This window comes from Coptis chinensis, chromosome 4 (genome assembly GCF_015680905.1).
Source record: "Coptis chinensis isolate HL-2020 chromosome 4, ASM1568090v1, whole genome shotgun sequence".
Taxonomy (NCBI): domain Eukaryota; kingdom Viridiplantae; phylum Streptophyta; class Magnoliopsida; order Ranunculales; family Ranunculaceae; genus Coptis; species Coptis chinensis.
In genome coordinates, this window is record NC_141459.1 from 85,361,511 (window position 1) to 85,502,711 (window position 141,201).

Here is a 141,201-nt window from a genome sequence, read left to right on the forward strand (position 1 = left end):
ATCACAATCCCTCAAAAATCGGTTTTGATCGATATCCACTTTGTTGATCACAATCCCTCAAACATCGGTTTTGATCGACATCCACTTTGTTGATCACAATCCCTCAAACATCGGTTTTGATCGACATCCAATTTGTTGTTGTCTATCTCTCTTTCTCGCAAAGTTACATAGAACTGCTATCTAAGTAATGGACCCAAAACCTTGGTTAGTCACGAAATGGGCCAAACATTATATGTGGGCTTTTCACTAAGGTAGTTCTCAATCTTTTTTGTTGAAATAAAGAGGCGATTTTCGTTGAGATTTCGGAGAGCGTAGTTGCAAAAATTGAGAGCGCGGTTGCAAAAATCTCAGAGCACGGTTTTATGGAGGATTGGCACTTAAACCGCGAGAGCGAGGTTTTAGAGTGGGAGCGATAGGCACTTCACACGGTTTGTGTGACTAAGGTGTAGAGCCTACGCCATTCTATTATAACTTGACCTATATATAGGTAATTTTTTCATGATTGCGTTGACTTGTTGATGTTTTGGCGTACCATTGATTCATAATTTTCGTCATATTTAGTGTTTTGTCGCACCATAGCCTCAGTGGCAGAGCTAGGGGGCCCAAGGTACACCTGACTTACCCTCAACTCAACAAAAAAGAAAAGAAAAGTAGTTATCAGTTAATTTGAAAAGGGCGCTAGTGAAGAAGAAAAAAAAATGGTGGCATGTGCTACTAATGTACTTGACATAGAAAGGAAACAAACTAGTAGAAACGAAACAAAAGGGTCATGTGATGTGATGACGTGTGATGTACTTGAATACTTGATGTAGTGAACAATACCAAAAAGGCAAAAACAATAAAATAGAAACCCAACAATCACTCCACCGAAAAAACCCAACCCATATATAAACCCAAACAAAAAAACCCTATCGTATTCAAAAAAAAAAAAACTCTCACATACTTTACTTCTCCTCTCCTCCATTCTCTATTACTCTATATTAAAATTTAAGTCTTCTATTCTTCTACCCAAACAAGCACATTTACATCTACCGGTTTTGTGGAGGTAACTAGGTAACCCTTATATTATTTAATTTTTTGTCGTCTTTTTGTACTAATTCCTAAACCATATTATTTATATTTTTATATGTTTATAATTATTATTTTATTTTGTGCACATCATTGGTGGGTTATTTTAATTCGTGCAATTTCAATTAAATTGATTGGTGGTTTATTTTAATTGTTTAAATAGCTATGCTAAAGTATTTTATCAAAGAAAAGTCGTTGCCTGCTCAACCAACTAGTAACACAGATTATATTGTTAGTGTTAAAGTAGGATCCTCTTCAAAATGAAGTCACCAAGAAATTGAGGATGGTGGTGTTGAACAACATACGTCAAAACGAGTTCAACATGAAAATCGTGAAGAACTTGACTTTATCTCGATGATTTTTCAGAGATAGATCAGATGGAATTAGCGGATCAGCTTGAGAATTATATCATTGATGTTCGTTCCAATACTAAGTTTGGTAAAGTAAATAGAATTAACAGCCTAGGCAAAAAAATGGTTGAGACAAAGAAAGACATTGTGTACCCACTTGTATATTTGTTGATTAAGTTAGCACTAATTTTACTTGTTGCTATTGCTATCGTGGAGAGGGCATTTTCTGCTATGAATATCCTAAATAATCGTCTATGCAATCAGATGGCGGATAAATGGTTGAATAATTGTTTAATAACATACATTGAAAAAAAAAGTTTTTGATAACATTGATACCGAGTTGATCTTGTAACACTTTCAAAAGATAAAGAAGGATGACAAAAAAGAAGGGCGCCGATGACAACTATGAAGAAGTACTTGTTTAGATTGAATTATTGTTTCTTTTCTTATTTTTTTATAATACATTTATTGCAATCATTTTATATGATTTTTTTATGTTCAAAATATATTTGTTTTGTGATCCGGTTTGAATTTTTAGTTAAAAAAAATTAGTATATTTTTATTTTATTTTTTTTATGCTTGGTTTATGGGTGGCTCACCCTCACTTATATTCGCTCCATAGCCTTATAGATAGATGAGTAAATAGAAAGATCTCCAACGTGTGAGGGTTTTCATGGCATCGAGATCATCCTTGCCAAAAATTAAAACCTAAGTTTTCGTACAAAAGGCATTTTTTTTAAGCAATACTAATGCGCTGATAAAATATAAACATAAAAGTATTCAATCACAATCAAATGTGGCGTCCCTTTAAAAATCAACAGTTATTATGAAATATCAACAAAATCGATCACTAGGACACGTGGTGAAGATAGAGCAATATGTTGCGGGGTTTTTTTTTTTTTTTCTTCGTGTCATAACTTTTGATCACATTTCTTAATCCTTACAACTTAACAGAAGCTTATAGAAATCAAAGCTTACTCTCTTATACCATATAACTTTCGGATATGCATTACATTCAACAATAGGAAAAAGAAGAAAAAATGTAAATGTTCACAAGGATGCCTCCTTGACTACACTGGATCTTTTTACCCAAAAGCTAGCTCCTTTCAAAATTTCTAACACGGCCAAAATATTTTAGAGGGTTTCAAGGAAAATTGATGGGCGAAAAAATGATAAACTGATTGGAAATTTCTAGTTATTTTGGCTAAGGTTAAAATTTTCTAAACAAGTTGATGCTTTGAAACGATGATCTCAGGACTTCGTAAATCCCATTTGTGTGTTTGTAAGTGTTCAACAAAGGCTCATGTGAAACAAACTACACAGGCAACACATCATTTGATCGTGATTTCTGGTGTAGCTGGATAATCTTGGAATATTTTGAAATATCTACCTTGCAATTAATAACTTATTTTCTTACAAAATCTTTAGCTTCTTTTGACAATTAGAACTTTATAAACACATTTGATATGGTGAACTCCAAATCGTGGAGATCATTCTCTCTTAAAAATCACAATAGAAAGTCTATGATTTGCTTGATATTGGCCTTTGTTGGATGCTTTGGTGTCCAACTTCATGAGTACAATATAATTCTCATTTGCTTAATTCACTTGAATACGTTACCCGCGAAGTCACACTATACCGTGTTGCGTTTTTGGAGGCGGATGTTTAACCAAAAGTTTAAGACGGCTGCGTCCTTAGTGTGCGAAAAATCTGATAGTGACGTACTGCGGTCCATTCCACGTTTGTTGCATATTTCGACAAATGTGACCACAAGTTCTTACTAAGTCAATTAATGTCTGCTATGCAAAGACTTTTCGTTCGTTTGGTTACGCGGAATGCGCCTGCATCATCAAATCACTGGTGGTGGCTTAGTTTGGTTTGGTCGTCATTAGTGGCTTAATTGGCACCAAAGTTATAGGATTATCACGAGAGACTACATTTTCTGCTGATAAACATTAAACAGCAAGAAGTAATTAAAGAGTTTGGCACTGCTGGAGCGTGTCTTAATCAATAGGCATGGTACAAAATGTTGGAGTTATTCCTCACCTGAGGAAGAAGGATAAAAGAAGTACTGCTCGTGTAAAGAAGTCTGAGCACGCATGCATTCAGATTGGTCGTGACCAAAGCGCGCCCGCGTCCTTGCCGTAAAAAAAAAGATAGTTTTTTTAGCCTCTCATGAAATAAAGTTACTGGACATTTGGTTTTGAGGAAAAATAAAAGAGCGCGTACGCGCTCGATTTTGCCTTGCCGAGAGTGCACCCACGCTCATGTCTAAACTCATCAGTTTCTATTTTCTATAGTAACCACGAGGTTGCAGTTTACTATAAAAACAGAAACAAGATTTTGGAAAACCTAAGTCTTGAATAGAAACCCAATTTTAAGAGCAATCAAAATTGAGAGAAAATCATTACAAAGAAAAAAGCTTGTAAGGATAGACGAGTGATCTAATAAGGTGGATAGACTAGAGAGGAGTGATTGTAATCTTTATTCCCACACTTATAAAAGGATTAGCTCTTGTGGAAGTAAACATTGATAAGCACCCAAAACTGTAATATTAAACCCCGAGAGACATAGCATTTTGGTCGATTATGTGTTTAATAATCATGTAATAATTATATTTTCGTACTTTTGCAGGTTTCCACAATTAAAATGAATATAATGATAAAACATGCATCAAAGTACGGGAATACTGGAATATTTGAAGTTTCCCACTCAACCCCCGTGAAGCCCAACAAAGCGACTAGAGTGAAGTTTCCAAAAGAACAAAACGGTCTTGAGAGCGGGTCCATATATAAAGAAACAAACTTTCAAAGCTCAAATGGATAAATCTAGATGCCGGCGTTGGCTAGTGAAGAGGCGCCATAGCGACGGCTTAATTTAACTCGCAAGGACAGAAAGTCGTAAAAATGCCAAAATCGGCGCCGCCATTGGACACACTAAGTGAACCCACTCTATGGGCCCAAAGGCATGAAGAGTCAGCATAGGCAGGTGGCAAGTGATGGGTTCAATTTGGTGCCACCTTGCAAAAGGAAAGACACGTACCAATTCAATGTTTGAATTGAATTGGACTAAAAGACGAAAACAAAACCATAAAAGGACGAAAACTTAATAAGTAAAAGACAAGAGTTATAACAGATGAAAACAAAACTTTGATTCTCAAAGTTTTGAACAATTCAATTAGCTAACGAACAAAACTCAATTAAGGCTTCACAAGACATCCGCCTATATATATGAGGGGGTCGCCTTCATTATTCCCCCCGGCAAAGATTTTCATGCTTTAGCATCCGCTTAGCTTTAGTTCGTTTTCTTTCAAGATTTGCATTACGCCATTTTCATTCCAAAGAAGCTTAAATCTGTAAGTTATTTTACCCCTTAATAATTAATTTCTTTTCTAGTTTAATTCATATCCCGCATTTATTTACTTAATGTATATAGCAAGTTTTATTATTCCTTCTATGACTATGAGCTAATCCCCGTGGGGAGGGTTATCTTTTTCGTGTGAAAATCCGGATTGACTCTTTAATATTCTAGAATCACTACTTAGGATTTAGGCATAGATTAGACATCCGGTCCCAAAATGACCGAGGCCGTACCAATTTGAGTGTCGATGCTCGGAAACGGTCTCGTCTTGGCGATCTAAAATGTCTAGCGACTCTCAGTGTCGAACTGACTCTCCAATTTGTCCGGTGATGTGAAATTGAGCGAGCTGAAATAATATACCGAGATGAGATATTAGTTAAACTCCTTATGCTAGTGCAATGCGGCCTAGAGATGTGGGCATGCGCTAGGGATCAATACTCGACGTCGTCTCCGAACATGAGACGAATTAGAGATGTAGTGATGTGGTAGTAAACTGTTGAAAAACGATTCTTGCATGAGCATGATTAACTCTCTCCCTGTTTCTCCATCTTTGTTTACCTACATCAAAATCACCGTAGTAATTTACATTAATTGCATTACCGTAAAATTAATTAAACCAACTAAAAAAACCTAAAAATCCTACTCACCAAAAGTTGTAATTCCAGTTGTGAACCTTTTCCGAGCCCTAAGGTTTGGACGATCTCTTACTCGACCTATCCTACCAAACCCACGTGAGTAAGGTAACTTGACAAAAACGTACGACTATACGAACTTTGGACTTGGAACTTTGGTCTTTGGACTTCGGACTTCAGACTGTGGACCTCGGACTTAATTAATCAAGAAAACCAATAAACGTGAAATAAAATGCGTGTTAATCAAACATCATTAGCCGAACTACGTTACATCTTGTGTTATGGTATATTTTACTTGCTTTATATTTCTATTGCATGTTGGTGACAGTTATATCCATAGTTCAGGTTGTGGTTGTTGGTTGTAGTTAAAGATTAGATTTTTTGTGTAGAGTAGTAGTTTGTCCAAGTGCAAGTTATTTTAGTGGGGATCAATTGGTATCGTTGTCCCAAACAAGTGGTATTAGAGCTAGGTTAAATTAATCTAGGTTGTTATCAAAATCTTGCCCATAAAGTGTTTGATAAAATTCATGAGAGGAGGTTTGAGTTGAAATAATTTGTAGAGATGGACCATTCTATAAACACTCGCATGACTAGTCTGAATAGAGCTAACTACACTATTTGGAAAGCCAAAATGGAAAACTTGCTCTATTGCAAGGACTTGACACAACCTATTGAGAATGAATGAGTAAAACCAGACGCAATAGTGGCAACTGAGTAGACCAAGCTTGATAGAAAAGCAATTGAGTACATTTGACAGTGGATTAATGATAGTGTCTTCCACAATGTATCCCAAGAGACTACCGTTTTTGGCTTGTGGAAAAAACTCGAAGACCTCTATGAGAGGAAGTCGGCCGGAAATAAGGTACTACTCATTAAGAAGTTTGCTAACACGAAGTACAAATAATGTTCTTCAATGTCTGAGTATCTTAATGAAATATAAAATATCATCAATCAACTGCACTTGATGAATATTAATATGGGTGATGAAGTTGAGACTTTGTTCCTATTAAACTCTCTACCCGACAATTGGGAGACGTTAGCAGTTTCTCTTAACGGAGCCGCTAAAGATGGAGTCATTTCCATGGAGATGGCACCAGGGCATTGTTGAATGAGGAGACAAGAAGGGGTTCACGAAGCAGCTCCTCTTACTCAGAAATCCTTGTCATAGAGAAATAGGAGAGAGGTAAGAGCAGAAAACCATCTCATTCTAAAGGTGATGACATAAACAAATCTAGGGGTGAAGCTATAACTCCTAAAGCAGAGAGACAATGTTACTATTGTGTCACCAAGGGTCACTTTAGGTATGAGTACAGAACACTGAAGAAGGATGAGAAGAATAATTATGTACATGAAGACATGGCAAAGAGGAACGGAAATACATGCCGAGATACTACCGTACTAGTAGTTGATAATCTAGTGGGAATTGTGTCAAATTATGGTGAGTACGTGCTATGTTAGTACCTCATGCTAGGATACAGAGTGGGTGATAGATATATGAGCATCATATCACGTCATACCGCACAAGAGATTCTTCACTACCTACAGCTGTGGTAAATTTGGTGAGGTAATAAAGACGGGTAACAGTGGCGTCTTGAAGATTGTAGGCATTGGTGATGTTCATGTAGAAATCAATGTCGGCTACACCTTGACACTCAAGGATGTAAGACATGACCCTGACATTCGGCTAAGCCTAATTTCAGTTGGGAAGTTAGATGAGGATAGCTTTCTAAACTCGTTTGGTAATGGGGTATGGAAACAGAGCAGAGGTTCTATTATAGTAGCCAAAAGGAAGAAAAATTGCTCGCTTTACAAGACACAGACTAGTTTGTGTAAAACAGAGTTAAATGAGGCACAAGAAGAAGCTTATTCCGAACTATGGCATAAGAGACTGTGTCATATGGGAGAAAAATGTATGGAAGTTCTTGCCAAGCAAAAGGCCTTGCCAAACATCAAAGGTATGCATTTAAATAGATGTACTCATTGTTTGGTAGGAAAGCAACACAGGGTGTCTTTCCAAAGATTCTCCTCTCACAGAAAGGACAATGTCCTTGAGCTTGTACACACAGATTTATGTGGTCCTATGAAAGTGAAGTCCCATAGGGGAGCTTTATACTTCTTGACTTTCATTGATGATACGTCAAGAAAGATATGGGCATATATTCTGAAGACTAAGGATGGTGGCTTAGTTTGGTTTGGTCGTCATTAGTGGCTTAATTGGCACCAAAGTTATAGGATTATCACGAGAGACCACATTTTCTGCTGATAAACATTAAACAACAAGAAGTAATTAAAGAGTTTGGCACTGCTGGAGCGTGTCTTATTGTGTCTTTATCAATAGGCATGGTACAAAATATTGGAGTTATCCCTCACATGAGGAAGAAGGAGAAAAGAAGTATTGTTTGTGTGAAGAAGTTTAAGCACGCATGCGTTCAAATTGGGCTTGACCAAGGCGCGCCCGCGTCCTTGCCGTAAAAAAGAAAATAGTTTTTTTTAGCCTCTCATAAAACAAAGTTACTGGACATTTGGTTTTGAGGAAAAATAAAAGAGCGCGCACGCGCTTGATTTTGCCTTGCCGAGAGCGCGCCCACGCTCATGTCTAAACTCGTCAGTTTCTATTTTCTATAGTAACCACGAGATTGTAGTTTACTATAAAAACAGAAACAAGATTTTAAAAAACCTAAGTCTTGAATAGAAACCTAATTTTGAGAGCAATCAAAATTGAGAGAAAACTCTTACAAAGGAAAAAGCTTGTAAGGAGATAGGAGTGATCTAGTAAGGTAGAGAGACTAGAGAGGAGTGATTGTAATCTTCCTTCCCACACTTATAAAATGATTAGCTCTTATAGAAGTAGGCATCATTGGTCGAACCACGTTACATATTATGTTATGGTATATTTTACTTGCTTTATACTTCTATTGCTTGTTGGTGATAGTTATATCCATAGTTTAGGTTGTGGTTGTTGGTTGTAGTTAAAGATTATATTTTTTGTCTGGAGTAGCAATTTGTCCAAGTGCAAGTTATTTTAGTGGGGATCGATTGGTATCTTTGTCCCAAACAAGTGGTATCAGAGCCAAGTTAAATTAATCTAAGTTGTTATCCAAATCTTGCCCAGAAGATGTTTGATAAAATTCATGAGAGGAGGTTTGAATTGAAATAGCTTGTAGAGATGGACCATTCTGTAAATACTCGCATGACTAGTCTGAATAGAGCTAACTACACTATTTGGAAAGCTAAGATGGAATACTTGCTCTATTGCAAGGACGCACAACCCATTGAGAATGGAGGAGTAAAACCAAACGCAATAATGGCGACTGAGTGGACCAAGTTTGACAGAAAAGCAATTGGGTACATTTGACAGTAGATTGATGACAGTGTCTTCCACCATGTATCCCAATAGACTACTGTTTTTGGCTTGTGGAAGAAACTCGAAGACCTCTATGAGAGGAAGTCGGTCTGAAACAAGGTACTGCTCATTAAGAAGTTTGCTAACACGAAGTACAAATAATATTCTTCAATGTCTAAGCATCTTAATGAAGTACATAATACCATCAATCAATTGCACTTGATGAAGATTAATATGGGTGACGAAGTTGAGACTTTGTTCCTATTAAACTCTCTACCCGACAATTGGGAGACGTTAGCAGTTTCTCTTAACAGAGCCGTTAAAGATGGAGTCATTTTTATGGAAATGGCTACTGGGGCATTGTTGAATGAGGAGACAAGAAGAGGTTCATGGAGAAGCTCCTCTTACTCAGAGATCCTTGTCACAGAGAAGTAGGGGAGAGGTAAGAGCATAAAACAATCTCATTCTAAAGGTGATGATAGAAACAAATCTAGGGGTGAAGCTAGAACTCCTAAGGCAGAGAGACAATGTTACTATTGTGCCACCAAGGGTCACTTTAGGTATGAGTGCAGAACACTGAAGAGAGATGGGAAGAATAACTGTGTACATGAAGTCATGGCGAAGAGGAACATAAATATAGGCCGAGATACTACCACACTAGTAGACGATGATCTAGTGGGAATTGTGTCAAATTATGGTGAGTGCTATGTTAGTACCTTATGCTAGAATACAGAGTGGGTGATAGATACAGGAACATCCTATCACGTCACACTGCACAAAGGATTCTTCACTACCTACAGTTATGGTGAATTTGGTGAGATAAAGATGGGTAACAGTGGCATCTTGAAGATTGTAGGCATTGGTGATGTTCATGTAGAAACCAATGTCGACTACACTTTGACACTCAAGGATGTAAGACATGTCCCTAACATTCGGCTAAACCTAATTTCGATTGGGAAGTTAGATGATGATGACTTTCTAAACTCATTTGGTAATGGAGTATGGAAACTGAGCAGAGGTTCTATTGCAGTAGCCAAAGGGAAGAAAACTTGCTTGCTTTACAAGACACATGCTAGTTTGTGTAAAGCAGAGTTGAATGCGGTATAAAAAGAAGCTTCCTTCGAACTATGGCATAAGAGACTGTGTCATATGGGAGAAAAAGGCATTGAAGTTCTTGCCAAGCAAAAAGCCTTGCCAAACATCAAAGGTACGCATTTAAATAGATATACTCATTGTTTGGTAGGAAAGCAACACAGGGCGTCTTTCCAAAGATTCCCCTCTCACAGAAAGGATAATGTCTTTGGGTTTGTACACACAGATTTATGTGGTCCTATAAAAGTGAAGTCCCATGGGGGAGCTTTGTACTTCTTGACTTTCATTGATGATACATAAAGAAATATATGGGCATATAGTCTGAAGATTAAGGATGAAGAACTTGGCGTGTTCAAGACTTTCCATAGACCATAGCATAGTGGAAAGAGAGACAGGGAAGCCTTTGAAGTGTATTCGCTCAGATAATGGTGGTGAATACATTGGGTCATTTGAAGAATATTGCAAGAGTCATGGGATTCGTCATGAGCAGACCGTTCCTAAGACTCCACAACACAATGGTATAGCCGAGAGGATGAACCAGACCATTGTAGAGAGGATGAGATGCATGTTGTCTCACTCTAAGTCACCGAGAAGTTACTGGGTAGAAGCAATGTGCACAGTCGTGCATGTGATCAACCTATCGCTTTCGAAGCCTTTGAATATTGATTATCCAGAGAGAGTATGGTCAGGTAGAGATGTTAGGTGCAGGGCATTTGTCCATATTCCCAAGGACGAGAGATCCAAGCTTGATGACAAAGCCAAACAATGCATTTTTTCTGGGGTATGGGGATGAGAAGTTTGGCTACAAACTTTATGATCCGATTAACAAGAAGGTAATCCGAAGTCGAGATGTTGTGTTCTTAGAAGACCAAACCATAGCAGATTTTGAGGATGGTGAGAAGCTAGAAGCTTTCCCTAATGATCTTGTTGATTCAGAACTAGAAGTTCCTACTGTGGAACGTGTAGAAGGCATTGAGAATGCAGAGAACCATGGGTTTGAAGCTCATGATGATGATCTTATTGCTCATGATGGGATAGAACCTATTGATAAAGAAAATGCAGATGAAGTGCATGAACCACCACCTGAGTAAGCAAAAGTGTATCCTCCTGAGCCACAAGAAGATGGGGTAAGGAGGTCTGACAGAGAGAGACAAACTTCAACCAGGTATCCACCACATACGTATATTTTACTATTTGATGGTGGAGAACTTATGTACTATCAAGAGGCTCTTGAAGGTACAGACAAAAAGAAGTGGTTGAAGGCCATACATAATGAGATTGATTTTTTACATAAAAATCACACTTATGACTTAGTTGAGAAATCGAAAGGAAGAAAAGTTCTCAAGAATAAGTGGATCTACAAAGTCAAGTATGAGGAGAATAATCCACAACCAAGGCACAAAACTCGCCTTGTTGTAAAGGGATTCGGTCAAAGGAAAGATATTAACTTTGATGAAATTTTCTCTCCTGTAGTTAAGATGACTTCTATCAGGGTTGTATTGGGTCTGACCGCAAATATGAACCTAGAGGTTGAGCAACTAGATGTCAAGACAGTTTTTCTTCATGGAGACCTTAAAAAAGATGTCTACATGGACCAACCAGAGGGGTTTGAGGTCAAAAACAAGGAACACCTAGTATACAAGTTGATAAAGAGTTTGTATGGGTTGAAGCAGGCACCGAGACAGTGGTACATAAAGTTTGATTATTTTATGGTGAAGCATGGCTAGATGAAGTCCGCTTCCAATCATTGTGTGTTTGTTCAAAAATTTCGAGATGGGGATTTCATAGTACTCTTGTTGTATGTGGATGGTAAGTTGATAGTTGGTCAGAACATCAACAAGATATCCAAGCTGAAAAAAGACTTGAGTAAGTCCTTTGAGATGAAAGATTTGGGTCAAGCAAAGTAGATACTTGGTATGTGGATCACTCGTGACAGAAAGAGTGGGAAGTTGTGACTTTCTCAAGAAAGCTACATTGAGAAGGTGTTGAAAAGATTCAACATGGATAAAAAAAAACCAGTCAGTTATCCGCTTGGTGGTCAGTTCTACATGACCAAAGATATGTGTCCAAAGGGTGAGCATGAGCAGAGTCAAATGAAAAAGATTCCTTATGCATCCATAGTGGGCAACTTGATGTATGCAATGATGTGTACAAGAGCGGATATTGCTTTTGTCATTGGTGTTGTAAGCCATTTTCTGTCAAATCCGGGTAAAGAGCATTGGGAAGGTGTTAAGTGGATATTGAGATATCTCAAGGACACTTCCAAAGTGTGTTTGTGTTTTGGTGGGATTAATACCTTGCTTGAAGGCTACACTGATGCAAACATGGCAAGTGATGTTGACTCTATGAAGTCCACCTCCGATTATCTGTTTACTTATGCAGAAGGAGCAGTTTTTTGGCAATCTAAGTTGCAAAAGTGTGTTGCCCTCTTCACTATAGAAGCCGAGTATATTGCAGCCACTGAATGTTGCAAAGAGATGCTATGGATGAAGAGGTTCTTTGATGAACTAGGGCTAAAGCAGATTCAGTTTATAGTTTTATGTGATAGTCAGAGTGCCATTCATTTGAGCAAAAATCTGAGTTTTCATTCTAGAACCAAGCACATACATGTGCGTTATCATTGGATTAGAGAAGTTCTCGTAAACAAGTATTTGTGCATTAAGAAGATTCATACTGATAAGAACGGGTCGGATATGATGACCAAAATCTTACCAAAAGGTAAGTTTGATATTTGTTGTGCTACTGCCGGAATGGTATCACATTCCTCCTATTGATTTGTGAATGTATGGAGATATCCCCCCTCACTGTTTGAGAGAGGGAGATTGTTGAAGTTATCCCTCACATGAGGAAGAAGGAGAAAAGAAGTACTGCTCATGTGAAGAAGTCTGAGCGCGCACACGCTCAGATTGGTCGTGACCAAGGCGCGCCCACGCCTTTGCCGTGAAAAAGAAGATAGTTTTTTTTAGCCTCTCACAAAACAAAGTTACTAGACATTTGGTTTTGAGAAAAAATAAGAGAGCGCACACGCGCTCGATTTTGCCTTGCTGAGAGCGCGTCCGCGCTCATGTCTAAACTTGTCAGTTTCTATTTTTTATAGTAACCGCGAGATTGCAGTTTACTATAAAAACAGAAACAAGGTTTTGAGAAACCTAAGTTTTGAATAGAAATTCAATTTTGAGAGCAATCAAAATTGAGAGAAAACCCTTATAAATAAAAAAGTTTGTAAGGAAAGAGGAGTGATCTAGTAAGGTGGAGAGACTTGAGAAGAGTGATTGTAATATTTCTTCCCACACTTATAAAAGGATTAGCTCTTGTGGAAGTAGACGTCATTGGCCGAACCACGTTACATCTTGTGTTGTGGTATGTTTTACTTGCTTTATATTTCTATTGCTTGTTGGTGATAGTTATATCCATAGTTCAGATTGTGGTTGTTAGTTGTAGTTAAATATTAGATTTTTTGTGTGGAGTAGTAGTTTGTCCAAATACAAGTTATCTTAGTGGTGATCGATTGGTATCGTTGTCCCCAACACAAAATGCCGCCATATATTGTGACATCCGAAGAAGTGGGCTGGTTTACATGGTCGGAATAAATGGTGTGTTGCGCTAGCATATTGATTGATGTAATGTTGAAGTTTCAAGGATACATGGAGATTTTGAACTATATCAACTCAAAGATTTCCGACCAGGGTGGCACAACATTAATTTTGCTGGTTATCTCATTAAGACTAAAATGGTGAGTTTGTCTGTTGTGATAATCAGGTGTACGTTGGTTAGGAATTTGTGTGGCTACAACATTACTAATGAACAAAGCGTACTCCAAGGCAGAGTGCAGTGGGTGTGAATGTGAGTGTGTGACAAAGCTGTATCAGTTCCATAGTGCTATTTCGGAGGAAGTGAGGAGAGTGCTAGTGAGGAGTTGCCAGTGTGATCCATAGCCCAGAAGCCACCTATATCTGCGATTCTGGAGTTGAAGGCCTGTTTTAGATAGTCTAAACGGTGAATTTAAGTACTTTTGTTATCAGAACTACTAACACAGATGTACAGCAGGTGGGAATCAAGGGCCATCAGCCTTAGCTAAATGGGCAGCAGCACAACTGTACAAGGGAAAAGTTTTGAAATTTTATATGTATCCACTCGAATCTGTTCCGCATAATATAATGTAGTGAACATTCTACTAAAAAAAAAAAAAAAAATCATATTCAATTATGTTTATTTTCCAGACATCAAACCAAATTTTACAGGTTAGGGGTTTCATATTAGAATATTAGATTCATATATTATGATATATATTCCACAAATACAATTGTTTAAATATGAACAACAGTTTCTCCCAATAGATTCTTCAACGTGATTTTTAAGTAAGTTCACAACTTGAACCACAAGACTAATGCAAAATTGTCCGTGTAATTGGACTAAAACCTCCATGTATAAGACAAAGACTATTCGTCTATTGACTCTATTCCACAGGAAGAAAAAAAAAAACAATCTATAGATTGCAGTACAATAAAAACACCTAATTCATTATTCATTAACTAAATCAATTTATAAATCTCCCTCGTCCTTTGTAAACACCTTTTTGCCACATGGCAAACTACTAAACTCCAAAAGTATCTAATATTCACTGTCGTATTATTCACACAAAAACAAAGTGACAAAACCCGCTTTCATACATTCAAACCTCTTGACTTGATCACAAGTTGCTTTCACTTGAAAAAAAAAAATTCAACTCCTCTGTTTCTGACCTTAAAAAAAACCAGACCCTTCCTCATTACTCCCATGGACTTTTTCTTCTTCTTCCTCATCTCTTTTTCATTTCAAACCAAATTCCCACACACACAACAAGTCTTCAAAAACTTTCTAAAACTTGGAAATGAATTCATACATACTTGATGCCCAAGCTGCAGCTGAAAAGGCTGTATCAGTTATTGGATATGGATATGATTTGTCGAGCGATGTTCGGCTTCTTTATTGTAAACCTGGGCCAGATGGTTCACCTTTAATTGAACTTGATCACTCTTTTACTACTGACTTGGTTTTGCCAGGTGGTATTGTTGTTCCTAATGTTTCGAAATCGATTACTTGTGATAAAGGAGAGAGGACAAGGTTTGGGTCTGATGTCGTTTCGTTTCATCAGGTGATTCTTTATTTTTTAATTTGTGGAAACATAAATATTAGATTGTTCCTTTTTTTTTGGTCTATTGGTTATTTAACTGTTTGATTAGTTAATCAATTGTTTGTTATTGTATAGTCTTTTTATTCATATTGGGGAAATGCACTTTTTGGGGGCATGTTGAATAGACTTTTTACTAATTAGTTTTTTTCGGGTTATATATACTCAATGGGTGTCACTTAGAAGCGTTTAAGTAAGAGGAATACGCAGACAATAACAGACAAAGACAAAATTAAGGAACACCAAAATTTAGATCGAAACATTGTAACATTTGCGCAAACCACAATGTTGCTCTAAGGTAATAGAAAGGATATAAGTTACATCAACCGGTTTTGCATCTTATATGCTTGGGATTCAATAGTGGCACTGCGAATGTTACTCTAATTTGCACCATAGGGAAAACAAATGTAGTTTATCTTGGGCCAATATTACTAGTGTTACAACCATTACCATTAGACTCCACTCTGAGCAGTGTCAACCACTTCAAGTTTCCCAGTTGAGCTGTTCTCTGTATGTACCTAACTCTTGAATATTAAGTAATGGTCACAAAGAAACGAGAAAGAAACTGGGGGAAAAAAAAAAGGAAAACAAAAATTGGTTATACAATATTATTGTTAAGGTAGAGCCAAATATCAAGATGAACATTGTTCGGGGTGGGTTTCAAGAATTCTATCCTCTTCTTGTGCATATTAAACATATATGATACATGAGGTACCCACTACCCACTTGCATCATTATGGTATTTTGCCTTAATTCACACATTGATTGCCACTTGTTTGGCTACTGAGTTTGTGTTCTTAATTTCCTGATGCGCCTTCAAAATAATTCCGTTCTTTAATGTACACTGTAAAATATTAAGAAAATATTGGTTCTTAGGTGTTTTCTTATGCATTGTAGATGTCGGAACTGTTCAATCAATATCTCTCTTTGTCTGGCAAGATCCCTTGTGGCCTATTTAACTCCATGTTTAATTTCCAAGGCTGTTGGCAAAAAGATGCAACCTCCACAAAAAGTCTTGCTGTTGATGGCTGGTTTATAACTTTGTACAATATTGCATTGACAAGATCCCAGATAGTACTGTGTGAGCATGTTAAGCAAGAAGTTCCGTCTTCATGGGACCCTGCTTCCCTTGCTCGGTAAGATACATAAATCAAAGCGTTTATTAGCTATAATTATTTTAGTACTAAGTACTGTTTGTTAGTATAGTACACCGCACAAATACAACTTCCTATTCTTATGTTGTTAGACACAGTACCAAAAGAATATTAATGACGGAAGTGAGACCTTATGTGTGAAAAATAGAGGGCATAACCTGTTTTTAAGTATCCTTATTTGGAATGCCATTGTACTTTTTGAGGTGGAATGCCTGAGCTTCGTGACTACAATTTCTTGAGTGTTGTTAGTTGTTGTCCACTTTCAAAGTTCACCAAGTTTGGGATCGGCGACCATATTCTTTTGGACATATGTGCCCTATGAGGTTCGGCTTTGTAATAATATTTTGAGCTAAGGAATGCCCCTGCACACGGACCTAATCTTTTTTGTTATGCAATAACAAATTTTAAGTGCTGTGCAACAGCTGCACCCTTAATGAATGGCAATTTTTAAGGTTAGGGTGATGGAAGTTGGACGTGTAAATGAAAGACAGAGGATTCATATATTTGTGTGCTTTAGGCCTTTAGCCAAAAGAAGTTTGTCAGATAGTGTCTGCATATGTGGAACCATGTACAGATTTTTCAGATGATTCACTGATACTATTATCGAAGGTGTTCTCAGACATCTTGATATATGAGAGGTGATTGTGGTCTTGATTTGCAATCCGCCTCAGCTTTGATAGATGTGTTTCAATACTTTTTTAGGTTTTGATTTCCTTGGTATGTAATTTTCCAGGTTTATCGAAAAATATGGTACCCATATTATTGTTGGTGTAAAGATGGGAGGAAAGGATGCAATTACTATTAAACAGCTACAAAACTCAAGTCTTCAGTCGTCCGAAGTGCAGAAACTGTTAAAAAATTTAGCGGATGAGATATTTGCAGAAGATGTCAATGGAAGCATGAGTCTAAATGCTAGTGAATTCTCAAGAAAAGTGAAGGTATGCTACATTTTCATGCTGAGTATTTAATGTATATTTATTTGAAACTTCCAGTTGATCTGTTAATAGTATAATTAATTTACTATAGAGCAACCCAAAGACCATATCGGTAATTTAAAGCACAGATTTAACTAAGTTACCAGCATGGGTACAGCCTTATGTTTATTTCTCAAGTGGAGGAACTCAAAGCACACTAAGTTCTGTATTTGAATGTTTGAAGCGTGATTATACTCACTGTTTCAAAGCATTGAATAGAGCTCAACCTTCAGTCACTTGTTTCACTGTTTACTAGTGTATATTTTCTTGATATGTTTAAGTTTTCAGCTTACAAAATATGATGAACTATGCTAAGACTGAAGTTAGTGTGATATCTCTCCTTTCTAATGTTATAAAATGTGTGATATCCATCATGTCTATCAATGGCCTTTTATCTTTTGGTTCGAGGTGCATGACGAGATGATCAGGGATACACCTTTCAGCCATTTTATGTTTAGATGGGGTTCCTTGATGTGTTGATCAGGGACCTTTGCTTAGTAATTTCTTGTTTTTATCTTTCTTTGTTTTCTTTGTCGTTGTACTAGTAGGACATCTCATCCTACTTTCTTTTGATTGGGATCATATTAATAAATAAATTATATTTACCGATCGAAAAGAAAAAATGTGTTTGAAGTATGCAGGAAGTGAGGAGCTAGGGATATAAAGTGTGATGTCTGACTAAATGATGTTTCTGCTTAGTTATTAAGACAAAATTTGATGCATGTAAGGGCAAGAAATAGGGGAGGGAACTCTTATAAATATCTTTTCATTTAGAATTAGATAAATGAAATTCATGGTGGTAGAATATTAAGAAACTATTACAGAACATAGACAGACGATTTACAAGACTGTTTGTAGTACATGTTTCCACCACCTTGATTCATATGGGGATTTGCTCAGAGGCTGCTTCAAATTTAAACTTGTCAGTCTAGTTCCTTACAATATTGAGGTGCAGACTGTGAATGTTTAGCTTCATAGAGCACCCCTTCATGTCCACACAGACATGTATCTGAAAAAAGAAATGCTAAAAGCAACAAAATGGTCTAATTCATTCTGTCATCTCAGGAACAGAAGGTCATGGCCTTGGAGGACCGTAATGCACAATTTGCAAACTCGATAAGGCCCATTGTGTTCCACTCAAAGAAAGAGGTAAGCCATCAGAACTTGGACCAAGTAGGGGCAGGCAACTTGAACTTATTCTGACATTGGATCTCCTTTCATGCAGGATATAGTTAGCATCCATGTTCGAAGGGGTGGCATCGATTTTGGTCAAAGTCATAACCGGTGGCTTTCAACAATCTCACAGTTCCCTGATGTGATAGCTATGTCCTTTGTACCAATAACATCATTGCTAAGTGGTGTTCGTGGTTGTGGTTTCTTAACCCATGCAGTAAATCATTATCTCCGCTGTAAGTAGGACCATCTTAGTTGATTGGATTGATTCCTGTAATTTCTTTTGTGCAGAATGCGGGAAAACTGAATATCTTTAGCCTGCAACTTCCATTCTTTAATATATTTCTGTTTTTAATTAAGAAGATGCTGGCTTTAAAAAACGGTAAGACTTGCAAAGTGAAAAAAATTATAAAGGAATTACCACGTATTCACTTGGACGTGTCATAAGTGTTATGCCAGTATAGAAAGTCAAATGGGAATTTCTAATAGTTTATGTTTAAACTATTGGTTCATAGGTTTCTAGAAATCAAAGAGATACAATTGCCTGGATTTACACCTAATTATTATATGAAACAGTCTGTCCAACTTAAGCTGAAACTTGCATGACAATATTCTGTCGAGAGAAAAAGTAACAAAACTCTTGTTTTACTTTCATATTACAGAGACTTTTTGCAACATACAGATGTCAATCCCTATCATTACTAATTTACTATTGATGCAGTCAACAACCAAGATTTCTAAAGTAGTATGCCCAGACGCTCTCTTTGCCCTTGCATTTGGTCTCTATGATTCGTAAATAGGGATATAGCTTCTCATAACTGACAGCCTTATGTTACATTTTCATCTAACAAACACCCAAGTTGTTTCTTCTCCATCTCAAGCTACATAAGCGGATTTGGATTGGCAAAGATACTCAATATTTCTAGCTTGGTGGTTTATGTATAGCATTAGCAATCAGTTATAGATCTGCTTACAGTCAACAAGTTGGTTGATCTTGAACATGAAAGAGGACGCATTTATAGAAAATCACCAACTGATTATGGGTCGGGAAACAAAAGTAACAAATGATCTTTTTAGCTTATATATTTTCCCCTTATTGCTGATAGTAAGAATTTTGGACACCCAAGAATCTGCTACTGATTGTGCTTTTTTATTGGGAGACCACATTTCCATTTGTGTGTACGTGTGCTTCTTTTTCGTTGTTTCCATGCTGAGTTGCATTTTAATTACTTTGAATCAGATAGACCACCTATAGAGGAGCTTCATCAATTTTTGGAGTTTCAGTTACCGAGGCAATGGGCTCCAATGTATGGCGATTTTCCGCTTGGTCCTCAGTCGAAGAAGAATAGTTCTCCATCCCTCCAGTTCACCTTTATTGGTCCCAAGCTTTATGTTAAGACGATTCAGGTGAGTGTTAACATTTTCTCCACCGTACACAACAGTTCATACCTATTGTTTGTGTGTTATCCAAGTATTAATAATTTGATATGCGTAGGGATGAACTTACGACTAGTCTAGAAAGACAAGACAACATCTATCATTCCATTGAGCATTATTGTGCCAAATACTTTGTATTTGACATTATCACTATAAGTACTATACAGTCTGCATGGGTTGTTGGAATTATGTATACAGACATCTGTGCATATATTTGGGCATTCAACAAATTATAGTAATTTATTCTCTTAAGCAATAGATATATCCGTCATTATTACGTTTTAGTTTGATAGAGTCTTACGCTGTTCATAACTGCAAATCGTACCAGTTACGTTAAGGACTTCCTTTATCTATCTTTCCTCTCAAATTTCACATTATGCTACTTTCTCTAGCACTATATTTTTTACTTCATGCAGAAGCGAGTGTTTATTCTTTCTTACATTCATTATATCAAACATGATAATTTTGGGGGGTGTATGTTTACTTTGACACAACTATGCACAAGAGGACTCCAAGCAAGCTAAATCTCAATAATGGTAGCAGTAGAAGTTTAATTTGATTCCTCCTTAATCTTGAAATGTTGTGATGCATCCTAGCCTTAATCATCTCCAAATTAGTTACCACTTACCATTCATATTAGTATTTTTGGAATTTTTTAGGAATTGAGTCTAATTAGTGTTTTAGGCTATTTTTATTTTTGGGGTTATATTAATTACGAATTTGATGTTTCTATTTTGATTTGAATTGTTTTTAGAATAGGTTTCTATTATCAAAGTTGTAGAAAGTTACAAATTGAGTTGTAGGTCTTTGGCCATAGTTAGAATTAAAGAATAATAAAGTTTGAGTGTTAGAGAAAGGTTTTCTCAGTTGAATTCTTGTGTGAGAGTTCGTGTTCTTTGCGAGGAACAAGTTTGTCAAACCCTAAAATCGACATAGATTTTGGAATTAGGTTCCAAAATCATACTTTGGTCATATGTGACCATCATGCTGTCAGTCGCGTTGAAAGCTGTAAACATAATTTTGGACGGATCTGAACTCAACACATTTAATCTTGTTATATTCTGGCTAATTAAATGTGCCACATGATTTCTCCCAAATTTGGGCAGTAAGTCTTCTTTGTCAAGTTGTCTCCAACTTATCCTGACTACATCCACTATCCAATCCCGAAATGAACTGGTACTTGCTGAATATACGGCTGGATGTAAGTCAAAGTCAATCATAGAGCACGAGCCTTTCATTGTAGGAACAAATGTATCTGAAATTCCATCACATGACACAGTTTGCGTCCGCATAGAAATGTTGGTGAAGAACGTCTGCAGTGAGGATAACTTGCTGTATGTGAACCTTGCCATTGAAAAAACCTTACCTTGAAAGGCAAATTGATGCTCCACACCCTTTGAAATTCCCACCTGGCTGTAAGGAGATCCCCATCCACCCATTATTGTATGCCGATTGAACTGTGTAGTTCCAATAATCTTGTGGTGCCCAAAGTCTAGAATCTTCTTGCTGATTCATGGATAAATGGTAGAAATAATATCACGCTGATTTTGATCCCTAATTGCTCCATGTACTAATATAAATAATCACGTATCCACCGGTGCAGGTTGATTCAGTAAACCGCCCAGTGACTGGAATGCGTCTATATCTGGAAGGCAAGAAGAGTGACCATTTAGCTATCCATCTCCAACACCTTACTACACTCCCAAAGGTTTTCCAACTCTCAGATTACTGCAGCTACGAGGTCAATGAGGATATCCCATCTCAGCGAGGCTACTATGAGCCTGTTAAGTGGAGCTTACTTTCTCATGTATGCACTGCCCCGGTGCAGTATAATGGTTCCCGCATTGATGACTTTGCCTCCATAGTTACAAAGGCTTGGTTTGAGGTGAGGGACGTTGGTATTAGGAAGGTCTTGTTCCTGAGGATTGGCTTCTCTACATTATCATCTGCAAAGATCCGAAGGTCAGAGTGGGATGGGCCTGCTATTCAATCTCGAAAATCAGGCTCCATCTCAATGTTGTTCAGCACAAGATTCAGCAGCGGACAGACTCCAGCAGAGAAGCCCAGTAAAGTGGAGGTAAACTCTGCTGTATATCCAGGCGGGCTGCCAGTCCCTATGAAGATGCCAACAATGACGAGATTTGTTGAGACGAAGGAAATGGTTAGAGGTCCAGATGATCAACCAGGGTACTGGGTGGTAACTGGAGGGAAATTGTGTATTGAGGACAACAAGATTGCATTGAAAGTGAAATACTCATTGTTATTATTAAACTCTGAGGAAGAACCTTACTGATGTCGAAAAGAGCAAGTAAATACTTTACCTAAAAGTTTTGTTGTAAATATTGCTATGTGCATTGCAATTCATTTGGTTTCGGGGCCTTTCTACATCTGCTTTTGCAATTTGTTGTTACTCATAATTACTGTTGAGTGACTAATAAAGATTGTTACTTCATTCCAATTTCCCTTGAAGAGAATCTCCTTCCCAATGCTGTATGAACCTAAAACCTCTTAATAAGAAAACAATAAGAACCGAAGAACTACAACCCCCAAGCTAGACCTAGTCCTCTTCTTTTTCTCACTGTGCGGCCCTCCTTTTTCTTCTCCCCATCTTCTTTTTATATCTCTTCTCCACTTCATCTGGTTCACCTACCTGTCTTTTCATCCCTCGGTCCCTCTTGCTGCCGTACCTATGCCACGTCTGCAGTTTAGGGTTCTGCGGTCACGATCCCATACTCCTCGTCTTCCCCTATCAGGTTACATCCTCCTCCTCCTATTGGCCCAATCCCCCTCTCTTTATTGGGCCACTATAGTACCCCTTCTCCACTTCATCTGGCTCGTCTACCTGTCCTTCCATCCTATGGTCCCTCTTGCTGCCGTACCTATGCCACGTCCGCGGTTTAGGGTTCTGCGGTCACAATCCCATACTCCTCGACTTCCCCTATTATGTTACCTCCCATTCCTTCTCTTGTTGACCTAGTCCACCTCTCTTCATTGGGTCACTACAAATGCCCCTTCTCGACTCCGGGTCCATACCTCCTCCAAGGCATAGGCCTCGCCCCCATACCTCACGCCACCAGCATCTCCGAACTTCCTCACATTCCCCCGCCTCCCTTGAATCTCCCGATCCTCCTCACTCCTCTGCTCCGGAACACGTCCCATCATACCGCTCTATCTCCACCTGGGATGATTAATACACTTCTCCCCACTCCCCTTCCGCCGATATGGATGTCTACAAACAAAAATTGTTTGATAGTGATTCCGATGAGGATGAGGTGAGGGAGGTTCCTTCCGCAGAGGTGCGGGCTCCTGATGTCAAGCCTCCATCCAAGAGACAGAGGACCTCCACATCTAAAGAACTTGCCCCTACACTCAGCGGTCCTCCCCATCCGAAGAACTTGCCTATGTCACTTCATCCCTTCGTCCTGATGTTTCTTCCCCCCACACACGCCGGCATGGCAAATTAAAGAAACAGCTCCACCTACTGCCTCGACATCTGAGCTTGCACCTATAGAGGACTTCTGTCCTATTTTCAAGATGCGCAATCGTAGGGTGAACATTGCGGACTCCGCCTTGGACAACACGGTCATAGCCTCCTCTTTATTTTACAATGCTCACTTGCCCAAAGACATAGCATACGAGGATGGCAGTTCGTTTGACCAACACCGCACTTCCTTGTATACCAACTGGGAGAAGGTAATGCTCATTTTTTTATTTTTTATTTTTTTATCCACCTTCCTCTTTGATCCTAGGTGAGCCTGGATGTCTCCTTCATGATCCGCAGCCTTTTCAGTGCCAAGACCAAGGTGGCCGCCCTGGAGAACGAACTTAACGGCCCTGTCAGGATAAAAGCTGCCTATGCCGACCTCCAAGCGGATCTTGAAGCTGCAAATTTGGCAAAACTCAAGGCTCAGGACGAGCTTAGGTCCGTGGAGTCATCTCACGAACAATACATGGACAACGAGCGGCTCAGTCATCAAAGGGAAGTGCTCCTCCAACAACACCAACTCAATCTGGGTGAACTCACTCAACAACACCAGGCCGCGATGGACGCCCTAAACCAGAAACATTAGGAAGCTACCGTCGAACTGCTGCAGCAACACCAAACCGACATGACTATACTTCGTGACCGCTTCAAGCTCCTGGCCGACAAGAGGGTGGCCAAGAAAATTCAGGAGGAGCATGCACGCCTCACTTAAAGAAGGTCACCTTCTTCTAGAAAGGCCTGCCGTTCCGGTGACTGAAGCCCCTGAGGACACAAGTGAAGAGATGCCGGTCAACGAGGTAATTCTTGATCACCCCGTGATAGAGGAACCCGTCAACCAGGTGGCAGCCGCTAATGAGACCACTGGTGAAGCCACTGATGATGCTGCTGCTGGAATCACCGCGGCACTAGATGCAGCCACAGATGCGATGACCAGCACCTAACATGTTCTAGCACTCTTCTTTTTTTGTACCAAGATACTCTTAAAAACTCATGATCTATTATTTGTTTCACTCCTGGATTTGTGAATGTGTTGTTTAATATGATGCTTGATTTTGATCAATATGCTTGTTACCTCTTTACTCGTTGGTTTTGGTTATTTGTTTAAATTGCAACGTGCCTCCACTTATAGATTTTCATGACTCTATCCCTCCTCTAAGGTTCCTTCCTTAGCGCACTTTATACATCTTCCCACCCCCTTGGAACTTGTCACTTCCCATTAGTATACTTTATCCTGGGCAGTCCTCTTCGCCCTGCGAACGACTCCTCCCCAGCGCTGTCTTTCTCTCTAAGAGGTTGTGCAGCCTGGTGAAGGCAAATTTCTCTGTCCCCTGTGTCTCTTGCATCCCTCATCCGGGGAGGGCTCACTCCACTCCGTAGGCTCGCCTGGATCCCGAAGCCAACTTGAACAACTCATCTTGCTCTAGTCTCTGTCCTGTACTGGTGTCAGGGAATTGAAGGGCTCATTCCCTCCGCTGCCTCTCCCTCCGACGACGTAGAAGCCTGATGGAGCACTCTCCTTGCTCCATGTGTCTCTTGTTTCTCTTATCCGCGGAGGGCTCATCCCTCTCCGCGGGCTCAGTTAGGCCATGAAGCCTGCTGGAACAACTCATCTTGTTCAAGACTCACTCCAGCTCTAGCGTCAGCGAAGGGCTCATCCCCTCCGCTGCCTCTCCCTCTTATGGGCGTAGAAGCCTGATGGGGTCACTCTCCTTGCCTCATGTGTCTCTTGCTTTTCTGATCCGGGGAGGGCTCATCCCTATCCGCGAGCTCAATCGGCCATAAAGCCTGCTGGAACAACTCATCTTATTCCAAACTCACTCCCACTCTAGCGTCAGTGAAGGACTCATCCCCTCTGTTGCATTTCCCTCTGACGGGCGCTGAAGCCTGATGGAGCACTCTCCTTGCCCCATGTGTCTCTTGCTTCTCTGATCCGCAAAGGGCTCATCCCTCTCCGCGGGCTCAATCAGGCCATGAAGCATGCTGGCACAACTCATCTTGTTCCAGACTTACTCCAGCTTTAGCGTCAGCGAATGACTCATCCCCTCCGTTGCCTCTCCCTCTGATGGGCATAGAAGCCTGATGGATCACTCTCCTTGCCCCATGTGTCTCATGTGTCTCTTGCTTCTCTGATCCACAGAGGGCTCATCCCTCTCCGCGGGCTCAGTCAGGCCCTGAAGCCTGCTGGCACAACTCATCTTGTTCCAGACTCACCATAACTCTAGCGTCAGTAAAAGGCTCATCCCCTCTGCTGCCTCTCCCTTTGACGGGCGTAGAAGCCTGATGGAGCACTCTCCTTGCCCCATGTGTCTCTTGTTTCTCTGATCCGCGGAGGGCCCATCCCTCCCCACGGGCTCAACCAGGCCATGAAGCCTGCTAGAACAACTCCTCTTGTTCCAAACTCACTCCAGCTCTAACATCAATGAAGGGCTCATCCCCTCCGCTGCCTTTCCCTCTAATGGGCGTAGAAGCCTGATGGAGCATTCTCCTTGCCCCATGTGGTTCTCTTATCCCTGGTCCGCTATTCATATTCTTATTTATGCGTCATACATAGCAAACAAATTTCTTTTCACAAAAGTGTTGTAGCCTTATATATTTACAAACGACTCTAGTCCTCTGCTGTGAACTTTCCTTACATTGCTTTATAACTTCCTTACATTCAATTGTAAATTTTTTTCAATATTCTTACTTTCTAAGGTTTTTCTATCAGTTTGTCCTTCATAGTTCGTAGCTTATAAGTACCAGACCCTCCTATTTCCACCACGGTGTACGACCCTTCCCAATTTGGACCCAACTTCCCATCCTTTTCTCTCTTTGTGCTTGGGGTCACTCGGCAGAGCACCACCTCTCCTACCTTGAATTTCCGTGGCTTGACCTGCTTGTTGTATTACCTCTGTAATCGCCTGTGGTACTCTTCTAATCGAATGCGAGCTGAGTCTCTTTTCTTTTCTGCCAAATTCAAATCCCCTGCCAGGATGCACCAATTCGATCCCTCCTCCACGGCCTTGGTTCTCATAGTAGCTGCCACCATCTCTGAAGGAATCACTATCTCGACGCCGTATGCTAAGGCAAATGGGGTCTCCTTGGTGGTTGTTCAAGGTGTGGTTTGATAAGCCCAAAGAACATGATTCAACTCGTCTGCCCACGCGCCCTTCTTGTCTTCCAACTTCCTTTTCAGGTTGTTCATTATCGTTTTGTTGGAAGATTTCACTTGTCCGTTGCCCTCGGGGTTGTAGGGGGCAGATAACCCTTGTTTCACCTTGTATGCCTGCAGAAATTCAGTCATCTTTGCTCCCGTGAACTGTGTCCCATTGTCCACAATGATGGCATATGGCAGCCCAAATCAGCATATGATGTTCTCCCATAGAAATTTAACCACCTGCGTCCCCTTCACCTGTTGCAAAGGTACAGCTTCTATCCATTTGGTGAAGTAGTCCGTGGCTGCCAACATATATCTCCTTTTACCGCTAGCCATGGGTAGTGGTCCTACGATATCCATCGCCCATATGGCGAAAGGCCACGGACTTGAGACATTATGCAGAGGTTCTGCGGGAGCGAATATCAGCTGTGAAAATCTCTAGCACTTGTCACACTTTTTAGCGAAGTCCACTGCATTCATTTTCATGTGGGGCCAGAAATAGCCTTGTGTCAATAATCGGTGTGTCGTAGTTCTCCCAACGGAATGACTCCCATAGTCCCCTTCGTGCAATTCTACAAGCACCTCTAAGGCTAACCGCGGCCCTAGACATTTCAACAACAGCCCATTGAAGTTCTTTCGATACAGTTCATCTTCCAATAAAGCATATCTCTGAGAAGCCTGTTCCAACCTTCTTCTTTCTTTCTTATCGGCCACCTCCTTTCCCTCTAAGAAATGCTTAATGGGATCCATCCATCCCCCTTCTTCTTCTACAATCTGACACACCTATATCACCTCCTCTGTGTTTGGCTTCTCCAGTCTTCCTACCCGTATCGTTCTTTCCTCAGACCCAAGTATGGCTGCAGCCATGTATGCCAGGGCATCCGCATGCCTATTCTCACCACAACCCAAGTGTACGAATCTGAGCTTCACAAACTTGCTGGACCTTTCGTGCACCACCTTCAAATACTTAGCCATTCACGGACATCGAGCAGCGAACCCTCCATTAGCCTGACACACCACTAGATTTGAGTCGGAATACACGGTCAGTTCCTTTACTCCCAAATCCTCATCCATTCTCAATCCTGTTATCACTGCTTCATACTCAGCTTCGTTACTCGATGCCGCGAACCCTAGTTTCATAGTTTGTTCTATCCTATTATTATCAGGCGTGACCAACACAACACCTATGCCACTGCATGCTTCAGTGGCAGATCCATCTGCAAATACTCTCCACCCATTCCTCTTATCCCAAGGGTCTAGTAGGTCGGGCTCCCCCTCCCTCTCCGGTTCCATGACCATCTCTTCTCCCCAAGTGGGATCTTATGCGGGAAACTTAGCCAGAAACTCAGCTACTGCATGCGCCTTCTCCTCAGTTCTTATCTGATATTGTATCTCGTACGAACTAAGCATCACTACCCATTTCAACATTCTACCTGACTTCTCTATCCTTAATGCTTGCTTGAGAGGCAGGTTAGTCACCACCACCACCGAGTGTGACTCGAAGTAGGGTTTCAGCTTTAGAGCCGAGAAGATTAACGCAAGGGCATACCTCTAAATTCTACTATACCGCGTATCTGCATCCAACAATATTTTGCTTTGAAAATACACCGGCTTCTTCATTTTGTCGACTAGACAGATAAGAACGAAACTAATTGCATACTCGGTAGCCCCCAAATACAAATACAACTTCTCCCCCTGCTCTGGCCGAGATAACAAGGGAGCATTACCCAAATACCTCTTCAACTCTTGAACCACCTCCTCGCATTCTGATGTCCACAAGAAATCTGAGGTGCTTCTCAATAGCCGATATAGCAGTCTACATTTATCGAATGATTTGGAAATGAACCTATTCAAAGCCACAACCCTACCCGCCAACCGCTGCACTTTCTTGACATTCTGCGGTGACGACATCTCCACCAAAGCTCTTATCTGTTCCGGATTAGCCTCTATTCCCCGCTGAATAACAATGTAGCCCAAGAACTTTCCCGTGGTCACTCCGAATGTGCATTTCTCCGGGTTCAGCTTCAAATTGTACTTTCGCAGTATCCCGAATGTCTCTCTTAATCCTTCTAAATGCTCCTCCTCCGACATGATTTTCTCCACCATGTCATCTATGTAAATTTCAATCCCCTTCCGAATCTTACTTTCGAACATTTTCTCACCCAGCCGCTGGAAAGTAGCTCCAGCATTCTTCAATCCAAATGGCATCCGGGTATAGCAATATGTGCCGCCTTCTACAACAAATGTTGTCTTCTCCTGATCCGGTCCGTACATCGCGACCTGGTTATACCCCATAGATGCATCCATGAACGAAAATATTTTGAATCCTGCTGTCCTATCCACCAATTCATCCACCCGCGGCATGGGATAGCTATCTTTCGGGCATTCTACATTCACATCTGTAAAATCGATGCACATACGAACCTTGTCATTCTTTTTTGGTACCACAACCACATTTGACAACCAATCTGTGAATCCCACTTCTCGTATTATTCCAGCTCCTTTTAACCGCGCAACCTCTTTGTGAATGCCCTCCGCATACTTTGGTCTAATGCTCCGCATCCTTTGCCTCACTGGCTTGGCATCCTCTTTCATGTGTAGCCGATGACACGCGAACTCCGGGTCGATCTAACCCCGTAACATCCTTAATTACCCATTCAAACACGACTTTGTTTTCTGACAAGAATTGTATTAACTTACTTTTCCACTCCTCCGGCAAACTAGACCCTACCGCGGTGAACCTCTCTTCCTCCCCTTCTCCAATATTCACTACTTCAATCTCGTCGAGTGTCTTCGGACCCACCGTTGACTCCTCCTCCCCCTCCACAGAGGTGCACTATAATTGCTATCACTACACCATAACAGCTTATTTGCAACGGATATGCATCCGTTACAAAAAATATTAGTAACGGTTATCTTGCGTCGACACAAAAGCGTGACAAATATTAGTAACAAATATTTGCAACGTTTATTATCCGTTACAAAATTTACTAACGGTTATAAAATGTCACTAAAATTAATTTCAGCAACAGATACATAACCGTTAGAATTTATTAGTAACGGTTTCCAAATTTATTAAGCATCACTTTGATTTTCTAATGCTAACAGTTCGTATCCGTTACTAATGAACTTTTTTTGTATAAAAAAAATTCGGTTGCTAACGGTTGGTTATCCGTTACTAATGAATTTTCATTGTATAAAAAAAATCAGTTGCTAACGGTTGTGTATCCGTTACTAATAAATTTTCATTGTATAAAAAAACATGGGCCACCTGTACTAGTGCACGTACCTGTACCTGCACCTTTTTTTACTCCACAGTGTAATTGATACTCTTAGAGAAATGAGAGAAGAAAGTTACATAAAATGTAATTGATACTTCCAGTGGTTATATATAAATGTAAATGCAATGAAAACATCAACACAGAAAATAATGCAGAAGCATAGCAAAAATATTAACTGCTCCTGCATCAGAAAAACCAAAACAACAATACGCACTTTGTTGAAACCATGTCGCTCCTCAATTACAAATGTTGAGTATAGGGAAAATGGCAAGTCAGTGATCTGCCAAGTAGATAAAAACAACATTAACATCAGCGGATTGAAATGCATTGTCTATGAAGGGATGGAAGTGAAGGTATTTAACTACTTTTCAATCAAAGTATATCTCAAAACTCATAAAACATCAGTGCTATTTGAAAGCTACACTACTTAAGTGACAAGAAAACCAAAACAAATGAAGTCACTTGTATCACACCTTTGAACAGTTCACCTACTTACATTTTTTCCCATTCTTCCCAAACTTCTTGCCCTTTCCAGGTTTGCTATTCATGTATGAGATTTTACTGGTTTGTTGTGTCTTCTCTTGCGAACTTGATCAGGATTTCTAATTTCCGAAGGCACATGCGCATTGGGAATACCGTGCTTCTTGCCCCCTTTGTAATTTTTGTTATCTCCTCGCATTTGACAGTCTCCTATAAAATAGAAGAATGGTCACAACGCAATCTTTTGATTGTGCATCACAACGATATGTTGTCATTATACACTTGAAAAAGTCATTACAGAGTTTTCTCAATTAAATATGACCAGAAGGGTACAATTTGTTTCCAAAAAACTACTGGCAATTATTGACGCCAAACCTTACATTACTGAAAAGTTGCTATTGATTTCAGCACGCTAATGGACACCATAAAATAAAGAGCTTGATATAAGAGATTACGTGAGATAAGATAGTTACACGCAAGAAAGATTATTCATACAAATTTCAAGCAGAAAGTAAACAAGTTTACATGAAATGAACACGGTTTCTAATTCATAACCAATACCTGAAAAGCCTCTGTCCCCTTCTGAACGCGCCCCCCCTCTATAGTTTCTATTATCACCTCAAGATTTGACGGTTTCCTATAAAACGTAAGAATGTCACAAGAAATTAAATGAATGTCACAAGGCAATCTTCTGACTTGCATGACACCCGTATGTGATCAATGTAGAAAGTAATCAAGTTTACATGAATGAAGATTGTTTCTAATTCATAAACAATACCTGAAAAGCCTCTGTCCCCTTCTGAACGGCCCCTTCTATAGTTTCTATTATCACCTCGCATTTGACGGTCTCCTATGAAATAGAAGAATCACTGTAAATTAAATGAATGTCATAAGGCAATCTTTTGATTTGCATGACACCCCTATGTGGTCAATGTAGACGCCCAAAATTGTCATTACAGAGTTTTCTCAATTAATTAAGTATGACCAAATGGGCCTATGCTTTGCAACAAACCATTGGCAAGCATTGGCACCAAACCGAGCATTATTGAAAAGTTTCTATTGATTTTAGCATGCTATAAGAGAGTCTTTAAGAAAAGATGATATGTGAATTAACAGACATGATATAAACAAGGAAAGCAAGAAAGAAGTCAAGCTTACATGATTGAAGATTGTTTCTAAATCACAAAGAATACCTGAGAAGCCTCTATCAACTTCCAAATGGCCACCATCAGAATTTGTTCCCCTAAAAGATACCTTATGGTGTGAACGTTCTTTCCACCACTTATATATTCCAGTCTTGGTAGATTTAATTTTCGAGCCACTCTGTCTTGACCTGCACAAAATGTAAAACATCTTTTCAACAAACATGTAGGGCCACACAGTGAAACTTTGGAATCTTTTATAGTCTTATTTTTCTAATGCAAGCTCACTTGAAGTTTGTGTTCATATAAAGTAATTGAAAACCAAAAGCAGACCCGCAGAAGAGAGACTTTAACCCCAAAGTCCCAGGTATAACCTAAATACCTTCATTTTCCACTGTACATCACAACCAAACAGATACTCAACGCACACAATAGGCCTTCAGAGATACTAATTCAGTCAAAAACATTGCTACCCTTGACACCTGGATACTCATATTTACTTAAATTTCATATCCGAACATAAGAACAAAGCATGTTTAAGACTAAGATCAGGATATAAAACCATACCTTTCCACTGGCAGTCACACGGTCATTGTCGTTTAATTTAATGTACCTCTTACGTTTATGTTGACAAAATAATAATTCAAGTTATGTTACGGAATCCCTGAGGAAAAATAATCAGTAAAAATAGCGTTGCTGGGAATAGGGAGTACCTTATCCCAATGATAGTCGATTTCGCTTTTGCAAAACCGGTGCTATCATCATCGCAACTATATCAAGAACGGCGAAAGCATCCAACCTATAACAATCAATTAGATGTTTACACAAGATCAAAAGAAGTTATATTTTCCCATTTTAAGCACAAAAGTGAACTTTCCACTCAAGTTTTAAGACTATGAATTACTATGGTGATAGTGGGTTTGAACCTAAAGGAAGTTGCATTAAATGTTTTACCTGCTTGATCCAAATCCTTCATTACCTCTTACTGAGAGTCCTACCTCAAGATGCTGAAAACAATATCAAAATGCAATTAAGCTAATATCTCACCATTAAGCAAAAAAGAGAAACTAAGGTGGTGTGTGTGTGTGGGAGGTGTCGGGGTACTACTACCTAGATATTTGCTCATTTATTTACACAGGCCCAATTCTTATGTACTCACACTTTTTCTAGTTCACAGGATAAGAACACATTCTCTTGTTAAGTCTTGCACATTTTTCTTTATAGACTTGAGAACAAAGAATACCAACCCATAGTGGGATTTACTACTAGATATTTTCTCATTTAATTACACAGGAAAAATTATCCTGTACTCACGCTTTTTCTAGTTCACAAAGGATAAGAACACATTCTCCTTTAAAGTCTCGCACATTTTTCTTTACATACTTAAAAACAAAGAATACCAAACCCAGAGTGGGTTTAACTACCCAAGGTCTGAGCCACTGGACACCCTGATTCACTTTGTAGCAGATACCGGCAGATAGTTAAACCTAGTTAGTAGAGAGGTTTTTGTGAGTACATGATATTACAAACTCTCTGGTTGTGGGTTGTGGCAAAGCTCAGAAGCTCCTGCCTTTAAAAAAAGGAAATTCCGTCCTTTTTTCTTTTTGAAAAGAACATTTAAAAAAAATATAGCGAAACAAGTAGGAATATAAGAAGGCCACTCCCTTCTGGTAATGCTGGACAAGTCATATTCATTGTGAGACTGAGTGATTATGTAAATATTTCATTCATAAAAGCTCTGCAGCTAAAGTGTCCCTAAAAAGGCAGATCTAAAGAAAATGCAACCTCTATTATTTTGATTAATTTCCGTCTAAACCTATGAAATTTTCTTCTTCAACTTTGGTTGTTTTAAGTATTTAGAAGATATTCATTGCCAAATTCTACACTCTACACGACTACACCTGCAAAAGTTCTAACCAGAGAATAAAAGGATTGGAACCTACTTGATTTGTTGGGACCGAGCTTATGTAGAATTCCTCGATCCTTGAAGCTTTTCGCCTTTCTTTTGTATCCCGACCTTCCAAAGATTGAAGTAAAAAACAACAATAATAGTGAATCGAACCCAAGTATGTTACATTCACTTCAACATCATTAGCCTCAACATTCAAACAGAAATAATTCAATAACTGGCAACAGAAATATGAGAAGGGAATGGAGAGAATATTGAGAAAAGAATTTAAAACCAGTTGGACTTAAACAAAAGATAGGATGATGTAAAAGACCTTTTTTCCTTTTCTCCTCGAACCGTGTTTACTTTTTTTCATCCTCTTCCCTGGCATCCTAAAGAAAAATAGTAACGAGATCAGCATGTTAATCTTCTAAATGAAAAACTAGAAAATTATAACTTGCATGCAAATAACATGCTAATGTCCGAGTCAATATTTTTTCTGCAGTTTAGACAACTTCTAGGTAAACTGACAACATTAGATAATGATAAAGCAATTAATAATGAAAAATAAATAAATAATTAGCATGATTTGGATATAAACATATATTTACCTTATCTGCTTGTTCACTAGATCGTTTCGGATGCACCAGATTCATTATTTCTTCATGAACAGCTCTTTTCCTCTTCATGACGTCAAACCATTGACTAGATGAACCTCGTGAATAATCTAATGGCTCGATGCACTTATCTAAGTTCCTTTGACGGTTTGACACCATAAAATAAAAAAGCGCACGGAAATAGTAGCTAAAAGGAAGCAAGAATTCGGAAGAGGAATGAAACTCAGAATCCATCAAACACTTTTCATGATAAAGAGTATGAAACAGTTGAGAAGATTACTTGAAAATGTTTTCACCTAGCAGCTTCACCTTCCGCTTCCAAAATTGTCTGCTTTGGCCTAGTGCACATCATTCATAAGATCAATAGGAATATCAAAACTGGATAACGTGAACAAAGCTTACTGACAATTACCCTGACTATTCGAAAAATACAACAATACATATCTGTCAACTCGCTACCTTCTAGTAGGTTCTTAAAAAGTGGATGTAATCCTTCACAAGGCAGCGCTTTTGCTCTTCTTGCAGACTCCTTTGAAGGTAAAGGTTTTGTCTTTGAATACAAGTGAAATGAAGTCACTTGTATCACACCTGTGACCAGATCATAAGAACTCCTAAGAATGCAAGTGTATGAATTATCTCATTTTCCGCATTGAGGCCAACGTACACGAGAAAATCTCCTGCTTTCTGCAAACAAAAGTAGAAGCTAAAAGACATAATAACACACCTGAGAATGGAACGACAAGAGGTTGATTTAGAGTGAACGCTGCAATTTTACTTACTTTCCAAAACAAAGGCAAGTATTTCTAAAGTAGCCAGATCAACACCTTCAGTTTTATAGAGCAATCATATACATCTAGCAAAGTGCTTCTAAAGGTATGAGTTATAGTGTCATAAATAGTAAAGAATAAACAAACTACACCTTTCGGATCAAGATTCACGCAACTTCTTTTTTTCTCTAAAACTCCTTTATCCTCCTCAATGTGTTCGGGGACCAAGAGATAAGATGCAATGAGGGAACTCAACAAAGTTCTAGTCCATCCAAAACACGTACACTTAACAACAATCACAACTAGCTATATGAGAAACTTGTGTACAATCACAAGGTGATGTACATGAGAAAATTAGAGCAAGGAAATATTAAAGTAGCTGGAATTATATCATCCTATATATACACATGTAAGTACCATGTCGATCATGTGTATGATACTAATAGTGGATATCCTTGCTCATGCTATAAAGACACTTATCTCTTCACAAGTAACATGGGTACAACCTTGAAATTAGTTTTGGAAATGCTTACCTGAAATCTTTATGTTAACTTTGCATAAAGGAAATGGGTGTTGTCCTTTCCTCTAGCCAAGCTGCTCCTCTCCATTTCCCTTTATTACTCGCTATTCTAGAGCCTCCTTTCCTTACCAAAAAGGTAAGTATTAAAGCACCCACCTGATCTACCTTTTTCTTAAAGAAAGAATTCCCCCTTTATCCAACCATACTAGCTGAATCCAAGTCCTTGGGAATTGGCTGTATGGATTCAGTGAGTTCATTGGCTCTTCTCAAAATTTCATGAATTGATAAAAGCTTAGTATGTCGAAAAAAATAAAACTAAAGTGAACCTAAGAAGCCAAACCAAATCTTAAACACATCCACTTATAAAAACTAAAACAAATAACTGAAGTAAAAAAAAAAAAAAGATAGGGAATGCCACCTGCTAGCTTGAGTGGCTTTCTTATTAGACTATAGTTTTTGCATCTCATTCCCATTTTGAAACAAAAAGACAATAACACGGCCACAGCCCTTCGATGCCTACACTTAAGTTCATCAAATACATCTCAGATATAGCAATTAAAAGCTTATATACTTAACAAATACTAATAAAATTGGACGAGCCATGTTTACCTTTGAAAAGTCACCACCACCAAAAGCTTTCTTGAAATGGATCACTAGCCCATCATGTCTACCTTTATACAGAAATAAACTTCCAAGAGACCCCCTTCTTCCTCCTTTATTCGGGCTGAGAACCGGCAATGCAAAGACTTTCATAAGTTTGCATTGGTGGAGTATCACCGACTAACATCACTATTAAAAACAGATATCAGTATTAACAAACATCACCGACTAATATCACTATTAAATACAGAGATCGGACAGTCAATGAAATCACTTTATGAATCTAAATGCTTACTATAACAGATTTTGACTTTGAATCAATCAAATCAAAAAAGAAAACACAAACAGATCTAATTTTCATCTTCATCATCAAGTTTATTACTAATAATCAAATCAAACAACTAATACATCCATAAAGAATGCATCTTTGACCCAATAATTCAAAGTGTAACCAAACCCACGACCTAAAAGCCAAACTTGCAATAAATCAGTACATAAATTTGTTACCTTGAGCAAATTGAACCCTCAGTCCGCAAAGCTTGTTTGATATTTGAGGCAAATTTATACCAAATTGCATCTTAAAAATCAAAAACCAAATAACTAATAGTTAAAATCACAACCAAAGACAGATTGTTGAAGATGAGAGAAGAGAAGGCGGAGAACAAATTAGTGAGAGAGGACGACTTACCAAGAGTAATCAAAACCCTAGCTACAGCAGCGAAACACCACTCTTTTTCTCTCTTCACTCATTTCTTTTTTCTTTTTCTTTTTTCCTTTTAGGGATTAAGGCATGTGCTATGTTTTGGAACGCTGGGCGCGAGAACAAAAAAAAATCCCGCTTAAGTTTTGGTGTGATTATTTTCTTTTTCTACCGATTTAGTTTGATATGTTAGTTTGTAACACATTCCAAAGCGTTAAAAAATATCCAATAACCGTTACATAATAATTCCAGTATTTGCATAGATGAGTACTAACGGTTATAAACATTTCTAACGGATAATATATGTGAGTAATTAACTAACGGATGAGTATCTGTTACTAATAAGAAATCTCAAATGTTGCAAAATCACCCAAATGGTGTAGTGTATGCCTGCCTCTTCCTAGGGTTTGAGTTCTCTTCTTCCGATCCGCTGATCAATCGTTTCACTCCTCTGTGACTGTTCTTGGCCGTCACCTGATCTCCACGAACTTCATACATACCCGTTGGGGTAGAAAACCGTATCACTTGATAGTATGTTGACGGGACAGCCTTCATCTCGTGAATCCACAGCCTCCCTAAAATTGCGTTGTACTGAGAAGCAGAGTCTACCACCATAAACCGTGCAAAGACCGTCACTGGACCCGTGGTTACAGGCAATAAGAGTTCTACCATAGGCTCCATTATACTCCCATTGAACCCGTATAAATTAGTCCGCGAAGGCCTCAATTGCCTAGGATCAATCCCCATTTCTTCTAAAGCTCCTTTAAACAACAAGTCCACTACACTACCACAATCGATCAACACCCTCTTCACCATGTAATTGTCTATTGCTACTGTGATGACCAACGCGTCTTCATGGGGAGAATCCACTGCCCGTAGGTCCGCACTGCTAAAGACGATCATGTCTCTGTCCTTCGATGTCCCTACTCTTGGTCGCGGTCTGTTTGTCCCGTCATTGATCTGCTGGATACTCGCGGTTCTCCTCACCCTATCTTTATGAGCATTATGACTTAGTACAATAGTACCTCTCCACTGAAAATTACATTAATAGTTCCTAGTATCCGGTCCTGGCGCAGCATACACTCCTCATTCTGTGCTCCCCTTATAAACTCCCTCATCCTCCCTTTTTCCACCAATCATTGAACCAACCACTTTAGTGCATAACAGTCGTCGGTCTCATGATTGCGTATCTTGTGATAGGCGCAGAAAGGTTTATAAGGTAGTTCTACTGGTGTTTCGCGTCCCTTCATATCCCTGCAGGTTCTTAATCAATGATAATATTTCGCTCAGTGGTCTATTTAGCGGCGTCACTTCTATCTCACGGTATGGCTTTCTTTCTCTGTTTTCCCTTCGAATCCCCTCCTGGCTTCTTTCTGCCCTTGGTGAGCATCTGCAGTACCCACCGCTTTCCTTTTCGGACGCCCCTACTCTTTGGTGTTCCCTGTCTTTCTCCAATGATAGCACTGCTTTCCCTGACCTCTTAGACTCCTTTTGTATAGTGTCCTCATACTTAATATATTTTTCCACTCGTGGATATAGCTTATGCAAGGTTGCAATCTCGTTCTTCGCCACAGACTGGTGTACTCCTATTCCTGGCCGCAATAACCCTCTTTCAAATGCGATCACTGCGGTTCTCTCATCCAGATTTTCGACCTTCAATGTCTCGACCTTGAACCGACACAGATACTCCCTCACTGACTCCGCGGATCTTTGTCGAACATTGAATAATGCCGCGATATCCACCACTCATTTTTTATGGTGTATGAAGTGATCTATAAACGCCTGTTCCAACTCTTGAAAGTTTCTTATGCTTTCCGTTGGCAACCGGTAATACCAGTCTGACGCCCCTCTTTTCAGACTAGACGAGAACACCATACACCGTAATCCATCATACCAAGCCTCTTGCCAGAGAAGCATCTGTTGTCGAAAATGATGGATGTGGTCAACCGGGTCTCCTTTGTCGTCGTACCTTCGAAACCTAGGTTGGTTGAATCGTTTCGGCACCTCTGACGTCCAGAAGTCATCCGCTAATGGGTTGCGATTTAGTCCGGCTACCACTTAGCTAGCCGCTCCCCCACGTCCCTTTGTCTGCTGCTGATTCGCCTCTCTGTCGTTGTCTATCATCTCATGAACTTGTTCCATGGTCAAGCCAGCCACTAGATTTTCGACAAGGTTTAGCCCGCCCTCCTCATCGTCAGATTCCTCACCTGCTTCTTCCCCTTCTTGCTCCTCCGCTCTTTCTTTTTCTCTCCTCAGTTCGTCGTTCTCCTCTCGCATAAGCCGGGTCTCTTCTGTTTCATGCTCCACTTCTTGATCTCCCTCCTCATCAATCACCGCCTCCGGTGTTGGATCTTGCACCACTGCCCTCTTCAGTCTGCCTACCCCTTTCTTCATTGTCGATGTCAAATCTGCCTTCTACAATCTCTTCGCTCCCCACAGACAGCGCCAAGTGTATGAACCTAAAACTTCTTAATAAGAAAACAATAAGAACCAAAGAACTACAACCCCCAAACTAGACCTAGTCCTCTTCTTTTTTTCACTTTCTTTCTCCTTCTTTTTCTCACTGTGCGGCCCTCCTTTTTCTTCTCCTCATCTTCTTCTTTTTATATCTCTTCTCCACTTCATCTGGTTCACCCACCTGTCTTTTCATCCCTCGGTCCTTCTTGCTGCCGTACCTATGTCACGTCCGCGGTTTAGAGTTCCGCAGTCACGATCCCATACTCGTCTTCCCCTATCAGGTTACATCCTCCTCCTTCTCCTGTTGACCCAGTCCCCCTCTCTTTATTAGGCCACTACAATACCCGTTCTCCACTTCATCTAGCTCATCCACCTGTCCTTCCATCCCATGGTCCCTCTTGCTGTCGTATCTATGCCATGTCCGCGGTTTAGGGTTCCGCAGTCACGATCCCATACTCCTCGACTTCCCCTATTATGTTACCTCCCATTCCTTCTCCTGTTGACCTAGTCCATCTCTCTCCACCTCTTTTCATTGGCCACTACAAATGACATTTTATGTTTCTTAGTTTTAGTTTGAAATCTCAACTTTTCAATGAGCTAATACTCATTCATAGCTAAATGCCTAGCTCTTGTACTAGCGGCAACATTTAGAAATGGTGACAGTACAAGAGCAATATAGGGACCACTCCTACATGCCGATGCTCACAATTTCCGTACTCCATTATATTTCTTTGCGTGTACGTTGTACTTACACCAGGCACTGATGACCGTTTTTGCAAAGCATGGTTAAGCCATTGTGCACAGCAATACTCTAATTCGGTTATCCTTCTGAGTCAGATTGAGTATGTTGCCAAATCCTCTCTTCAAAAGCGCTATGGACATTTTACCTCGAATGTCAAATTGTCAATAATCACTTTTTCTGATTCTCCATAATGTATTGTTATTCGTCAGCCTAATTATTATCTTAACTTGCATGTGTTATAGTCTAGTCAGTGTGTATCCCTTATCTACAACCTATATAACTAGTTTTAGCTTTGCTCAGGGCATGAGTAGACTACAGTTGTGTTTTTTAAGGATGGTTTGACGTGAGGTAGTGGTAAAGGTGCTTAGTTACTGAGTATAAGAATGTAATATGTTTTTCTTTTTTCTTTTTTCTCCAAAGATTCTTCACGAAGTGAGAAGTGTGAAATTTGATTAGTATTTATTTTGTTAGAGCAAGCAGTTTGGTTTATGCGAACCCTATCATTTACTTATTGCAAGCAAAGTTACACTTTAGTATACGAGAAAGCTGGAGCATCTCTGGTTTTAGTACTGGTCTGTTGCTCGGAGAGAGGTAAAGCAAGCACACTCATACAGTCATCTGCATTACATAGTCTTGCTAAGTAATTTGCCGCTTGATTGGTTTCCCAGTAGCCCTGTAGGTCTTTTTTTTAAAATGACTGCCGAAATAAGTGGTTAGCTAAAGCGCTTGAATCTCGATGCATGGTCCTGGTTTTTCCTTTCTAAGTGGTCTACAACTATCTTACAATCTGTTAGTATAATTAATAGCCTAGTTATATACATTGTCACCAAATACAACGTTTTTTTGAAAAAAACGCGTTTAAAACCCGAGATATTGGCAAGGCGTCTGTTCCAGTTTAAAACCCGGGTTTTTAAAAAAAACGTGTTTTAAACGTTTTAAAGCCGTTTTAAACTTAAAAAACGTTTAAAACCCGAGATTTTGAAAATCTCCCGTTTAAAACTTTTTTTTTTTTTTTCCTAAAAGAAAACGCTAGAAAAGAAAAGGATTTTGGAGTTTACCTTTTTGAAAAGTAGGCGTTATATTGACTTATTGAGACCGTTCTATTTTGTTTTGGACTATTAATAATTAATTGAAAATTTTAAAGTTATTAACTTATTTGTAGTACTTAATTATGCCATTATAGTTGGTAATTAGTAGTATCTTATTTTGAGTAGTGTTTTGGCACTGAATCTAAAACTTCTAGTATTTGGATGAGTAATGATAATTTGATACTTTCATGTATTTGAATTTTCTTTCATTTGTATTATTATTATTTTTATTTTATGTGTCTATTTTTTTTTCCACTTTCATAGAAAATCAAACTCCTTATCTATTATATTATTTATCATCGGTTTTTACGGTTTCTTTTACGTATTATACGTTTTAAACCCGTTTTACCGTTTTAAACCCATTTTTTATGCCCCACGTTTTTTTACGCTTTTTTTTCCGTTTTTTTTCCGAGACGTTTGGTTTAAAACACGAACTAAGTTTTTTTCAAGTACACCGTTTTAAACCCGTACCATACTTGGTGACAATGATACTTATATATCCATTCCTCTGCGCAGTTTTCAGACTTTAACAATAGCTTGTAGCTCTAGGACTGTTATAGATAGGATCTTGGAGCCACCACGGAAAGAAAACAGAAGGCATCCCCTATGATCTCTACCGATTCCACCATAACCTCAATGAAATCTGAATTTCACTATGTAATGGATTTCCCCCTCTTTTCTTCTTAATACAAAAGTCAGTTCACTTAAAAAAAAAAACGGAGGTTTCTGGAGACTATGGATTTGACAGGATGTTGTACAAATGTAGTTAATTACGTAGATAAGTGTATGGGCATGCTTTTGTTAGTTGGTCGGAAGCGATCCAGATTAACCCCAAAGCAGGGCCTCCACGAATGCCTTTGTGTTCGTACTCTTTTTCTTATGCATTTTGAGGTCATCAGATTTATGACAGGATTCAAGTGTCAAGACAAACGGCTATATATGTAGCCCAAAGTTTCAGAATGGTACCACCTGCCACACATGTTCCTGTGGGTGGAAAACATGACCGTGTCCGATGAGATCACAAGGTCATCCTAATTGTGCTGAATGCGTGGCAGCTGAAGAGTTGAAGGTACACTAAGGTAGTGCAGGACGGTGAGCTGATTTGTGCAGAGAACATAACGTATAGGCACGCACTAGTGTATGATACACATTAAGCCAAAAAGAAAAGCAAACTAAAAAATAAGGCCATCGAATATGCATCCACGTAAAGTCAGAGCAACCCAAGACAATCACGATATAAGAATCCCAGTCCATACAACGATAAGGATTCAGTAAAATCTGACCAATTACGTTATTCGTCAAGAATCTTCTATGACGGGTTATTGAATCACGAAAGGTGGTACATTGGGAGGAACTTCCACATTTCTTGCCTTATTAGCAGAAGGTGATGATGTTGGAGTTATCCCTCACATGAGGAGAGAAGAAAAACGGAGTGATTACGATAAATATGTCGAGGCTTGCCGATCTTTCGAGTAGTAGCGCACCGCGCCCATGCCGTAGAAGCCTCCAGTAGAGTTAGCACGACTGCTTTCAGGCGGCGCGCACTGCGCCTTCGTGACTCCGGTGTTTGGCGCGACCAGCTCAAATGGAAGCACTCGCGCCCAGTCTAATTTTCGTGGGCTTCGCTACAGTAACCGCGAAATTTGTTTTTTAGTATAAAAACAAAATCAAGGTTTTGGAAAACCTAACCAAGTCAGAAGGATTGGAATCCAGACTAAAACAAAGAGAGAGAAACCCAATCTTGAAAACTATCAAGATTGAGAGATAACATTTATAGATATACAACCCTGTAAAGAGATAAGAGTAATCTAGTAAGGTGAGAGACTGAAAGGAGAGATTGTAATCTTCATTCCCACTTTATAAAGAACTAGCTCTTGTGGAAGTAGGCACCATTGACCGAACCACGATAAATCTTTGTTTTGTGGTTTGCCTTTACTGCTTTACATTATTATTTGTTGTTGATAGTTGTTTACCGAGTTGGGCATGTTAGTATAGGTAGTTTGTGATATTTAGAATTTGTCTGGAGTTGAAGTGTGTTCATACAAATTATCTGTGTAGTGGGGGAATCGATTGGTATTGGTATAATCCCCAACAAGTGGTATCAGAGCCTTGGTTGGAATAGCCTAGGGTGTTATCCGAATCTTGGTCAGAAGGTGTTTGACGAAATTCCTGAGAGAAGATTTGAGGTTAAATAGCTTGTAGAGATGGACCATTCCGTGAACACTCGCATGATGAGTCTGAATAGGAAGAACTACACCATCTAGAAAGCCAAGATGGAAGACTTGCTATACTGCAAGGACTTGGCACTTCCCATTAAGAATGAGGGAGTAAAACCGAAAAAAAGGCCGTGAAAGTGGAAAAAGCTTGACGTAAAAGCGATTGGATACATTCGACGGTGGATTGACGGCGTGTCTTTCACCATGTGTCTCAAGAGACTACAGCCTTCAGTCTATGGAAGAAACTCGAAGACCTTTATGAGAGAAAGTCGGGTGGAAACAAAGTGTTAGTCGTTAAGAAGTTTGGAATTAACGGTACCAAGAAGGTTCTTCAATGTCTAAGCATCTTAATGAAGTCTGAGAATATCATCAATCGGATGCATTTGATGAAGATCAATTTGGGAGGCGAAGTTGAGGCTTTGTTTCCCTCTACCGAAAGTTGGGAGACATTAGCGGTTTCTCACACCCGGGCGACCAAGGATGGAATTGTTACCATGGAGATGGCTACCACGTCCTTGTTGAATGAGGAGACTAGAAGGAGTGCAAGAAGCAACTCCTCTCACTCAGAGATCCTTTTCACAGAGAAATGGGGGAGAGGTCAAAACAGAAAACCATCTCGTTCTAGAGGTGATGACAGAAGTAAATCTAGGGGTGAAGCTAGAACTCCTAAGACAGAGAGGCAATGTTACTATTGTGCCACCAAAGGCCACTTCAGATATGAGTGTAGGACACTGAAGAGGGATAAGAAGAATAACTATGTACATGAAGACATGGTGCAGAGGAACGGAAACACAGGTAGAGATACTACCGCACTAGTCGACGACCTAATGGAAATTGTGTCAGATTGTGGTGTGTGCTGTCTTAGTACCTCATGTCAGGATACAGAGTGGGTGATAGATACAGGAGCATCCTATCACGTCACACCGCACAGGGGATTCTTCACTACCTACAGCTGTGGTGAATATGGTGAAGTAAGGATGGGTAACAGTGGCGTCTCAAATATTATAGGCATTGGAGATGTTTATATAGAAACCAATGTCGGCTACACCTTGACACTCAAGGATGTAAGACATGTCCTTGACATACAGTTAAGCCTAATTTCGGCTGGGAAATTAGATGACGATGGCTTTGTAAACTCGTTTGGTAACGGGGTATGGAAACTGAGTAGAGATTCCATTGTAGCAGCCAGAGGAAAGAAAACTTGCTCTCTTTACAAAACACAGGCTAGTTTGTGTAAAAGCGAAGCGAATCGCGCGAGTAAGAAAAAGCTTCATCCGAACCGAGGCACAAGAGATCGCGGTCACATGGGCATAAAAGGGATGGAAGTTCTTGCTAAGTCAAAGGTCGTGCCAGACATTAAAGGTACATATTTAAATACATGTACTCACTGTTTGGTAGGAAAGCAACACAGGGTGTCTTTCCAAAGATTCCCGTCTCACAGAAAGGACATTGTCCTTGAACTAGTGCACACAGACTTATGTGGTCCTATGAGAGTAAAGTCCCACTAGGGAGCTTCGTACTTCTTGACATTCATTGATGATGCGTCAAGAAAGATATGGGCCTATAGTCTGAAGACCAAGGATGAAGCACTTGGCGTGTTTGAGAAATTCCACAGCATGGTGGAAAAAGAGGCTGGGAAGTTGTTGAAGTGTATTATTTCGGATAATGGGGGTGAGTACATTGGGCCATTTAAAGAGTATTGCCAGAGTCATGGGATTCGTCATGAGCAAACCGCTCCCAAGACACCGCAACAGAATGGAATAGCAGAGAGAATGAACCGTACCATTGTAGAGAGGATGAGATGCATGATATCTCACTCTAAGCTACCTAGAAGCTACTGGGTAGAAGCAATGCGTACAGTCGTGCATGTGATCAACCTGTCGCCGGCAAAGCCTCTGAATAGTGATTATCCAGAGAAAGTATGGTCAGGCAGAGATGTTGATTATGGATACTTGAGAGTATTTGGGTGCAGGGCATTTGTGCATATTCCGAAGGATGAGAGATCCAAGCTTGATGACAAAGCCAAGCAGTGCATTTTTCTGGGTTATGGAGATGAAAAGTTTGGTTACAAACTCTATGATCCGATTAACAAGAAGGTAATCCGAAGTTGAGATGTTGTGTTCTTAGAAGACCAAACCATAGCAGACTTTGAGGAGGGTGATAAGCTACAGGCTTTTACCAATGATCTTGTTGATTCAGAACCAGAAGTTCCTACTGTGGAACGTGCAGAAGGCATTGAGAATGCAGAGAACCATGAGTTTGAAGCTCATGATGAGAATCTTATTGCTCATGATGGGATAGAACCTATTGGTATAGAAGATGCAGATGAGATGCATGAACCACCACCGTGAGTAAGCGAAGTGCATCCTCCGAGGCACCGGCCCAGTCAAGCAAGGAGGTCCGACAGAGGAGACTAGCTTCAACGGTATCCACCACATACGTACGTGCTACTATCGGATGGTGGAGAACCTATGTACTATCAAGAGGCACTTGAAGGTACAGACAAAGAAAAGTGGTTGAAGGCCATGCATGACGAGATAGATTCTTTGCATAAGAATCACACTTATGAGTTAGTTGAGAAACCCACAGGGAGAAAAGTTCTCAAGAATAAGTGGATATACAAAGTCAAGCATGAGGAGAACAATCCTCACCCAAGGCAAAAAGCTCGCCTTGTTGTGAAGGGATTTGGTCAAAGGAAAGGGATTGACTTTGATGAGATTTTCTCTCTGTAGTGAAGATGACTTCTATCCCAGGGTGGTATTGGGTATGGCCGCAAGTATGAACCTAGAGGTTGAGCGACTAGATGTTAAGACGGCTTTTCTTCATGGAGACCTTGAAGAAGATGTCTACATGGACCCGCCCGCAGAGGGTTTGAGGTCAAAGGCAAGGAGCACCTAGTATGCAAGCCGATAAAAAGCTTGTATGGGTTGAAGCAAACACCGAGACGTGGTACATAAAGTTTGACTCCTTTATGGCGAAGCAAGGATACAAGAAGTCCGCTTCGAGATCATTGTCGCGTTTGTTCGAGATTTCGGATATGGGGATTTCATAGTGCTATTCTTTGTATGTGGATGATATGTTGATAGTTGGCCCAAACATCAACAAGATATCAAGTTGAAGAAATACTTGAGTAAGTCCTTTGAGATGAAGGATTTGGGTCAAGCAAAGCAGATACTTGGGATGCGGATCACCGTGATGAGAAAAGAGTGGGAAGTTGTGGCTTTCTCAAGAAAGCTACATTGAGAAGGTGTTGAAGAGATTCAACATGGATCAAGCGAAAGCCGGTCGGTTGTCCGCTTGGTGGCAGTTCGCATGACCAAAGAGATGTGTCCTAAGGGTGAGCATGAGCGAGTCGGATGGAAAAGATTCCTTATGCATCCGCGATGGGCAATTTGATGTATGCCATGGTGTGTACTAGACCGGATATTGCTTTTCGCCGTTGGGGTTGTAAGCGATTTACATCAAATCCGGTCGGGGAGCATTGGGAAGGTGTTAAGTGGATATTGAGATATCTCAAAGGCACTTCCAAATCTTGTTTGTGCTTTGGTGGAAGTAAGCTGTAACGCCCATATTTAAAATACGTATTTATCTATTTATTAATTAATTAATTTAATTATTATTTAAAAATCGGCTGGATTGGATTTGGGATACGCGGGCCTGATTTCTGGGCCCGAGTCTGTGTTGGGCTTGGGTTTCAGACCCAAGTATATAAACACATTGTTCTAGAAAATAAGGTTCATAGAGAATAAAATATATTAAAATGGAGGAAATTTCGTTGGGCTAAGCGTTGGGGCCTTGACGATTCGGATTAGGAAGGATTCGGCCATTATCTAATGAGTAGTAGTTTAGCTTTTCTTTTTCCTTTTTCTCGTCTATCGCCTATACAGTTTATACGGAGATGTTTTACGGGAGTATAACAGTTTTACGAGAGTGCATTGTTTCCTGTTATTTTTCTTGCTCTTCCTCGTCCGTGATTGTTCTGTTTTTATTAGTAAAGTCGGTTATATTTTTTTGGACTGTTGAAGCTCGACAGAGCGACAACAACAATGGCGCCTTGAGCCAAGAATAAATCAGTATACTATCTTTTTTTTATCTGAACCTTTACAATGTTTAATACGGTGGTTGGGATACGAATTGAGATTGTTGGTTTACTGGGGAGTGTGGTGGAAGCTTGAACAACTGTGATAATGGCTACCAGAAATCGCCCAGTTTAGATTAAACTTTGTTGTTTGGGTTTTTTTGTTTGGGTATTTGGATGGGTGAAGTGTATGGGTGGTTGAACTGTCGGTGGTAGTGGGGAGTCTGGGCGTTGATTGAAACTTCCAGGACGCGAGAATGGCGGTGGCCAAACCGGTGGTTGGGCTGTTTTTTTTGTTTAATTGGTTGTTGTGTTTTGTGGTGATGTGTTGTGATGTTGGTTAGTGGTGTTTGAGTGGGTGAGGGCGGTAGATGGGAGCTGTCGAAGCTCCATTAATGGCGGCGGGAAGTATTTCAGATCTGGATTTAGGAAGAGTTTTGATGTTATGATTTTCGGTTTTTGCTTTAATTAAAGGTGTTTGGTTTTTGATAAGGAGTAAAATCGGTTTGATGAAGTGAGGAGTGGGTGGCCGGCGCGATTTGGTGGCTGGTGGTGGAGGAAGAGAAGCCTGGAGAAGATGAACAGTAGCCGATTTGGGCTTGGGCCTTGGGTGATTGTTGGGCCATATTAATTTCTATTTTCTGTTTTGGGCCGATTTTAAATCTTTTAAGTTGGGCCAGTTCTATTTTTGGATTGTTTTGTTTGGGCCAGTTCTAATTATAGATACATGGGCCGGTTTGGTCTGTTTTGTTTTAAGTTGTGGACCAGTTTAATTTAAAGTTTTTGGGCCGAGTTCAGTTCAATTTTTGGGCCGAACCACTTAACTGTTTTGGGGCCAGTTTCTAATATTGTTTGGGGCCAGTCCATAGGACTTAATAAAGATCTAAATGGGTCTTTCAACATTTAGACTTTCGGGTTCTAAGGTTTGGGCTCGGCTAGTTGGGTCCGAACCGTTTCCTTAGTCATGAGCCCATGAGCCATGCACCTTTGACCTTAGCCATGAACTATGGTTATGACCATGAACCTGTCGAACATGGAAACGACAATTTGACTTTGACAATGACAATTTGACTTCGACCAGGATGTGTTGACTTCGACCATGACGTGTTGACTTTGACTTTGACCGTTGACCGTGGAATGTTGACTTTTTCGAATTTTTTATATATTTAAGAATATGGACAAATATAATAATAAAATATTGTCGAAGATTATATAACGTTGTTTGTCATTATCTAATTAAGATTTGACGTGAGTAGTGTGTAAAGCATATATATATTGGGCTTTGATTGTGGACTGTGGACTGTTTAATTGTGCTACATTTACGTAATATATTGGCACGTGAAAGAATGAAAATGGTTATGAGATATATTGAGGTATTTCTAAATATTGTGGTTTAGTGCAATAAGGTATTTGACCTGCACGTGACATAGTGGAATTATTATGAGTCATAAATGTATGACACCTGAATAAATTACGTAATGAAAATCCTAGAACCTAGCTACCACAACTCATGTGATTTGCCCTGTGTGGGCGTATGTGATATGATTGGCCCTTTCCGGGTTTCGATTGAATCGAATGGTCTTGGTAAGTAATATGATTGGCCCTTTCGGCGTTCGATTGAATCTGAATGGCCTTCGGTAAGTAATATGATGATGGCCCTTCCGGCGTTTCAAGAATCTGAATGGCCTTCGGGCGTAAGTAATATGATTGGCCCTTCTGGCATTTCAGTGAATCTGAATGGCCCTTCTGGCGTAGCCGAATGGTGGCTTGATTATTCCGTTCGTAAAATAGAACGAGACACGCGATATTTTATGCCGAATAGTGGCGATACTTGCATAATGGCTTCCGTGTGAGGGTTACGGTGGTGCGGCATCCAATTTCGGGGTAGTTACACGCGAGTGGTTCACTATGTAAGGGGAGGCATGTGGATGTACATGTTCGGCGTTGGAAAGCGATTGTGGTAGCCAGGGAAACTAGGTAAGACATAGATACGACGTGAATTTTAGGGACACACAAAGAAAGCTTTAATTAATATAATTATGGTCATATGTTGGTAAATGATATATCTTTAGATAGATGATTGTATATGTTTTGGCTGGTTAGTAGTTTAGTTAGAACCTAAGGCGCCTCGTGGAGGAACTAAATGTCTTTTTATTATGCGTATGGTATGTTGTATTAGTTGTTGGAAGTTAAGGCGCCTCAGTGGAGGAACTACTTGCCTTACCTATTGTAGTTAAGAATGTCGTATTAGTTGTTGGGAGTTAAGGCGCCTCGGTGGAGGAACTAACTGCCTTATAGATTGTGTAAATATATGTTTAAGTATATATTGTATTTTATAGCTACTCACACCAGCATTTTTATAATGCTGACCCGATTTGCATGTTTGCTTATCGGGTGTGTTCATTAAATGAACATAGCTGATAAGTCTTGACAGGTTTAGTATTGAAGAAGGTTGGTTGCTGCTTATGGTTGGCGTTAGCGTCACTTTTCAAGATAGGCTTTGTTTTCTTTTGAGGTGATATAGATTTTCAGTTGAGATAAGATTATTTGCATTTTCATTTGTTAATTTTTGTAATGAAGAGGACTTTTGTTAATTTGAAATTTTTATTGGTTTTTAAATTATCCGCCATATTTAAACTGTTTTTATGGGTTTTGGAGTTGAGAGTGCGTCACACCTCGGAGATCGAAGAGTCGGGAACAAATAATGTTTTTCCGAATTCTGTCGAAATTCGGGGTGTGACATAAGCCCTTACTTGAAGGCTACACTGATGCAGACATGGCAGGTGATGTTGACTCGATGAAGTCCACCTCCGGTTATCTGGTTATTTTTGCAGGGGGAGCAGTTTCTTGGCAATCTAAGTTGCAAAAGTGTGTTGTCCTCTCCACTATATAAGCCGAGTATATTGCAGCTACTGAGTGTTGCAAAGAGATGTTATGGATGAAGAGGTTCTTCGACGAACTAGGGCTAAAGCAGAAACAGTTTGTAGTTCTATGTGACAGTCAGAGCGCCATCCACTTAAGCAAGAATCCGAGTTTTCATTCTAGATCCAAGCACATACACGTGCGTTATCATTGGATTAGAGAAGTACTCGAAGACAAGCATTTGTGTATCGAGAAGATCCATACCGACAAGAACGGGTCGGATATGATGACTAAAGTCTTACCGAAAGGTAAGTTTGATATTTGTTGTGCTACCGCCGAATAGTAGCAGACTCCTCCTGTTGATTTGGAAATTGCATGGAGGTATCCCCCCTCACTGTTCGGGAGGGGGAGATTGTTGGAGTTATCCCTCACATGAGGAGAGAAGAAAAACGGAGCTGATTCTACGTGAATATGTCAGAGCGGGACTGCGCTCAGAGTATGCGCCCATGCCGTAGAAGCCTCCAGTAGAGTGAGCACGACCTGCGCTCAGAGAGAGCGCACCTGTGCTCGTGACTCTAGTGTTTGGGCGCGACCCGCGCTCAAATGGAAGCACTGACTAGCCCAGTCTAATTTTTCGTGGGCTTTGCTTACAAGAAACGCTTGAAATTTGTTTTTTGGTATAAAAACAAAATCAAGGTTTTGGAAAACCTAACCAAGTCAGAAGGATTGGAATCCATACTAAAACAAAGAGAGAGAAACCCAATCTTGAAAGCTATCAAGATTGAGAGATAACATTTACAGAGATACAACCCTGTAAAGATATAAGAGTGATCTAATAAGGTGAGAGACTGAAAGGAGAGATTGTAATCTTTCTTCCCACTTTATAAAGAACTAGCTCTTGTGGAAGTAGGCATCATTGGCCGAACCACGGTAAATCTTTGTTTTGTGGTTTGCCTTTACTGCTTTACATTATTATTTGTTGTTGATAGTTGTTTAGCGAGTTGGGCATGCTAGTATAGATAGTTTGTGATATTTAGAATTTGTCTGGAGTTGAAGTGTATTCATACAAGTTATCTGTATAGTGGGAGAATCGATTGGTATTGGTATAATCCCCAACAGATAGAGGTTGAAATCGGCTGCTCCTAAGTGGATGGTGTCGGTCTTGATGAGCAAGGACTGCATAAACGAATTCGAACGAACATTAAAGAAAGTTACTTCAAGGTACAAACAAAACATATGCTTACAAGCTAGGTTGAGTTGAAATTAAGGACCTGATTTGGCGGTTTCTTGGTTGAAAACAGTGAGGAGAAGATAGGTGATGAGCATTGTTAGTAGTGGCCTTGAAAAGGTTCCCATTGTTTTGGAATTGGAGATGAAGTTTGGGAAGGTCTCGGATTGACTTATATAGGAAAATGATCTGAAGATAAAATATAAGAGAAGCATATAATAGTGCATTATTAGTTGTATTAGCATAGGTAGTTTCCTGCACCAATGAAGTCAACTACCATATGTTAGCTACAAACAACTCTGCTTAGACTTGAGTCTGAAGCATCAAATCTTTTGACTTTGCAATAGTTGCCCTGTTTTTTCTGACTTTTGAAAGTACAAAGAGTCAAAATTAAGGTTTTACTTGGGAGTCAAGTAAAAGCTTTCAGGTTGAATCGGAGTCAAACTACTAAGATGTTCGCAGTTTTGTTGCCGTTTTAGGTGGTATAACTATCAAAAACGATCTAAAGTGATTAAAAATGCTGCTACTTCGAATTCTTAAAAAAAATTAGTTAGATTTGCCGATTTGGCAGCCAAGGAATGATTATAAAAATTAGTCTGAAGTTCAGCTATGTATGTACGACGTGAGAATTTCAGTTTTCTGGAAGCGTTGAAGTGGACATTAGCTCAAGTTCCGTTCCCAGGAGGCGTAGGGGTTATTAGGCGTTTTGTGTAGGAAGGGAGCAAGTTCAAAACGAGCCAACAACTAGCATCCTCATCTATAAAGTCAAAAGAATTGAACGCTTGTGGGTGTTTGGATCTCATTTTTTGAAAAAAAATCAGTTTTTCTTAAAAAGTATTTTTCTGAAAAAATATCTATTCTAAATACAATTTTTAAATAAACATGTTTGGTTGAGATTTTTTCTTAAAAGTTATTTTATCAAACTAGTAAAGTTTGGCATTTTTCACTAATGGGCAATCCATATTTGGAGCTGGATGAAAAAGTGAGAAGAAAAAACTGTTTTTTAACTTGAAAAACAAGTTTTTGCTATTTATCATAAAACATGTATTTTTTTACCAATAAATATTTTTTCTAGCAGTTCTGGAGTGCGCCTGCTATATGGCTGCGTTGGCATTTAGAGCCTTGAATAAAGATTCTGCCATGCAATACACACGAATCCCCTGCCTGATGGAGGGCCAGATGAGAGAGTACCAGTACAGCATGGTGGACCTTAGATTTTGTCTATTTTTTGGGTGAAAAACTATTTTTTACAAAAATAGAGACTAAAAATTTTTATTTTTTCAAAAAATGCTTTTTCATTAATAAATTTTTACTGACAATAAATAAATAGCCCCTAACTGTATATTAATTTATGAACAAGTTGCTTAGTCACCGACCGCAATACAATAATGCAATGGTTGACTTCCTAAAGTTTCCTTGAAGAAAGATGATTGTCAAAGGACACTGGATTCCATGCAAAGCTAGCTTCATCTCTTGACTAGACTGATCGACCGATACACACCAAAGTCACGAATTGAATTGCATGTTTGGATCGGATTATTTGGGTACAATCCATCCATATCAATTGTTTGTTCCTCTGTGGTGGAAGGAATCCAAAAGTGGATTGGCTGTTCTGTTCTTATTTAAGCGCGCACTGACCGGTTTTGCTGTCCTTATTAGTGTGTATGTCTGCAAACCATATACCAACCGCCGCTTTGAATTGATATACACGTCGTTGTGTGTGTACAATCCCGAATTACAGTATCAGCGGTTGTCATTTGTTTGGGAGAGCTGAATATTTTGGGAAAACAAACCCTTTCTGTTTGTATTTGTTTTTTGCTTTCGTGTAGGTTTTGAGTTTATCATCGACTGGAGACAGGATTCAAAAAACAGGTCTTAAGAAAACGATTCAATGTCTCATAATCTGTACCCCTACAACGAACAAGCACATCGAACCATCTCCCAGTTACATGTTCATGCGTCTGCAACTTTGGATGACATAACGTTAGCAATTAACATTGTCAGATCAATGGAACTGTGCGGTATGCATGGTTTTTGTATAGGAGCACCAAGTTAGCGTTGGAGGCAGGAGTAGATTTCTGCCAGAAGGGCAACAGGCACACCGCCCACGTACTAGTTTGATATATATAAAAAGAAACGCAAATTAAATAATATTGCCACATCAAAATGAGCATCACAGGATTTTGACATAAAGAAAGAGCAATACAGCACCATGGATATATGAACCTCTACCATATAACAAGGGCACAATAAAAAGGTAAAACTAATTACGTTTATTTGTCGTCAAAAATCCTCGATGGCTTAATAAATTACTGATGGTGGCACATTGGGAGGAACTTCCATGCCTTTGGCCTTATTTGCAGAAGGTGATGGAGGTTTGAACCCTCTCCTAAGTGGATATGGATGGTGTCGGTCTTGATCGGCAAGGACTGCGTACACAAATTCAAATAAAACATAAAATAAGTTACTAAAGGATCGTATTAATTAATTATATGCTTGGTAGTTTGAGATGAAATTAACGAAGTTTGAGATGAAATTAAGGACCTGTCTTGGTAGTTTCTTGGCTGAAATAACCATTGAGGAGAAGAATGGTGATGAACATTACTACTACTGACCTTGAAGAGGATCCCATTGTTTTGGAACTAGAGATGAAGTTTCGGAGGGTCCTGGAGTGACTTATAAAGAAAAAGAGGGACATAAGAGAAGCAAATATTAATGCACAAGTAGTTCTGAATTGTGATAGGTAGTTTCCAGCCCCAACGAAGTCAGCTATGATATGTACAGGAAGTACAGAAAACTATGCTCAGACTTGAAGCATCAAATATTTTGACTTTGCATACGATAGTTCTGAGTTTTAGAAGTACAAAAGTACTGAGGCCTTTTTTTTTTGGTAACTCAAAAAGAGAGGATATTCAGACTCAAAATTAGTGTTTTAAGTAAAATTTAGCAAAAGCATTCTGCTTAAATAGGAGTGGAATCGAACTATGGTGTTTGCGGTTTTGTTTTCGTTGTAGGTGGTCTGAATACCAAATTATCTGTTAAAAATTATCTTAGGTGATTGAATCGTTGCTACTTGGAATGCTTGAGATTGAACCTGTAGTTAACTTCGGAACCCAACGCATGACTATAGGAATTAGATTTAAAATTTTAAAATTTCAATACTCAAAATCAAGCAAGATGTGCTCTAAAATTCAGCTATGTACCAAATGTCCAAATGATACTTTCATTTTTCTGGAATTGTTGTTGTGGACATTAGATCACTTGTTAGGCTGTGGTTTCGTCTTCTGCATTGTAGGCATAGTTCCGGATTTCAGAATTTTTGGAATTCCGATAAATCCAAAAACCGAAATCCATTAAATTTCAACCCTATTACATTTGAAATTTCAAATTCTTTTAGAATTTTGGATATTTCGACTCTATATTTGGAATTCTTGTTTTTTGGAAAATCGAAATTCCGAGCAGAATTCCAGAGTTTAGTTCGGAATCACGAACTATGATTGTAGAAAGAGAGTAAGTTCACGAGGAGTCAACAGGAGAAGCATTCTCATCTATTTTTAGAATGTGCATTATGTGCACTAGCCTCTTTGTACGTGTCTCTGCCACGTTAATAATTTCTGATTTTATTTTATTTTTCATTAATTTCTAGACATGAAACTACCATTTTACTCCTGCAAAAGACAAAATAAAAAAATAAAACAAAAAATAACATGAGCTATAATATTTGTGTTTGGAAAAGAGTAAAATTGGAAAAAAAAAAAATGGCGCGATAAATTTAGTGTTGAAGCCCCGTTTTCTTTAAAGAAGTTAGATATGAAGTTATGATGAACAAATTATTTAATCACGGACTGCAGACTGCAGTACAAATGTACAATGGTTGACTTCCTTAAGTTTCCTTGAAAAATATATAGTCAAAGGACTCTGGATTCCATCTAAAGTTCCATCTCTTGACTAGATCGATACACACCAAAGTCACGAATTGAATTGCATATGTATTTGGAATTTTGGATGATTTTGGGTCTGCTTATAGCAACACAATTTTGGATGATTTTGGGTCTGCTTATAGCAACACATCCATGTCCCTGTTTGTTCCTCTGTGGTAGAAGATTTGGCTAATAAACCGGTTTTGCTGTCAGCACCCTCAGCGGGCAACTCGCGGTCACCTAACTGATAATCTAGGATATGAGTCGACTCCTCCTCTATATATTTCTATATATTTGTAACGGCATCTCTAATGAGGGTGTAAACAGTATAAAGTGTAAAGTTTACAACTCCAATGACAAAAAACTCTTTCCAATGGGGTGTAGATAGTAGGTAATAGACTATTAGTTGATAGAGAGAGTGGGAAATTCTCTATCCGGCTATTAGTGGCTAAAACACTCGGGCGACACTCAAATAAACGTCCGAATAAAAAAAAACGGAACGACACTTTAAGTGACGTTTGACCCATTTTCTCAGTTTGAAACTTTCTCAATTTTTTTGTTTAATATTTTTCATTCGTAGACTCAACTATCTGCTTTTTCCCCCCTTTTTTTTTTCTTGAAACCAAATAATTTGTTTGGTTCGATTCTCCCTTTTTATATCTACGCGTTTTCGACAATTAAATTTTAGTTCATCAATTGACAACACAACTTCGCTATACTCATCCTTAGAGCATCTCTAGGTGGTGGTAGCATACTCTTCATATTTGAAGAAAAACTTTGAAGAAATTGGTCACAAATTTCGGCCAACTCTAGGTGGTCACAAATTTCACCCGCAAAATCACCTATAGAGCCCACCCTGCGCGATATTAGTACTGACGCGCGATAGTATCGCGCGCCAGTACTAATGTCGCGTGCTATGCTTAATATAATGTCACGCGACAATCGAACTTTTGTCATTTCACAACTTTTTTTTCAACTTAGTCACTCTAGTTTTAGAAAAAAAATGAATTCCGACGACGAATATGTCTATAATAACCAAACACGATGGAGTGGTGACGGTGAGAAAGAAGAAAATAGTGGTAATAGTGCATATGTTTGGAACAATTCCATTGGTGATCTAGATGATGAACCAACCACTTCTGGAGCTAGAAATCAGGGAGCTGGGGTTGAAGATCCATTGCTGCTTCAGTATCAGCAAGTTGATTTTGAATTTCCTGCGGAGGCTATTGATTTCAGTCATCTTAGGTCGGTGTCTATGAGGTTTCATGATAGGCATGTCTCAAGAGTTGTTCTTGAACAACAGGTATGTATTTTAATTTCATATAGTAGTAGTAGTAGTAGTAGTTAATTTTAGTAGTTCAATACATACATTTTTATTTTTATTTTTTTAATTTTAGTTTCATTTTGCGTACATCAGATATGTGTTATGTATCGGGTTCGGTACACTCCATGTGCACTTAAGACGTGGTGGGATGATATTAAAAAGTCGGTGCACTTGACCATGTTAGAGATGCAATTTTAGCGACTCCCTTTGCTCATCTAGTTGACATCCCTTACAATAAGACTGACATTCAAGGAGTTATTAATGGTTTAGTTAAGAGATAGTGGGATAGTACATATACTTTTCACTTCCCTCAGGGAGAGTTGGGCTTCACTCCACTAGATTTTTGCATGATATCTGGTTTGAGTATAAGATTAGGTAATCTGTTGAGATGTAGCACTGAATTCCAGAGTTGTGCCCAAATGATGACTTTCTTCCCTTGTCTGACCGAGGAGTCATATGACAGTGCTGGTGTTAGGATTTCTGGTATCAAGGTTGCATACATTACACCGTTGACTACTGATTCAGGGTTGCAGTTTTTGATAAATTATTTGTCACTTGATCCTAATGATTGTCAAGCACATGTTGATGAGTATGTAAGAGTTTTCTGTATGTATTTGATGGGTGTCTTCTTTTTTCCTTCTGGACATTCCACGATTAACTTGGGGTATCTAGCCAACTTTGAGCACTTGCATGAGTTGGGCGGTATTGATTTTGGTGGAGCCATATACTGTTATTTGTTGCGTTGTTTAGATAGGGCTTCTCGGCAGACTGGTGTTGTCAGTAGTCCCTAGATGGGAGGGTTTGTCATTCTCTTAGAGGTATGGTTTTATGAGTATTTTCGTGCTGCAAATCCTATCCTCACAGAGTATACCGATGAGAGGCCTAGGCTCAAGGCTTGGCACGAACCTCATCGAGCTCGTCTGACTAATGAGATCAGTCATAACATAACTTATGTCCGAACCCAGATCGAGCTTAGCACACAGGCTTCTATTGTTTGGAGGCCTTGGAGGACATCTGTGCACATCGGCGCGAATGACTGTAGATATGCATTATTGTTCATTTCTCATAGGAGGATGATATTCACTTGTGGGAGTGATATGAAGTGGTATTTAGGAGATAGATGTTACAGACAACTCACACCATACTTTGGTATCCCCCCTGATCCGCCTACCCATGTATCAGAGGCTAAGGACATGACCTTAGAGCAAGTCATCGAGACTAACGTGCATTGGACTTGGCTACAGGTTTCTGACCTAGTTACATTGCAGACTTATGAGAAGTACTACCGTTACTGGTTTAGGATATCTATTGGTCATTTGCTCCCAGCTGTGGGTCGTACAGGCAACATTCATACGGTTAGCAATTTGGGTGTCAGACGTTAATTCCAGATTGGCCAGCCGTCACAGCCGACGTTTCAACATAGACCTGTACACACATTTGTTCCAGCGCCAAATCCCCCTCAGTCAGAGTGGCCTTGGGTTTTCAGTTTGAGTGATCCGAGTGGCCAGACGATTAACCAGCCCATTTCTTCTATTGATGACACTCGCATCGTACAGTTAGAGCCTGACCTTGGACATCTATCTCTGGTAATTATTTTATTGGTTTTGGTTTATTATTTTTGTTTATTATAAAAATGTCATAAATTATTAATGAATAATTATTTCAAGATGACCTACGCATGAGATATGAGACAAGCATTCGTGTAAATGATGGCTTGCGCTCCTCGGTATTCGCCTACAGTGTGAGAGAGAGAGAGACTTCTTTCCCAGGCTCATGTGGATTATGGCGATTTGCAACGCCAGGTTGATGAGTTACAGGCTCAGATTGATCGCACAAGGGTGAGTTCATCACAACATGAACAGACGGAGAGTTCAACACAATAACAGTCGAGGAGGAGTTCACGGCAGAGGAGGTGTATGTAGGAAGTGAGGACTTGATGATTTATAATATTAAGATTGTTGTATGACGATTATTATTATGTTGTGTGATTTGGAATTGCTCATTTGATCATTTTGATAAGTTCTAATTTACTTCCTTTGATTTAGCAAATGAATTTCAATTTTTATTAATAGAACGACAACTAATACATGATTACAAATACATAAAATAAAAATAAATAAATAAAAGACAACTATTACATATCACCCTTATTACATACTACTAGAGTTACTCTAGTTATCAAGTCAGTCATCATTTTCTTCATCATTGGCTTCTTCGTCGTTGGAAGCTTCATTTGTATTACTTGCTCCAGCCTTTTTTTTTTTTTCATATTTAGCTACAATTGCATCTTGTTTTAGTTCTAAAACCCTTCGCAAATGAGGATTGACTTTGTCGAGTGACATTGATAACAACCTAGTCTCATTTTCCTCCTCTCTAACGCGGAGTTTTTTTTGCTTCAAAAATAACTTTTTTTGTGTCTTCTCTTGCTTCAATTTCATCATACTTTGAAATTCCCCATTTAGAATCTCTTCTTTATTTCTTCGACTTTCTTTAAAAGCTTCAAGAAATTCATCCATATTTTTAGCAGTGGATGCAACATTACCCTTGACAGTAGAAACAACTTTCTTGTTCTTCTCAATTTCTTTACTCTGCTTCCTACTAACCGACCTCTCCAAAACCTTCTGATGCTTTGGGATCGTATTCGAAAGTACGATTGAAAGTGAAGGGCAGAGTAAAGCGCGTTGAAGGGGTTGGGGTTGAGGGTGAAGAATCGAAACCTTCAACATCTCCGGATCTTGCTTTCTTCTTTGGTCTTGGAGCAAGTGTTTCATTGTGTAACTGAGTTCTTTGCCACTTTGGCGTATTTTTTACTAGATTATAACAATCTTGCCATATCCATGGTTTCCCAATAGTAGCCGCATAAGTTGTTGCCGCGTCTGAAAGCTACGTTTATTAAAAAAAAAAATCAATATCAAGTAGTATATAAAACGAAGTATAAACGAATCTTACAATGTCTTCACGTCCCCACCCGCTTGGAGGTTGTTCTTCAAGCTTTCTTAGTATAGCATGATATTTGTTGAAGAACGGTAAAATAATCGACCAACGTTGTGAGACTCCATTCTACTTACGGTTGCGGTCAAAACCTTGAATTTGATTCATCTTAGCCATAATTCGTTCCCAATAAACTTGTCCCGATTGATCATTCCCTACTATAAGATCTTCTCCAATCTCAATCCACGCTTTAGTAAGAGCAATATTTTCGTCATTTGTCCAACTTGGACCCCTTTCTTGTTTTGGTTGTGACATTGAGAGTGTTGTGTGTGAAATGGTTGAGAGTGTTATGTGTGAAAATGAAGAAGGAGATGAGTGTAGATATATGGATATAGAAATCCGGCCGTTTTTTGCCAGTTTTTTTTCCGTGGGAGCACGCGACATTATGAGTGGCGCGCGCCAGTAGTAGTGGCACGCGACAGTGGTAGTGGCGCTTAGTAGTAGTGGTCAAAGTCAAACAAAAGTGGGGCGACATTTGTACTGGCGCGCGATATTACTATTGTTGCTCCGCATCCGCATCCAAATTGCCAAATTTGCGAACAAGTAGGTGATACAACCATGAATGAGGCCACCTAGAGATGGAATTCCGAGATATTCCAAACTTTTTCTTCAAATATGAAGAAAAATACAGGTTATACTACCACCTAGAGATGCTCTTATTCTTATGAATTAAAGGGGCATATTTAACTTTAGTAGAGACTTGGTTCGGTATCTTTAATGGAATTGACTTCAAGGGAGAGTTGGACTCCGTTTCAAAAGAAAGGGGATTCTCACATAATGACAATCAAGTACCTATTGAGGAATATAGATAAGAGTAAATTGGGCCAACCTGCGAGCAAGTTGGAGAAAGCGCTTGATGAGCCCATCCAAAAATTAAAGTAGTTGGTGTGGTTAATTTGATTTATGAATTCTTTAATTAAGGTATATATTTGAAAGTTGTAGGAAGATATGAGGGTTTTTTTAAGAAGATAGATGGTTTATGTGTGGATAAAAAAAATTGAGAGAAAGCTCCATGAAAGCTATTGCATTTTGCTTTTGGATCATTGGTTGTTGTATTGAAATTTTGGTCGGTTTCGACGATGATCAATTATTATCGTGATTCAAGAATCACGAGTCTTGGACCAACTTCAAGCTTGATCATCCTCCCTCTTTCTCAGTTTTCAGCAACATATAGTTGTTTTATATGTGGATATGATGTAAATCAACCATATATAGCTTTAATTTTGGAAGAGATAAAAGTGACGTAGCTTGTAGATATCTCAGGGCGGCTCAATGGGTGGGGGGTGGGGGGCGGTGGAATGGGTGTTGAAATGTCCAAGAACTAAACCAAATATTAAAGGGTGGGTTGGATGTTAGAACTTGGGTAGGGTTAACTTTCAAACCAATCCTACTGTTTCCAAATTCCAAGACTCAAATAAATAATTTTATAATAGTTTATAGTTAATGAGCCCAAAGGCCGTAGGCTACTAAAAAAAAACTACCCAAATTGGCAACAGAGTACAAAAGGTAATCAAAGCATAAAGGGTGTTTTTTTTTCCTAAATACTAAAGCAACATGGGTGTTTTCCTATGAGAATTACCGAATTTTTGAACGAAAACGTTTAATACATGCATTATAACGAATTCCGAATATTTGACCGTACCGATTTTTTGGGTTACTGAATAATTCTTAAATTATTCGCGATGACGTATTTTTTCCGTATCCTGAATTGCTAACAAGGAATAACGCCCACGATCAAGTTTTACAAATTCTTAAGATTTCTCTATTGGAGAAGCCTTAGTGAGTAAATTAACATACCATATAATAAAGTTAATTGAGATGTGTAAACTCCTAATGGCACCTATGTGGAAGTGTAAAAATACACACCCCATTTGAAATGTCCTAAGTGTCGAATTTCTACTATCAATATAAGTAGTTCATCCAGTCTTTATATTAATAAATGAAGCAATGGAATTGATTCTCATTTATTTGGTTGACTCAATAGTCTACTTAATTTGGAACATTGGATAAACTAGTTAAGAATCACTTCAAAACATCACTGTTTGAAGAGAATGACTATCCCTCCCACCATTTTACTTGTGTATACTATACTAGCTATTACATATAGAGGACCGCCCCCTTTTTCATTCTAGCAATGCTAGAGTACGCGGGATGTATGGGTGCGCAGTCATCTCGTACCTTGGTTATAGACTTTGTAGAGCAGTACACACGCACCCCCTTGGTTATTGGAGGGCCCAGATGCTGGAGCACAGGTACAGCAGGCGCATGCTAGATTTTGCATTTTCATTATGTCTTCATCTTATTTATGTATACATTTTCACCTCCTTATCCACCTCAATCTCCACAATGTCTTGTCATCAGTGGCGGAACCAGGGGGACAGGGTACGCCCTAGCTCACCCTCAACTTTCGGCAAACAAAAAAAAGTTTTACTATTCGCAGAAACTAAAAAGCCATATCCGAAAAAAGACTAAACTACTTAACAGTGTAAAGTACTAAAGTACTTGCATTAACTGTGTTCGCCTCAAAGTCTCAAACTAAAAACCCATAACCGACAAAAGACAAAAATAAAAGCACAGCACACGCTGACACACAAACCGAAACCAAACAAACAACAAAACAAAAACTCCAATATCTTACTCCAGTTTGACTCTCTGCCTCTTTATCAAAAAGTTAAGCAAAACCCACGACCCACATACCCCACTTTTCCATAATTCCACCTTTCTCTCTATTATTCTAATTAGTTATCCATAATTTCTAAACTTTTCTAGGTAAGCCTAATATTATTAGATTTCTTGTCTTATTTTTTATCTTTTCATGTTAAGTTGATTCCTAAACCATGTTTTAAAATTTTTTTGTATTCTTTTTGTGAATTCATTAAACTACATATTTTTATTTAATTTTATTTTGTAAATATCATAATAACATTGGTAGTTTATTTTAATTAGTGCAATTTCAATTCAGTTGATTAATGGTTTATTTTAATTATTTAAACAGATATGTTAAAGTATTTCATCAAAGGAAAATCGTTGCCCACTCAACCTACTCAACCACCTAATAACACAAATAATGTTGCCAGTGTTGAAGTAGGATCCTCCTCAAAACGAAGCCACCAAGAAACTGAGGATGGTAGTATTGAACAACTCACATCAAAGCGGGTTCAACGTGAAAATCATGAAGAACTTGACTTGTCTAGTCTTCAGGGAGACCCTGCACTGAGGAAAAAGATTTCATATTATCATCCTAATGATCAAGACTCGATGAGAAGAGCATATTTGCTTAGGAGTCCTTGCCAGCCTAATCATGCTTTTCCTCAAAGAACAAGGGGCAAGAGAATCTGACGCTTTCAGAAAGAGTGGTATGAGCAGTTTAGTTGGTTGGAATATATGTAGTACTCACGAGGATGCCGCATTTTGTCTATATTGTTATCTCTTTAAACCTAATAAGGGGGCACAAGGAGGTGGGGATGTTTTTTCTCACAGAGGGTTTATTAATTGGGAAAGAAAAACCAAATTAAAGGAGCACGTTGGAGGACCAAATAGTGCTCATAATATTGCTTAATTATAGGGCAGCACAGACTTTGTTAAATCAAGAACAGCATATCGGGACATTTCTTCACAGACAATCTGACCAAGTTTGAAGGGATTATCGAATACACATAACTACAATAACTGATTGCATTAGGTTTCTTTTGAGACAAGGTTTAGCTTTTCATGGTCATGATAAATCAAATGAGTCGATCAATAAAGGTAATTTTCTTGAATTTATACGATTTCTAAAAGATCATAACGAAGTCATTAAGAAAGTTCTTGATAATGCTTCTAAAAATCGGAAATTGACATCGCCTGATATCCAAAAAGATATTGTGAATTTGGCTGCTGTGAAAACTACAAATGTTATTCTAAAAGATTATGGAAATTCATTGTTTGATATTTTAGTTGATGAAGCACGTGATATGTAACGCCCGTATTTAAAATACATATTTAGTTATTAATTTATTAATTAAATTATTTATTTAAAAATCGGCTGGATTGGATTTGGGATACGCGGGCCTGATTTTTGGGCCCGAGTCTGTTTTGGGCTTGGGTTTCAGACCCAAGTATATAATCACATTGTTCTAGAAAATAGGGTTTTAGAGAATAAAAAAATAATAAAAATGGAGGCAGAGATAGAAGCTGGATTTCTAGAGCGTTGGAACGCGACAATTCGGACTAGGAGGATTCGTGGAGCTTGGGATTAAGGTGAGTAGATTAGTTTTCTATTTCACGTATAATTTTACTATTCAAAGTTTTCGCTCATTCTTCGGTCATTATTGTTTGTCCTATCGTTGTTAAACACTTGTTAAAATGGTCGTTGTTAAATTTTGGTTAACTATCGAAATACTGTTGAGGCTTATTGGAACATCAATGGAGCTTGAGCCCCGAACCTAAATCGATCCCAAATCCACTCTGAACCGTGGTACTGTTGTGTTGTGGGGTTGGGAGTATATGAGTTTGAAACTGTTGGAACAGTTCAAAAACTCTTTGGAGCTTTGTCAACGGAGGCGCCAGCCATAAATCGAACTGCCCTCTAACTGTGTTGTTTTGTTTTGTGGGTTGGGTTGTTGGTTAGAGGGATTACGAGTGGTGGTGGTTGGAGGTTGTCATGGTGCTGTCGAAGCTCCCAAATGGATCGTTAATGGCGACTTCGAGAGACATCGATAAAATGAAATGAATCGGAGCGGTTATGGTTGTTTTCGTGTTGATTGAACCATGGACAAAAAAATATATCCGCCGATATATATCGGTATTTTTGGTACACCGATATCGATATTTCCGATATATATCCACCGAATATAGAACTCTTTTTTTTCCGATATATATCGGAATTTCCGATATGAAACTTTATATCGCCGATATAATCGATATTTCCAATATAATCGATATATATCGGTTGACTTTTTAACCATTTTAAAATATAAATCCGATATTTCCAATATATTTCCGATATATATCCGATATTTCCGATATTATATTTCCGATATATCTGATATTTCCGATATTTTAAATAGTTTAGACTGGTTACCAAAAAAAATGGATATATCCGAAATATCCGATATATCCGATATATATCGGTTTTTGGGTACACCGATATATTCATCGATATCGATATTTTGGGCCTTGGATTGAACTGTGTTTAGGGATGGATGTTGGGCTGTTGTTGTATGCGGGTTGGGGTGAGTTCGAAGCTTGCACTGTCCATTAATGGCGGCGCGATCCAGTTGAGGGAGGAGTGAGTGATGTGAGGAAATCGATTTTTGGTTTTATTAAAGGTGTTGGGTTTGTCATAATGAGTCCAACTGATGTGATGAAGTTGGAGGAGGAGGAGAACCGGTGGTGGTGGTGGTGGTGGAGGCCGCTAGAAATTTGGAAGCGGTGAGGGGATGACGACTTGGGCTTAGGCTTGGGCCTGGGCCAAAGCATTTTGGTTTCGGTTTGGGCCTTAGCTAGTTAAAGGGTTGTTGGGCCGAAATGTTTAAGTGTTTGGTTGGGCCGGACCAGTTCAATTAAGCTTGGGCCAATTTGGTTTAGTTCTATGGGCCAGTTTCAGTTGTTTTGATTGGGCCCGGTTTTGTTTTAATTTGTGGACCAGTTTAATTTAAAGTTTTTGGGCCAGTTTCAGTTCAATTTTTGGACCGAACCACTTAACTATTTTGGGCCAGTTTCTAATATTGCTTAGGGCCAGTCCATAGGACTTAATATAGATCCCAATTGGATCAGGTGGAATAAATAAGTTGGTTTTAGACTTTCGGGTTCTAAGGTTTGGGCTTGGCCAGTTGGGTCCGAACCATTACCTTAGCCATGAGCCCATGAGCTATGCACATTGACCTTAGCCATGAATCATGGCTATGACCCTGAACCTGTCGAACATGGAAACGACAGTTTGACTTTGACCATTGACCGTTGACTTTGAACGTTGACTATTGACCGTTGACTTTGACCATTGACCGTTGACTGAGGAATGTTGACTTTTTTCAGTTTTTCTCATATTTAAGAATATGGACAAATATAGTAATAAAATATTGTCGAAATTATATAACGTTATTTGTCATTATCTAATTAAGATTTGACGTGAGTAGTGTGTAAAGCATATATATATTGGGCTTTGATTGGGGACTGTGGATTGTTTAATTGTGCTACATTTTATGTTGTAAATTGTATGGACAAATCAAATGCTAAAATGATGTGGAAGCGTGTATATATTTGGTTGTCATTATCTAATTAAGATTTGACGTTGATATTGTGACATTATATAATATGTTGGGATATATATATATTGAATGCAATAGTTTTGGAGACATAAATGTATAAACACTCCATTATTATATATGTGAGATGCTACTATGAGGTAGTATAATATTGGTGAATGTTTGCCCACGGGATTGTGGCTTAGTGCAATAATATATTGGCACGTGAAAGAATGAAAAGGGTTATGAGATATTTTGAGATATTTATAAATATTGTGGCTTAGTGCAATAAGGTATTTGACCTGCACGGGATATAGTAGAATTACTATGAGTCATAAATGGATGACACTTGAATAAATTATGTAACGAAAATCCTAGAACCTAGCTACCACAACTCATGTGATTTGGCCCTTCTGGCGTTTCAGTGAATCTGAATGGCCTTCGGGCGTAAGTAATGTGATTGGCCCTTCTGGCGTTTCAGTGAATCTGAATGGCCTTCGAGCGTAAGTAATGTGATTGGCCCTTCTGGCGTTTCAGTGAATCTGAATGGCCTTTCTGGCATAGCCGAATAGTGGCTTAATTATTCCGTTCGCAAAATAGAACGAGACGCGCGATATTTTATGCTGAATAGTGGCAGTACTTACATAATGGCTTTCGTGTGAGGGTTACCTGGTGTGCGCCATCCCGCTCATGGTAGTTACGCACGGAGTGGTTCATTATGTAAGGGGAGGCATGTGGATGTACATGTTGTTGGGAAGCGAGCCGATTGTGGTAGCCAGGGAAACTAGGTAAGACATAGATACGACGTGAATTTTAGGGACACACAAAGAAAGCCTTAATTAATATAATTATGGTAATATGTTGGTTAATGATATATCTTTAGATAGATGATTGTATATGCTTGGCTGGTTATAGTTTAGTTAGAACCTAAGGCGCCTCGTGGAGGAACTAAATGCTTTTTTATTATGCGTATGGTTTATTGGGTGGTTAGTGGGAAGTTAAGCACCTCAGTGGAGGAACTACCTGTCTTAATTAGTGTACTTAAGGATGTTGTATTAGTCGTTGAAAGTTAAGGCGTCTCGGTGGAGGAACTAACTGCCTTATAGATTGTGTATATATTTGTATAAGAATATGTTGTATTTTAGAGCTACTCACACCAGCATTTTTATAATGCTGACCCGATTTGCATATTTGCTTATCGGGTGTGTTCATTAAATGAACACAGTTGATAAGTCTTGACAGGTTTAGTATTGAAGAAGATTGGTTGCTGCTTGTGGTTTGCGTTAGCGTCGCATTTCAAGATAGGCTTTGTTTTCCTTTGAGGTGATATAGATTTTCATTTGAGATAAGGTTATTTGCATTTTCATTTTGTAAATTTTTGTAATGAAGATGACTTTTGTTTAAGTTTAAAATTTTTATTGGTTCTTATTTATCCGCATATTTGAACTGTTTATGGGTTTTTGAAGTTGAGAGTGCGTCACACCTCGGAGATCGAAGAGTCGGGAACAAATAATGTTTTTCCAAATTCTGTCGAAATTCGGGGTGTGACATGATATATCAATTAAGGAGCAAATGGTAGTTGTTTTACGTTATGTTGATAAGAAAGATTGCGTAATTGAGAGAATTTTTGGAGTTGTGCATGTTAAGGAAACTAGTAAAGTAACACTTAAAAAGGCAATCGATGAGCTGTTCTCCAAGCATGGGTTGAGCATATCTAGACTGCGTGGATGATAAGAGCCCAAAACTGTAGTTTTAACCCCTTAATATCATTATATTTAGACTAATTATGTGTATAATAAATATGAGTTAGTACTGTTTACGCGCGTTTATGTATTTCAGGCATTGGAGTCAAATATGTGAAGAAACATGTCATTTTTGTGAGATAAAAGAGCAAAGGTTGGTTGCTAAGAAGTCCTATGATTAAAGGCCAAGATTCAAGGAGAAAAAACATTTTTAAAGTCCAGTCAAAGCTGAAAAGTCAAAGTCAACGCGGGTAGAAAAAGAGCATAAAATTTAACAAAACTTCCACAGGCCGTATCTTTGGACTCAAACCTCATAATTAGGCCTACTATATGTCAAAACGACCGGCTCGGAAAGAGATTTCTAATGGTCTAAGCCGTGACCCAATCAGAGGAGAGAAAGTGGATGAAAAGGGTGTTGAAGTAATTTCGCGCAGAGAAGCCTTTTTGGACATATGTAATTAGGTTTTGTGCTTGATTTCATAGCCCAAAACATGGCTCCAAAGCCCATGCACGAAATTGTAAGCTAACCCTCTCCTATATAAAGAGGGTTAAGGCTAAAACAAAATTTGGCTACTCCCCTCTTTAGTTTAGTTTTAAATTAAGGTTTTCTCTCTCTTCCTTTTTAGTTTAGTTTAGTTTTAGTTAATTAGTTTAGTTTGTAGCCTCCATTAGATTAATAAAAGTCAAATTATTGTTCTTCATTATGTCTTTTATTTATTATTATGTTTATGATAGTCTAATGACTTCTAGCTAAACCTCCATTATAGGAGTTTGATGAAGCTTGATGAAGACTTGATATGTTAGTTAGAATTATTGTTTGTTTAAGAGTTTCACTCTTGTAGGTTAGTTGATTCGCCATGAGAATGGGTTGAACTTCCTCACATGCTAATTATTAGTTGGCAAAGATTGCCATGAATAATTAGGGATCAAATACTTAATCTTAATTGGTTAGGATTACAATAATATATACTAGCATATTAGGAATAAAGCAAAGTGGAATCAATCACCCTAATTTTTTCTCCACATTTTATTCAAGTCATATTAAATTGCTTAGTTAAATTAGTATAAGTTAAATTCATACATTTAGTTTCATAGTATAAATTCACCTCTATAAATATTACTCTCACCATTGTTCATTGTGTTTAATTAATTGGATTTTATTATGTCTTGGTAGTTTAGGAGTTGGACGATTTCATACTCTATATATTGCATAAATCTGTATGTGAGAGTAGGAAATAAATAATTGATACCGAAATAATAAAGTTAGAGTAATCTAGTTGAGTTTTTACGGGTTATCAGTGGACAAGGGTATGATGGGGCCAGCAATATGCAAGGTGATTTGAATGGCCTAAAAGCACTTGTAATGAAGGAGAATGAGTATGCATTTTATGTTCATTGTTTTGCCCATCAGCTTCAGTTAGCCCTTGTAGCAGTTGCAAAGAACCATGAGTCAATCGCTAATCTTTTTAGTATTCTCTCTAATGTGGTAAATACTGTTGGAGCATTATGTAAGCGACGGGATATGTTGTGCGATGCAATGAAAGCTAAAGTTGTTGCAGCGTTACAAAGCGGAGAAATTTCAAGTGGCAAAAGGTTGAATCAAGAGACTAGTCTTAAACGATCTGGTGACACTCGATGGGGCTCACACTATTATACACTTCTTAGCATGATAACCACTTATGGTTCAGTAGTTGATGTGCTTGATAATGTAGCGAAAAATGGTTCAAGCTCGGAACAAAGAGGTGAGGCTTACGGATTATTAGATTCAGTGCAGTCTTTTGAATTTATTTTCAATTTGCATTTGATGAAAGCGATACTAGGAATTAGCAATGATTTGTCAAAGGCTTTGCAACGTGAAGACCAAGACATTGTCAATGTCATGGCTCTTGTTAAAATAACAAAGGTACGCTTATAGGCGATGAGAGATGATGGGTGGTATAGTCTCCTGACTGAAGTTTCTTCACTATGTGCCAAACATGATGTGGTTGTTCCAAATATGGAAGAGAGGTATATGGCTTGAGAGAGGTCTCGACAAAGAGCATAAGGAAACACCAATTTACATTACTATCGTGTTAGATTATTCTATCATTGTATTGATTTGCAAATTCAAAAGTTAAACAACTGGTTTAATGAAGCAAACACAGAATTACTTCTTTGTATGGCATATTTTGATCCTAGTGAATCGTTTGTTGCTTTCGATAAGCAAAAGTTGATCCGTTTTGCTCGACTTTATCCCGATGATTTTTTAAAGATAGATCAGATGAAATTAGCGGATCAGCTTGATAATTATATCATTGATGTGCGTTCCGATACTAAGTTTGGTGAAGTAAATGAAATTAACGACCTAGCCAAAAAAAATGGTTGAGATGAAGAAAGACATTGTGTACCCACTTGTTTATTTGTTGATTAAGTTGGTACTGATTTTACCTGTTGCTATTGCCACTGTGGAGAAGACATTTTCTACTATGAATATTATAAAGAATCGTCTGCACAATCGGATGGCGAATAAGTGGTTGAATGATTGTTTAATAACATTGAAAAAAAAAATTTGATAACATTGATACCGACTTAATCTTATAACGCTTCTAGAAAATGAAGAAGGATGACAAAAAAGAAAGGCGCCGAAAACAAGTATTTGTTTATATTTGATTTTTTTTCTTATATATATATATATATATATATATTATTATTATTATTATTATTATTATTATTTTTTTTTTTTTTTTTTTTTTTTTAAGTGGAAATTTTATTGATAATGATAACGAGTATTACAAATAATTAGGACAAGCGTGCAACAAGCTGCGCCGCAAGTCCTTTCTGAATAGCAAATCCTATCCTTCTAAAAACAAACTCGTTGGAACCAGCTGTCATAACGTTACTGTCCATAACCTTCTGAAGTCTCTTGAGAAGCTCAACCGACTGTTGTTCTAAGAAACCGAAAGTGTCAAAACTAAACGGAATGAAACAATGTTGGTTAGCTATGCAAGCTTCCTCATGCTTCTCTATCTTCCCCGCCACGCTCTCTCTTCGCTTCTTCCTACCTCAAAGACTCCATTCCCAAGCCCTACCAACGGAGAGGCTCCAGTTACATCAACACACGATGCTCCCTCCCTCGGACCAATCAGAGATCAATACATCCCGGGCGAAGTGTAGATCTTCCCTCATTCGGATCAGTGAGAAAATTAACGGGAGCCTCCTTTTTCACTTGTACCCCAGCCCTCCAGAATGCATCACATAAAATATCTCTGACATGATCATGTCGGTATTTGAAGCCTGGGAAATATCTACAATGTGCTGCATGGTCCCCAAAAGTATCTAGTCTGCTCTTTTTGCACACAGGGCATAAACCACCATCATAGTACAAAGGAATCATGAGACGGTACCGGAGAATAGAACGATACTCTACCGACGACATACGCTGTCCAAGTCCCTCCATCGGAATAGCAAGTAGGAAATCCTTTGCATGTTCTGACTGTAAGCATCCAATGACCGCTTCGACGACGAAAGCGAGATAACACAAACTCCCTCTCAAGACCAGCAACAATCTTACCATAGAATGCTTCCGCCAAAACTTTTTGTGGTTTTGAGGGGACGGTAGCACTCACAGCCATAGAACTGAGGTCAAAATTGGGTAGACAGAGACTCAATGCACTGCTAGCAACATCAAGAATCTCATCCAAAGGTGCGGGCCACAACTCCTAAGAATGTGGTTCAAGCTCGAAGTCCGACAGCGGGGAGGCTACAAAAGCAAATGTAGATACATCGATTGGCAATAATAAATACCTAAAACCGCCTAGGCGTAATGGGAGTGTCGATAAACGCCATCAGTAAATCACCGAAGCGGGACCATCGAAACCACAATACCCTGGAGAACACTGCGGAGATGCCGATCAAACGTCTGAGCTGCCTCTCTGAAAAAGGATGGTGGACAAGTACGAATCGCGAAGACCAACTTAGAGAGCCCAACACAAGCTCTTAAGAGCGCTAACTCACACTGTGGATCTTCTAATACAGCCAAACAGTCCATCAGAGTCATAGCCTTGCCAATACGCTTGCGAATAAGACCCATGACAAAAGATGCATCAGTGCTAACTGCACCTCCAAGCAACCTGACCCCCTGCTGAGGATGGGACAAATCTGAAGGAAATAGACCAGGAGTAGAGCGACGTGGATCTAGTGATGGCCAAAATATCTCAGTTTTAGCCACATTAAGAACCAACCCATAAGAAGGTCCTTCTTCCTGAATTATACCCAAAGCTGTCGCCACCTGTTCTGTATCCCCGACCAGAGTCCCATCATCTAAGTACCACGCCTGTAGTAATAACTGACAACTGGACTGGATCCGTAGAATAAGAGGATGCAACACTAGTGCAAATAGAAGGGGACCTAGAGGGTCGCCTTGCTGGACCCCCGTAGCAGACCATATGTAGCTATCCCCCACGATAACCTCGCAGTCGACAATACAAGTACTTTCGACCCGAGGGGCAATAGTCGGGCATCGGATACGAACCTCTTTTAACATGATGGTCCGATCAACCATGTTAAAAGCATTCGAAAAATCTACCAAAGAAAGACATAGAAATAGAGCTATTGTCATTTGTTAGCATACACCATACGGTTTGGCGTGCAAAAATCGCCCTCGCTCCACCGTAAAACACCCACCCCATACCGAAAATCCCGTAAGTACCCAACCACATCTCTCGAAACTCCTCTCATTGTAATCTTAGAGACCGACGACGCCAAACCATGCCCACGGCTATGGATCTAAATCGTTATCCGGCTTAAGAAGTGGAATAAAAGCGAGCACTCGCTATGAATTCCGCTTAACGGCCGTGGACATCGTCCCTCAGAACCAAAGATTCACCACAGGGGTCAATGCATCTAGCAAATCGACGATATAGGCTGGCTGCAAAGACCACTCATAGCATCCAACAAATGCCGAGCTCGGAGACCATCACGGCCACAAGAAGTGCCTTTCGAAACGACCTAATGCATGACAAAAGCGGTATTTCTCTCTACAAATAAAGGAGGCTCGGCGACAAGGAACAGTTGGTCTCACGGTGGTTGTCGACCGGGTGTTTCTCCTCTAATGCTTGGATAGTCTCCGCCGAAGTTAGGGCGACCCCGATGATGACAACACTTTTACCGCCGCCGTAAAATGTCCATCGACGAACCTTCAGAAGCATCGGCACATTCCGGTAGAAACGGTCATTTGGGGGGTGGTCGGATTGAAGGAGGCTCTATCGCAGACTTCTAAGAGGCTAAACGATCCACCGTGCTCGTTCCATATCGTCAACGCATAGAGTATCTGTTTCTGCTAAAGGTTTTTCCTAGTACCAGATCGACGTTCCTGACGATTCTGTGGTTGGAAAACCTGTAGAGTGCAGCACGGGAGAAGGAGAAGACGAACCCATGCCAACACTGAACTAGGATCAACCGTAATATCCCAGAGAGCAGACTTCAATGCACTAGAAAACGCCAAACGACATGCACGTGGTATACTTTTCCGCGAAAGCGGTATAATTAAAAATGCCTATCAAGTAACGCCTCATCCGAGAGGGAATAACACCCGTGAGGCCTCGGGATATCACTAAGCGTCTCCTTGTGATGTGAGTGCGCATTGCATAGTCATGGGGATAGGCGGTGGTTCCGTATACCGACAATAAGGCATCCAACTCTCCATTATCCGTCATTTTCGGTGGTTTTGTGATGCCTCCCGAATGACGACATGGTATGGTTAATGCATGCATCTTTGAGGCGGTGGCCACATATCCATTTGTTCACCGTTTTCAAAAATTAAGAAGGGATAAATATAAACTTATGTCCTTCTTAATCTTATCCATGCAGCTATATATATCCCGACCACCCAAGTCTTTGTTTCTTAATGTGAGTTTCGATATACGAAACCGCAAAGCCGCCACCACCATTGGCCCCATCTTTGCACTTGTCAAACTCACGAAAAGGACAATGCACATGCTTCTTCTGCGAGAGCATGATGACGACACCTTATGCTCGAACAAACTCAAAAACAGACGACACCAATACGAAACCACAACAAACAAAAGCACTACCATAAATCAAACCCAACCAACGAACATAGCATGGAAGCAAACCCAACTCCAACAAAAACAACCGACAAACTTTACTCTGTGCTTAATGGAATTAAAGTTCCAAGCAATTGTGGAAAGCATCGTCCAAGCGGTACATATGGATGGACCAAGGTATGGATCCGCGGATGACTCACCGGCAGAAGCCAAGCTTTTCAAGGGATCAGGTCCACTGGAAATGCAAAGCAGCACGGGAGCAAATTAGGAGCAAAGTCCAATGGCTTCTAATCACTACAACATAGCGAGAAGCTAATTTCTCGGCCGATCAGTGAAAGGAATGGGTGGTGGTGGTATTGCACGAGTGGTGCGGCGAAGGTGGCGTTAATGGTCGATGGGAGATGATGAATGGGGATGGTATTTTGGACTGACGTGGTGGAGATTATGAAGGGCGGTGGTGGAGATGATGGATGGGGGATGATAGATGATGGTGTAAAGTGATGCTGGCAGCCGATGGTAGTGGTGGTGGTCAGGGTCTGGTTTTGATGGTGGCGGAAGGTGGTGGTTGGGGTCTGTTGCGGGATTTATGAAGAAGGTGGAGGTTTTTTTTTTTTTTTTTTTTTTTGGCTGGCTGTTCACTCTCACTTAGTTTCCTGGCTCGCCACTGCTTGTCACTCTACTGTGTATTGAACATGTGGCCTTAGACTGCCACATCATGTATTTAGATCATGGCCATGTCTTGCTTGTCATTCAACCTCGTGAAAGACACAAGAAAGAGAGCAAACATGTTCCGCAGATTTCAACGTCTAAAAACCGTTCTTTTCCGCCAACAAATAATTTCCCCACATATCCAACACAAATTCAATCCCACATTCCAATACTTGATTTCCCCCACCAGAAATTTCAACACACGCACCAATAAATTTAACGCAAATTCTAGTACCCCTTTATATGCCCGTGACTCAATTATGTCAAAAGAAATTGCGGAGGTCCAAAGCATCCTCCAAGTACACATGAATAACTCTGTTAAAGAGGTCGAAAAGGCGCTAGACCGATGTGGGCTTGTGTTAAATGACGATTTTGTACTAGAACTACTTAAATGGCATCGTTCGGACTGGAAATCTGCGTTACGCTATTTTTATTGGGTATCTAAAGGAGGAAGGAAAAAAATGTATAGTCCTGGATCAAGTGTTTATAATGAGATGATAGATATTCTTGGGAGAATGAAGAGATTTATGGAGTTGGGGGAAGTGTTTGATGAAATGTCGGGTCTGGGTCTTGTTAATGAGAGGACATTTGGGATTTTGTTGAATAGATATGCGGGAGCGCATAAGGTGGACGAAGCGATTGAGGTTTTTTATAAGAGAAGAGAATTTGGACTGGAGCTTGATTTGTCTGCGTTCCAAACGCTTTTGCTGTCTTTGTGTAGATATAAACATGTTGAGACTGCGGAGAGTTTGTTTGTTGAGAAGAAGAATGAGTTCCCTCTTGATATAAAGACGTTGAATATAATACTCAATGGGTGGTGTGTTCGAGGGAATTTACGTGAGGCCAAGAGGTTTTGGAAGGATATATTGGACTCTGCTTGCAAGCCTGATATGTTTACTTATGGGATTTTTATAAACTCTCTTACAAAGTCTGGGAAAGTAAGCACTGCCACCAAATTGTTTCGTTCCATGTCTGAAAACGGTTGTGCCCCTGATGTGGTTATTTGTAACTGTGTTATTGATTCCTTGTGCTTCAAGAAAAGGATTCCTCAAGCTCTTGAAATCTTTAAAGAGATGAAAGAACGAGGAGGCTGTCCACCGAATGTTGCTACGTACAACTCTCTTATCAAGCATCTTTGCAAGATTGTGAGGATGGAAAAGGTTTACGAGTTGTTGGAAGAAATGGAAGAAAAGAAAGGAAGTTGCACACCTAATGAAATAACTTTCATTTGCTTGCTCAAAGCTGCTAAGAAACCCGAGGAGGTGCGTGGGGTTTTAGAGAGAATGAAAAGAAATGATTGCCGAGTTGCAGGTGACACCTATAACATGATATTGAAGTTGTTTTTGGATTGGAATGATGTACAAGGAGTACAATCTGTATGGACTGAAATGGAGAAAAATGGTGTAGGACCTGATCAGCGATCTTACACCATTATGATCCACAGACTTCACAAAAAGGTCGAGTAGAAGAAGCTTTGAAATGTTTCAAGGAAATGATGTCAAAGGGTATGATACAAGAGCCTAGGACTGATTTACTGGTCACAAATATGAAGACAAAGTTGAATGAAAGAAAACATCAACATGGAGGGTGCGAAATAGGTGAAGTTAGAGGTTCAGCTAAACAAAGAAAGAAGAATATAGCAAACTCTAGCGGTCCAAGTTCAGCTAGTACCTTTTGGTAAATCAGTTTCCTTGACAATGACGAAAAGTGGTCTAGTTTTATCGATTCCACATTAGACAATTTAAGGCTGTAATGTACTGTTCACATTTTCTTGCTTATGCACTCAGGGTAGCTACTAACCTCACCCAATAAATGTTCTACTTGCGGAGTTATGGTTGACATATTTTGACTTTATCAACAAACAAGAAAAAATAAAGATTTGCGATTGATTGTGGCATTTTCTAACGTGCATCGATCCGTGGAAGGTATCCATAGTTTCTGACAAGAAGTGAAACAGCAACCTAAGAGGAAATGCTGAATAAGTGAAGAACTCTTGAAGTACCAAATGATAAAATACGAGTAAGAATCATAACTAGATTTCATTGCTGTAGAACTCGTGACTAAAAGGTTATTTGTTTTCTCTGTGCTGTGTCTCTGTCTTTCCTCTCCTCGCACTTCCTCGTCCTTACTCAATGTAAATTAATAGATTTCTCTTGTGACACCATTATTTCCCTATTATAAGAGCAGAATTTTACTTTTTATGTCCCATGGTTCTACTATAGCTGCCCAGGTACTTTCGATTATCAGACCAGGATTCTTGTAAGCAAACAAAATCCTACAAGAAAGGATGTTAATTTCTAGAGGTGGAAACACCTAACAGTTACAAGGCTCCTTCCCTGTTTCAGTTAAAATTCTGGGTGAAAAATTTATTAATTCCGCGGAACAAACAAAGCACGACAGAGCCCAAATGACAAGTCATACAACGGTTTTAAACCAAGTCTCAACTATATTTACTCAAACAAAAGACAATTTTTACAGACGAAAATGTGTACACCTAAACTGCGAAAATGAGCACTAGTTGAAACAATACAGAATAGGATTACGAAGATAATCCAGTGCAAAAGATTGAGTTAAAAGTTATGACACTATAATTCCACAACTGTTTGATGTCAAAACCTGCACCATCAGCCAACTGGACCAGTCTATCGAAAAAGCCTTGGAACTGATCTCTTGGGTATCTTCCCATCAAGCTTGAGTCTTCTATATGCTTCTCGAATGTGGCATGGCCTCAGAGGCCCAGTTTCTTTTCTCTCATTCATTACTATTCTTCCTGCAACAATAAGGTTTATCAAAAGTTAGATACTACAACAGTATTTCAGGTTTACAAGATTCATAGCACCATAATGGCTCCCTCGCCATTAAGAAAACTGGTGGAATCCCTAATGAGCAATCATCACAATGGATGGTGCAAAATTATATTTTTTTTTAAAAAACAGATTTAACTCAATCGGAGATCAATCTTATCACGTGAATAGCTTTTATTAATTTGCTAACAAAATATAAATAATAGAATAATAGAATAAAATAGAATTCCTTACCTATTTCAACAAGCTCACCAACAAACATTTTGGCTATCCCTGAAACCACAATCGTCATTGGCACTGAAACTTTTGGACTTCCAGTGACGCTTGCTATCAGCTGCATCCAAACACCAGCAGGGAAGTTATAAGACCACAAGTTAAAAATTAGCCTAACTTCATCAGCAGAAATTACCGGTCTTGCTTGGTCCTTGTTAGATTTATTTTTTATTTTTATTTTTTCCTTTCATTCAAATGAAAGAAAACCGTCTGGACTGGAATGGGATTTGGCAGGCCCCTACCTGTTTACTAAGATAAATGGTGAAAAAGATACAAGGGCTAAATGCCTACTTGATAGATAAAATAGCAGCCATTTCTTGTCTTGAAAATCAAGAAATGAATGTGTATGTACGTCTTCCTAACCTCCTACAGGTTAGTAATGCCATTCTAACATACTTATTATTCTCTTCTTTGTAAAATATTTTCAATATAACCAACTATGTACAAAAAAAAATAATATAGCCAACTAAAAGAAAAGCTGGGGAATGGAGCTGAGAACAAGAAATTCGTATAAGTCGGAGTACTTTTTTTATCAGTAAAATGTATTTATAGGATGAGATATCCCACTCAGATACAACAAGGGGAAAGACAAACAAATAACAATACAAGAAAATGCCAGAGAAAAACAAAAGCACAGAAACTGTTTTCATGCATGACCGAGCAAGGAACCCATTCATATTACAAATCTTACTAGAACTGCTCGTTTTTTATCAGAAGCTTGTGATTTAGTACCATAAAGTCTCTGCCCAGTGTGTCTGTCCACTCCTCCAAAAACTTCAACCTAAGGAAGATGAATCCCACTCCCTCTATCACTAGAATCGCTTGTGCCACAGAAGTGTCACATGTTCCTCGTGATAGTAAAAGGTAAGATGCTCCACGATTTGCACCCCTTTTAGGGTTGGACCCTAAGAACCTAGTAACTCAACAATTCCTTCACTGACCCAATACACCCCAGAGTCGCAAAATCTTATTCTACTGAACGTCACATGAAGAAAAAAGCATAATAAGGAATTTTCGCTGATCAGATATAAGTGCTAGGAAAGTACAGAAACATGATACCCCAGGCATTAGCCAGGAGAGGAGAACGCAGGGGAAAATAGAAAAAGTAGAAAGATTTGGCTGAGAATCTCCCATTCTTTCTATAGCCCAATGCTCAAAATCTCCATCCGGTATCGCAGCAGGAATCGCCTCTAGCATCAATACGAGGGGGTCAATACTCACTATGTCCCAACTATGAACATGAATCCCCATATACCACCGAAGATTACCATATGTACAATGTCAAACTTGTTATCTTGTCACACAAGGAAATTCACCAAGTATAATGAATCTTCTTATGAATTTTTTTTTAAATGGTTATGTAGAATTTACTTGCCCTTGTTAGATTCATCGCCCCTTTGAAATCTACATTGTTAGAAACCCTCCAAAAGTACAAGCTTTAACATTAAAGGTGTATATGGCCTCATTTTACTATCATGTTTGCATACAAACATACATTAATCGTTCATTGACTGGATATATATTCTTTAAATGAAACAAGACACAAAGCATAAGCTTACCTTTTTCATGTTAGCTTTTTGAAACCCAGACCTTCTAAAGGATTCATATCTACTCATTTGCTCCTCCGTAAACTGAGATAATATTGCCCTGCCAAAATAAAACCAAGGACGAAACCACATCAAATACGCATATAAACATTAAACAGTCACAAGATATAAAAAAAAAAAAAACTCAACTGCATCATTGCCATTTTATCAGGGTCACCACTAGACGGAAACTTGCCAAGCTCCACATCCATATTCTCTTCATCCTCCTCATCTTCTTCCTCCTTGTTCTTTCCAGTAGTGTTGGGGGTGTTGTTGATTTTTATCTTCTTTTCATTGTTGCTATTATCCATCGAATCATCATCAGGGGGTATAACTGAAGTGGCACTAATGGGTTCGTCAACAGCAATAGGTGAGTCTTGTTCTTGTAACTCTTGCTCTGCTTCTGCTTCTTCTGCTTCTGCTTCTGCTTCTTCTTCTTCTTCTTCTTCTTCTTCTTCTTCATATGCCACCTCGAATGGATCCTTTGACGGTTGTTTCATTAATACCATCCTTTTTACTAATTATTATTAACACCAACAACAAAACATAATAAATTCTCTTCATATTCAGCCCTTGACTGTTTCTCAATCCTATTTGGGCCAACTCACACATGGGTTGGGCTTTACCCGGCACTGTATATTGGGCCGTGGCTTGAAATATACAACACTTTGGTGTTGCACACAACAAACTCAAAATCGTATAAGTTTTGGATTAGGCTAATTTTTTGTAGATATGATCTCCTAACTATTCTAAACATTATCACAAATAATCAAAAAAATCAAAAAATTATAAACTTGGTTAATTGTAAATGTAGTTAACAATTTACAAAATTTGGTTAATTGTAGACCATTCATTTTCACTATTTTTGATACTATATTTGGCAAGTTTATAAATTTTTTATTATTTGTGACAATGTTTAGAATAGTTAGGAAATGATATCTATAAAAAAAATTTAGCTAATTCAAAACTTATAAATGTCTTAAAGATTTTGAGTTTGTTTACGTTTTAAGATAAGATATGTCCTTAGAACCCCTCCCATAAGTGAAATGGAACTTCAACAGACATGCAACAATCCTTGTTAGTAATTCTCCGAATGATTCGCGATTAAAACATGAATCGAATTCTATAACCCCAAAACGTTCTATACGTTCGAACTTTTTAATGATTCGGAATAGTTTGCGAATTTTGAGAGTAAAACGTTTAATTCACGAATTCCAGTATTCTTCAAAAATTCGTTTGAAAAAAACGCCAATTTTGAACTAAAAGAAGAAAGATAGTCCACTAGATCTTGTGTTCTTTCAACTTCATCATATTATAGATGAGGAAAAACATTAAGAAAGTAAAAAGATTTGATTTTTAAGAGTTAAAGTGAAACAAAAGAGATTTAGCATAAGAAAAAAAGAAAGAAATTGAGAACTTTCGGGTTAAAGGAGCTTCTCCTCCATTTTCAGTTTTCTTGTTTACAGACAGAAGTTAGGTTATTTTGGAAGTGATGTTTGAAACAAACTGAGGCTTTAGATCTATAGGTCTCGGGACTTGCTTTTAATATATGGTTTTGTTTCCATACTCCCACTCTCAAACTGCTTATCTACAGTTATGCCACATACGTATGGGTTTGTTGTTATAGTCCTAGTCTTTTAAAAGTGTTGACTAAAATCTAATGGAATACACCCAATTAGCTTTGTAGACTAGTAAAATATACTTAAAATACACCAAATCTTTTGATAATCACCAAAACTCATGGGTATATTCATATGAGAATTACCGAATTTTTGAACACCCAATTTTTATAGAAAAACGTTTAATACCCGTATTATATATATATACTAGATATTTAACGAGTTGCGAATATTTAACGAATGATTGACCGTACTATTTTTTTGGCTCACCGAATAATTCTTGAATTATTCACGTACTATATATTTGTCGTATCCCGAATTGCTAACAAGGGCTACAATCATAATCAAAACCATGACTCTGATTTTATATTCCTAATAGACAAATAGAGAGGGAAATGAAAAAGAAATTTAGTTGTGTAACTGCTGAATATTGTATTTTGTAATGTAGTCTCTAGCTTCTTCGGGGAGCCCAAAGCTCATCGACAAGGACAAGTACAAGCCTACTCCAAATAAACATATACTACTAATTTGATGATGACTTGTTCCATCGTCATTTTTATGTTATATATTCGGATTGGCAGGCCATACAAAAAAAATTCTCTTGACCCATATCCCAATGTCTATACCAATGACGTCTATTTTATTTTTCCATACGATCATGAGGGTAAAACGAGCTCAATTTGCCTGGGAGACTGATTTATCTGGCCATGAAGGAAAATGTTTTTTAGTATATATTGTTGGGTTCTTGAACGGTCCTTCGCAAATTAAACCATATCATTCAAAAGGTTCCTTCAGTGAGTTATTTCGTTAACTTCGTTGTGCGTCTTTTAACTTGTATCACTAGATGCGTCAAAACCATGTCATCCCTAAGATAGTTTTTAAGGTAAATATAAACCAAATATTTTAGAAACACACCAAGGAGTTTCAACATCACCACTTCATAGTAAATATATAGCCGATAGAAATACTCAAATACCTAGAATAAATTTAAGCTCACTGGTCATAGACAAACAAGGGCCAAACTGCATAAAGGAACAAGTGTGTGACAGAACTTAGTCAAATGGTATTACGCGTTTTTTTTAACTGTATAGATATATATTAATTATTGATTGACATTGTTCATTGTATAAGATGTTTTGGAAATTCCAATGTAGTTATATAGCTTTTAGTAACATAATAAACTCTATGGGTTACAAATGGTTTCGAAAGGCCTGCTTGATCCAACTAACAAAGTACAAAAAGGAACTTTAGAAGTTTCTATATTAAAAACACGAAGAGTTAGGAACTTGGGAAGTAATAAGGGAAACATAAACAATCATAGGGATATAGAGCACAGTACAGATTGTAAACCAACAATCATTTCATTTGAGCCTAACAAGTGATTATGGGAAAGCCGAGTAAAAGAAAGGTTAGATGGAGCAAACTATACTCATTTTCATGCTTAAGACCAGGTACAATTCCTTCAACACAACTAGGTGGACCTGGGTTCACTAGAGTGATTTTCTGTAATGAGTCTCTTTTACATAAACAACACCCATACAGATATCAAAAAAACTCTATATCCACCACTAGGTACAACTTTGTAACCTTTCTTCCAAAGGCACTTCTTGAACAGTTCAGAAGAGTTGCCAATCTTTATTTTCTTTTGGCTGCAATATTGTCTGTCTCTGCTTCTTTGGCTCCTTTCTCTCCACCAAGTGTTATTGCTCCTCTAGTATTTGTTGTGGGAATTAGTATGCTTAAAGAAGCAGTGGAAGATTGGCATAGATTCATACAGGTACTTTACTAATATACCATCATATCATCTTAGCTTAGTTATTACCAGGTATGCTATTCCATTCATTTTTCCCCAATGAATAAAGAAAAAGTGGGTACCAAACATCAAAATGTGTCTTAGGCTTCAAGTCAAGATATTTTCTTCACTTCTTTGACATGGGAAAATTTCAGGAAAACTACAGTGATTAACAAATACAAAAATGTATTGTAATAGATGAAAACATGGATGCATGTACTCCTCGTCATATTTCATTAAAGACCATCTATGGTAATATGAAGTATGAATGAAGTCCTGAGCACCTTTATTCAGTTAACGGAAAGCACTTAACGCGAAACATGCATCTCTTTGCAACTAAGGTAACAGAGGCAACTACATTTAACTAGCCTTCCTAAGAAAGCACAAGCTAGGTGGAAAAACACACAATTGAGTTACTGATCTCTTTAAAAACAGGCTTGCTCACACATTTTTTGCAGGTGCCGACTAGCAAAGTCGATAAAACATTTGGGTGATGATACCAGAGGTCTGGGGTTCAGCATCAAAGAGTTACTGATCTCATTTAAAACAGGCTTGCCAATCAAAAAAAAAATGAACAATCCTCTTCAATATCCTTGAACCAACCCCTGCATGGCTGCATTTCGTATCAATAACAATGGTGCATAGGGACTCATACATGTTACTATGTTAGTAAATGTAACAGTTTTGCCGTTAATTTCTGTATACACTTATCACAAATTAAGCCATGCAATCCTAATCGGCACATGTTAATTGACATGTTTCATTTTTTTTTGCAATTATGTAGTTTCGAGAACTTAAGAAAACCATTTTACTTTGATACATTGGTTATGCAGGATCTAAAAGTAAACTCCAGAACTGTAAAGGTCCATGCAGGAAATGGAGTATTTGTCCATAAACCATGGAATTCACTATGCGTTGGAGATATTGTGCAAGTTGAAAAAAATGAGTACTTTCCAAGTGATCTACTTCTATTATCTTCGAGCTATGAGGATGGTCTCTGTTATGTTGAGACAATGAACCTTGATGGAGAAACCAACTTGAAAGCGAAGAGATCCTTAGAAGTCACACTTGCATTAGATGACGACATGGAATTCAATACATTCAAAGCTACAATCCGTTGTGAGGACCCTAATCCAAATCTCTACTCCTTTGTAGGGAACTTGGAATTTAAAAATGAGTCGTATCCTTTATGCCCAACACAGGTTCTTCTAAGAGACTCAAAGCTCCGCAACACTGAATATGTTTATGGCGTTGTGATCTTCAGTGGGATGGATACAAAAGTGGCACAAAACTCCACAAGACCTCCATCTAAACGGAGTCGAATTGAGAGAAAGATGGATCTAGTCATTTATCTTCTCTTCTCACTGCTTGTTTTCATATCACTCCTCACGGCCGCTGGGTCTTCTTGGTGTACCAAAACAAACATGAAAAACTGGTGGTATCTTCGTCCAGAAGAAAATGATAGCTTCTTTAATCCATCGAAGCCCTTAGTCGTATCAGGTGCATTACAGTTCATAAGAGCGCTTATACTGTACGGCTACTTGATCCCCATTTCTCTCTATGTCTCCATTGAAGTTGTGAAAGTGTTACAAGCTATGCTGATCAACAAGGACAGAGAAATGTACGATGAGGTAACAAACAAATCTGTTGAAGCTCGAACGTCAAATCTAAATGAGGAGCTAGGCCAGGTGGAAATCATTCTTACGGACAAAACTGGCACTCTAACGTGCAATCAGATGCAATTCGGAAATGCTCAATTGCTGGTATTTCATACGGCGGTGAAGTAAGTCAAGTTGATCTTGCTGCATCAAAAAGAATGACTGCAGATCTAGAGAAATACAGTTTTCATTCGACTGGGACGGATTCTACAAGCCAAAGCTTTGAAATGTTTGAATTCTCTGTTGCTGATTTGAACATCCAGAAAACTTCATCAGTAGGTGATGCTGTTAAGATTTCAACTCCCGAAAGTACTATAAGCTCAAATATGGGAAAGGACTACATGATAAAGGGTTTCAACTTCAACGACGAAAGACTCTTGAACAAAAAATGGATAAACAGATCCCATATATTTGACATAACTATGTTCTTTAGAGTCATGGCTCTATGTCACACTGGCATACCTATGGAAGATGATTCAATGGATAAACTGAAGTACGAGGCTGAGTCACCAGAAGAAGTAACATTTCTGACTGCTTCACAAGAGTTTGGATTTCAGTTTTTCCGAAGAACTCAATCGACCATGGTTCTTAAGGAGGTCGACCCTACCACAGGATTGGTGGTGGAGAGGTGAATTTTCATACTTAATTATGACTACTTTTATTTCCTAATTGCGCAGCAGTCAACTTGATAAAGCATAGGCCGTCTCTTTTCATCCCCTAACACTAACAAGACTAATATGGAACAGGGAATACAAGCTCTTAAACATGTTGGAGTTCTGTAGTTCGCGCAAGCGCATGTCAGTTATAATTAAAGATGATAATGGTCAGATCTTTCTACTCTCCAAGGGTGCTGACAGGTTTGTTCACATTCTATCAATTGACACTGAACTACTCGGACAGAGAAAAAATATTGTATAAATAATGAACCTCTACTTAAAAAGACATTATTTCATCTGAATCTCATTTTCTCTTTTTTTGGAGTTCTCCAGCATTATCTTTGATCTCCTGGCAGATAATGGCAAGTTACACCAATGGGCAACAACTTCGCACCTTTCAGACTACGCAGAAGATGGCTTCCGTACTCTTGCCTTTGCATATCGAAAAATTGGATCAGAAGAATATGCAAAATGGAATGCAAGGTTTACAAAAGCTAAGACCACAATAGGTCCTGAAAGAGAGGAGCTACTAGAGAGTGCATCTAAAATGATTGAAAAAGATCTGATTCTGCTAGGTGCTGTTGCAGTAGAAGACAAACTGCAGAGAGGGGTGAGTCCTACATTTCTGTCTGTGGTTTGCATTGTGTTATATTTCATTCATGTCACTTATGACATTTTATTAATGTTGTAGTATAACAAATACAACTTGTATGCTATTGTTTTGTCCAGTGAGATACATTAGAGTTATAGTACATATTTGAATTGTATTGATTATTACTGAAGATTGGTGTCAACTTAAAATTCAGGTTCCTAACTGCATAGACAAACTTGCCCAAGCAGGATTGAAGATTTGGTTACTCACAGGAGATAAGAAAGAGACTGCAGTCAACATTGGGTATGAGTGATTTTCTTGCATAGTTCGTTTCTGATGGTTATCCTTATGCCACTACACTTACCTTCAGAAAGAGTTCGTTAGACATGCTAACCTTTTTTTTCACTAGAAAACCATGGCCAAGCGGATGAACCGTACTGATACTTAAAATGTATGTTCATTATTGTATTTAGTGGGTCTGAATATCTTCGGTTCTTCGTGTAGGTTCGCATGCAGTTTACTTCGGTATGACATGAAACAATTCCATTTGAGCTTGGATGTCGGAACTAAATATGAGAATCAGAAGGTGCACATTGTTCAGTACCTAATTGCTTTTGAAATCTCATTGTGACTTTGTAAGGATATATAGAATGCATATCATATTTGAGTTGGTTAGTTGCATTGCATATATAATAGTCTGCAGTGATATGTGAGTTGGCTGCGCTAATGTGTCTATTATTCAGGCGTTGGTAGAAGACATTTTGCTTCAAATTGAAACTGCTTATCAAGGGTGTTGTGAGGGGAGTAACAAGGAGGCTCCTTTTGCTTTGGTAGTTGATGGAAAAGCTCTTGATCTCGCTTTGAGAAATGAAGTGAAGGATCAGTTCCTACGCTTGGCTGTAATTTGTGATTCTGTTATATGCTGTCGCGTATCTCCTAAACAGAAAGCCTTGGTAGGTAACCAACCACTGATTATTTAATTTGCTGATAACTTTTTCGGTATCTACTTTTTGAACCTTTTGAAAACCTCCATGATGAAATGACGACGACAAAGTTACTGGGAAACAAGAAACAAGATTGCCTTCTGGACGGTGTCCATAAAAAGTATAATATGAATCATGCAATGGTATATAGGTGGATGTCAGAAGAAACACTCGAAAGTCTTTTTTGACAGTTTCTTAAATTCATACGAGTATGTGAAGACTACGCACAATACTTATCACTTGTCCAGCAGATCAGAACGTTAGTCACATGTACATAGCCCCAGTTATCTGCGTGGAGGAAGTAATCCATGCTGTAGGCTACAACTTACCCTAGTTCACATGGTATGTTTATCTGACTTTGAGAGTAACCGATCAATTTCCTCTCTGACTTTGAGTTTTCTATCTGGGGCCATGCGCCTAGGCTTCTGCCGAACTGGCTTGATGGTAGGATCCATGTCAAGTGTGTGGCATGCAACTTCTGGGCTGATCCCTGGCATCTGCTCGACTGACCAAGCAAAGATCTTTTTGTTTTTTCTGAGGAGTGCTACCATTTCTTTTTGTTCATTTTCCGTCAGTTCTGCCGAAATGAAAGTTGTTTGTCCGCCTAAATTCCCAATTTGAACTTCTAAGAGGCGGTCGATAGTCGGCGGTCCTTCATTTTGTGAACTAGCAAAGTATAAATACTGTGCGTGGCTAACTCTGATTTAGACACCGCGCTAATAACCATCGAGAATTGTATTTCCCCAAGATATCCGACCGACGATATTCATCCAAGACTTTTCGTGATAGCCGTGGGAAGCCATCCGTCACCGCAAGACCTTACAAATTTTGTCGAGAGATGGGAATTTTACTGCCTGGTGAAAGGTAGAGACTATGCGCCCATCTTTGTGGAGCCGATCTCTTCCTAGGATTGCATTGCGGGGACTTGCAATTCATCAGGAGGAATTCAATGTCAATAGACTTGTCCATGGCGTGACCGGTAGAGAGACTCTTCCCAACGGAGTTGTTGCGGTTCCGTCAAACCCAATGATTGGGGTACTTTTTTGTAGTAATTAAATTTTTCGACAAACCGTGCATGTTCTTGTAGCAACTCGCAAAAATGCGGACAGAGCTTCCAAGATCTATCATGATCGCGTTGAACTTCGCCATAATCCAACGAAAGCTGAAATGACGACAGCATCATAATGAGGATGATGGACGCCAATTAGATCTCTATCACTAAAACATAGGGGACCAAGCTCTGTGGTTTCTGAACGAATTCCTTCAACAAAATCAATGTTATTGACGTGATAAAATTCCCGTAAGAAACCAAACTTTGCTCGTTGTTCACACTTTTGCCTTGTTCGTGAAACATCATTGATTTTGGCATGACCAGCTAGTATGACATTGTGGCCAGTCATTGCTACATTTTGTTTCACCGTTTTTGAAAGCACAAACTCATCTAATTGTCCCTTGTCGACTAGCCTCTGTATTTTTCCCTTGAGGGATCTGAGACTCTCTGTTTCATGGCGAAATCATTGTGGAAGTGACACCAAAGATTTTTGTCACGTGTAGACTTAGTGTTTTCAGGCAAGGGTAGTGGTGGAAAAAGTAAGTTGCGCCCCTTGATCTTTTCATATATCACATTGTACTTGGCATTTAATGGAGTGAGCTTCATTTCCTCACGAACTGTGTTAACCTTGTTGTATTCTAACTTCTGTTGTGGTCCTTCCGATATGTTTTGCTTCTGTTTGCCTTTACCTTCGTTTGAGTCTTTACTCCGGAAGTCTTTGTCTCTTGAGGCTTTTGATCTAACATCTTCCTCCACGTTAATGAACTGCTGTGTTCGTGCAAACAAATCGGATTTTGATTGTGGGGGGTCCCGTACAAGGGAGTTGTAAATTCCGTTTTTATCGAAATGGACTCCTTCCTTGAATGCATGAATGATCATTACGTCAGGGACATCGGTGACCTCTGCTTGCACTTGGCGGAAACGAATTACGAACTTTGCCAATGCTTCATCCTTTTGCTGCTTGGTGTTGAGCAAGATGTTGACATCCTTAGGACGTGTCCAATTATGCTTAAACCGATCTGTGAACTGGTTTGCTAATTCCTGAAATGACGCGATAGATTGAGCTGGCAAGCTGGAAAGCCAACGTAGAGCTTCTCCTTTTAACGTAGACGGAAAAAGTTTGCACAGTAGGGGGTCATCTTTGCGCCATAGAATTACCCTGCTTTTAAACTCCATAACATGATCGTTTGGGTCTCCTCCTGCCGTTGAACGAGGGAAGGTCCGGGTTGTTTGAATCCTTTCGATGCTCGCATTTTGTATTTTTTAGAGAAAATCTCCGACGATATCTTCATTTACCGCAAAGGTCTTTCCATCGCGGCTTCAGTGACACCCACATTAGTCATTGTTTTCTTGATGATGTCTTTGATTTGTTGTTCCGTGAATGGTGCACCTGTGGCTTCTAGACTTACGACTTGAGGAGTAACTTCACTACGTTGCATCTCACGGTGTTGTCGCCCCCGATTGTTGCTTGCTTCTATATTTGGTCGGTTCCTTGGTCGCGAGACCTATGCCGATAAAACGGGCTAGGTTTGTTTAACCGGGGACCCATTTCTTTGGTGTGGCCATATTCGGGCTGACCGTCATTAACTTGTCTCAGATCGGTTTGTCGCATTCAAGCCATGTCTAAGGTCATGTTGCAATTCGTCTCTGAGGTCCTGATCTTGGCGTTCAGCATTTCGTCTTATGGTGGATGTTGTCCACCTTTCTGATACGCTATGATCAACATTCAATGATCTTGTCATGTTATGACCACTTATACGCCTAGTGTTGTTGGTATTTCGAGATCTGGATCGTCTTCTTGAATGAGATGAATGTCTGTTTGACCTTGGGTGACGATGCTCAGGGACCGTTTCCAATGGACGGGATGTACCGTAATTAAATTGTAGTCGGTTGGATACACTCCGATTTTCACCGGATCTGGGAGCTCTTGCCGGTGTGGAAGATGCAGCATCGGCGTCATCCCTTTGTACTTGCTTCCCTTTGTCCAGCTGCTTCTGCAAGTAGTTGCTATGCTCCTTCTCTCTTCTGAACCTCTGACGCAGTACTTCTAACGGCATGTCTTCATCTCCTATCTCCATGTTATCCGGATCTACTTCGTTTGCATTTGTAACATCTAGATCTTGAAGGTGAGTTACTGGAGCCTGAGATGTCGGACGTCTAGATCTGGGTTGTCGTGGCTTGGGAGTTGAAAAGGCCGATCTTGCAGATCCGTTGTACCGGTTGTTCTATCACCTCCTGATTGATTAGTATTTCCGGATTTTCGTCTTGTTGTTGTTGTGTTCTTGCATTCTTGTTCGCCTGAGACCTTGTAGTTTTTGCCATTAATGGTGCTTGGAAGAAGGAACGTGGAAGAGGGCCCGTCAATAAGGACTACGGACGGCGCCAATTATGTTTGGGTGAGAACTCACGCAAACACACTAATGATCTTGTTGGAGAGGTTGATATGGGTGAGAGAGACTGTACCACCAATGGCGCCTCACGATCCAAATTGTTCTCTGGAATCAAGTCTCAAAAATGCACGTAGTTCTTTGTTTGAAATGATTGTTGGGTATTTATAGGAATCTTATTGCTAAAAATACCCTTTCCTTATTTGACGAGATATTTCCCTCTTTGTATGAAATCTTTCCTAAAGCTTCATATGGAAAAAATCCCTTGACATATCTCCGGACCTGCTATATATAACTTGGGTGTCATATTAGTGGGCAGTGTCATTGCTTCAATAGAGGGCATGCCCGAATGCCACATTAGTAGACAAGCGGGGCTGCCACAGTAGCGGGCTAGCAAGCCCGCCTCATTAGTGGCCGGCTCTTATAGTGGTACCCAATGATTGTCGTTCGTAGGGGTACAAGTACAGTGGTACATACGGATATGTCTGACTATATATCTAGGAATCTAAGTCCCTATAACTATAATCCATTGAAGAATTGTATAGGTGAGGAGAAAATTTACAAGAAGGTTGGCGACTGTAAGAGCCAACTTGCACGGTAGGCACAAAAAGGATAAAGTGGGGGAGATTCTAACACTGGCAAACTGAATCTAAATTATTACTTTGGACTCATATAATATGACTAAATAATAATCAATGTAATGAGGATTCTTTCTTGGAATTCGTAATCCTTCACCTTTCTAACCCTACATGACACAGGTAATGAGTTGAATTTTTCTCAACAATCTACATTGTACGAGTTCCACCTGACATATCAGCCCTTAACTTCGTTCTGTCAGATTACAAGATTGGTAAAGGACTACACAGGCAAGACAACCTTAGCAATAGGTGATGGAGCAAATGATGTTGGCATGATTCAAGAAGCAGATATTGGAGTCGGGATCAGTGGCATGGAAGGAATGCAGGTAACAGACTGTACTACAACATAGTGGGCAGTATTTTCTTTTCTTTTCCCATCTTTCGAATGACAGGACTCTGATAGAATATAATAGCAATTTTTTTGCTGTGCAATTTGCAGGCAGTCATGGCGAGTGACTTTTCACTGCCTGAATTCCGTTTTCTAGAACGATTGCTTATAGTACATGGGCATTGGTGTTATAAGAGAATCTCCAAGATGGTAAAATTTCCTGCTCTTTCGTTAGACTCTTATAACTTGTGCGGTTTTTGTCTCCAATGAGGTCACATTCTTACCTTTCTCTGTTTTTTTTACTTTTTTCTTTTCGGCAACAGATTCTCTACTTTGTATACAAGAACATAGCTTTTGGTCTCACTTTGTTCTACTATGAAATATATACATGTTTCTCCGGGGAGGTTATATACGATGACTGGTATATGGTGTTGTTCAATGTCATTCTCACATCGTTGCCAGTTATATCCTTGGGGGTTCTTGATCAGGATGTTTCAGCAGATGTATGCCTACAGGTATAAACCTCTGCAATCACACAACTTTTAGAGAAATGATTCTATTCCTTGGCCTTTAAGTATCTGTTCCGGAGCTCACAGTAGTTGATTATATTTCTTAATTCCTAATATCTCTGTGTTTTCTTATGGACATCCAGTTTCCAGCTCTTTATCAACAGGGACAGAGGAACATTTGTTTCAGTTGGACTCGAATTATTGGCTGGGTATTAAATGGTTTTTTAACTTCGCTTTCTGTATTTACTCTGAGCCTTCATAGTCTCTCCATCTCCGCTTTTCGAGACAAAGGAGAAGTCGCAGATATGTCCCATTTAGGAGCCATCACATATACATGCATTATTTGGACTGTTAACTGCCAGATAACTCTAATCATCAGCAACTTCACTTGGATTCAACATCTTTTTATCTGGGGAAGCATTTTACTCTGGTACATCTTTTTGTACGTGTATGGCTTACTCCCTCCTATTTATTCATCCGGAGGATTTCACCTACTCACAGAAGCTCTTGGAGCAGCACCTATGTATTGGATGATCACATTGCTTGTTGTAGTAACCTCTGTTCTTCCTTACTTCTTACACATCACCATCCAACGGTTATTCTATCCGATGGACGATCACATAATCCAAGAAATGAAGTACTGTGAGAAAGATGTTACAGAGAACTTGATGTGGGTGAGAGAACAAAACAACTCGAAAACGAAAACTCGCATCGGATTTTCGACCAGGGTGGAAGCTAAAATTCGTTATCTAACAGGACAGTTGCACCAAAAGAAGATATCCTTATAAATCATGAAGAATAAGAGCCTATTCTTCTGATTCAGTGAAGAATAATAGTCCAAGAAGTACATCAAAATACTTAGGGGTTGTTTGTTTTTCTTGTTTTCAGCATTCAGAGCCGCTGAAAACTTTCAGAGACATTTTCTTGTTTGTTTTCTTTTTTTCAATTAACATAGTTATTCTTTTTCCTTGTGAAAAAGGAAACGTGGTTTTGGTGGGAACTATGCTGAGGTGAAGACGATGTGATAACATGGTTACAAGCTATACCAAGTACAATAATTGGCCACCTATTAATACCATAAAATCTATTCTCCCTCATTTATATTTTACTCTAATTTTCCCAATTTTAATTATATTACATAGGGACATATAGGGTGCCTTATTATATATATATATATATATATAAAATGTTAATATATATAATTAATATATATATATTATAAAAATGTTAATTAATTAATATATTTCTTTTATTCTTTTATTCCAAAAGAATGGATGTGGTTTCTATTCAATATAATCAAAATCAAAAGGGAGATTAGATTTGTTTGCATTTTGCAATATTATAGCGTACAAAATGCATTGAACTTGCACTATTAATATTTGGTATACAATTACTAAAAACTATATATTGTATATTTACGGTTTACTTTTAAATTAAAAGTGAATATGTTAAAATAATAATAATAAATCAGATACAAACAGGTGCTTAAAATGTTGAATAAACAAAGGAAACTCTGCCAAAAAAATCCAGATATTTTGTTTTTATAAACTATAAGTTTGTATTCAAAATTGATAACAGGGGTAAAATTGTCTAAATAATTTATATTCAGCATTCAGAGCTAGGTCATTATGATAGAAAACAAACATGTTTTTTGAATCCGAGTTCAAAGAATCAAGATTCAAAGATTCGGAGGATGGGTCATTTAGCATTCAGCATTCAGAGGCTAAAAAAAACAAACGACCCCTTAGTTAAATTTTTTCATTCATACTTTGGGAGGTCTCTGAAAACACTGTGTGTTATCCTCCATTGTAACTGTAAAAATGAATAAATCTTGATTTTTTAAAGCAATTTCACACGTGCATTACGAATTTGTATCAATCCTGCAGGACCTAAAAAACTTGAACTTCAACCTAAAACTCTATTGTTCGTATTATGCCTTCAGTTATTACTATTTGATTATCCTATTGTTCGTATTATGCATTCAGTTATTATTATTTGATTATCCTATTGTTCGTATTATGCATTCAGTTATTATTATTTGATTATCCTATTATGCCTTCAGTTAAAATTGCTGTTTTGTACAAATTGAAAGTTCCACTTTGAGCCACAATAAAGTTTGTGGCATAAATCATTCCGAAAACGTGAAAGTTTATGGTACAAAACAGCAATTTTATCATTATTATTTGATTATTTTTCCTACCCGTGAGTACTTGCCAAATTTTCCGCTATAGAACGGGTACATTCTAACATTGCAAATCATTCTATGTAACATGAACACGCCATATTTCAAAAATAATTTGTGTCAGATATGTATTCATATGTCTGTATCGGACACGTATTGATCTTTTATATTATATTTTACCGTATCAGACACTTGTTATTCCTGACACACCTATCCGTGTCAATATAACTTGGCATTCGTTTAATTGGTCACACATGCAATTCTATTTCTTCTTCATTAAGTGTATAATTTTCTTTTATATGAATCGCAGTGTTGAATGTAAATTTTAAGCAGGATCGAATCAAACTATTTTTTGTTATCACCATATAGTTGTATAAAGTGTTTGAGGTGGCTCGAACGAAACGTATGTCACCCTTGCTTTCTGTGTCAGAATAATAAAAGTCTAAAATAGAGAAGATCTTTCAAGTCTTCCCAGAGAATTTGACTTAATTAGCTTACTATTGATTCCAAAAACTTAAATTGTTTTTCTCAGACTAACAATTCTCTCGACAAAATTCAGAAATAAATTAGCCGAGTAAAGAGAAAAAAAGTGATATTGTAGTTCCAGCATTTCCAAAACAAAAGTTTTTTGGGACAATGAATATAGGAGTGAGCTAAATGAAGCATGAAAAGACAACCACGCCCGATAGCATCCGGAGTTGTTTTACCAAGTACCATCCAGCCATGAAGAACAGATTTAAAAAGTTGTTCAGTTTGACAAAATACTGTATACCCATGCAAAGATTTGAACTAGTAATCTGCAGTACGAAACATAAGATATGTACTCGTGCAAGGATTTGAAAACCATAACAAGAACACACCGAAGAATGCACAGTTTTGTTTTCATTCATCTCTATAATCCAGACTAGTATAATAAACACACCCCCTGCTCTTACTGTAATTCATTCCGAAAATCTCATCTAAAGTTCTAGAGCATTTTCATTCCTTCTATAGATCACATGTTTAGTTCATACTCCAAGTAAGTATTCTACAATAACAAAACACAGACTCGTTAGGGCACGGAAACATGAGAAAGATGAAAGCTAAACTAAGCAAATCAGGAACAAAACTTACAATTCTCTCGGCCAATCTATAATCTCTCAGCTGTCACAACAACAGGCTGAGCTTCAATGCGCTCTCTGGTAAGGTAAGGACCCCTTCTTACAGCTTCATGCAACTACGGAGAAAGGAGACACCACATTAAACTTCCGTCCCATTAATATAAAAAAAAATCTCACTCTTTCTTACTCTCTCTCCCCCTCTTTTTTATTTTTTATTTTAGTTTGTCTTCAGAAACCCATCACAGGTAAGAAGCAAATGAGGAAGCTTCTTGTAGTTCCATTCTCTTTGAGACACATACCTTTCCAGCTATTTCAGTGAGAGAAGGATGATTAGTAAGGTTGTTTGAAGACAACAAAGCCTTGTTTATGGCCACACAGCAATTATATCGTGCTTCCATACCTAGAAAAATTTAGTATATTAGAAGAGAAAGATAATGGGGACACCTCTACTGAGGGGAAACATGAAACAAATGGAACTTCGTTTCAACCACGCACTTAATTATTGAAATAACAGAAATGGCATAATATAAGTACTAGTACAACGAGCTAATTATGCAGAAAGTCATGAAAGTTTAGAATATGTGACTGTCTACTACTATCAAGAAATTCACTACATGAGTCAAGTCTTCATCTGAACAGTTCAGTGTTGCACTTAATATTAGCAGATGCAACAGTCATGAAATACCTATAATCAACAATTCTTTATTTCAACCAAGGACCAAAATATCGATATCGGTGAATATATCGGTGTACCCAAAAACCGATATATATCGGATCGGATATATCCATTTTTTGTGTGACCAGTCCAAACTATTTAAAATATCAGATATATCGTAAATATAATATCGGAAATATCGGAAATATATTAGAAATATCGGATTTATATTAAAAAATGGTCAAAAAGTCAGACGATATATATCATAAATATCGTATATATCGATTATATCGGCGATATAAATTTTATATCGAAAATTCCAATATATATCGGAAAAAAAGGGTTCAATATTCAGTGGATATATGTCGGAAATATCGATGCCGGTGTACCAAAAAAAAATGATATATGTCGGTGATATATCATATATATCGGCGATATTTTGGTCCTTGATTTCAACAGAACAAATTTCGTTTACCATGAGAACTACCAGGCTATCAAGTTTATATTGTTAACAGTACATCAAAAACAAGACGTAAAAGAATTTCTAGAACTTTAAAGTATTAGCATCAGAGTCAAGACTCTTGCAACATAGGGAGTAGTAGGCTTCCTTTAGACCTGAACTGAAAGGCAAGTGAGACTGAAAATACAAAATAATTATACTGATGAAAATTTGTTCACCAGAGTCGCTAGAGATATTAACTACAACAGTGGCACAGGTTAATGACATGGACAATTTGGATAAGTTTTGAGTGTTTGACTAAGTACAGGATACAGGCTATGGGATCATATATAGTTTTATACTTTTATATACCTCGATAAACTTCGTTCCATGCATTATAATCCTTAATATCACACTCAAAACTATCTACATGGTGCAATCTTGCGTTTTAATCCTCAAATTGTCGTCAGAATGCTGGGGTTATTCTTTTCCAAGAATGATTATAACTGTAGTGGTTTACGAAATATACTGGCTTACATTGTCGTTATCTCGATATATTGTATTATAGTTATGCCGTTTACCAAGGATACAGCAGGAGCTATAGGAATCAAAATCATCATTAAGAAAGAAATGATAAGCAAGCAAACCATTTTTTGTGAATTCGTTATGTGGGTCAGTCACAATGCCTATTATCTCCTGTTTCGCGCAAATCTCCATCAAGCACCATGGCCGAGCCACTAGCACAGTTATTAGTCTATAGGCCTGAAAGATTCAAACATCTAACATCATGTGAGGTTAAATTATTATTGTAAAACTAGAAAATCAAGCACAAGAGTAAGAGAACAGAACTGATGGAGCTAAGTTTGATTGGCTGGTGAGATCTGCACTGTTTCAATTTTAGGCAGAAGCATAGAGGTCTAAGATTAAAAGGATCCATTAACCATGAATAAAAATCACGTCTTAAATGATGTTTTGGTTTTGCCAAGTTTTCTATACATCTTTTAGTTGAGCAATGCACTATTTACTATTTAGAGTAAAAATAAAAGAAAGTGAATTCCAAAATGAATAATGAGAAACCTACAGCTAGCAACTGGACCTAGAAGGAACCAAAATCAGCAAAACAAGGATAAAAACGACTACAAGCCACAAAAAGACATAATATGAAGTAAAAAAGGGTAAGGATTCCAACTTAAATAGATGGTTGTGATTATGGAGAATTGATGTTTAGAATGGTTTTATTATTAATGGAAAAGCGAGACATTCTAATGCCTCTGTGTGTGTTGGGGGGGCATACTCCACTTCAGATTTAAGTAATCAACAACATGAAATTTTGCTGGTTATTACCGCCAAACGAATTTCTGTCTCCTGCTTCAAAACTGACATAAAAAGACCCTGCAAAGAGCACCAAGAAATTGTCTCAACCTCTTTAACCATGTAAACCCACATGTACGTGAGCTACAAACACAATCGTGATAAACATGAACATTATTATAACACGGTATCATATGCATGGTATCATATGCATTCGCACGAGCATGTGTTCATATCCATACACATCCACACACCACAAACATATGCATGCATGAATTTCCGCTCAAAGCCATCCAGGTAAATACCCATGTACAAACACACATATATACTACGAACAGGAACATAAATATGATGATTTAATTCAGTGTGATTAGTGGTCATCGAAAGAGTGAAGAACCCATAGTTGTGGCACAGGCACACAGGTTAATTAAAAACTTAAGAGATTAAGAATAAAAGGTGCTCAAGTGATAATAAGGACAATGAAATGGACAGTACTTACAGATGGTGTCAACTTTGAACTTTTAGCAGCAATTTCATAGATCAAGCTTCGAAGGCTTTCTTCTGCTTTGTCAGTTAGCATTATCCCGTCGGTTAATCGGTTCACTCCCAAGATGTTTCCAAGAGCATAAAGTGCAGCCTACACGAGTGTGCATATATGACGCAAAGTTGTTAATAGTTAATAACTTAATACATGACCAATCAAGCCTCTGGTTGATACAGTCAATTTGGTTGACAGTGCATTGTGGCTCCAGAATAGGTAAATACTTTGTCATAAGTACCGTTTTCCTCGTAGAATAATGATTCAAAAAGGTAAATCCAATGAGCACATATATGAACTCTTGCTAACAAGTGGAAAGCCATAGGTTCCAAATCCTTGGGATCAGTGTGTTGCAAAAGTCAAACCCCATAGAAGATATGTTTGGGGAAAAAACAACAAACAATTCAACTTCAGAGCTCCCAGTTTGAGAGATGCTCTTGCTATTAAAACATATGGAGCAAATGAGCCATTATTAAATTTGTTTAAAAAAATTTGATTTCTCATTTTTGTTAAGGTAATCTTGTGTCTGTGGGACTTAAAAGGTTTTAGACAGTTTTTGCTTTCCCATTTCCAATGTTAATCTTGTCTTTGTAGGTAGTTCAAATGTTCACAACAATTTTACTAAGAGCATGTCAGTCAATGCTCTTGATTGCTGCATGGGCTCCCGTCTGACAAGGAAAGAAAGCTTAGACATGTGCTTTCTTTCGATCAAAATGATTTTAGAATGGTATATTGGCACTGTCTGCCAACATAGCATCCAAGGCCCAATGGAATAAGAAACTGACTCTCATGAAAATGTACCCCTTCCACCATTTGGGCCTAGTATTATATTTTCATGGGTTTCTAATGGCTACCCTCTTTGCAAAATAAAATGTAGTATAAAATCTTTGTTGAAGCCTATAAATAATTTCAAATAAACAACACGAAGTGGGATTCAAATATCAATCATTCTGGTGAAAGAATGGTTGCCAACAAAAAACTGGCCGATCGGTAATAGGAACAAAAAACCAAAATGAGGAACTTGGCATTTGAGAATATTGACTCAGATCGTTAACTTATAACATTATCGTTGCATCTTACTCGGATATCAACTGGTCCAGCCTGTGTAACAATATTTGTCACCTTTACTCTCCTGAGAATCGCCTTTCATTTACTAATTTATCTTCCTTGTATGTCACTAGGTACTACTGACAATGTTGTGATTGTATCTTTGTTCCAGACGAAAATGGAAGAAGCCAAACTAGTTTTTATACTAAATGCACATATTCTTCCTTTCCCCTCAATCAAGTTACTAAAATTATCAACACTTGGATCAACTTCAGTACAGGGAATAATGTACATTTGAGCAACGCATAGTTCCCAAATCCGTTTCAACCATTTCCTTATAACACATGTTACAAACACAAACAGTATGGCTACAAAGAAATCTTGAACTTTACTGGCCATATCAAAATGAAGGAAGGGGAAGCATAAGTTCATGTAAACATGAATCTTCACCAATATGACACCCCCACGAAGAAAAAGAAAGCTGAGGCGACTACCTCACCCATGTCCCATTGTATATGGTCATTGGTAGAATGGAATGTTGAAATGACAATAAATAGGCCAGCCACAAACTCTTGGAAGGTGAGTAATGCCTTAGATGAATATGATGATAAATAACATATCGTGCTAGGAACTAAAAGAATCATGAGACACAAAAAAAACTTGCTCACCAGTTGCCTGCCTCTTCCTTGCCGAAGAAAAGCTGCATCGACAACATGTCTTGCCAAAGGTGTTGAGAGTAGAAATACTGCTCCTTGAATTGCTAAAAATTTTAACATAAAAAATGAATTTAATAAACCATAGAAAATAAAGGGATTAGAGAAGCAGTTAAATAAAAGAATAGAAGGAGGGACGGGGATATTTTCAGTAAAAATGCATAATAATAACGGTCAAATATGGCCAGTGAGGAGCTGGCTGAGTTCTCTTAGTCATGGAGATCATCAACAACAACAAATATCAGCCAACTTTCAAATTCCTACTACAGTAAATAATGGGTTAATGGAATACAAGTTTGAACAAGCTGAAATGATTAAGAGGGTCACTTCCACTATGCCTAAGGACCAGTGGACAAAACCCAGACAAGAAATTTGTATCAGCAGCTGGTATGAACAGGACTCTCCTACCAAACCATGTGATGTGATGACTATGCAGTCTGTTGATGCATATGGGAAGTGTGGTTTTGCTTCAGCTTGGATATCTAAGAGTAAAGGGGGAGTTTCTTCGGTTTCCAAAGCTGAAGAAATCGTGAATCCATAATAATAATAAAAAAAGAAGAAGAAGAGGAACAATTTAACACATATGCTTCAGTTATCAGTAAAGATCATGTTGCCTACAGGCTAATGTGCACTTACAAGATCCTATTTGACCCAGAGCTTCCACTGCAGTCTCAAATTCATCTGTATCTTCACCTTTCAATGACTCCACTCTTTCACCAATGACTGAAAGAACAGTTTTAACACCTAAAAAAAAGAAAAATCAAGAACTGCAGTTAGGTCTTCTCCATCAAATACTACTTCCCTGCTTCCAATAAGGAGGGTCACATAATGTATAAGCAGTGAAGTGAAAAGGATACAATTTCCAACCACAGTATTTGTTAGAAATGACAACATAAATGACAAATCCAATCATTTATGTTAACTATGCCACTTTTTTTCCTTTTTTTTTTTATTGGCAAGCCTGTTTTAAATAAAATCAGTAACTTTTGATGCTAGCGTGGTTCGAGCCCCAGACCTCTAGTATCATCACCTAAAGGTTTTGCCAACTTTGCTAGTCGGCACCTGCGAACTAACTATGTCACTTTGAAAGGGGGATGAAGAAATTTAAAGAAAACAAAAAAAAATATTTAAATTGATTTCTAAGATTTTCTTTCCCAAAAGGATGGCTCGATGATTCTTGTAACAATTCACTCAATAAAATAATTGTTTAATAAAACTTGCTTTGAATTACTATTTTTTCAACATAAACTGAATAACAACCTAACCAAAGAACTAATGGAGGCACCATATCAATTTATACTATACTCTAACCTCTTCAAACCTGACATAAGCCGAATGGGAAGGGTTTGGGCCAACATGGCCTGAAACATAATAATAATAATAATAATAATAATAATAATAATAATAATAATAATAATAAAAGTACCAAACTACCCTCGTACTCTATGTGTGCGTGACATATCACTCGATCCACAAAAGAAAAACATACAAGCTCAAATTGATGTATATTTGTCTTAATTAATTTCAGAGCATAGATATCAGATTATAGAAAAATGTTCAACAAGAAAGTTTTGATATCAGATTATTTATAAATGAGGAATGAAGCGGTCGTGTGGAATGTAACACTTAGAAAAGGTCTCATTGGGAAATGGGGCGGTTCAACATTTTCTTAGAATGCATCTATGAAATGGGGAGTAGATGCGGGGAAGTGGATGCTAGAAAATGGATTTGGAAAGCAAAAGATGAGTTCACCGTGAAATCATCCTATTTGGTCTTAGCCAAAGAATTTGCCTTGTTAAATCGTAAAATTCTACATAGAAGGATATGGAGAACCACTCTCCCATTCCAAGTAGCTTTCTTTTGTTGGCTTGATTATTTGGGAAGGATCCAAACGATTGATAATCTTAACAAAAAAGGGTATGGATCTACAAAATCTTTGCCAACTTCATAATGGGACGGAGGAAAGCATTGATCACCTTCTTGTGAATTGCCCTCTAGCAATCGATGTTTGGAATCTATTCTTCTTCTCCACCATTAAATGTGAAAGAAGCCTTGGTGAAGGAGTTGGTTGTGGGTCCATTATCTAGTAAAGTTAAATGGCTAGTGGATCATATTCCAAACGTGATTATGTCATGTGTATGGAAGGAAAGAAACTTAAGAATCTTCGAGCATAAAGAGAAGGAAAAGGAACTTCACAAGATAGTGGAAGAGGTCAAAGAAGTGTTGTTTGATAGGGCAAGTGCGCCTCCAAGCTTTCGAGGAGTGGGTTACTATGATTTTATTTGCAATTGGGACTCTTTTGAGGTTGTATGGGTATGTATATATGTAGGATCTAGTAGCTTCTTGCTACCTACAATCACTTATGTAATTTGTAATATGTACGGAAATTGAATATTACCGATAAAAAAAAATAACTTCAAAGCATCCAACTTAAATAAATTGGCTGGGAGTGGAAGAGCCCCAGGAACATATACACTCTGTTATGCAAGGCTATATGTCCCATGTGGACTATACTAATTACTAAGCATTTCAACGTGCCCCCACACGTGTGGCGCAGACTAACATTAATTTGTGACACAGTAAACCGACCTTTTGGGCCAAATACTAAAATAGCCTACTTTAATACCATCTTAACTAATTCTGGGGCATCCAACTCAAAACCAACTGGAAATTGGTGAAGCAATCCCAAGACCTTTTATGCAAGGAGGCTTTTAAATGTCCCATGTGGGACTATACTACTATAGTAAACATCTCAACTATGACTATTTAAGCAATCATAGCTGCAAAAGAACTATAAGAGTCCATTACCAAATTTAGAGTAACGAAAATGACTAATGCATTTATTGATTTCAAGGGTTTTCATTCCCAGAATAATACCTCAATCCACAAAATAAGCTTAGGTTGAGCGCATTATGTGCACAATATTATATTCTATTGAATACAACTACAATATATGATATATTCTATAAGATGCAGCTATCATATATTGCAGCTGTATTATGTAGAATATAATAATATATTCTAACAGTATTGTGCACATAATGCATTCAAGCTAAGTTAGAATATATCATTATACTCTAGAAGATACTCTAGAATATATGGGGATTTTATGATATTCTACATTCCAATTTTATTGTAATTTCTGGATCTAAAAGTTAATATAAAATGTGTTGCTCTCACATAGAGAAGAGAAGCAGAACACTACCTTCTTTACAATTCTTCTTAAAGAACCACCAAAAATCACAGTAAATATATTACTTTTGACTGCCTTATGGTGTTTTAGAGGAAAAGACTCCGAGACTCTAAAATGAGAGTATGAGACCACATATAAAGATCCAATACTACCAGAGAGCGAGACAGAACTAAATTCTTTTTTTTTTTGCTCGGTAAAGTGAAATGTCATTAATAAAGGAGAAGTAGGCTGAGAAGGCCTACATTACAAGAAAAAAAACAATAACTAAAAACTAATGTAGATCTTACTGGCGGAAGCTTCAGTTTAATTGAATCTACACTTTAATTGAAACACAATTAAAAGACGACCTAAAAATCACTCTTTTATTGAATCTCTCAATCACAAATCACACAAATAGACACAACTACTGAAACCCTAACTACAAGCCCGTTATTTAGAGTAAACCTAAAAAGCATAAACCAATAGGAACACGACATGTGTCCAACTAACTAATAGACTCGAACCATGGGCTTGGACTCAACTAAGGGGCTCACGCCCATAACATGACAGCAACGTACTAATGTTCTACATCACTCTCCCCACGTTGAAGAAGCTTGTCCACAAGCTAAAGCAGTGGAGCGTCTGAAGCTGGAAACACTGACAAAGCTTCATGCTGGAAATTCAAGACAAGATCAGGTGACTTGGCAACAACATCTTCGACCTCATCTTCACCTTCAGCTAATAAAACAGGGCGCTTCTTCTTCTTAGGACACTCGGTAGCAATGTGACCCATAACGCCACATTCAAAGCACTTTCTAGCAGCACTATAAGTTCCAGCAGCCGACACAGGAGTAGCAGCTATAACTACACTTGCAAAACCAGTATAAGGTGCAGAAGTCGTACCAGGTGAAAGCACTCTTTCAACACGCAATGCATATTTAAACACGGTAGCCATGTCCTCAATCTCAAACATGATAAGTGCTTCACAAATTGACTTGCGCAGGCCATTCAAATAACGACCCACCCTCTGTTCATCAGTTTCAACCAACCCAAAGACGAAAGTACACAAACAACCTAAACCGCCAAGATATTCTTGAACTGAAGACAACTGTTGTTTCAAATTCTATAGACGAATGAACAAATCTTGTTGGTACTGTTTAGGAACAAAATGCGCATGTAACTCTCAGCGCATACTAGTCCAAGTGCAAACACGCCTGTAACCTTGATTAACCCTCTACAAATTTAATTCATCCCACCACACCAAAGCATAACCCTTCAACTTAGTGGCTGCTAATTTAACCTTCTTACCATCCTCTAGGTTTTTATAATCAAAGGTCTTTTCAATTTGATTAAGCCAATCAATAAACTCATCAGGATTGAGTTTACCATCAAAAGTAGGCACATCGATTTTAATATCACCCGCCTGACTCCTCTCCAATATGCGGAGGAAACGATTAACATCAACAACCCCATTATCAATATTCTGAATATCATAATCTTCATCAAAATAATTAAAATGGTCATACCTTTCAAAATCACCTGCCTGACGATTAGGGTCACGGTCTGGCCTACGACCACTTCGATCAGTAGGAGAAGAATCTCTTGCCTTGCATTGCGAGGAATGGGTTGTTCCCAAAATTTCCTATCACCATCAACCCAGCACTGCCCGGGACGTTGGTAACCACGACCTCTGCCTCGAACCTAATTAACACGCGAAATCTCACACCCTTGTGGAGGAAGACGCACACCTCTAGCTGCATTTTGCATTGGTAGCCCTCGATTTTGGCCATTAGGGTTTAACCTTGGCTGAAAAATCAGATCTTGTGGCCCTTGGGGGCCCACGACAGGTAGCTATTGGACTGGTGGTGGCACTATAGGTGGAACACGCACAGGGGGTTCACCAACACCTTCATCACCTTGACCATCTCCAACAATAGGTGGTATATGATCACTTACTGTACCCAGGGGATGAACCTAAATGTCGTTATTCTCTCCAACAACTCTTTCCCCGCCATTATTCTCTAGAGCAATAGGCGCAACAGGGTTTAGAAGAGGGACTGTACCAGCACTCTGCAAGGACACATCATCAATATCTGAAACCACTGAACCATTATTCTGTGGAGGTGGCAGCTGTTGGGCCTCTGGCTATTGTTGCAGTAAGTTGCTTTGTTATTCAAAAAAAAAAAAAAAAAACTTTTCAAGAAAGAAAAAAATGTTGCCGTGAACAGTGGCGTGGTAAATAGTATCCGATGAACAGTGCTTCACAAACAGTGTTTTCGGTGAACAGTACCGTGAATAGTAACTCCTGGAATTAACCTGCTCCGATACCAAATAATATAGATCTTATTGGCGGAAGTTTCAGTTTAATTGAATCTACACTTTAATTGAAACACAATTAAAAAACGACCTAAAAATCACTCTTTTATTGAATCTCTCAATCACAAATCACACACATAAACACAACTAATAAAACCCTAACTACAAGCCCGTTATTTAAAGTAAACCTAAAAAGTATAAACCAATAGGAACACGACATGTGTCCAACTAACTAATAGACTCAAACAATGGTCTTGGACTCAACTAAGGGGCTCACGCCTATAACATGACAGCAACATACTAATATTCTACATCAAAAACATTTACAATAAAAGAAACTACATAAGAAAAAATCAAGAACTCCACCATCACCCCATGTCTAAAAACATAAGACGATCCCACCTAAGCTACAAAAGACTCAAAAAAAAAACATCCTCTAAACTAGTTGAAAACTTTAGACCACTTATATAATAAGACTTTTATCGATAGAATCGACTTCTTAAACTTTGAAGACTTTAGACCACTAATATAATAAGACTTTTATCGATAGAATCAACTTTTTAAACGAAATTGAGATGCCGTCAAAGTGACAATGGTTTCGCTCCAACCAAATTCCCTACATGATCGCAAAAGGTAATAAGCTCCACAGGCAATTTCCTGAAGAAAAGAATGGACCATGACCACAACTCTTAAACAAATCCAATACCCGGCCCGAGCATACCCAAGTCACTCCGAACTCTAGAAGAAAAGCATACCATATTTTCCAAGAAAAAAAGCACCAAAGAAAGACATGATTTACAGACTCACCATCCTTTCCATACAACTGACAATAATTAACCAAACACATTTTACGCTTACGCCTCCTGAGATTGTTTATGGTAAGGATGCGTTCCAAAGATGCACACCATACAAAGAAAGCAATATTGGAAGGAATTTTGGATTTCCAAATAATAGGACTAGGAAAATCATGGATATGAACTGGACTATTAGAATTAGACAACCAAGAAAATATAGAAAAATAAAGACTTGACCGAAAAGTATTTTTATTGCTGAGACACCACACTCTTATCACCAATATGTGCATTCAGGGTAGCCGCATCAAGCCTTACCATCAGTGAAGCTAGATCTCCGATCTCCTAATCATTTAATGCCATATGCAGTCCAAGATTCCAAGATATGTCTCCCTCAAATCTAACCATATATTCCAAAATTGATTTCCCTTTACGACTAGATAGACCAAACAACAAAGAAAATGCAGTGGCTAAAGCTCCACCACCTGTCCAGTGATCCTCCCAAAATGAATCTTATTTCCAGAATTCCAGTCGCAAAATTGTATCTAATACCTCTTACGAACAAAGAGAACACATTAAGAATTGCCGTCCACACTCCACAACCATAAGGTATAAAAACCGAACCACTCTCCCATCCAAAATGCCTCTCACCAAAACGAGAGACAATCACTTTTCTCCACAAACTGTCTCTCCTCCCCAAAACACCATAACCACTTACCTAAAAGAGCTTGGTTGAATGCGATCATACTGCATAAACCCAAACCACCAACATTCTTCGCCAAGCAAAGAATCTCCCACCTCATAAAATGATACCTATGTTGCTCCTCATAATCATCCCATAAAAAAATTCTAATGATGCCCTCAATCCTATTAGCAACACTCTTGGGAATGACAAACAAAGACATAAAATATACCGGTAGAGAGGATAAAGTATTTTTAATCAATACCAAGCGACCCCCTTTCAAGAGATACCTACACCTACACCTACACCCTGCCAATTTATGCTGAAATCTCTCAATAACAGGATCCCAAATGTATTTAGATCAGACATCGGCCCCAAGAGGAAGACCTAAGTACAAGAAAACGAATCAGCTTAACAATCTAAAACAGACGTAAGACTGCTCAGAAAAAGAACACTCCCCACACCATACATCTTACTCTTAGCAAGATTCACTCTGAGCCCATAAACTGCCTCAAAACAATAAAAAATACCCCTCAACCATCTAACCTGACCCACTTCTGTTCCAAGAAAAATCAAAGTGTCATCAACAAACTAGAGGTGAGAAATCCGGACCATGTCACTGCCCACTCTAAAACCTTGTAACACACCCCTCGAGTTAGCTCTAGAAATCATTCTTCCTAAAACTTCCACCACCAAGGTAAAAAGGAGAGGGGAAAACACAGCACCTTGTCTAATACCTCTCAAAATTTTAAAGAAATCTGCTGGAGGCCGTTAACTAGAACTGAAAATGAGACCGATGATATAGAATTCCACATCCATCTTCTCCATTTTGCTCCAAAACCCATCATCCCTAAAACATAGTCGAGGAATCTCCAATTAACATGGTCATAGGCCTTCGTTAGATTAACTTTGCAAACGATACCCGCATCACCACTCCTCTTATCATCAATAGTTTCATTAGCAATAAGAATTTCATCAAGAATTTGTCTATCACTAATGAAAGCCCCTTGCTCTTGTGATACAATTTTAAGTTAAATTGTTCTCATCCTCAAAGAGAACCTTAGATAAGATCTTGTAAGCACTCCCGATCAAACTAATCGGCCTCAAATCACTAATGTCATATGCGTCTAAAACCTTAGGAATTAACGCAATGAAAGTGTTGTTCAAATGATGTGCAAGGAAACCCGTATCAAAAAAATCCTTCACCATACTCATAAAATCCACACAAACTGTCTCCCTAACACTTTTTGTAAAACTCAATCGGAAACCCATCGGGTCTAGGGGCTTTACCTTGGCCTTTTATTTCCAAAAAGTTTCCTCTCTTTTAGCCGAAACTTAAAAATCTGCTCTAAGTGAATCCCTTAAATTCCTCTCTTCATTAGAAAGAAAATCTACCTCCTCCTAAACTAATTCCCTAATATTCCTTAGAAACTCCTCTTTCCACCTATCCATTCTCCCAAAAACCTCTCTATTCCACACCTTAATCTTATCTTTAAGCGCCTTCAATTTTTTTGAAAAAATAATACCAGGTCGTCCTTCAAAAGAGAAAGAATTCCACCAAATCTTAATTAACTCCTCAAACTTAGGATCGTCAAACCACATAAGTTCCAACCTAAAAAGAGTAGGTCTTCTTGACCCACTTTCATTATCAAGGACAATGGGGTGATGATCAGATGCCGAACTAGGAACAATAGTCTGAGAAACGAGACCAATCTTCCTCCCAATTAACACTTACCAAAATACAATCCAGTTTAGAGAGAGATGGATTGCCTTGCCTACTAGACCAGTTAAATTGACCCTCCTTAAGAAGTAAATCCAGAAGTTCACAACAAATAATAAAATCATCAAAACTTACCATCATCGAATCAATATGACAACCACCCCTCCTATTGCTCAACAGCCGAAGGATATTAAAATCACCACCTATACACCACGGGTAACCACTCCCAAAAGCAAAAGTATCATCCAGTTCAGCCCAAAACTCTTGAACCTTCCTACCATTAGATGGACCATACACACTTGTGACAGCCTTTACGAATAATCTCGCCTCTAAAAAGACAAATAACTGAAACCATAAATAAACCCACTGTTGTCTCAAACACCTCAACCTTTTCCTTGTCCCATAAGATGCACACACCTGCCGCGGAGTCAACTGCCGGTAGAAATTGCCAACCAACATCAAGGATACCCCATATATCATCTACCACAGACTTCAGAAACTCTTCTAGCTTGGTTTCTTGTAGGATTACCATCCTTGCTCTTTCTTTACGTATACAATCTTTAATAGAAGATCTTTTCAACACATTCCCTAATCCTCTCACATTCCACGATAAAATTTTGTGATTCATTTAACCACCCTAGATTTCCCGCTTCTAATACTACCTTCAACATCATCGCCATAATTAACAGACGAAGTGAGTCTCTTCAATTCCTTTCCAAGTTTATTTTTCCCTTCACTTGTCGTTCCCCACAGACCCAAACTCATACTCTACTCATAACTGATTTTAGAAGCCTTGTTACCTCACCTCTCCTACTAGCAAGTGATAAACCGACAACCTTCGCTATCTCCTCCATATTATGTAACAACCACTCCACAGTCATCTCCTCACTATCTTGTGGTACAAAAGGTCCCCAAGCTATGGGAGTAACACCCAAAGGGCTGCCCAATTCGGTAAGATCATTACAATTACTCAGTCCTGATTCCCCTTTGTTGTCTTCCCTATCGAGCAGAAAGGAGAAACCTCAAGGGTCCTTGCTCCATTTTGACATGACATAGCTAGAGCAAGCGTCATATCTGTGCAACTTGAAATCTGTAACAGGCCCTGCGAATCAAGAAAGTTCAAGGATCTAGCTTCAGTTGTTGGTTCGGCTGAAACAGTTAAATCTGATGTATGCACAGGCCGGTGATAAAGGAGCGGATATTCCGGCAATTTAAGTACCTCCTGTAAAGAATCAACAGGCACATTATCAGTCAAACGAAGAAGTATATCAAAATTATTAGACAACGTGAATTTCGACAGGGGGGAGAGGAGAGAGAATAGGATCAGGTCTCCCTAATGCTCAAGCTGGTGATTGGAAGTGGTTAAAACATTGAGCTATAGCTCCAGACCCTTCGATAGATGCATCAGAGCACATAGAGAACTGTACTTGGTGATGTGTATCTCGCTGGAATTTGTCCTTGAACTTACTCGAAGTAGCACAAGTTCCATCATCTTGATGACCTTGCAGCACCAATTTCCTACCCTTGTATAATGATGGATTCTGTAGAACTTTCTCAGATATGATTCCCCCCATCTCCACCTTACCTTGGTCATAAAAAAATTGATTATTATGAGAGAAAGTAATCATATTTCTCTCCAAAAGGGGTTCACGGGCAATGGGAAGAAAAGCAGGAACTTGTTTTTCAACCTTAGCTTCATCTTCAAACTTTGATCTAACCTGCTCTTGCTTCTCTGTCAAGACGCCATCGACTATAACTCTGTTTCTGGAGCACAAGCTTGATTTGTGGCTAACTTTATCACCTCCTGTTGGGCTATTACATATGAAATCAGAAGCTTTTGGGCCCCCACAAACAGCAGCTTCTATAATGATGTTAGTGTGGGTGCCCAAAAGAACTGTAACCAAATACCATCTCTATCTTTGGACAATGACTTAATGATAGATAATATTATTCACCAAGTGTAAGAAATAGGGAAAAGAAGAAGAAAGAAACAGCCAACGACAAGCCCACCATCACAACAAAGTTGTTAATCTTAACTCCTATCCATGCCAATGAAGGCTGAGAACCAATGTAGCCCGCTATCCCCAGGCAGATCAATATTGCACAGAGCTAAATTCTAGTGGATGGGCTTGGGTTGGTTTTTCTAAACATATTTTCGACTTATGGTTAAAAGTTGCAGTTCAATTTTTTAAATTTGGGTTTGATAAATTCTTTTGACAAACCACGGACTCGTGGTGATTTGACTCATAAATAAACCACGGTAGAACTTAGAGATTTAATTGATTTGTTGTTCTGTAAAAAGTTACCCTACTCTGAAATTTCTAAATCGATCACTGTTTAAAAATTAAAGAATTGTGAAAAATTCATTTCATTGCAGTTGGAGAGAAAATTTGAATGTCAGAAATTATAGAAAGACTTATTGAAGACTCACAGGATACTCATTCAAACCTGTACCTCGACCACATGAACAACCTAGCATGACGCACATTTGAACTTACAAGAAGAAGAAAAAGATTGGCGAGTAAAAGCCGAGTGGCTCCGATGCTCTAGGTGCATAAAAACCCTTGTCACAAATGAAAAATGTAAATTACAGTAAGAATGGGCCTTCAAGTCAAAAAGGCACCATCACAAACATGGTTTCAGGTTACTTTAGACAGAGTATAGGTGATAACTGTAAGAATAAGTCAATTCTTAGTCACCCAAACCGTCACACATGCTTGTCGCTCTTGCTTCCAATCCACGCTTTTGTGCTTTTCCGCTCAAACCGCGCTTTGCTTTTTGGGGAACCGCGCTTTGAAAATTTCCAACCACCCTCTTTCTTAGTTCACCTCTAATCAAAATGTACTTTTTGGTCAGACCTATGGCCTTAGAGTTGTAGACATAAAGTAGACCTGCCTACAACTTTACTGACACAAGGAATGTGTCACCAAGAGACCAACAATGATAGACTAAACTTAACACTTGCCAAGTTATTTAATCAATATCTGTTTAGCAAGTACTTTGATTGGACTTCTCATTGTCAATAAATATTTAATAAAGCTTGCAATATTAAAACTCTGATATATTTTCAACAAAGAAAACTTTTATTTGAGTAGCCACTACATGACTTTAGTAACCAAATGATATGAATGCTAGGGACGAATGACATCTGCTTGACTGCTTAGGTGGTACAACTAGGCATATAGATGCGTACATCTAACTTATATTAAAAAAAAATGCGTTTAAAGTATGTAATAATAACAAATATGAATAAATTATGTATATTAATTAGGCACTCTGAGGACACTCTAGATAGTGGAGCTTCTGAAGTTAGGCGCTCTAACGCTCTCGCTCCCACTCAATGGTCTGGTGATTAAGAGTCAACTACATAAATCTTACTGAGCTGAAATCTCGAGAAAATAAGTTTCCTCTGCAAGACATTTTCAAAAACCTTGCCTAAAAGAACAGATATACAAGGGGCCTTCGTTAACTGGTAAAACTGCTTAGCATTTAGATGTGGAGGATAACTTAAATGCTAATTTCATTGGGGGGAAGTAGTTCCTGGGGCTTCTTTAATCAATAATGTGTCTAACGACTCGGTTCAAAACTACCACAACAAATCCAACTATGACACACATGCACCCACCCACCAGACCTGGGTTCAAAAGGCAACACCGTAACAAATCTTACTTATCCCACACACACAAACACAGCACAGCACATTTTGTAACATTTTAAAAACAAAGAAAACAAGGAATAGCTATGCCATATAGCATTTCAAAATGCCGAAATAAAATTCTTACACGATTCATCGACAACTGCAAAGATACTTTCTGATGCAAAAAACCTTCCAAGTATCATCATTGCCCTTGATCGTAATATTGATTCCACAGAATCGCTGCAGAAAGATGTATATAGCGGAATGACTTGGGATTTCATAGTAAAATAGAAAATGACTGAATTGATTAGTTCGATCGAAAATGTGTTAAGCAGACCTGATAGTTATACTCCCTAGTAGTGGTTGCCATACTCTCTAGTAAGGCAACATGGCTAGTGGAACACCTTCCAATAGCTATTATGTGGTTCATATGGAAAGAAAGAAACATGACAGTGAACATCAAGAAAGGGAGCTCCATAAAGTTATGAACAAGAATAAAGAACTATTGGTTGGGCAGGCAGTGCCTTGCCCACGCCTTAGGGGGGTGCCTCCAATTTTCAATGCATTCATGAGTAATTGGGGCACATTTGTAATATGACAGTGAGAAATTGTAATAGGGGTGTTCGTTCTTTGCCTAGCTAGCTCCCGCTACGTTGGGTGTACGAACTTGTTCTCATCTTGTAGCATTAGACGGTGCTATGATGATCTAGACGAGGACGACGAAGATGAGGACAATGCTAAAATTGACTTTGAATACTCGGGAGAGGACAAACGGGATGCCGATTCGCTGAGTAAATGGTGGGTAATTCCAGTTGGGTTGAGAGTGGCGGAGACGGGTTATGGTTGCTGTTTTTGCTTGACACTGGGTTAGTCTTTTATTGCTTTTGTTTTTTGTCCTCTTTTGCATTTGCATCTGGCTGTCTGTTTCTTTCTTTCCTTTAGGTGGGGTACTTCAGTACTTGGGTGTACATGGGTCCAGGGTGGTCCATGTAATATCAATATCTTTACTCTACCAAAAAAAGTGTTTGGAAGAATGAAAACTAAATTTAATTGATCCAAAAGTAAAGAAAAAAAAAAAGAAAGGAAAAACTGACCTGATTATTGAAGTCAGCAATTGAATAAAAGTGCCCCTAGTGAGGATATCTGTACCATGTGAGGTATCTGACAGCTTCAATACAATAAACACAAAATTGATAAATTATTAATTCGAATTTAAGGAGAAATTTTTATACAACCCAAATTAGATAATATGTGACAAACAATTGATGCGATTCATTACGTGTATAATGACAGTAACAATGAGAGAACGAGAAGATAAGTATAATGGATTAAAGAATTTACTAACAAACTTAGAAGATTAATTTTTAATTAGTACAAAACTTACAATATATATAACCCACAAAGTGATGCAAGTATTGCCACCAGATTTTTTGGACCAACTTTTCACAAACAAAAGATAGTAAAAATAAATAAAAACAACAAAACTGAATCTACTCTCTTCGTTCAACACAAATATATTTCAACAGTCTTCAAATGAGGGGGAGAAAATACTAGGGGTTCGACATTATGCACTTTAAGGATGCCATCTTCAAAAAAGAAGTCGCCAGCAATGAAACATGAGCTTTTTAAAACGTCCAGCGATGCAGTTGTTTGGAAGGTTTGTGGTAGAGAAGGTGAGAAATTGATCTTATGACAATTTGGACATGGCTTTGGGGAAACAGTCATGGATCTGTACCCGTTTTGGGACTACGCAAGAGGGGCCCAAACAACTAACATGGGTATGTGTATCGGTATCCAAACAGGTATGCAGTATGACACAGGAAAAAATAGCAAAATTTGGGGTATCTCAAATAACCTTCCATACGTGCATTTGTCATATATACTGTGGAACTAATATATGTAAACATGTAGCTTTTACCTCGTACAAGAGCTCCAAGACACTTGAAGTCACAAGCATATCGTTTGAATTTCTGATTTCTGCTTCAAATAAACCAAGTAGATCTGACTTGTCTATAGTTGATGCCACGGGGCTAGAAATAGAGAACAGTTGCACTATCAACGACAAAACACGAATCCGTCCCTGAAACAGGTTACGAAAAGATGATACAGTTTAATCACAACCATTAGAATTACATTATGATCATTTAAATCGCAAGATTACAACACGCATGACTTAATTGCAGTTTTAGTGGGAAAAAATTGATAAAAAAAAGGTTACAAAAAGATAAAATACAGATAGAAACTAAATAGCTAACTACTCTTTTCTCCCCATTACGAGTTCAAAAAATCATAGCCAAACAAAGGACACACAGATGCATATATTTATATGAGATATAGAGATGAGTAGCACACAGTCACAAATATAAAGATACACATACACATTCAGAATTCTGTGTGCGTGTCTCTCTCTCTCTCTATCTGTCTATATAGGTTGGGATCCGTTAACACCCTTTTGTTGACCCCATTAAAAGCGAGTTGGAGATTCTTCTTGACTCTTGAGAGAATGATCTCCCACACATGATTCATCTTCAGAAAAATTAAATATGCCCTTAGCTGTGATGAGCTTCACCAACTAATTGTTGTCACAAAAATCAAACATTCACCTAGTTCTGTGTGCGTGTGTGTGTGTGTGCACGCACACACGTGTCGGGCAACTACAAAAGAAGTACATATCCATTGAACCATCAACTATCATACCAGAGATGAAGATCGAGCTGCTATATTACTGAGGTGTATATCCTTGTCACCATCAAGAGGAAAAATGATATCCTATATGCATTTGCATTCATAAGAAAAACATGTTACTTGTTGAAATATGAACATATGTTAATCAGCAATAGGATGAAACATCGCAGCTGTAGAGTCCTTACCAGGCCTTTAGGAGATTTAGCCAAACTCTTAATAGCATCTGTTGATGCTTTTGCAACCTGTTCATCACTGCAATACACAAAAAAGAAATATGTATGTGATGTGAACATGAGTCAGGTCATAGTCAAGTCAAGCCCATAATTCGCATGCATTAGGCAAACCCCCATATAATTTAGTTGGTCCAATTTGAAATGTTTTAATTAGTAGCAGCCACGTGTCTTAATTTAATTGGCTTTGCTTTGTTGTCAGTTAGTATAAATAAGAGCTTGTAATTAGGGTTTTTCAGTAGTTGATGTAGTTGATATTTTATGTTATTGAAAGAGACTAAATAAAAGTGAGACTTTAGGGTTCCCTAATTATTTCAATTAGAATATTGATTTCATAACAATTGTTGCTTCCGCCAATTGTTTAATCTACATTAGTATGTGTCATGAGTCTTGACAAGAAAGAGGTGGTAAAAACATGTGAGCTTGACCAAGTAACCTCATAATGGCACATAAATCCTATATGTGAGGTCCTTACTAACACTAAGGGCCCCTTTGTAATCCAATTTTCTTTTTTTTCTTAACAAATTATATAATATATAAAACAAGTGACGCCAAAATGTATCAGTTTGTCTTTGGTAGAGACGGGGGTGTTAAATTTTTCAAAAACCAAACCTTCTCATGCAACATTGCATTGTTGTTGCCCCACATTGCATTCTTTGCGCATAATAATTAATTAATTTATAAGTTATTAAGTACAATTCTAAGGAAATAATCATTTATATATATCAACAAAATGGCCAAAAAAGTTAGTATCTAGCTTGAATTACCGGAAAAAAAAATCCGGTCCATTTTCATATTTTTATTAAGGATAGCAAATTTTAATTACTTAAAAAACTTAGCTTTGACAAGGACAAGTATGCAAAGACGTCACTGCAAATTTGCAAAAACGCCTTTGCATACTTCAGAAATCTATATGCACAATATGCAAAGACGTCTCCGCATACTACAATTTTCAGCCCTTGCTACAATCAATGTGAAATAATCGTTAAAGTACTTTCATGTTACATATTTTGTAATTTTTAATAACACATTACATGTGCTTTTACAGTAAATTCAAATATCGATGAAAGAGCCTTGCCAAAAATCTGACACGTGTCGTTGGCCTATATACTTTTGCCTCCCCCTCCCCCAAAATCGATAAAATTCGTAGGTTCGCCCCTGGTAGAGACACCACGATGTAGGAAGCAAAATTTTGTAAAGTAAACCAAGAAAGCCTGAGAGTACAAGAAATAGAAGTGCATGCAACCGAACAATCCATAACAAAGCCTTCCCCATCACCTCATCTACATGAACATATCAGACTCAGATATGATTAAAATTGATGTTACAACTTATTAAAATCTCAGGAAACTCTTGGTTTTCTCCTAAAAGCATATCTGGTCTTTGATCAAAGTAAAGTCCATTAGCATCTTCACTCATCCGTGAATCGAGTTCATTAGTAGGAAACTTGGCAAGACACTAATTTAAACAGTGTCGATCATCGGAATCATGCAATCCTGGATAGATGGTTTAATACCTTTTTCACTCAAATTACCTCCTTTTGATCTGTCCCCTCATCTACATAGTTATGTCCTTAATGAGGTTTGTGTGTCTCTTATAGTCTTATAATTGCTTATAAACAATAGAGAATGGTTTGACCAGAAAACTAAGGATTATCTCAATCACAAACAACCAAGGCTATATTTCAGAAACTACGAATAAAAGAACCAACGCAACATAAGTATTTACCCATTAATGAGACAGTCAAGCAAAAGAGGGTATATGCCATGTTCAACAACAAGTGCTGCAGGGACAGTATCGTTACTAACATTCACCAGGAGACGTGAAACCTAGAAAGTCATTAAAAAGAAATACATTAACATATTTTCCAGTGTTCAGGCAGAAAAATGAAATATATTTATATATTATAAGCCTACTGAATAAAGTTGACTCCATGACAGACTAAAAGAAGTTTCATCAGAAGAAGCAAGAGTGGTAATAATCAAATTTAATGAATTTAACAAAATTAGTAGTACTTGAAAAAAATATCACATGGTAATAAATAACGGTAACTTTGAGGGGACAACCCATATCTCCTCAAAGGGTACGAATCTTAGCTAAAACATGTTATGATAAGCAATTAAGTAGAGTAACTTAGAGGCCTTAGGATCTTCTAGAGTTCTAGCGTGATGTAAATCCCTCTCAAGAATAAAGATCTCTATAGCCCAAAGTGATATTGTGTGGGAAGCAGATATCTGTCTCTCTGAGAAATTTCTACCATGTCCCTTCCCATGTTTTTTATACTGTCTTCCACTGGGAGCAGATTATAAAGGGAATGATAAGTTTCTCCAAAAGCTCCCAATAAAAAAATCTATGTTAGAAGAACACGCCATATTTCAAAAATAATCCGTGTCGGATACATATCCATGTCGTGCAATATACCTCAATTGAAGACATGCCGAGCCATTAGTGCTGGGGTAACCAGTCACCAGTACCCACTAGTATTATCAATTAATATGAAAAAACAGATAACTGCATCAATCGCTCCAACCATCAATTACGACATACTAAATGGTACTAAATTAAAAGTGATGGCATGCTATATTACAGAAATCTTCTATGTTTGCAGTACAGAAATCAGGCATACTGTTTTATGATTTGTACAGAAATCAGGTCAACAAGTCTAACAGATCATACATGTATCACCTACTGAAACTTAAACTGTATTCATTAAATTAAAAATGAGATTGAGAACATCAAAAAGGAAATAATAACAAAAAAATAAAAAATAACAAAACAAAAATAAAAAAGTAGACCATATTTATTGTACGCTAAAACTAGCCCATATCTATTGTACCTAAAAATCCTAAACCATAGTGGAAAACCTTGCCATGAACATGCCCATACAACACATAAGTAACGAGCCAAAACCTAAGTGCAATTAGTATCTTTCTACAATTATTAGGACGAAAATTTGCATGTTAATATAAAGTCATCAAATATCTAGAATAGTTAGTAAACATTATAAAGATAAAGTCAAAATAGTTCTTTTACGAACCGTTTTACAGGCTAAACATCTGACGCTATGAGATTCTGCTTGTAGACCAACTTGTACGGAGGGCTGAAGAAACACAGAGATGGAACTTAGATCATGATGACTAACATTGCACACACAAAATAGAAAAGTTATATATATTAAACAGGTATGTCCACCGAAATATTCTCAAGAAAACAGTAATAAGAATAATACAACCACTGAGTCACTGATTATGAGCTACCAAGAAAGGACGTATATATCTTTGACTCTTAAAATCCAATTCAAATGGGATAAATTAGAGAACTGGAGCTTTATAAAGATTTTAGAGAGTTCATATAAATTTAACATACGAAAACCACATCAGTAGACCCTCTAATATTGTAATTCCATCCTCTCTTGAACTGAATCTGGCTTCGGTGTCTTGTCAAATACTCAATAACTTATGCGACATAGTTATTCATCCTGTGAACGGAGTTTGCCTCCCAGTCGGACATTGGTACAATCACACACAAAGGACAATGAGAATTAAGCAAAGCGCAAAAAAAAAGTGTTGTATGGGGAAACAAGGAATTACTACTTTTAAGCTTTCAACTGGAATGACTATCCTTCTATTATTTATGCACCGGTAATCAATGCCTTTTGAGGTAATTGGTTTTTCATGAAAACAAGGTGACTATGTGCAAAATAAGTTCCAAGATCCAAGCTAGGACTGTTGTTATGTAATGCCATGATTAAATAATCATAGAGTTCATGTCTAAACGGAAAATTGCTTTCTCATTGAATTATATCAAAATAGAGATGTCATCCAACAATGTTTAAGCAAGAATGAATCTCATGCTTCACAGGCATACAATTAAAAGTTAGTTTATGTTGGAAATAAAAAAATAAAATATATATATACCATGTATTGTGGGATAACTGAGGCACCATATTTTGTATTAAATATCCTCTGGAGACAAGCAACCAGACTAGTTTCCAAGCCAGGTACATCCTCTTTGGATTGCAAAGCACTGGAGACACAAAACATTATTGTTTACAAAAGTTCTAACGAACATGAAGAGAAGCACATTATTAACTAGGCACGTCAAAACTTATAAATAATAAATCATACCATTTCTTAACATTGCACATAAAATGCAAAAAACAATAAAATAAGTTACCTGAATATAACTGGAAGTGGAAACTTATTCAGAAAGCTTTTCACTGACTCGTCATTCTGAACACCTGTAATAATAATAATAAATAATAAGTAATATTATTACATTGAACAAATGGTAAGTGGGAGAGAAATGAGTTGAGACCTGGATAATGAGCGAAGTCTGAAGCAGCTTCAAGTAACTGAGTTGAATCGTTTTCCATGGCTGAGTCTTGAAATGTTCTTTTTTGTTTTTCTTTTATAAGAAGAGAAAAGAGGTTTTGGCTTGAAGAAGAAGAAAAAGACGTGGGATGCTGAGCAGTAACAGTATTAGAATGAATTACAAAACAATTTTTATCGGATAGAAAACGTAGCCGTTTGATTATTATTAAGTAGATAATGGTGAATTCAAATACAAAATCTTCGATTATTATACATACTAAACCCTAGAAACTGATTATGAGTTGAAAGCATAACAATGAATTAAAATTCTTTTCCGATAATCTATAATTTTACCGCGACACAACTTTGTTAATCGGAAAAATACTGGTTAACAAAATATATGATCAATACTTCATTAGAATATAAAACCCAATTAACATAAAAGAGTATATATTGTTTAGTAATAATAATAAGAATTTAAACAAATTCTCCACTCTAATAACATAACAATATTCAAAAGCCTAAGCAAAATGATATAGTTAAGCAATAGCAGATTTTGGTTTCGAAAAATGAGGATATATTAGTTGAATTTGATTTCACAAATGAATATAGAATGAGGTTTTGAAAAAATTAAGAAAAGGACCGTGTAAAGCCAAGGTAATTTCTCTTAGTGGATGTACTTCGTTAATCGATCAGTAATACCGTGGTTTGTTTCAATTTCATGTCTAGCAAGAGACTTATTAAATATGTGGGCTGGGTCTTATAGGGGACTTTAGCTTCCTATTTTTGTTGTAAATTTGGGCCTACTTTAGCATACAAGTAGAGTTAGTACGAATATTTTATTTTATTTTTCCAAAAGGTGAAGGAGCATGGATCTAACTTCCACATAGGGCTGGAAATAGTGCGGGTTTTGACCCGAATCCGACCCGATCCAAATCCATTTCAACGGGTTTGGACCTTAATAATGAGTCCGAATAAAAAAATGGGTCGGATATGGATTATCCAATTTTAATTCGGATTCAAATATGGTTTTACTCTAAACGGTTCGGATCCTCCTAGATCCGAATCCAAAATATACAATTTTGTTAATATATCTTCCAAATAATAATAAGTCTCTCTTGTTTGTAGGCACGTGGGTGATTGAAAACTTGTGGTTCGCAATTCGGGTCGGATCCGATTATCCTATTTACATAAATGGTTCGAATATGGTATGCCATTTTGGATCCATTCGGGTCATGGATCCGGATCTGGTTTTGTATTGAAAAAATTGATCTGGGCATGGATATAGTCTGATCCGACCCGAACCCGCTCCATTTCCAGCCCTACCTCCACATAGCCCCGCTCCACCCCCTCCCCTTCCCTGTCCCTAGCAAGGTTTGCTTTTATAGGCTAGTTTTGTTCATTTGAGAAAAATCCATATTCCAGTTTATTACAAAGAAAAACAAACTATCTTCTTCAGTCATGATAATATAAACTCAATTAGATATTATAATAATATACACAAAAAATTACTACTAATTAATGACTTAATGAGATGTTGAAGTTTTAATTAAGAAACATTTACAAATATATACAAATATACAATTAAGAAACATATACAAATATTACTACTAATTAACGACTTAATGTGATGTAGCAAGTTTTGAAAATCCGTTTTAATTTCTCAATAAATTGTTTTAATTAAGTTTTAAAAACCCATTTTTTAAGGTGATTTAATTGGGCACTCATCAAATTGCATTAGGCAACCCCCAAAAAAATATATATATTACAAGTTTACCATAAAAGCCCAAGCCTAACAACCAATCCAACCGGTCTCACCATGTTGAAACCGTCGGGTCGTTTGAGTGTATACTCAAACGGTCTCGCCATGTCGTTTGAGTATACACTCAAACGGTTTCGCCATATCGTTTCAGTGTATACTCAAACAGTCTCGCCATGTCGTTTCAGTGTATATTCAAGCGATCTCCGCGTATCGTTTAAGACAAAACTCTTGAGTTTTTAGCTAGACGATATGGCGGGGTTGTTTGGGCAGTCTCCAGGACGATATGGCTGGGTCGTTTATGAGGACTCTCTTAGACGACATAGCCGAGTCGTTTGGATTAAAAAATTGAAAAATTCATTTTGTTTTTTTGGTCACTTTCATATCCCTTTCCAAACACAAATTCCACTTTCATGCCGGGATTGTCGCATGCTACATCAGTAGATTTATCAATGTTAGAAATTTCAAAACGAGAAGATTTTCAATTTCAATTTTTGGAAAAAAAAACTTTTCAATTTCAATTTCAATTTTAAAATTTGGATTCATTTGGTATGTTTTCTTAATTCTTAATTCGATCCAAGAACATTGCCAGAATAATGCATCCACCTTTCCAAATCCTTTCCTAATTCACCAAAATTGAGATTCCAATCTTTTCAAGCTCATTGGAGAAGATGTTGTTGCTGGAAAAGATTAAGTTCGAAAAGGTTGTAACTGGTTTTCCAAATTCTTGCTAACTCACCAAAATTGAGATTCCAATCCTTTCAAGCTCATTGGAGAAGATGTTGTTGTTGGAAAAGATGAAGTTCGAAAAGGTTTTATCGATTTTCTGGTTTCTCTTTTTAGGTGGGGGGTGTATTGGGCTATTGCTATTGGACTTGATTGTTGGGCTTGGGCTGGAGGCTGCCCAATGTAATTTCGTGAGTGCCCAATACATGACCCTTTTTTAATTAGGGGGAGATCTCGTTTTAATTTAGAAGTGTGATTCCTATCTTTAATAGGAGAAAGAATCATGTTTTAATTAGAAGTGTTAGATTTTTCTTTTTCAATAGTGGATTTCCGTTTTAATTATAAGTATTTAAATTTATCTTTTGCAATAAGAGATAAATTCATGTTTTAATAGGAGTTGATGATGTAAAATTTTAAGAGAGCTTAAAAAATACCCTTTGTGGGATTTTTAATATATACTAGAAAGTAGACATGTGCATACGCTCCGACTCTTTTTAAAACTTGCTCAACAATCATAACTATACATATAGAATTTTTATAACAAATCATAATTCCTGTTTTCGTCTCTAACTCGTTTTAATTTCTAACAAATTGTTTTAATCAAATCTTAAAAACCCGTTTTAATTTATCAACAAATTGTTTTAATTAAGTTTTACAAACCCGTTTTTTAATTGGGGGAGGGATCTCGTTTTAATTTAGAAGTGTGATTTCTCTTTTTAATAGGAGAAGGATTCTCGTTTTAATTAGAATTGTTATAATTTTTCTTTTTCAATAGAAGAGTAATTTCCATTATAATAGGATATTGATTTCCATTTTAATTAAAAATGTTCAAATTTTTATTTTTTAATAGAGGAGGAATTTCTATTATAATAGGAGAATAATTCCCGTTTTAATTAGAAATACTATAATATATTTTTTCAATAGGAGAGAAAATCCCGTTTTAATAAGAGTTGGATGATGTGGAATTTTAAGTGAGCTAGAAAAAGATCCATTGTGAGAGCTCTAATAATTAAACATTGATATTGATGTAGCTAGGCTCGTGCATATGTAGTGACTCTTTTGAAAACTTGGTCAACAATCATAACTATACGTATTTAAATTTTCTAACAAATCGTGATTTTTATTTTCTTCACTAATCCATTTTAGTTTCCTAACAAATTGTTTTAATTAAATTTAAAAAATCCATTTTTTAATTGGGAGAGGGATCCCGTTTTAATAGTTGATTTAATTTAAAAGTGTGATTCCGTTTTAATAGGAGAAATATTACCGTTTTTATTAGATAAGCTAGATTTTTCTTTTTCAATTGGGATGAACTATTCCCGTTCTAATAGGAGAAGGATTCATATTTTAATAAAAAATGCTAGAAATTTTTTTTTTTTAATAGAGGAAGAATTACCGTTTTAATAGGAGAATGATTTCCGTTTTAATTAGAAGTGTATAAAATTTATTTTTTCAATAGGAGAGGAATTCTCATTTTAATAGGAGATGATGATGTAGAATTTTAATAGAGCTTGAAAAATACCCATTGTAGGAGCTTATAATATATATATAATGCTAGTGTTCGAAAATAGCTTCACACTTATGTCTCACATTCTTGAAGGTGAAGCTCTACATACATTATAATATAATTGACTTTTAACATCACTCGAAAAGCGATGTCAAAAGTCATCACTTTTGCAAGTGATGATTGAGGTAATAGTGTCGTAGAAAAGTCCAAAGTTTTAACCTCATACTACTTTTAAAAGTGAAGACAACATTTGATGTTATTTGAAAGTCTTACAAATCACAATGGTAGAATTGCAGCACTTTTCCAAGTGACGACCAAAAAAGATGTCATAGTAAAACATGTCACTTTAGGATGTCAATTTTGGTTAGTTTACATCACTTTTAAAGTGATTCTAACAAAAATAACATATTTTCAAATGTGATGTTCTATTTATAAAAACGAACAAAAAATGTGTGAGCATTTGCATCCCCAATACTATTACATGAGAAACAATAATAATGGCGATTCACTTTATTAAAGAAACAAAGTGATAGTCCACAAATGAGAAATACTAAAAGCAGTGTTACTGCACTGTTATCAATTTGATGATTGAAGACATTTCAATATTCGACAAGTCACAACAAAAGATCAATGAAAAAGGGACATTGTACTTCATCAATTTACAAAAAAGTGTCATATGCATGGAAAGAAACACCACCCATGTTTAAGGAAACTAGAAACAAAACCAAATACTTGCACACTCAAATCGATAGATATTCTCATGATAAAATACGAATTGATGTTAGAGGTTTGAACTTCGAACCACATCACAAGATTTACATCACTACAAAAGTTGACATCATATATCCAAACTAGATCATTAATATTTTTTAGAAAAATAGTATTAATTAAAACAAATTTACTACTAATGGAAAAAGTGATATCATATTTTCTCAACAATATCATCTTTCTAGAAGCGATATTAGAAATGCGATGTCATAACTCAAATTTATTGCAGTGATGATAGCACGTAATGCACATCCTAAACATTAAGGAAAGATTGTTGTTAAATTAAGTGAATGAAGTGATTTGCAATAAAATGCACTGCAAGGGCTGAGGTGGTGTCAGACAAAATAAAATTAATTGGCATACACATTAATCTCGAGGTATATCACTCGACAATTGAGCTTAAATCCTTAAACCTACGATATATTTAGGGGGTGTGCATGGGTATTCGATTACCCAAAACTAAACCAGAACCAAAACCGTTTATAGCAGTTCTGGGTCTTAAAATATTAGACCCATTAAAATGGGTCTTTAAGAACCGAACCGATAAAGAACCGAACCCGTTAGAACTAAATAGTATGATTTTGATATATAAAGTATAGTATTATATTACACTAAATAAATGCAAACCCAAATATATATATATATAGGGTAGCGGGCATAATAGTGAATGTATATTATTAAATACATGTTTTGTAACATTACATTGACCATGTGTATTATAAATATTAATAATAATGTCAACAACTACACGCACGTATACTATGAATTAATTAATATATAATATGTATTAACTAATAAACGTGTACATAATAATATATATAAATGCACGAGCTCGATGATATATTATATGTGTACACTAATTTTTAACATGTAGAATAAGTACATGCACTACAATTGCATGCATGTACATGTAATTGTAGAATAAGTACATGTATTACAAAAAATTGTTGTAGTACATGTACTTATTATACATGTTAAAATTTAGTGTGTGATGTGTATTTATATAGGACGTATGTATGTATGTATAATATAATACACACATGTGTTCGATTTGAAATGCAAGTTAATACACGAGTACATACAATTTATTATATGTATTTAAAGTTTTTAGAAAATTTTCAAAGATTATTGAATTTAAGACCATTGCAAGTGTTATTGTCGCATTAAAAACTAACTTTTACATCGGTTACCGCGCTAAAAACCAACTTTTATATCGGTTACGTAATTAAGAACGTAATTTTAGTAATAATAATGTATAACCCGAGAAGGAACCGAAACCCGAACCGAAACATACTTAACTAATGGGTATGGTTCCGAGGGTTTTTTAAATATAAGAACAAAATCGAAAGAACCAAACCCGGTAGGAACCATTAAAAATATAACTGAATCCGAAACCGGTAAAAACCAACCCATTAACACCCCTACCATATATCATCTCACAAATCCATGTTAAATATAATTACAGCTAAACAACATCAAATGCCAATACATAATACATAAGGATGTCGCTGAAAAGAATTCGATTGTAGGACTTGCCTATTAGATGAACCACAATTCATATTTCTAGTTCGAAAGTCAAAAAATGGTGTATATATATATATTGTTGGAATAATTGTATAATTATAGATCTAGTTCATAATGTGGAAAACAAGTGTAGTTGTCCAAAACCATTGTAAATTGACAATTAGGTGTATTTTGAAACTAGGGTGTAAATCACTTAGTCCCACCATGGGAACAACACTATGGAATTGTTAAGTGAATAAGTCATCATGATGCATGGCCTTATTATAAGTTAGGCCCTAAGCAAAGGTTACCACTAATTTCCTATGTCAAAATACCCCTGTCGAAATTAACAACTCACATGTGCTCCGCAACTTTTGGGTCGCGGGTACCCCCTGACTAACCCTGGAGTTGTTACACTACTAAAAAAAGGGCTTTTTATGACAGCTTTTAGCTGTCATGAAATACATATTATGACACTTTCTGATTGAAAAATGAGCCGTCATTACTGGGGGTGTCATAAAAAGTCAACCAAAACCATCATTAAAATTATGATGGTTCATAAAAAAATGTCTTAAAAGTTTCTCCAATTATGACATATATTAGTCTTTAAAACGTCATAACAGGTAAATTTTATTATGACACCTCATATGTAACCGTCATAAATTATAGTTAGAACCGTCAAGAAATGTCCATTGACTACTGTTGAACCGTCATTTTATGGAAGAAAAATACGTCGACAAATAGTTTACACTATGATAGTTCTTCTAAAACCGTCATCTAATTTTTATTTTTATTTTTTAAATATATATTATTTATATTTTTCTTGCCAAAAATACTGTATAATAACCTACGCATAATGCATAATAACCTGTAATTCAATTCTTAACCTGTAAACTTATTTTACCAATAAAACAACTATAAAATTCTCAAAAATAAAACTAGAACATCCACAGTAACTTCAACCCCATATATTTTCAAACCATTCGAAAATACTTATTCCTTACATCAATTTATTCAACAAGAAAAAATAACAAGTTATTATCCTTTATCCAACATTATTGAAAAATGCTAGATACATTTATTTGATAATACATTCAACCAAACTAAAAATTATTCTAATAAACTCCATCATCAACAAATTAAGTATTATCCATCGATCGATCGAACGTTGTCAAACCTAAGAAACAAAGTAAATAAACATTATTAGTAAATTTGCTACCAAAAGTTTAAGCCACTGATCAAAAGTAGACTATTTTATATATGGTATGAGAGGAACAATGCGATATGATGGGACCTAGTTCTCACAACGGAAGGAAAAATAAATGAAAACACCTACAATACAAATGTCTGTGGTTTAAGATATATACTACTACATTTATATATAGTACATAAATAAATGAAAATACCTATAATGCAAATGGACTGTGCTTCAAGATACTACTACATTTATATATAGTATATGGTTGTGAGAGAGATGAAAACGAAAAAAGACCCACAAATGCAAGGGTCATAGCACAAATCTTGACTAAAGCCATCCCATACCTCAAAGCAAACAAAAGACAAAAAAAAAATACTATTTTTGCAATACATACACATACTTTTGGCTTGGGAGATCAAGATCCTTTAATACATAGGTATGTCATTCAAATTTTCAGCAGGAATGGAAAATAACTATCACCTCTCTTTTCTTAATATTGAAAATAGATTCATAGTTTGAATTTTTTTTTTATTCGTGAAGTATAAGACACATTGAACAGTGTGAAAAACATTTAAATATGGGACAACTTAAACAATACTAGTGTGGAAAGGGAACAAGGAAACAATGCATACATATATAAAATCTTATGGAACTGCTAGTCGACTCAGAACCAGAGTTGAATCCTATGTTACCCTTACTGCGTAGTCCAGAATACAACCAAGTTGAATACCTAATGATGCATACAGAAAACAAATACAAAGTTTGAAGTTTCACGCAACCAACTAATGCATCAAATGAGGTTTTTCAACCTGTATTGATTACCTTCTCAAGTACAACCAACTCCAACCTCGAAACAAAAATACTTTCATCCCAAGTCTTACACAATTTATAAAGGTAGTCCGCCACCTGATTACCTTCCTTGCAAATATGGTTTACATCTAGCTCCTCAAAGCTGCAAAGATAAATGAAGGAATTTGTCAAAGCAAGAAAAAAACTATAAAATTAAATCTTCTCTCCAACATATTTTTCACTACTAAAAGAAGCATATAGAAAGTTCATGTATAACTAAAAGCGAGATTATACTTTTTAATTTATTTCGCCTTCGCTAGCTCACAAAATTTTGAATAAGACTTCTACAATGATATGATTGTAACATGTATAAACAACTAGATGGTTCGACTACATTTCATTGCTCAATGCTTACAAAGTTACATCAATATAAAATAAGAGTGTACTGGCAGATATCGTATTAACTCTAAACCAATCTGTGTCACCTTCTAGCTTCAAAAGCAAGAACCTACATTAAGCAGAAACCATTGTATAAGTGCCCTGGACTTGTCAAGAAAACAAACCACAAGTAAAAGACAAGTGGGGCAGTGAGAACAAATAACTAACTCGAGTATCACTCTATAATGATGCGGCTTTAACTGAACTCATTCCACCACTGAATCTGCTCATAAACAATTGAATCAAGATCTATCCTAACAACACAACCATTTAGTCGATAAGGCAGAGCATACATACCCTGGGATGATCTTGTTCCTTTCAGAAGCAATATACGTGAGCAAGATTGATGCACCACTGAACAAAAGACACCCTTTAAATATAGACTAGCATCAATGAAGAGTTAACACTTACCGCCATGGCGGAAAAAGGTCTTATCACCAATGGGTACTAATTTCAATAGGATGCATAAAAAATAATGAAAAACAGTAAACAATTAAATTAAAGAAATAACCACATAGCATCTCAATATCTCTTAGGGAGCATCCAACTTGCTGCCAAAAATTGGGAACTTTCATGAGTTGCCTAGGACCTTTCTGAAAGTCAAACGACCAAATATGCCAACAAGGAGAAGAGATAGATGAAGCTAGTCACTTAAAAACTTGGCTAAGACTTACTAAACCATGGAAGCAGTCCTTGTTTTAGGGCCGACATCTAACACCTACATCCCCAACTCATTCTTAAAAAACATGATATGTAAAAATGTATAGAAGACAGAGCTTACAAGAATGCCGGATTTGGTTGTTCAAAAATTTCTGTTTCACATTACTTCATGAACGAGTTCCTGAAATTCATTACACTTGACCTGATTGTAAACCGAAGGTTATCAGGAAAATACTGATTGACCTTTCTTCACTAAAACTGTCGTAACTTCCTTTGTATAACTTGGATTAGTACAAGGTAAATTGGGTTTGAAACATAATTAAATTACCTACAACTAACGTTTAGACCATGAAAGCAAGTTCTTAATAGAAAATTCACAGAACGCGACCAAACACAGAACTTGGTCAAAAAAATCCTGACGGACCTCTCTGTATTAAAACAGTCTTAACTTACTGTGTAGATATTGAAACGAGGTGAATCCAACTGTATTGGAAAGAAGACTTGCAGATCTAAAAATCTTATTCAAGCCCCGAGACCTCATTCCCAATCATGATTTTTCAGGACTCTTCTTAACCGACCTCAGAAAACTAAACCAAGAAAACTACTGCTTACATACTATATTATCAATTCATCTTCCTACACATATATGTTATGACGAATAGAAAAGCATCATAAGATAAAAATAAGTCATACACATAGTTAACATAAACAAAATACTAAGTACTCACTAGTTTCACGCAATAAGAATTAAATGAGGGGTTGTTCTTCACGAGTGACAGCAATATCCCCGGTCCTAAGCAAGGCTCACTCACAAGCGTTTCTCTCCTAGCTTCTTCTTACCTCACTCTTCTTCTCCTTCTCCCCCACAATGTTGGCTATAAATATATTTCCATCTATTTATTTCTAGATTATTTCCTAACCATTTAAAATAAATAACCATGTGATAAAAATTGGGGATATTACAACAACAATTCAAGAGTTTAAGACATAATGTTTAATCATCTTTTTATTAAATTTTAAACATGTAAAAAAATAGTGGTCATTGTTACAAATGGAATGCTAGCAATCAACAATGTTTCAAACTTTGTACTTATTAAACCGAAAAAAAAAAACATTAAATTTCATCAAGCTTGTATCATCGATTTTGATATTTAAAAAAATAAAAAGATTCTTAACATTCAAATATTATTCTTACAAAACCCATGACAATTTGATTAGGTCAGGATGATAAAATCATGTCAACAGTACACTCACATCAAAATATTACAACAAAGACACAAGCTTTTACATTTTAAGGAATGAAGAAAACCCGAAAATTTAAGAAATTGAGCCAATTACCAAAAACATTGCACAACCCTAGATTGGAAATTGGGGTTCAACACTTGAGGTATTGAATAAAAAAATGAAAATTGATGAAAAGAGAGATAGTGGGTTACCAAAACTTGAGAGAGAGAGAGCGAGATCCACTCTCTTGCCGATTCTAAGAGAGATTTGAAGCTCTTATTGTCAAATCACTACCACCAAAAGATTTATTGTCTAAGCCCTCCCACCAAACCCTCACTTTCTTCTTAGGGTTAATGAAAGAAACAAATATTGGGCCGAGGTAACTTGAAATAGTAGTGAAATATTGGGGGGTAGTCAAATATTGGGAGCGCTAAAAGCAAGGGTCAACACCTTCTCTCTGAAAAATCATCTATGACGGTCACTGAAACTGGAAGAGCACAAACTGTCTCGTCTCTAATTTGGGACGAAAACTTATGTCCTATAGTTTACTATAATCAACCTAAAAACCAATTACAATGGGGTTCAAACTGTTTAAGATGGTAAATCGCGTTCCTAATACAAGATGAGGTATATTGTCCCAAGGGTGTGTCCTAATTCTGAAATTCTGGTGTAGTGAAAATATAACTAGGAATCAATATAGTTAAGAAGAAAAACTATATAGGTATGTGAAAAGTTGGGAAAACACAAGCGAAATGGTGTGGCTGCACACCATAAACACCAAACCCTTCCATAAGAAAAAAAAAAAAAAAAAAGGTAATTAATGAGATCATATCACAATTTTAATAGTATGTTCCATATTGTACTTTAATAGTATGTTCCAAGTTGAACTATATGAAAATAATATGGAACCTATAATAAGGTTTCAAGTGCAAAAGCAAACAACACTAAGTGTGTATTACTTAAATCTGAAATAAACACTAATGTGGTCCTTCACTATATAAAGTATGGTAGGCCTTCCTACATGGTATACACCTATATTGGCTTGTAATCTACCACCTGAACAACCAATATATCCTCATGAGAGTCTTAAGAATCAATGTTTTTGCGTAGGAAACTAGGAAGTAGCAACCAACCACTTTTGGAATACAAAAAAATTAGTGAACTCAAGTTGTGCTCAATACCAACTTCAGTATAATAAAGTTGTGACACTCTTCTCAACCCAAGTTAGCTAGAGCACTACATGCAAAAAAAATCAAGTTATACAGATTTCCAACACAAATATTCACAGATCATGTACTTATTCCACCCATGGAACTATTGACCGCCAGGCACACTAGTAAGCAATTTGTATATCTTTCTAAACCTCCATTTATACGAATAAGCATGAAAAACGAATGAATACCAAAAACTAAACTCTGTCTAACATTTTATCAACTAACTCACGCCCCATGCCTAACCAATACACCTTGCATTTATACAACAATCATAATATGTCCCACACTTCAAAATCACAAGAAATGTTAATGGTATATAGCTAGTTAATTCATAACTGTTTTTTAAAGAGAATCACTTAAGGATTAACCAATAGTACCATGAAGATAAAGTACTATACCTTGTGGTTTCAGCAACGCCAAGTTGGCCCTTGGTCTATGATTGATTATGCATCTCAAGTAAGATCTGTAAATTCAAAGGATGATATTATGCAACTTTATTTGCCTAAGTAGCACTAATTGGAAGAAAACAACAAACAATTCACCCAAGTTCAACGGAAAAAAAGGGGGGAATTGTTAATCTTACATATAATCATCTAATTAATTTAATCAAATAATGGGAACAAAACAAATTGAAACCACAAAACGTCACCTCAATCAGCTCGAAACAAATTGAAGCAGTATTATGGTTAAACAATTGAGATAGATGCATACGTTCGAGATCGATATTAGGTTGAACCCATCCTCTCGGTATTGCCTACATGTGTAAGTCAACCCTAGATGCTCAGGCAAATACAGAAAATTGATGCATTCTATGGGAAATTGAAAAAGAACCTAAAGAATGAGCACATGCAATGAAAAATGAAAATAACCATTAATTTCGAATGATATATCTTTGATCAGTATAAGCCTCTATAACATATGTCCAAGCTACTTTGTCCCTTTTGAGCATATCCTCAAACAAGTTTTGTCCATTAGTGAGAAATCATTCAATTCCAACAAACAACATTAAACACCCGTAATGTTTACATCTCTAGAAATAAATCCGACACAAATTAAACACCCGTAATGTTTACATCTCTAGAAATCACGGGTAAAAAGAATTTGTTCGTACAATTGTTGGGACTTTCTCTATAATCATTCAGTCAAAATAGATTTAAAGCAAACATTATGTGATATCAAAATTCTTGTAGAGAAGAAACATAAAGCAGAAAAGAAAAATCAAATGTAAAATGAAATAAATTTAGGTTTCAATTTAAATAACACAACCGAAGCAAGCAAAGAGAAGAAAGTTGAAATTGTAGGGCTTGACTAGGGTTGCTTGATATGTACCTTGAAATTTAAAAAGTTATTTTAAAGCAAGAACTTCAGATCGATCGAGTCCTCTATGCATTTATCTTCTGCGTTCACCTCATTTTTCAGCACCACCTGTCTTTGGTTCTCATTCTTCCCTTTCTAACGTAGTTGGTTTTCATGACCACGATTGGAACTTTAGCCGGTAAATTAACAAAGATTCTCCTGCACGAGGAGGGAAAATTGAGCTAAATAAGAGTGGGGGCAAAAATTGAGCGAGAGAAAGAGTGGAGGAACAAGCGCGTGTTTCATTCCAGCATGGGAGAAAAGAGATAGTGAGAGATATGGCAGACGTGCCCTTAGGATAGGGTTTTCAGAGAATGGAAGGCCGACAGGGACAAAAATTGGTTTTGGAGAAGAGAAGGTTTCGGGGAACTTATTTCTTATTTCTTTTCTTTTTTTTTCTCCGTTCTTTTTCGGTGAGACCTCTCGAGTCATGACTCATGATGGTTCAGTGGGTTTGTTCCCAAAAGCCAAAAACTCCACGGGTCCAAAAGCAAGCCAACCCCCTTTCTACTGATGGCTAACCTAAGTCGTGTCATAAATTTTCTTGATGCTTGTCTTAATGACGTCATAAATTAGGCAAAATCGTCGATACAAAATTAGACCAACTTGATTGTTTAAAGAAACCCATCATAACATCATCATATTTTCTTGACGTTTGTGACATACACGACACAATATTACAACAACTGTCATTAAAATATCACCAGGACACTTATCTTGACAGTTTTCAACAAAGAAGTCAAGATAGAAAAAAAACAACCGTCATAATAAGTTTTTTTTTAGTAGTGTTAGCATAAAACTTAGTAGTATATAGTGACTCCAATCTAATTTTCCTCATTTATTTAATCACAGAAAAATTAGCAAGAATAATTCCCTTCGTTCATTCCCATAAATATGAGTTTCATCATTCATCTCTCTTCTTATTATGTAGTTCCTCATTTAACTCTTCTGTGTTTGTTTCCATCTATCTCATTCATATCGGCTAATTTATTGGAATAATGAGTTGGTGTACCCATGAGTTATTTGAACTCTGAATAAGCTACAAATTTAAAAGAATATTAGAAAGCCGGATTTAGAAGGAACTTTACAAACTAAGACTTTTTTTTGGCCTCTATACAAACCAAAGTATTTCATCCATTTTTTTTTAAAGTGGATGGTGGAGACATTTCCAATCATTTTTCGTGTTACTTATATATTTTCTTTTGTATTTTCGTGCCGCAAATTCAACTAGTTAATCTCACAACACTTGTCACCAGACTCTAAACTAATACAACTCTAGTGGATGTGCGTATATGAGTTGTGATCTTAGTATATACCCTAGTATATATAAGTTTATAGTATTTACTGGCTCACAACCCTATAAAAAATTTATGTCTCCGCCATTGCAAATGGGTGCGATGCCACCCATCCGTCTTGGTCAACTTTGGCATGGAGATAAACGTATGCATGGGCATGATTGCATGATGAGCATGAGATGGCTAGGTTTTACTTCTGTGAAACAATGTCATCATTTTGACTTTTTCATTATTTTTGTCGAAATAGTGTGAGTGAAGAGACACTTCTTTCCGAAAAGTCAAGATCTTTTGAAATGTTGCCATCACTTTTGAAATGGTGAAATTTATTACATAAAATTCGATCATTTTTGCCTTAAATAAATTATATTTTTCGTTATTATAGGAGCACTCCCATTCTACATAGTGAAAAATGCGACATAGGACTTATATAATACACTGTACTAGGCTCGAATTGACTACAATATTATTTCTCTTTCTTATAAAGGTGCTTTTGGTAGTAATTGTGTTGGGTCATCCCATTTAGAAGTGGATCCAAGATTATTGATTTAAACAAATTATCTTAATATAAAATTATTATGTAGTCTAGAACCTGCAAATCAACAAATAATTTTTCAAACCTATAAAAATTTAAAAGAACCATGGCAAGTTAGAGTTGAACCACACCTTGAAATGGATAAATTAGAACGAATAAAACCAATGAACCAATAACTAACTAGGTGAGATTTAAAACAAATTATTGGATTTTATTTTAGAACTAATTTAAACTAAAATTGAAAACTTGCTTCTAACTACATTAACTAAATAATTATTTTTTTAGGAAATTAATGAAAGAAACAATCCTAATGGTGAAGACCTTATTTAAATAAAACATTGATTTATATTTCTTCATGTTCATTCTCCAATATTAAAACTACATCAAACTATGACACTAGCAAAAAAAAGTTTGACGGATGATTTTCAATTAAAACAAATTTTATGCATGCTAGTCTCATATTTAATTTCAATAATATATGTCCTCTAATTCTTCTAGCAATGATATTTTTGCTATCTAAGTATGAAAAATCACTTCATAAAAAATGCATTAACCATCAAGGACAGGGAAAAGAATAATGAATCATGCTCTAATTAATATATAGAAATAAATGAACAATGAGAAATACCCAAAGTGGTGATAAAACTCATGAAAATTTATGTCTCACTATATTAAATAAGAAGAACACCATTGGATGCGTTAAACACAAAAAAAATAAATGAGAATTATTAAAACATATATAAAATCACCATGTTATCATGTTAGGGGATTCGTCTTTCACCATTAGGGTGAAGATTTTAACCCGACATGCTTAAAAATGCATAAAGGAATAAAATAAAGTAGTCCCTGAAGCTTGAATGGATTCCTTTATTGAATTGTCGAGAACAAATTGTACGTACACACTTTAAAACACTCTCTTCCTCACTAATTTAATTAATGAACTAGAATTACAAAACTACTTTCTAACAATTAAACAATACAATGGGATGCATTTTATTCCATTATTAGTAGCACAATTTATTCCATTAACTCTTACTTATTGATTATTTAAATGACTATATTTGGCTCATAGACTCGGGCTTTGATTGGGATTTTACCAATATTTTTATTTACTACAAAAATATTAAACCAAATTAATACAATTTATTTTTGCATGGGACTTTTCTAAAAGACATGCAAATAATCATCTATTATAAAAAAAAAAACAATGTACATAATGCTATGGAATATAGTGAATATATGGTTTTATATTAAAAATATGCAATTAAGCATAAATGATATTATATATATATATATTAACCCGACATGCTTAAAGAATGCATAAAGGAATAAAATAAAGTAGTCCCTGAAGCTTGAATGGATTCCTTTATTGAATTGTCGAGAACAAATTGTACGTACACACTTTAAAACACTCTCTTCCTCACTAATTTAATTAATGAACTAGAATTACAAAACTACTTTCTAACAATTAAACAATACAATGGGATGCATTTTATTCCATTATTAGTAGCACAATTTATTCCATTAACTCTTACTTATTGATTATTTAAATGACTATATTTGGCTCATAGACTCGGGCTTTGATTGGGATTTTACCAATATTTTTATTTACTACAAAAATGTTAAACCAAATTAATACAATTTATTTTTGCATGGGACTTTTCTAAAAGACATGCAAATAATCATCTATTATAAAAAAAAAACAATGTACATAATGCTATGGAATAAAGTGAATATATGGTTTTATATTAAAAATATGCAATTAAGCATAAATGATATTATATATATATATATATAATGGTTACAAAATTTATTTTTTATCCACAAAATTTTTATTAAACCATATAAAGTGAATATATGGTTTGCCAAAAATGGTTACAAAATTTATTATATATATATATATATATATATATATATATATATATATATATATATATATATTGGGTGTTCCATTTACAACACTTTTTATACAACATTTTATACAATACCCCTTGAAAATATGAATTAAGCATTGATTCCTTGTAGATATGATCTTCACACCATGGAGATCATCTCTACAAAAATTCAGCTCATTTGAAAACTCCTAACGATGAGAAAAATTGCTCTCAACCTATGAATTTTTATCAACGGTCCGAAAATATCAATTTTGTAACCATTTTTTGGCAAACTTAGAAATGTTCAAAGGACTCGATTTTTTATGGAGGTCATATCTATGGTGAGAACATCTTATCCACAAAAAATTAGCCCTTAAAACATCTTGAAAGGTCCGGTGGGGGGTATTGTATAAAACGTTGTATAAAAATTGTTGTAAACAGAACCATATATATATATATATATATATGTCACTCAAGGTGGGCTGCTATTACTAAGGCAGAGAATATGTCGGGTACATGTCCGATATGGCCATACCCCCAAACCCAAGTTTAATTTTTTTTTATCATACTATACCTGAACCTGGAATCGATAATGTATCACTAAAAAATATGAAAATTTACCCAAAATCGAACCCGACAAACCCTAACCCGAACACAAAAAAAGTATAGAAATGGACTCGAACTCGACCTATTCGAACTGTCGGGTTTGGGTCATACCCGACCCGATTCCCTGCCCTACTCTACTACTATTTTATTATTTTTATTTTGTGGGTAAACTATATATTATTATATGTTTTTTTTTAGGAAAGTTGGGGTGGGCTGCAACCCCTAGGCTGGCAAATAGGTCAAGTAAGAACTGATACCCGATCTGGTCCGAACCAATAAGAGCGGGCTCTAGTATATGTAGTTAGCATTTTGGACTGGTTCTGGGTCTTGAAAATCAAAACCAGACTCTTATCGGATTGGTTTTGGTTTAAGTATGTGTCGAATGGTTATGGGCCAATCCAATTGAAATTTTGACTAGATTTTTTTATGTTGTTCACCATCATAAAAAATAATAAACAAGAGTTGATATAGTTCAAGAATGTAAGCTCTTGTAATAGCTTCTAATTAAGATGATTAAGTAATGAAACTTTTATTCTTTAATTAATGTATTGTGCCTTTTGGATCTATGTACCTTGTTTATATATAGTAAAAAAAAACTATATTTATATATTTGAAATTAGGATCCAATTACGAAAGACCACTTTCATCCGGCCTAAATTGAGGTTATTGGTTCGAAACGGATTGGATCTGAAATAAAAAACACACACACACATAGTCTTTCTCTAAAAAGTAGCTACTCAAGTTAATTTAAAATAAATACGTAAGTAAATTTTGTCTACAAAATGAATTTAAACATAATCTTTTGTGGTTATGATACACTTATCATAAATATCATCTCCACAAGATTTCAGCTCATTTGGAAACCTCTAATATAGATAGAATTTGTTGTCATATTTAAAAAGAAATCTAACGGTCTATAAATGTTGAGTTTATGTAATCATTTTTTGCCAATGTTAGAAGTTTCTAAATGAACTGAAATTTTGTGGAGATGATCTTTATGGTGAGTATATTATATTCACAAAAAATTATGGTTGAATTTAATTTCTAGGTGAAATTGTATTTGCGCACTTATTTTAAGTTAACTTAAGTAGCTATTTTTTAGAGAATAACTGCATATATATCAATTCGGGTTTGGTTCTCTAACTCAAATATCCATTCAAGGTTTGGATTGTTGAAAAGCAGAACTTGGATTTTCATATATCTAGACCGATCCAACCCATTGCCAGCTCCCTGGATCTGCTTCTTTTGTTCATTTATTTTTTTTCTTTAAGCTTCCAATGGTAAGAAAATTTCAGTCACACTTTGCGATAATATTAAAAACAATTTTCGTTGAGAAATGATTTTCCATTTTTTTGCTTTCAATGGAAAAAAATGATTGGTACAAGAAGTGAAATGTCTGAGCCCGGGTCCCCACACTTCATGATAATTTTTTTTTTGAGTCTTAATAATCTCTCCTCGCCAAGTAGCGCACATGATTGTAAAATGTTAGATACTTAGATAGGATCTAAAAACAAAAACACAACTATCATTTTGTTTGGTTGTGACGTGGCTTTGCTATGACAAGAGAGAACCAACAAAATTTCAGGAAAGATTACAATCAAAATGACACTTCAGCCCTTGTCTTCTTCGCCTTCATCTCCTCAACTCTCAACCTTGGTATAAAAATTAATAATAAAAAAAACTCTTAATCTTTATGCGTGTTACAAATTTAAGCAAACTTTCGACCCCACCTACGTGGCAAACGTCTATTAGTAGGGGTCTCTATTTTATTCATTTAATCAACAGGGATAAAGCCCAATTCGCAATATCATGGATCAATGTCTGGGCGAATTAACTTCGTGTGTAATGCAATTTGAACCTTAGCCACATGGCTTGCCACTAATGTACGTTGATTTATATCCAAATTTATTTCTTATCAAAGAAATAGTTATCGGTTAATGGTTATCTTTCTATCACAATTACTCAAGATACAAGATTACTTGAGCTACAATGACTATCTACTCTACCTCTATATAAATATCAAACTATTTTTCATAAGGAACTACGTGGAAACTTGATCCCTAGATAATAGATCTTGGAGTGCGTGGCGACCATTATTTGGTTCGGTTTCATCTCCCCAACATCAAATTCCTCTTTTCTTAGTGCGTTTTTATCATTGCTCGTTGTGTTGAAGCGGTTTATTGCGAAACATAATTGGCTGGCCGTCGTGGGGATCTTAGAATTCATTATCACGTGAAACAATCAAGATGGTAAGCACAAAAGCGGACCAAATAGTCGACATATTCCTCCCCGCTAATAATACTTCATGAACCCGCGAAAAATTTAAATCGGCCAATGCAAGAACCGTTGAACAATCAAGTTGATCCTAGTGGTAGGATCAATTCTCAACATCCGATCAGAAGCGGTCAACCGCCACCGCGCCATCGCATCGAAAAGGCCAGACATTACAAACCGCAGGCACCAACCCTAACGACCTTTGCAACAAGAAAACCGACAAGTCGGTAATCCTCCATGCGGTCCCGCGATGCGTCCATGTCGATCCTTCGGTTGACATGGATATGGGCGTGGACATTACTCTCCGCCAACTAACGGAAAGGGTGATAGTAGCGACCAATTCACCCCTAATACGGTTGGCGGGGAGTTACGACGAGTCAAAAATTTAAATAGGAACTTGAGAAGGAAGCCGACAAAAGCAAGGCAAAGGCGGTGGGCGATGTTGCAAATTCAACAACATCAAGGCGACCACGAAGGGACTTGAGCCATTCCGGTGTATGGGACCGCCTTTAACGATCCACTTCGTCGTCACCGAACGTGCTATTTCTCAAAACCAATCAACCCGATTAATGCGACAGGAGTAATGACTCTATTACCCGTACTTATGGGGAGAATCGGATTGGCAGGGATAACTACTACCCTAGACATGTCTGATCTCAAAGGGAAGATTTACCTCTGAGAAGCAATTTCAGGGAAGACCGCCATCCTAGATATGTCCGACATGACTGGGAAGGCGGGCATCCCAGACAAGAGCAATAAAACATGGAGAAGTGGTATAATTATTCTAACCACCCGGCCAAGAGTGACTACCGGCCTAGATAGGCTGGTTACAAGGATAGACAAAGACAATCACCGGTCGGAGCTGATCATGCGTACCGCCAAAGATCTCTAACTCCAATAAGAGATAATGGAAGGTATCCTCCTCCACATGGGCACGACCGGGGGCGTCCAGTTGTTCGAGCCAATACTTTAACTCTGACAGAACAACAATTGAAAGAGTTGATTGCAAAAGAACTTAACGATAAAGAGTCAAGGGATGTAAGAATGAAAAACTTGACAGTCAATGATGGAGTACTTGACAAGTTTTCGCTCGACATTCAAGAAGCTTGCCACCATCCCGGCTTCAAACAACCCGATTTTGAACTTTATGATGAGTCGGAAGGAGATCATGGCTTGCATGTTCTATCGTTCAAAAATAAGTTGGTGTTATGGGGTGGAGATGATTCGCTCATATGTAAGCTCTTTCCATCGACTCTAAAGGGAGAAGCATTCTGTTTGGTTTAGTGAGTTGCCTTCAAGATCAATTCACCAATTCAATGAACTTGAAAATCGGTTTGTTAATCGTTTCCGACACAATTGCAAGGCGCCAAAGGATGTCGACTCACTTCGAACATCAAGTAACAGCGTGGCGAAGTTATGTACTTTTGTTACTAGGTTCAGAAGGCGGCAGCAGATGTTCGAAGTTTACGATGGGATGCTTCTTTTAAGCCTTTAAAGAAGCATTATATTATGAAAGAGATAGAAGTTAAATTTCATTGTGAGAGATCTTTACCACTCTCTAATTAAAGATGTCCCTAAAACTTCGGTCACGATCGTATGTTAGAATTTGAACAACACACATCCGATCGAGGAGAACCTATCGACAAAAGCAGCAAGAGATAAAGATATTCGGAGTAAAGATTTTTCTGACAGCAAGAATTTTAAGCCGAAGCAAGGACAGTCAGATCAACAACAGAACGATGGAAAGAATGACAATCAGAAGCAAGCTATTAAGTCAATTTCAATCGTGATGGAAAGACTCTACCTAAGCTAAAACTGACCCCGCTCAATACCAAGTACTCTGTTATATATGAGAAGTTGAAAAGTGGGAATCTTCTTTCCCCGCCTTATCCACTTTCTAAAGATACCAAAGGGACAAGGGACAAAGCTTTGCGGTGTAAATTCCATAATGACTATGGCCATGAGACAGAACTTTGTCGCTCTCTCCGGGGTCGGATTCAGAAATTAGAAGAAAAAGGACTTTTAAACGAATATCTTACGAAAAATTCTCAACAGGCAGTTGCTGCAACTTATGAGCATGTCATTAATGTTTCCCATTCTCATGTTGAGTCACTTTCCAAAAGTCAGAGTAAGAATCAAAAGCGTTTGAAAGTTAGTTATGTTGGTGAGTTTAACCGTATCAACAAAGTCGATTTTGTCAAAGGAATCGGACCGAAACTTCGAAGAAGAGCCCTCCGATTCAGCGATGATGATCTCCTTGGTGTATATCCCCTCACTATGACGCAGTTATAATTTCGTGTCTATAGGTGCTTCTCGTGTTCAACGGGTAATGATAGACACGGGGGCCACTTCCGGCGTCATTTTCAGTGGATGTTATTCTTAGATGCAACTTCTCGAGGGTATGATCATTCGTAGAAGACAATCCTATCATCGGTTTTGATGGGACAACATCTTCAGCGGTTGGAAGAATTACCTTACCAATCAAATTAATGAACAAAGAAGTTGAGCTCGATTTCTTATTGATGGTTTGTCGATCCCACTATAAACTTAATTTTGGATGAGATTAGATACATTCCATGGGGTTGTAGTCTCCACATTTCATCGGTGTGTCAAGTTCCCATTCTCCGGGCATATTTGCAAGGTTCAGTAGTGACGGTGTATCTACCCATTCCTGTCATGACAAAGCAATGGATGACTATAAAAAATCTGAAGTTTGAGGTAATACGATCCTTGCAAGTGCCATGCCCAAGTTACAGTTACCAAGCGGCGTGCCCTCCATCTATAATATTGAGTCTCATGTGCAAGGGCCGCCTACAGTGGATTGACTTTTGGAAGTGCAAGTAGGAGATTCAGCAGAAGAAACCACTTTTATTTCCGCTGAACTTTCGAGCGTAGAACAAAAAGAGTTGGTTTCCCTGTTACAGCGAAATAAGCGTATCTTCGCTTGGAAAATTGAGGAAATGCCGAGAATAGACCCTTCTATTGCCTGTTATAAACTTGACATTGATCCAAGTTTCAGGCCAATTCGCCAAAAACCAAGAAAAATGGCACCTGATCGGAAGCTCAAAGTTAAAGAGGA

The 141,201-nt window shown here is 37.6% G+C and overlaps 8 protein-coding genes across 9 annotated transcripts in view; 4 read left to right on the forward strand and 4 right to left on the reverse strand.

The window, feature by feature from the left end:
- The window catches only part of LOC147505281 (uncharacterized), a 2,719-nt gene extending 2,635 nt beyond the window's left edge, over positions 1–84 (reverse strand). The window contains exon 1 of the mRNA XM_086557860.1: positions 1–84. This exon is cut by the window's left edge and continues 2,635 nt beyond it. The gene's annotated coding sequence lies outside the window, so the exon portion shown is untranslated.
- A 14,444-nt stretch (positions 85–14,528) lies between these two features.
- Positions 14,529–22,211, forward strand: NSL1 (MAC/Perforin domain-containing protein). The gene is made up of 7 exons (XM_086557861.1): positions 14,529–14,979; positions 15,913–16,151; positions 16,903–17,107; positions 18,209–18,292; positions 18,369–18,552; positions 19,557–19,723; positions 21,357–22,211. Exons 1-7 carry the CDS (start codon positions 14,716–14,718, stop codon positions 22,044–22,046), a joined length of 1,833 nt encoding a protein of 610 aa, XP_086413987.1. The 5' UTR covers positions 14,529–14,715; the 3' UTR covers positions 22,047–22,211.
- A 14,523-nt stretch (positions 22,212–36,734) lies between these two features.
- Positions 36,735–37,271, reverse strand: LOC147505283 (uncharacterized). Its single transcript, XM_086605506.1, has one exon. The coding sequence runs from the start codon at positions 37,269–37,271 to the stop codon at positions 36,735–36,737; it is 537 nt and encodes a 178-aa protein (XP_086461632.1).
- Positions 37,272–68,567: 31,296 nt separating this feature from the next.
- On the forward strand, positions 68,568–69,155 carry LOC147505284 (uncharacterized). The gene has a single exon (XM_086605507.1). The coding sequence runs from the start codon at positions 68,568–68,570 to the stop codon at positions 69,153–69,155; it is 588 nt and encodes a 195-aa protein (XP_086461633.1).
- Positions 69,156–73,910: 4,755 nt separating this feature from the next.
- LOC147505285 (Tetratricopeptide repeat (TPR)-like superfamily protein) lies at positions 73,911–75,831 on the forward strand. The gene is given in 2 exon segments (XM_086557863.1): positions 73,911–75,432; positions 75,435–75,831. Coding segments are annotated over 2 exon segments (1,659 nt in total). The 5' UTR covers positions 73,911–74,012; the 3' UTR covers positions 75,674–75,831.
- Positions 75,832–76,418: 587 nt separating this feature from the next.
- On the reverse strand, positions 76,419–79,460 carry TAF11 (TBP-associated factor 11). Its single transcript, XM_086557864.1, has 4 exons — positions 78,806–79,460; positions 78,629–78,716; positions 77,031–77,130; positions 76,419–76,762 (listed from the first exon to the last, which is right to left on the reverse strand). Exons 1-4 carry the CDS (start codon positions 79,162–79,164, stop codon positions 76,635–76,637), a joined length of 675 nt encoding a protein of 224 aa, XP_086413990.1. The 5' UTR covers positions 79,165–79,460; the 3' UTR covers positions 76,419–76,634.
- A 2,066-nt stretch (positions 79,461–81,526) lies between these two features.
- Positions 81,527–91,818, forward strand: LOC147505287 (putative phospholipid-transporting ATPase 5). The gene is given in 12 exon segments (XM_086557862.1): positions 81,527–82,051; positions 82,900–83,809; positions 83,812–84,352; positions 84,471–84,581; positions 84,714–84,990; positions 85,187–85,275; positions 85,477–85,558; positions 85,716–85,925; positions 90,232–90,357; positions 90,471–90,569; positions 90,683–90,874; positions 91,012–91,818. Coding segments are annotated over 12 exon segments (3,675 nt in total). The 5' UTR covers positions 81,527–81,658; the 3' UTR covers positions 91,657–91,818.
- Positions 91,819–93,785: 1,967 nt separating this feature from the next.
- Positions 93,786–119,129, reverse strand: LOC147505288 (ARM repeat superfamily protein). Of its 2 annotated transcripts, XM_086557865.1 has the most exons (18): positions 118,404–119,129; positions 118,263–118,326; positions 118,004–118,112; positions 117,124–117,186; positions 115,815–115,915; positions 114,042–114,108; positions 113,869–113,940; positions 113,090–113,251; positions 112,266–112,339; positions 111,317–111,411; positions 99,490–99,597; positions 98,809–98,900; positions 97,055–97,192; positions 96,589–96,636; positions 95,892–96,006; positions 94,450–94,550; positions 94,164–94,266; positions 93,786–94,077 (listed from the first exon to the last, which is right to left on the reverse strand). In XM_086557865.1, exons 1-17 carry the CDS (start codon positions 118,459–118,461, stop codon positions 94,180–94,182), a joined length of 1,554 nt encoding a protein of 517 aa, XP_086413991.1. In that variant the 5' UTR covers positions 118,462–119,129; the 3' UTR covers positions 93,786–94,077; positions 94,164–94,179. The 2 variants fall into 2 exon arrangements, with proteins under 2 accessions (XP_086413991.1, XP_086413992.1); XM_086557866.1 differs by lacking the exon at positions 96,589–96,636 and having other exon boundaries at positions 118,404–119,096.
- Between the last annotated feature and the right edge of the window lie 22,072 nt (positions 119,130–141,201).

Coding starts and splice junctions, on each gene's coding strand:
- NSL1 (XM_086557861.1), top strand. CDS start 14,716: ATGAATTCATACATACTTGATGCCCAAGCTGCAGCTGAAAAGGCTGTA. Junction 18,293..18,368: donor TGTTCCACTCAAAGAAAGAG/GTAAGCCATCAG, acceptor CCTTTCATGCAG/GATATAGTTAGCATCCATGT. Junction 19,724..21,356: donor TTTATGTTAAGACGATTCAG/GTGAGTGTTAAC, acceptor CCACCGGTGCAG/GTTGATTCAGTAAACCGCCC.
- LOC147505284 (XM_086605507.1), top strand. CDS start 68,568: ATGCAAGGTGATTTGAATGGCCTAAAAGCACTTGTAATGAAGGAGAAT.
- LOC147505283 (XM_086605506.1), bottom strand. CDS start 37,271: ATGATCGTCTTTAGCAGTGCGGACCTACGGGCAGTGGATTCTCCCCAT.
- LOC147505288 (XM_086557865.1), bottom strand. CDS start 118,461: ATGGAAAACGATTCAACTCAGTTACTTGAAGCTGCTTCAGACTTCGCT. Junction 115,916..117,123: donor GATGTTTAGCCTGTAAAACG/GTTCGTAAAAGA, acceptor ATGACTTTCTAG/GTTTCACGTCTCCTGGTGAA. Junction 113,941..114,041: donor CTAAATCTCCTAAAGGCCTG/GTAAGGACTCTA, acceptor AAATGCATATAG/GATATCATTTTTCCTCTTGA.
- TAF11 (XM_086557864.1), bottom strand. CDS start 79,164: ATGGTATTAATGAAACAACCGTCAAAGGATCCATTCGAGGTGGCATAT. Junction 78,717..78,805: donor GATAAAATGGCAATGATGCA/GTTGAGTTTTTT, acceptor TTATTTTGGCAG/GGCAATATTATCTCAGTTTA. Junction 77,131..78,628: donor AAAAAGCTAACATGAAAAAG/GTAAGCTTATGC, acceptor GTTTGGATGCAG/CTGATAGCAAGCGTCACTGG.